We start from the raw sequence: 144,179 nt of genomic DNA, 5'->3' as shown, positions 1-144,179 counted from the left end.
GTCTCTACTTTGGTTTCTATTAATATTCTACAACGCTGAATTATTATAGAAATCATGTTGAATTGGTGACGGTGTTCCATTGATATTTATGAATCCTCAAAACGTGTATCTGTGTTTGACTTGTTATAGTATTCCACAATGTCGAATTATCAGAGAAATGAATTTATGTTGAATTAGTGATGGTGTTTTACTATAATTATTAATATACAGAGAAGTGTCTCTTCTTCGGTGTCTATTAGTATTTCACAATTGTGAATTATTATAGAAATGAATTTATGTTGAATTGGTGATGGTGTTCCACTGAAATTATAAATGGGCAGAGAAGTGTCTCAACTTTAGTTTTTATTGGTATTCCACTGTTGTGAATCATCAGAGAAATGAATTTATAATAAATTGGTGATGGTGTTCCACTGGTAATTTTGAATAAGCAGAGAAGTGTCTCTATTTCGAATGGCGAGAGTATTTTACAATTGTGAAGTGTTGTAGAGATGAATTTATGTTGAATTGGTGATGGTGTTCCTCTATAATTATGAATCCTCAAAAAAACTGTCTCTGTTGGACTAGTGATGATAGTCCATAATGGCGAATTAGTATAGAAATGAATTTATGTTGAATTGGTGATGGTGTTCTACTATAAATATACATGGGCAGAGAAGTGTCTCTACTTTGGTTTCTATTAGTATTACACAATTGTGAATTATTATAGAAATGAGTTTATGTTGAATTGGTGATGGTGTTCCACTGGTAATTTTGAATAAGCAGAGAAGTGTCTCTGTTTCGAATGGCGAGAGTATTTTGCAATTGTGAATTATTATAGAAATGAATTTATGTTGAATTGGTGATGATTCCACTATAATTTTGAATGGACAGAGAGGTGTCTGTACTATGGTTTCTATTATTAGTCAACAATTGTGAATTATTAATAAAAAATGAATTTATGTTGAGTTGGTGATGGTGTTCCATTGATAATTATGAATCCTTAAAAAGTGTCTCTGTGTTGAACTTGTGACCACACAGTGAGTTACTGCTATAGACAGAGAAGTGTCACCACTTTGGTTTGTATTCGTATTCCCCAATTGTGAATTATTATAGAAATGAATTTATGTTGAATTGGTGATGGTTTTCCACTGGTAATTTTGAATGAACAGAGAGGTGTCTCTATATTGAAATGGTGAGAGTAATCTACAATTGTGAATTGGTGACGGCGTACCACTGATAGTTATGAATGGTCATGAATTGGTTGATGGTTTTTCACTATAATTATGAATGGACAGAGAAGTGTCTCTATTTTGAATGGTGGTAGTATTCTACAATTTTGACTTGTGTGTTATAGAAATTTATTTTATTTTGATTGTCGATGGTGTCCCACTAGAATTAAAAATTGTGTGTTTATTTGTTAATAGTGAGTAAAACACTTTTTCTTACTTGTTAATGCTCATGAAAAAATATTATTTAAATGGGAGGGCGTTCACATTGTAGCCTCAATCTCTGTACACAATTAAATGTGTTGTTGGTGAAACAGGACTGCCTTCATATTAGAAAACACAAACAACTCAATTAAAAAATGTGCGAATAATGCATTTCTGCAATTAGTTTTGTGCTCGAATTGTTCAGAATGTTTTTATTTATATACGTATATATTTTATTTCTGCCTTGTCTTTTAAGTCAAACATTTCAAAACAAATAACTAGCCGATGACACAAGTGTCCCATCAAATAGATTCGTGTGTGAACTCCGGATAAACAAAACTACTATTTTCTTATGAATATCAACCTGTTATTCAACACAGTCTGCCTGTTCTTGATTTTGTTTCGTATTTAATATAAGTGTGAACCTAGTCCAATGCTCCAGCTAACTCGAATTTGATTCTTTGGGAATTGACTTTTATATTATTGACTTTTATGTCGAATATAGGACAGCACAGACCTTCTCACATACCTTGTCTATGAGTAGGACAGTAAAAGAAGACAGTCGTTCTAGAGTATATGTGATATTGAAAAACCGGAACTGAGGAAGGTGGAAGCTCTCAACCAATTAGAGCGTACTGCTAATTGTAAATGTCATAGTTCATGACACGATGATCACGTGGTCGGAAAACGCAGCTGGGGACAAGTTGATTTACGAGGGCCATTTGCTGGAGGGGGGAGTCGCCATTTAGATGTTATCAAAAACGTCGACTTTCTGATTGGAATCTATTCAAACTGTAAGAGAAAGTAAAAATACGACAAGGTTGTCTGACTAGGGATGTATTGTAAGTGATTGTTGTCACTAGACTTGACAGGTTTACGTATATCAAGAACGCTGTCAGACACAACAAACACATGGAACCACAAAGAAAGGAGTTACACGGAGGTTTCCCTTATTGAACCCTTTGAATCCTGGAGTAAACTTCTATCATGTTCCACAAAACAAACCTACATATTCTTTTTTCACTTCTCTGTCAAAAATTTAGAAAAAAATTAGGTAATTGGATATTAGTCTCGTTTTATCAACATCTGTTGTTGTTTTTTTTATAGAAAAAACACGTACAAAAAACATGTTGTGTAAAAACTTTGGCTTGGACAATATCTGACGTTCAAATAGTGAGCTACAGGGCAACGAAAACAGTCAAACTTGGTGTGCTCAGAGTAGTAGTGTTATAAAAAAAAACATTGCTTCAACAATAAATTGAATGCATATTGAGGAAGGGCGCACAATAACTGCCACATTTCATGTTCAAACAGATATATACGCACATGGAAATCGGTTCTTTGGGGATCGTTGATAACACTACATTGATATTGAGGCTGTAGTATTTTCGAATAGCAAACAATGCCCGCATATATATTGACATAGCAAGACGGTCAACCCTGTGTACAGTCAAACATGTATGCCGCCCTCTTTCGACAACTATTATCAGTATAATGTGCTATCGTTCCGAATTAAGCACTGGGCTACAGCGCCGCATCCAAACGTGCATACGATAATCCCGTTTTGAAAGTAGGTCGTGTTTTCAAAGATTGTATGTAATTCATTTCCAACGTCTTGATTAAGATTATTAAGAAAAAAAAAATGAAAATACTAAGTGGGTGTATTTTATGAAACGTCCAAATAAGTAACAGAATTACACGTTTGCGCTGTTTATTTTCGTTTTGTTCACCACTTCATCTGAGCATGTGCGTGACGTCATAGTAAATTACCCAACTCCGTCATATCATTTTCAACAACAGTTATTTATATTACAATTACAAAATTGAAAACAAACTCGAACGAATCATACTTAATAATCATTACACACTGGATATCGTAAAATCTACAAGTCGTAGTTTTTTTTTTGTGTGAAATGCTGCCTTCCTCTCGAAGATAAACAATTTTATCATCATTATCAAGCGCATTAATTACAATGCTGTGTTAAAAAGTAAAGACAGGCAGATAGTGTACTATCGCCATGGTAACCAAGAAAAGAGATGCAAGATTCGACGCTTCATCTGGGTTGGTATCTTCTCCGTGTGATTGATTGCCGAGGCGTCGTTGAGATAGAGCGACAAGATGGTCAAATTAGACTCCGTAATCTGACCGATTATATGGGAAACCAAAAACATTCTAAAATGGCAGAGGAAAGAGTTTACCATAACTACCGAGCTTTGACATTTCTATGACGTCACTAATTCAAGTCATTCTTGTTCATGGGTTTCCATGGATACGGGTCCAGTGCATTACCGCACAGTGAAAGTGTCACAATTATGACACGGTTTTTATGATGAAGATTTACATACACAACACCAGCATTGAAGGCCGGTTTAAAAGATATCCCTATGCGACGATGACTTGTCACGTAATGGGATCGGGATTTATTCTTATTACATTCTAAATACTATACGCATTTCTGATGAGGGGGGGGGGCATATGCAGGTCAATAGCCAATCGCAGTTATTGTAACAAAGCCTGCCAATTATCATCCAATCAGAGATGTCCTGCTAGATAAATACGGGGAGTCGGATATGCATTTCGTATTTTTCGTGTTTTCCTTTGTCCATCCGAAAAAAAAAACAGGCGCAAAATCATGCAAGTGGATTGTGGGCAAGTTATCGGTGCGTGTATTCGAAGCAAATAGGTTAAAACGTTGAAAGCAAAATCATGGGTAGACCTGTCATTGTTTGCAATAGATTCGTTTCAGTGATGGAGACTGCAGAGTGTAGTCTCTGTGCAATGTTTATCCGATGAAATTGTTAACTTTCTCAAATAAAAAAGTTATGTTGCGTGTCTAAACTACACCAACATGTCATAATTTCTCATCAAATTTTAGTAATGATCATGCCAGCCTATACTTCGGTAATTTTCAGTTGATTCTGTCGGGGTAGGGCACAAACAAATAGAGAGTATTTTGAGTTCAGGCGACCGTCATATGTTGCCCAAAGTATTGTTAATAATTAATATGCATCATAAGTTATGAATTTTATTGTAACGTTAGTGAAATAACGTTCTCAGGGCGCGCATTGATATCTCCTCTTTCGCGGCAAACAATGTTGACCTCGTTAATGAGCAGGGTGTGACCAGGTCAATCACGTGAATGGTAAGCTGCAATATAAATTACGTCTTGAAAACATTACGCAATTCGTAGCCGTAACGGCACCAAAATTCGTACGACTAAAAGTAGCTTTCTTGGTGAAAAGTATTTTTCTGGAATGATCGGTAATCACTTGAATTTTTTTTTTAAAAAGGTGACGTCAGAGGATCGGCAGAGTACTGAGAGTTCTTGAGGTAGTTAGAAATGTTTATTTCATGACTTTCGTCAATAATTTACCCTGTGGTTTAAGCCTACGTTTAAAAGAAAACAAAACCCAGACTATCAGTGAGTACGCAGACTTTGTGGCCATTCAAAGCTGAGTTATGTGGAACGCTGCTGGTTCATGGGGAACTGACTCTCGGCAGCTCATGTCCTCGTTCGCGCCGCCAAAACAGCCAGACTTGTTGTCATGGTAATGGAACACTAAGTCACTATTTTCTTCACTGGGCTGTGTTGGTGGGAGAGCAACGTTGTATTCGCTGTCTTCATTCCCTTTCGTCTCGGTGGTGACGCAGGTCATGCCCGCCTGATATGGGTCCACTAGACCTTTGTCTTTCATCTCCTTCTTGAATTTCATTCTCCGGTTTTGAAACCAGACTTTGATCTGGCGCTCAGTCAGATTTAACACGCTGGACAACTCTGTTCTCCGCTGTTTTTGCAAATATCGGTTGAATCTAAACTCTTTCTCCAATTCCACCAGCTGGGCTGTACAGAAGTTCGTTCTCATTCTTTTGATTGGAGATCTTCCATTCTGTGTATCACCATGCTTTTGTTGAGACGATGCTGTCAACGAATAACATGACATTAGAGCTTAATCAACTTTTTAATTTGTAATTAAAATAAATCAACCAACTAATGTGCAGAAGAGATAATGTAAGATGGAATGATATAGGTAATATGAAATAAGATGAGAAGAGGAGATACGAGATGCTCTGAGACAAGTTGAGTTGAGTTGAGTTGAGTTGAGTTGAGTTGAGTTGAGTTGAGTTGAGTTGAGTTGAGATGAGACAAGATTGAATGAGATAAGATGAGATGAGATGAAATGAGATGAGATGAGATGAGATGAAATGAGATGAGATGAGATGAGATGAGATGAGATGAGATGAGATGAGATGAGGTGAGGTGAGGTGAAGTGAGATGAGATTGAATTAGATGGGATATGATGAGATAATACAGTAATAGATGAGGTAATGTACAATAAGATATTACGAGTGAAGAAAAGATACATGTATGCTAATTATGTAAAGTAACAAGAAACATCAAATCACATGTAACAAACCTACATAACGGACAGGGAGTTGTTGACCCACAGAGTGTGTACCCGGATGATAAATAAGTAATCATGTCACGTGATATTATAATGGGTATCTATGACGACACATAATACAACTATGGGATGTTTTGGCTCGGATAAATGGTAACTTACGTTGTTGATATTTCAAGTGAGACTGTGCTTGTTTGCAAGGTGAAATCGAGCAATAGTAGGAAGGAATTTTCAATCTGATTGGCTATATTTACATATATCTCTAAGTAAGAGCCCCCCCTTCCCATTCTCCTCAGGTAGCATCGTGTTAGTTGTTACTAAATTATTGTAGTAATAACAATTATTATGTAACTAGTCTCAAATATCAGTTAAATATCACATCTAATCCAATTGAAAGCGTCTGAAATGGGACACGTTTAAATCATGTTAATTGCATACACATACTGTGGGAAGAACGCTCAAAAATGTAAAATAACTTTAGTAAATATATTGTTTTATTTTAGAACGTAGAAAATATATAACATTACACTAACAATATGAAATCTGTTCCGATATCTGCATGTGACATTCACGATAACTTGAAATATTTGTTTAACGAGGCCACGTTTATTGTGGCGTCTCCGTCTTGGCTAATGCGTTTACTTATCTTGATCGCATCAAATGTCAAATCCAAGGCGAAATACAAGATATAAGACAGGCCCATACTACGGATGCCACATTGGATCGATCAGAGCACGTGAGTGGCATGATAGTTGCATATACGCCGTCGAAAGTGGTGATAGTGAGTGGGTTACGAGTATTCAACTGAAGAATGTGAATTTTAGCGAGCTTTTACAAAATGGACACTTTCTGAGTTTGTTTTGCTTCGTTTGTCTTTGAAAATCAGCTACATTAAGAATAAATAATATTTAAAATAACACCCTCCAGCACTTTCAAAATGAAATAGGGTGAGAACAGTTTTAATATCGCATATTTTTTTTAGTTAAAACAGCATACTAATTCCAACATGTTTTTTTGTATTTCGCTTGTTATGAGAGTAATATTTATTGAGAAATTTAGAATCATTTATTAATTATGACAATTTCCTCAAATTTTGTGTGTTATTTCCAAAAACTTGCACACTGGGTAATCGGAGAGTACGGTATCCGACGCGATACTGTGTCTACGTATTAAGGATGCAGTGCTATCGACCAAAACACAAGTCACTGTGCACTAGATATTTAATTACGTTTGTTTAGTGATAACGAACGCTAGTTTGCGATGTGACTCCGTTCCTTTCACTCATAACACGAGTTATGCTGGGCTGATTGATGGGAGTTCGGTTATTGCTTATAATTTGAACTCTGACCCCGAGAATAAAAGAATATCAACATCAACGTTGCGTGAAAAACACGTTATATTTTTTTTTATTTTTGTGCGTGAGACTCTGTATGTTCCCGTGTGTTTGGCTCATATTTGAAATATGCCGAAGCAAGACCTGTATGAGGTGAGCCTGACGTGTAACGGTTCGCTTTACGGTAGACAAACGAAAAGATCTTGGCATATTCTCCAAAATAACGCTGAACAAAACGAGTATACAAGCTCAACCTATTTTTTGTATGTTTGTGTATGTTTCCCGCCCATAAAGGCTGGACCGATGTATTCCGAGAGATCGTGGCACTGAAGTAGTAAACAATGAGATCGAACACGTAATGATGGCTTTCTTCGCAAAAACAATACAAACAATTGGCATTGTTTCCCTTAAATTATTATTAGATCGATTGTCGGGTTAAAGTTTATCAAATTCATTTCAAAATGGCCGATTTCATCACATTGCTAATGGGGGTGGTTTGAACGTACGACTCACAAAGTAACACAAGCAGAGCTCCGTGGGTGGGTTTATAATAAACATTGAAACGAGGGTACACGTAATTTATCGTGGCATTAACGACGTATATTACTGTAGCATCACGTGTTTAGATCATAGCAGTTTTAATTCTAACGGTAGACTGTGTTTACGTTTTGTTCTGTGGTTCTCTGCGCATATTGGAAGCATATCACCGCATTTTTCACGGAGACCAAGTGCAAATGGCGTGATATGCAGCGGAACTATCTCTGTTAAGTTTTCACAATCTCTGTTATCTTCAATAATTTTTTGTTTTGTTTTTTACGTTTTACATGTACTTAAAAGTTGAAAATTCTCTCTTTCTCTGTTTTTTTAAACATATTTCATACAACACGGCTGGAAAGAACACAATACACGTACATTATGGTAGCCAACTGTGTGATGTTGAGTTTGTTTAGGAGAACAGTTAGAACAACGTAAAACGGATTATTGCTATTTTTATTTTTTAGATTTTAGAACATTCATGTTTTCAATCATATTTAAGATTTTGAGCAACGATGACTCGGTTCCATGTATAATACAACACAGACGTGAAACTCTCGTTTTGAGTGAGTGAGTGAGTGAGTGAATATGCGCGTGTGTGTGGTTGAAACTATAATAAAAAATATGAAATCATCGTAAATTGTACCAACCTGTTCCTGTATTGTGGTTGAAATGGCGATGATCGGTCATCCATGCGTACATAGCCCTTTGTGGTGACCCCTCGCCTGCGGACAGTTCTGACTCTTGACCGACAGTGCTCATCATATTGACAGTGTTAGCCGCGTACGCCGGGGCCATGCTATAGTCCTGTCTCGTATTGTTGGCATCATTCACGTTGGTCTCCGCGCTGGTGCACGTCAAGTTCGCGGGCCTGTATTTATACGTTGTATTCACACCATTGTTGAAGTAGGCAGTTTTCTGTTCTATGGCGGGGTCCTCAGCGCTGTTTCGGTAACCCAGACCACCGTACTCATGATGAGAGTTGTCATACATTGCGCTTTGCATTCTGTCCACTTTACTCACACGCAAATCAATCTCATTTGGCTTCCTTCGCAGGTCTTGACATTGTCAGAAAAAAAAGCAGCGATCGCTGTCTCACGTGACTATCCAGGAGCCAATCACATACCAGTAGTATGAGTGATAGACAGGCCGCATAGGAAGAACCATTACGAACCGTGTCCAGTTTATAATCTTGTATATCGATGTATGGAGGACCTGGGTAGGTTGGCGGTAGTGTGGGATTTGATTAAAAAAAATATGTTCACTTCGACAAAACACATGGTCTTCTGCCCAGAAAGTCGGAGGAAAAAATCAGCTTCCGGGAGAGCTACATCGGAGTATCGACTGAATGCATTATTGACTCGTTGAAAACGGTTTACTATTTTGAGTGGGGTGATTTTTTATTACAAAGGCAGCACATATTGCTTTTGGTTATTGTACGGTTGTTGCTGGTGGTAGCGAATTACGCCACCGAACTGTATCTTTAACGTATCTATTACAATTGTTATCAATAACATGGCTGTCATGGTGATTAGTGAGTTTAAACTTGAGTATCATTCTGTTATTTTACGTACCCAGTCAATGTGACGTCACGTGCCACTTTAATTTATGACTGGTTGTTAGTATCATTTGGTAAAATTAGGCTATGCTCAATCGTTTTAATTAAAATTTGGATTAACTAGCTTAGAGATGTTTTCATTTAACGCCATTTTAACATGATGACTTTCATATGCACGCTGTATTGGGTTGTGGGCACGACCCTGTCTCTTCAGCCTAAAAACAGTACTCCTTCTGTCCGCCACCATGATGTTGTAACCACCGAACAACTAAACCAAATCAGCGAGGGAATTTATAAGATGAAAGATATACTTAAGTAAATATAAATTAAATGTAAAAAAAAATTATATATATATATATATATATATATATCAGGGAATCCCATACTCGTACGGAGCGGCAGTGTTGGATGGGAGGAGATTATGACATCACGATGATGGATTACGTAAGACACGAAAGACAGATGAGATCGAACACTATCTACGATGCGCTCTAATTAACCAATCACCGGCGACTAATGAGTCACCCGCCACCTTGTTTAGGGGGGAATCAGGCATTTAAATAATTTTCTAATTATTCACACTCGCATTTTCGATCACAGAAAAGTGGCCTTTTTTAATAATATTTGTTTTGTTATTTATCTTTCGATATTTTAATTACAGGCAATTAAGACAATCCTCTAAATAAACACATAGGTCCTGTGTTTATTGCCTGCAATCTGAATTAGTTACTTCCGGTCTTTGTGAAACAAAATGTTAAATGTTCAGTATTCTCGAGAAAGTGAATAACACAAAGAAAAATGTTCTAGTCCAAATATTGTTTATATTTGTGGGATATCGACTAGTGGGCGCAACTGGGATAAAACATCGTAACTTGTGAAAAACTTTTTCAATTGAAAAACGAAATCGAGGAGGTGATTAAAACTGATGACAACGGGACTGCCGGTGTCAACATGGGAATTGTAATTGTGGATTGGAGAAGAACGTATTGGAAACAGGTTATCATTATGAGACACAGATAAGAACACGTGGACTGGTTATCTTGTCAGCATGTTGCGAAAGGTGCTGTAGTACTGATTCAAGCAAACCACACAGAAGCAGCAAGCGACGTCACGGTGTCTTCACGGTTTGGCAGTTCGGTTCCAAGAGACGCAGGTCGTCAAGCAGAAAGCAGATCACTGATTGCTGAGCAAGTCCGCGGAGGCTCGTTATTGGTACGAAGCTTGCCATATTCTCACGTCTTCGTTAACTAAGTAATGGCAGAGAAAATCAGATTTGAGCATCGTTTGTGCCCGGCGTCGGCGGTAACGTTGATGAACGAGTACGAAGGGGTGACCGGATCTCACTGAATCAGTTACAAATATAACACGTCACGGTAGATACTACAACATCAAGGAATCGGTGGAAAAAAAATCCACAATTAACATCAAAATGAAATATTGAATACTTGTTTTAGGAAATATTCATCTTCAAAACACTTGTATTTAGATACTACAACATCAAGGAATCGGTGAAAAAAATCCATAATTAACATCAAAATTAAACATTGAATACTTTGCTTTAGGAAATATTCATCTTCAACATAATTGTATTTAGAGGAAGTTAAATTATGTGTAAAGCTTATTTCGTTATCAAATGATCTAATTGCGACTAGCCGAAAACAAAACAAAAATGTAATTTTGTGAAGCGATTTCTTCTTAACTTTACACATGGATGTTACTATAGCAACCGGTTGCCATCTACATATATGGATGTCGGCGATCACGATATGTATATTTCGTATGTGAATCGAAAGGCGCTAGTCAGTCAACCAAAAACTCACGCTTTCAAATACATTTGATATTTTGCACAATTTTTACCAAGTCGGTGAGACCAGACTAACCGCGGTGAAGGCGTCATTCTATACGCTTTTGGGAGAGACACCGAAATACGAGGGAAATGCGTGTCTGTTATCAGCGGTGTTTTGAAATAAAAGTTCCGCTACCCCCGAAATCGAACCCGCCATTGCGGGGGTTGTACTCGCAATAACACTGGTGTAAATATCGCGGTGCGGGTCACAATCGGACAACTATAACAACAATACCGTTTCGACAGCGTGGATATAAATCACGTGACCTTGAAAGGAACTTGCACTGATCAGGTCGTAAATTTACCTAACTGAAATAAATTATTAATGAGTATTCCAGGCAAGACACGGGAGGGTGATTTATTTCTTTACCACAAACCAAGATGACCAAATGCAGCTTCTTTTCGATGTCGCTTTCTAAAAATTGAATTTTACTAGTTTTCTCAGCTGAAAATATGATTTTACCGTCACTAATTTTAGAAATACCACGAACTTATCAGCTTCGTCTGTCGTACATTTGATTTAACACTGGTTTCAACACTGACAAAATAAAGCCATGAATGTGTTGTATGTGTATAGCAACGGGCATAGTAATTAGAATATCCACGACAGAAATGAACATACGGCCTCGCTCATCGACAAACAAGATGGCGTGTTTTTTCTCTGTTAACATTGTCAGGTGCCGGCGTATTTCCATGTCATTGTCTCTTTTCTTCAACAGTAAAAGGAAGTTAACTTGAGTCTAAAAGCTTCGAGTTTTGTGTAGTGATTAATGCTCTATTTTATAGGACGTCGCTGACAGACAGGGGCACTGGCTGGTGGGTGAAGTCAAGATGGCGGGTTTACCAGTTTAAAAAAAAAACGTCATAATTTGCCCCGCAATATTTGTGATAGCACTGAGGTAAACTGTACTGAGTTTTGCAGCGGATTAACGGATTTGTGGAAAAATATGAATTACGGAAAACCACTAATAGATAGTAAAAGAGTAGTATAACAGCAACTCCTGTTTACGACGAGATTTGAAGCAGTGTTAAGGAACCAAAGTTAGTAAAGATAAATAAGGGGGGGATAAAAGAGGCTCTACCATATACGCATACAGGAATGTTTTGATATCAGGCTATAATTTGGCTCTACAGTATTTTGAAATATTTTCATACAAAAAGGATGAAAATACGGAATAAAAATGTTAATATCGGATGTTGGAACAAATTCTCTATGTAAGTATGCGGACCACTTACAGTCACTGTGGTTCGATATGGTGGGCTCTCTGCAATTGGGAGTTCGGGCAAATTTGTCGCGTGGTATGTCTAATTTGCTCACAGTATTATTTCAACAAAGCCCGGGCATACACCCTGATACTAATTATAGCGAACACCTGCCATTTCTGTGAACGTAATCAAAAGTAAAACGATTAGTAGGAATACTCGGTATGTCGACCACCATCAGTGAGTTACGCAAATGATTTGAATTGTCTTGCTAGGAAGCCATCTCTATGAGATCCCGTATTCTTTGTAAAAAAAACAAAAACGGCAACCTTTCAACCAGCCAAACTTGCCTAACATGACACAGACGCTCCTGATATCTAACAGTATTTAAGACACGGTTCTCTGTGTAGGGCTTTAATGAAATAGTCGGTCGTAAAAACTCACACACAAAGGTAGCGTTTTAACAAGCTACCATCATAAAAAATGTCCTTTTTTTTGGTTTTTAATCAGTTCCTTTCCAAACTGCATTAGATTACAATGGATAAAACGGCATTGCAAACTGAACTAGGTGTTTTAAGTGATGTACATGCGGCAAAGATTTATTCTAGTGTATTTTCTAGTGGTATGTATAGTTTTGTTTCATGTCTGTTACTCTTTCTTGACCACACCATACATACAGGTCGAATTTGTGGCTGATCTCAGCGCCCTGTCTCAAGCTGCAGATGAACTTGAAGTCTTGACGCCATTCAGATATATATTTATAAATAGGGACAACATAAGACTACGATATAAAAAAATGAATTTGAGGTGATTTGCCAGAACCGAAGACTGATGCAATAGCAGCAGTTTACAGTTTTCGAGACATCAGTCCGTCAATCCCTGTGTTATTGGGATTATTCAATGTGTCGTTAGTGGATGAAGGTTGTTTCAGCTGTTTTGTTCGTGCGGATTGTTCTATCGATTGCTGTCGGACGTTTTTTTTTTTGTTTTTTTTTTTGTGTGTTTTTGGACTTGTAATTTTTCCTATATTACTTTTGTTCTAAGATCTATGGCTGGGCAAGTTGTTAGTACTGCATCGTGAAAAGAAACCCAGGCAGTCTGTATATGTAACAACTGTGCACAACGCTGCCTGCAAAGCCATCGTTACGCTATATATGCGTTTGTTTGTTTGTGTGTGTGTTTGTTCTTGTTTATTTATACATTTCCACCCACAATAAATCCACATATATGTCACTAATTAGTTGTAAATCACAGGGAGGATAAAAATATTACACACAGACAAACACCTTACTTGAAATCGATTATGCCATGTGTACTAAAGTGACAGTAGTAAAATATTTAGTTTGTGTCAGACGTTTTTTTTTTTTTTTTTTTTTTTAAATTTACGACTATTGTACGGAATCAACGAGAACATAATCGTAAGTACGAGAAAATAACGTTAGGTTTATGACTTCGGTTTAGGGTTGGTCGTATATCATCATTCAGCGCGTGTTGGGGATGTGCAGTCTGCGTACAGCTATCTCCATCTATACCTCCAGTGCAGCCGGCAGCGAGGTTCACAGAGACCGATTGAAATATATACACATTTGAGTTTTGTCCGTCCCAACCGTGTCCATATCTTCACAATGATGAGTTTTCATCAGCGGGGATGGGCTTATACTTAACAAGCCGATGATGCTGGATGCAAAAGCACGCTTATCATCGCGGACACGGTTTCTAATGTTTTAAATGATTCCACGAACGGCTACGTGAATGATGGCGGTAACAACGGCGAAATGAGGGCGGCGAGGCCTTCCTCGTTCATATATAATTCTCCCCAAACTCGAAACGTGAATAAAATATTGAGGAGTAACGCGGCGATGGATTATATGGCACTGTGTGTGTTAGCTTCAGCAAATCCACCCCAGACGCGATTGTAAGTTTACACGGAATGATATATGTGTTATGAGAATGTCTCGAAAGCTTAGGCAGTTGCAAGTGGACGGGATGGAATGCGGGGAACAGCGCTGTGGCGTCGCTTGCTGAAGGTTTCTCGAACATCATTGACGAGTTTGAAAAAGAGATGTAAATAATAAATATGAATTAAATTATCAAAATAACTTTGAGTTTCGTCTTTTTTTTTAGATAGATTCGCTTGAATAGATTAAGAGGGAAAATCATGTGACGAAATCTATTGAATCTTCGTTCTGTTTGAGCTTCAGAAACACGCGGAGTAATGCTGCTTTCATGCGGTGTACGAGGGCGTTAGAAATCAACCGCGTCACTGTAAACTCGTAAATAAGGTAACATTGACGAGAGAATTCGACAACGTGGGGAGTGCCGCGATACCAGCAGGACTGATTCCAGCCCGTCTGTAATTTATCACCTAATGCGTCGACCTATGCAACACACGGAACGACTACTCGGTACTGTGTTGTAGTAGTTTCTGTGTGTGTTAAAACGCCGTAACTCATCCGATGTACTTTACATACATCGAGTATCTGCGATTTCTAATGTCCGAACCAGCCTATCGTTTCCAGCAACCAGCGTGCTCGGCTGACTAAAACGTTAGATTGTCAGGAAATGCCCTCACATGATAAAAGACGCGATATGTATTTAATATAATATAAAAAAAAGTACAGTAGCCCCTTAACTACCATCCCATAGCCCAAATATTTACACAAGACCACTAAATTTGAACCAGGTAAACGGAACATATTTATTGGCTGATATCACAAGTATATAGTGAGTGATCTTGTGTCTAAATATGCACATCGTCGGTGTCTGCGATGAACTATGAATACATCGCCGTCAATTTCAGACAGAGGTGGGTGGGCGTAGATTTTTAATTGACTCCCTACGATAAAAGTAGACCTTAACGTACGTAACTACTTGACGGGTAGTATTCCCCACCCTTGTGTTTAAGGACATCATAAAACAAACCAATGTCGCGACAACACCGGAAGATACGAATTGTATGCAAACTGGAGTGATTTGAAAGCAAACAAACAAACGCAGCTTCGATATCGGTGTCGATTCAGCGGCGTGTTTGCCTACGACGACGACGCCTTACGTAAGACCGGGGATTAATGAATGGATATATAGTGCGTGAACCGACCCAGTTTGTTTGTGATACTACAGCGGCGCAGTAACTGTCAGTGTCGGTGCCACGCCGGGACTGGTACGTATGGAGTATTGAATGACAGGGTTTTTGAGGTGCATGGCGAGGCTAGTGTTGACGCTTGCTGTGTGAACACTACGTGCCGAACTGTACACACAGGTCGTCTATACAATTCCCGACAATGGGCACTTCTGGTTCTTTTGTTGAATTTTAAGTATTTCCACTGAACCTTGTTGACAATACTCCCCGTACTATTCGAGCAACCTCATTGGTGTCGCTGTTAACGGTACCACAGCGTTCCATTACGTGCACAGCGATAGGGCGAGCAGGACTAACATGTTTGGATTTATTGATTTTTATCTTGTTTTTCATTGGCGAGGGGAATGTATGCATGAGTGATACTGACACTAATATATTGCGCAATAGACGATGTAAACAACACAGCCCCCGCGACGAGATATCCCCTACAATCACCGGCAACCTCCATACTCTACTTCGTTTTCACGATCGGGCATTTCAATATCTGTTGTTATTTGTTTTAAGTTTCAAAAAAAAAATACATAAATGCATACACATCTAACCACGCGTGTACCCCAACCCACAATGTGAAAACGATCGCGTTAATCGAAAAAGGTTCAATGAAGGACTTGATTCGATGACTAGTCACAAGAACGTTTGTAATTTTGTTTTCTTGTTCGTTTTTCAACGTCCACATCCACAAATACAGGCAGTTGATACGTGATTCAAAGCTCTCTATTTCCGGAATACGCTAACAAATCAATACGACGAAGTAAGTCGCGCGCCGTGAAGGCGATTTGAGGTTGTCGAAGGTGTTGTTTTGAATCGAATAAAATAATTGCAGTATGACATCGCATATCGGTTGAATTCAACGAAATATTGGATATCAACGACGTTTTCGACTCCAGAAATTCTGAGAGAATTTTCAGAATTGGAGAAAAATTTGGCAAAATAAGAATTATTTGTCAACTGTTTATATTTAGAGAAACGTTAGCCCAATATACTGCAAACGCTGGGAAATAGCTACATGCAGTTTCATCGAATTATTATCGATTCAATGCATTCTTGTGGGAATATATTTTATTTTAAATTAACTAAATCTTGAATTAACTAAAAAAGAATACAAGCTAAAAAGACATGTTTTACCAAAAAGTGAAATGTGTGTGTTTTATTTGTGTGCACTGTGGACTCCGCGCTCTGTTAACTATATTTTCGGTTTTCTGTTAAATTGTTCAAATTTTAATTAATAGTGGACCTTTCTTGACAAGAAAAGGTATAGTGTTATGTTGTGAATGTACACAGCGCAGAACTGGATATAAATAGTAGTTGATGTCGGATCACTGGGGGTACCTTTCTACCTCCATGCTTACACCATACCGCGTTATCGCATTTGAGTTCCACCGGACGTGGTGCAACATTGCAATGTTAACGAATTTTTTAAAATTCGATTTGAACTCTGTCATATGAGTATTTTGAAACGTCCACGGGCTGTAATAGTCTATGAATATATAGAATGTCTAAGCAATTGCAGAGGATTTAATGTTTTAATATTAGTCAAACTGATAGATAACTTACCGGTCACAATGGCGGAGTTCTGTCGGAGTCCGTACGTATATGAGTAAGCATGACGCGTTCTCCCAAATCTCCTACAGTGATGTGTACCTCCTTCATCTCTATGACCAAGTCAGGTTACTAAAAAATATCACGATAGAGGAAGAAATATTACCAATACAGTCAATTTAGCCGTATTTAAGCCGAGTTGTGCTGTTCGGCGTTTAACCCCCGGATACACCGCCTCCGTACGTTCCCGCCTTTGTCTTGTCAGCTCGAGACAGGCGGATGTACAGCGTGCCCAGTGACTTGATGGAAAAAAACACAAGGGCTATTAACGCTATATATTTCATTCCGCACTGTGTTGTTTTTGACGCCAAGAGAGAGGAGATTCCGCCCGTGTTTGTTTGCAGAATCGACTGACATTCGCTTGAATTACGGGGTGGCTGTCAGTTCTACCTAGTATGGAAATCCAACATCACGTTCGCCTGTCTATATGTTTGATTTCTTACCCGCCATGTTTTTCCCATCAAGCAATCTTCCCAAACTTGTATATTTAATGGTTTCTACCATGTGTATGTGTGTATGATAAAATTCGAGTTGCGATAACAATTTAAATCAACCTCTCCGAGTTTCGAAAATTGAGTATTCGAGGGAAAACGAATAGTAGCAGAATAATGCAACATTATAAATCAAATTTTACTATTAAAGTTTGCGCACTCTCGTAAAAAATAGTGATTTCAGGGCAACCTTCAGTCGTTATATATTCGCACACATCCTAGCAGAAACTTTGAAACCATATTTACTGAAATTCGCCGATTAAAGTAAGTTTTAAGGCGTTAGAACTAAGAACTCTCGCTGCTGAAGTGTGCTTGTTTCATTTCATAATTTCCCAAACGATTTACCCATCCTGAAAGTTATAAAATGGATAATGCTGTAAGTTGCTGCGAAGGATTCATACATTCCAATGTGTTTGCGTTTATAATTTCACCTTGGACATATACACTTTTCCCCCCGGTTGTGCGAGCACCACTCACTGACACGCTGTCGACATGTGATGGAATCGAGTCGATCAACGCGCTGCTAACAGTACCATCATGATTAGATTTCTTAAACTGGCCTCATCGATAACCGTCACCGTTGACATTGGAATGTGCCTTGCAGTTGACTGACAAACTAATCACCCGTCAGAGATGTTCCGCAGTGCTGTTTTCGACGCACCAGACGTCAAATACTCATCAAAACAGAAACATCCCGTGTCTAAACGTGACAGTCCTCATCGGACGTCAAAATGCGTAGGATTTTCTCGCACAATTTACTAATACTGCTCGGTACGGATTCAACTGAATCCTACTCGACATGATGTACCCAGACATTTCAGCTGCGGCATATTTCAGCTAAAACAGTTGGGTGATTTTGAATAAAAAGTCTAGAATTTCAACTTAAAAAAAAGAGAAAAAAATAATCTTATTCAGTTTCCATGGTTTTGTTTTATTTCGATGAGTGTTTTTCACCAACCAGCATGAAATAATCTGTGTTTATTTAATCGATTATCCAGCGTTACAATATTAATATTTTAATACACCCACGTTTAAATAATCCTGCATATTTCTACGGCAATTGTGTTTGTCTTTTTCCGGTCTAGACGATTCCTGCAATAAAAGCAACGCATCAGAATCCTTATACAATTTCCGTATCTTAGTTAGCTCCTGTGTTTTTATTTTTTATTCCACCACGATGGGCGTGCACTCAGGTTTGTCACAACTGAGGAGTCGACTTAAAAATAAAATACGCAATTCAGATCGTGATTTTCAAGTCCCAATCGTTTCAATTCTATGCTGGCTTGTTTTATACGGTACTTTTCCCCGGGTAATGTATGTTTCCATTTCGTAAGTTTCACGAAAAACGTGTTGCCATTGTGAAGATTCGACACCGAGAATGGTAATATGTGTGCTTCCAGTGCTCGTCCGTTAATAAGTAGCGGGCGTAGAAAGTCTCGGTGTTTTCATGCACCTTCTAACTGGGCAATATCCACTGATTCCTTTTAAACCATAAACACATAGTATTCCTGTAACATGGTTAGCTATCTCAAGACATAGTACATTGCGTTAATCATCATTGTTTTTAATACTACAACTTAGTGCATTCGCTCTGTTGAATTCAAGATATATTTGATTGGAAGTATGATTTTGGAAATTTTGAAAATACTACTCGGGGTTGCTAGGGGATTGTGGTATAAACGTGCGTAACTGAACTGGAAGCAGTACCCAACAGCTTAACATAGTATTTTTTTTTTCTGTTGAGTCCGAGTAAAGAAATCTTTGTAAATTTTCAGTCGGAGAAAAAGTTTGTAGCGTTCTGGATATGACAGTGAAAATGACCACGCAGAGGGGGAAGCGGTGAAAGGTCTCCATATCATCGTGACCAATACAACAATAATTCCATTTCAAGACTTGAGGAAAAAATGCCGTCTTTTTGCAGAAATTGTATACTTTAGTAAATTTTTGCAGCATTTTATATTCAGTTAGTGGGTTAAGTGACGACATGAACGGACCACGGTACTGTCACGTGATTTTGTGGACGGAAATAAAACATTTTATATTATGTCTTACTAATCTGAGAATCATTTTTCTTCATTCGATTTAGTTAATATGTTGACCTTGTCGCACTCAAAGCTTGGATTTTTCCTCCTATGTTAGTATTAAGAGTGTCTGCAAACCTATTGTCGATGGTATGCAAGGAGCAAGAGTTTCGACCTAATAATACATTTCCAACTCAACAACATACATCTCAGTTCTTGAAACAGTTCTTTATGCGTCGTCGCAGTCAGAACCCGAAATTTGGTTGGCGATCGTATTAAAGAAAGTAAACGATATATTTAATCCTGCTTACGTAATGGAATCCCTAGTCTCTCATTTGCGAGAAATGTTTTTTTGTTTTTGTTTTATTTCCAGTTGCGCTCGCCGGAAATTGGTGTTCAGCTGTATTCTTGAGAGACGATAGGGTATTGTTTCATAATTCCTAATCAATGGATGGGAAGACTGATTCAGACAGATCTACTGCTTTATCTGACTGTCTACAATCTTTAGGGAACCTAGTTTATTTCGATGCACGATTGAAAACTGTCTCCACAGTTTTTGTTTTCTCTCTCTAACTGCAATAGCGCTTCAACTGGGAATAGAAGTCTCTCCAACAATTATAACACTTCGACTGGAAATAGAAATAACTTTCCCGTTTTCTCTTTCTGTGTCTAACTATTATAACACATTGGCAGAGAATAGAAATTACTTTCCCGTTCACTCTCTCTAACTATAATAACACTTCGACTGGAAATAGAAACGGCTTCGATTTTTTTCTCTGTCTGTCTCTCTATACTAAAACAAAACTGTGGGTGATAATACTAGGATTGAGGCCATAGCCGCTGAAATTACACACTTTTTGTCAAATTAAAACGGATAATAACAATACAGACTTCGTTTCTGGAGACACAATTATAGCAGAGAAACCTATGCCGAGCTTAAAAACATCCATCATCACTTAACTTTCCTTTGTTTCTGTAAGCGGATTAGAGTTTTAATCAATAGTGATCCGCTCATACTCTCTTTTTTTGAGTATGAAAATCGATAGTTATAAATCGCCCAGGCACTGGCGAAGGTATCTCTTCTGTTGGATAGTTCATAGCAAAATACCAGGCAGTGATCTGCTCAGATCCTACAACGGACGAATTCAAAATATGCCTGTCAAATTTAAATTCGAGTCGTTTTTTATTTATTTATTTATTTACGCAATGGACGGCGATGTGCTGGACTACAAGTCGGATTCTACCGGATGGAGATTTTTGTCAACAAGCATGGCTGATTCTCTTTGATTTATGGGCAAGGGAACGGAGCTTAATAAAAATTAGAACATTAAATCGTAATATTCTCTTGCCTCCGTGTGTACTTGTAATACGGGACCAGAGTGGAGAAGTTAATCAAATAGAACAGTCAATCTTCGCAATATTGGTCGTAAATATGACTAGGTCACGTGATTTAAGTCTGTCAAAGTGACTCCTTGCCTTCTAAAACACCCTCTTCCAACAATCTGTGCTGATGGGTGAGATCCGATGAGGGCCAATAATAAAACAATAGCGCGTCCCGTATGTCAGTTACGTCATTGGGATTGTTACGTCATCAGTCGGGTCTGACTATGCGACATTTCATCGATGCAGTGTCTGAGCTGGCCTCCGTCATCAAATTTTTCGAAAAATGTTGTTGTTTTTTTCATTTCGATTAACTTCTAATTTCACACTTTCGTTTCCTGTCTGTGTAACCGCAATGCATGACGGGGTACGATGGTGTTACTTCGTACGTTGCCCGAGTTTGGGAGGGTGGGTGTCAACAAAACGGGCACGTCCTAAACATAGCAATAACACAGAGGTGAAATTTATTTTATAGATATTCTATGAGATCATTTTTTCCCTTCAATGTTTATGAAAATCTGCTTCGGTATTGATTACACGTTACTGTTAAGCTTTGTATGGGGCTGGGCCATTAATGTATTTTGAAAAAAAGAACTCTTTGCATGCTTATATTTCCAACTCTTTTATATATTTAAAGTTTTGATATGATGCCAAGACAAACAAGGTTTAAATTTGTAAGAAGTATTTTAGCGAAAAACAAGCTGGTTTTGAAAAGGCGGACTGATACAATAAGAGTGTTACTCAACACTGAGGGTCACGTATGGGAGTAGATGGAATATTGGGGGGGTGGGTCAATTCTTGTGATTACGCTGTTCACTTGTTTTACTTTAAAGAGCGGACAAATTTATCATTTAATTTAAGAGGTGGGAGGGGGCTCTATGTGTAAATATGAAATAACCCTGTTTTTTCAAGTTTTTACATTCTTGTCAATGGAGGGGGAAATTTAAGTATGTTCCTTATACGTAATCTAGCAAGTTATAACCAAATTTCTATCACACTATATATTATGACGGTATGCCTGAGACTCGAAATACAATTCTTTGGGCTCTACTCAACTGCAACGGTAGTATTACTCTGGTTGTTTTGTGTACGCGGTTGAGTTATTGCATCTTTCTTGCGAATTTCCTTAGCAAACAACCATTATTTTCAGTCTATTGAGCAGACTTCCCTCAATGCAATGTTTTTTTTTCTCCGAAATGTACCACCACAAGCGCTTACAATGCCCGTACCTATCTCTAAACAGAAATAAAACACACTGAAATATTTTAAAACTACGTGAAACATGCTACGGGTAAATGCCTGACTACAAGAAAGCGCAGTAGTATTTATGATAGGGGCACAGATTTGTACAACCTCTAAAACAAAATATGATACATTATGTAGCATAAAAGTAAAAAAAAAATATCTCCAGTCGAACTCGGCGTATTTGAGGGTCGGCAAGGGGTATTTCCGTAAGGTGTAATCAATTGTTTTTATTTTCGTAATAATGTAATTTAAATAAATAAACACAAATTCGTAGATATGGGCAAGGTGTAAAATGTAATCAGCTATTTTATTCGTCCGTAATTTATAAAAAGATTTTATTTTTTGTAAGCGTATAAAACATTTTCCACATTAAATGTCGTAATTCGTGCGCAATTTCAAATTTTGACTCTTAAACACAAATTATCAAGTATATTATAAATATGTAAAATGTAATTAGGAATTTACTTTATTTGTAAAGTGTAAAAAGCTATTTTAACTGTAAATGGACCTTTCCATTTTATTTCTTGCAAAAACGTAAACGTACCAGCTACCCCCTTGTTCCCCCTCTAGTATTTGTCACTCGTATGTCATTCTTGGCGAACTTTCAACAACAACAAAATGTCGCTGTCATTGTTTACAATTTCGCTGATCCATCATTTCGTCGACAACTCTAAATAAAACAAGACAGTTGCCATATTTCATCCGGGCTGCACCCATCGATAAAAAAGGCTCTGCCAAACCTATACACTTTGCGTCCGTTGGGTGAACTATCGGGTGATTATACACGTGACAACAAATTCACACTAATTGTAAGCCAGCGAGATGATGAGGAATGTGTCTGTGAGACGGCGACGTACCCCCCGTATACATCATAGTCATCGAAGGACATCCACTTTTGCCGGTGACACGCATGGATGTTCCATATGTATTCTAGAAGAACAAAGCTTTAACAACAATTTGTATGCGCGTGAAAAGGATCAAGATGTGTGCGCAGGGTGAAATAAACAAAAACACCGAACCACGTTGGTAGATTCTATCTGTGGACAGTCGTTTCTTCTAAATGATAATTTTACGCATTTCATTGCGTTGCGTTGCGTTGCGCGTTACTGAATTTGCGTAAATTAGAAATTTACTATGTTTCACGTTTACGTCATTTGCGCTATTTTGTTTATTTCACGTTATACAGATAAATAATGAAAGGTTCTGCACAATGAAAACAGCCCGGTGAAAACAACCACTGTTGTTACTGTTGTTCTAACACTAAGACATATCTACCGAACATTTCCACGATTTTACTAACTTTTAACGGCAAAAAATTCCCTGTGGCCTACTCTGATGAAAGTACTATGTTTGGTGGTTTTTCACTGTTTCGCTAAACAACAAGATTTACTATGGAAAAAATGCTGTTGACAAATTCCGAAATTATTATTTGTGAATAAATTTCAAATAAACGCTAAAATTCAACATATATCTATCACACCCGGACAACTCATATTGTCATAAACAAGTTTGTCAAATGAGCCATATTGATTACAAAACCACCAATGGCTAGCTAGAACGCATAGTACCGGTAGGTCAGTGCATAGTGAGAGCCCTTGTAAGCATATGCCCTTTGCATGTGACGTCACGAGTGCTCCACCACGAGATATTCCACATATTATTAGTACAGGGAACGTTCTACTTCTCACCACTATGGCCGCCATTGTCGAGAAAAACGAAGTTCGGAATATCGAACGCCATTATATAAGTTGCGTCGTTCGACGCTATTTCCGTGAACTTGAAGTTGACATGTTTTATGATATTATTGGTTGTGTAATAAAATTGTCAGCTTGGAATATCGTGGACAAATATGAAATCGACAAAGCTCGGATAACAGAATCAAATCTCGGCGATTTTTGTACCAACAATATCCGACTGGCTATTCTACGGAAGGCAAACAGCGCCATTCATCGGTGGAGACCCACCTTGCAGCTTTATTGTAACCATGGCAACACTGACTACAACAACGGCAGTCGTCTGTATTGGAGGACAATAACACCGTGTCCGCTAGGAGATGAATCGATTACTGTTCGATTATTAGTCAATTGTTTGAACAGTCAAAATGGATACAGCTGTTCGACTACATTGATGGTTCTCTTATATTTGTTGCCATGACAACGCGATAATACCATTTTATATGTCACTTTCGGGGTATAGTGTATACTCTATAGAATTCACATTGCGAAATTTGGAAAACAAATATTGTTGAAGTGTTTATTAAATCTATTATAAAATTTTGCCGAGTGGGCACGTGGTGAAAGTGTTTTAGACTGCTCAAATTCGGCCATCAACTTGAAACAAAGTTGACATCCGTCAAGGCAAAGTGTGAAGGGAAGTGTTTACTCGAGACTCAAGTGCAAGATTAACATTTTCTTGACAGCTCGATTCAAAACATTTGCGTTTTTTTTTGTGAGATGGCGGGAATGCGATATCCATCAACAGGTCGCCGGTTAGATATCACGCCCCAAGCAGCGTGCAGTATTCCGATGATCGACGGATGCACAAGTTCAAACTGTTTACGGAGTGTTTCATTACCCTTACCGGTCTAGACCGTCGGCAAATACGTAAATACACTTGAACATGATCGGCCGGGCTATATTTAGATAAAAGAATATAAGTAGGTCGAGTTCAAGTACTGTTAATTCAGTGTTGCAATGTAGTATCACCTTGACCGTAGAAGCATACCGTCTCGGTCTTGTCCGAACATTTCTGTTTTAAATTGACGCAAGCGAACGACAGCGATAATTTCTCATCTCAGCTACATTGGCAAGCCGGCAAATAAGTGAAAATACTATGTTATAGAAAGTTCTTTTTTGTTCCCCTCCAACTCTAAGAAGATCTACATGCCTAAAATGCCCGCGGACAAGGGAGGGAGGTATTTTGGAACGCACGGTATACCCCTAGTTTGAAGGAGTGAGGGGCTGGGGATTCTACCCTTCTCCAAAAAGTCCAATACGGACGGAACACGTGGAGTGTTTGTATGATAACGATTTCAAGAGTTGTATATGCTGAGGTGTGTTCACGCAAAGATAACGCCCCGGGCTGCATGTCACTGCTAGTTTTTTTAGATTTCCAGTGTACGTATACATACATAGTATGTCTGAGAATACGCAACAGAACAATGCGGCCATCTCTCACAACCGACACTTTAATGCGCTGCCCCGGTGGCAACCATGCCCGATCGTACACGTGCACAAGCCGTGCATTCGGCCGGTGTTTTTGGTCTCCCATCAAGGTGTGTTTAACTAACTAACAGCAGGCACAGATCGGCGCATTTATATTCGTGGTTCAAGTTCTTTGATTACTGAACAATCCTAACTATGAGATGGATCGTGTCAGTATTAGTCATATACGAAAACTTACAAATATTAGTTAGATACCACTTTTTAATATTTTCTTTTTTTTTTGGCTAACCGTTATAGTCCAGCATAATAATATGACCTAACATAATTTTAAAAATTGTAAAATTTCTTTCTCTAGTCGACATTGATGCATTACACAGATCTGTTTTCACACATATCTCGAATACAATCTATGCAAAGAAGTCACACATATGCCGTGTATTTGATCTATTGTTATAATCTGCACTTTTCCTATGATTTTATGCTGACCTGCTGGTCTTGGATTGTGATAAAATAGCTTATATATAATAAATATATGCCCATTTGTGATTCACGACATCAAAGCGAATCGTAACAAATTCAAAGTGCCAGGTGGTCGATGTACACATTTGGGCCGACGTCTTCGAGCGAATGTTTAATATTGAAGACGAAATTTCAGCTCAATAGCAATATGAATACAGTGAATATCGTGCAAGAATTATTTTGTCACGATACGGGCCCAATACGGTCTTTTGTCTGAAACGCGCAGAGGTTCAACTATGCAATCCCCTCAAGCCAAATCACAGCCTCAGGTAAGTTGGTATTTACTATAAACATTTTGAAATCTAACACATACAACCATTTATATCGTATATTTCCATGGTTTAAGAACTTTTTATTTCATATACAACTCCGCCAAAATGTCTTTCATGTCAGCAACTTAAGAAAATGGAAAATATGTCAGATCACATGGCATTTCGTTATGTTAATATCACGCAAATATCAAAAGATTAATCAATGTTACGAATTACCCCGACTGTCTGTATATGTGATGTTTTCTTGTATATGACCTGCACTATTACATGCATTACAGAATTGCAAAAATCGATAATAATAAATAATAATAATAAATAAATTTAAATAATAAAATAAACTTTAGGATTTGAATTTCTATAAAAAAAAACTTCAGATATATATATAAATTACAGGCCCAGTACGAACATATAGACACGACACATGGCAAATCACATCGCCGACGCTGTAAGCGGATGGATACGCATTTTACTACACCACACTAACCATCCCATCAGAAGACGGAGGACTCGAAATAGCGTGCAATTAACACGCACCTACAGCGAATTGACGGACAAACCTTAGAGTACACATAATAGACACAAACAGTATTCTACGTGGAGATCCTCTACACGAAACACGACATTTTAAAGGAATCTAGACAATGAAACTGAACTACTTGTACGTTTCAATATTTGCGATTGCAAAAAAATTCATTTTACAAAAAACAAATCTACGATTTCGTTACCATTAATTAAAAAGTATATGATATGCAACTATAATCGATACTGGTATTTAGTCAGCATTTGTCATATAGATCATACAATAGTCGACGACATATTTGCATATGCAGATTAGATTTATTAAAACAAATAGGAAACAATCTTAATTTACATAAAAATATCACGTGATCTGAGGAACACGTAAATACTACAAAGTTCCGAATGTGCAGCAATGGCATTGGCGTTTTAGTAAACTCGTAAGCTAAAAATGCATTACATTTTCATGCGTGTGAATTGGTATATTCCTAAGGCAAATGAAAGCTAGCGAACACATTTTTTTATGAGAGCAACTCTGAGTGATCAGTGATATTGTGGCAACTTTTCTGTATCCATCACCATTCTAGAGTTATTGTAAAGTTTTTTTTTTGTATTTTTTTTTTTGAAAAGGGGTAGTTGTTTGCTTTAGGTTTCAAATTGAAAAACCTTCCCGAATTCTGCAATGAAAGCAACTCAAATTGTAGTTATAACTTTTCTCTTCAAACCTCCTTCACTATTTGAGTTCGTATATTGTAAACAACGCAACATCAATCACTATTTTCAGTTATTGTGCATTTTTTTGTATTTTCTTTTGAAGAAAAAGGGTAGTTGTTTGCTTAAGGAATTGAATGAGAAATTCCACCATACCATTTACGTATTCATACAATGAAAGCAATTTGTACAACAAATAAGTGAGATGGACTCATTAGAGAGCCACTGACAGAAGCTAACTTGTATTCGTTTTAAGATTGGGGAACGTCTTCGTATAATCGGCGATTGAAATAAGATATATTTTCACAATTCATATTGTTACACAGTAAGTTAGTTAACTAAGTTATAATCATTTAACAAATAACTCGATTCCTTTGATTTGCTTGTTTCGATTGGTCGTACATTTGTAATTAGTTACCCAAATATATACAAATATCATTAATCTTTTGTAGCTATGATTCAATTGAAATGTATTTATTTATTTAGTTATTTATTTATTTATACATGTTTACAAGAAGTAAGTAATTCACAAATAAACTTTTTTGAAATCACGATCCTCACTAAGCCTGACACTAAAAAAAACGGCGAGCCTATGATGATTGGGGAGTCAGCTTATTAATGTCTGATGTTTGTTTCCACAAAGTATGAATCTCAAACGATTCTTATCACCTACTTGTAAAATGACGAATTTCAATATTTGCCAGGTTTCTGTCGTTCAATATTGTTATAGCTGCATTAAGTTGTTGTTGTATTTGAATCCATTTAAATCTGAGGGAACGATGTGCGATTTGTCAATTTTTGAACTAGTAATCACAACTTTGCAACGGAAAAAGAAAGACATACTCGGCCGAAAACATTTGTAGACAATGAACACAGAATGAAATAGATAAGCTGCACTTTTCTTTTTATGCTCTCAATATAAATTAAAACGCCAACATTTTTTCAACGGTATTAAATTTCCACAAAAATACAAGATGACTTCTAAAGATGTATGTTCCTTTCAATCAAGAAATTAAAATGCCGTCTGTTATGTAACAATTGTCATTACCCAAGGTCTACTTTTTTCGTTTTCAGTAGGAATAATCACAACTGATCTTTATTGCTATTAACTGATAGAAACATAGCATTTTAAAAATGCAATAAAGTCTGCTTCAAATTATTTTATTTGCAACCTTATTAATTTGTCTACGATTATTGCCAACATTTTTGTTTTGTATTTTAAATTTTATTTCAAAGGGAGCCGGAATAGCTATAGTAGGAATCTTGGTGAAAACAAACCTATTTTGAAATGATTGACCAGCACATCTGCGACAAGTATCCGTTTACTTTCCTTATATTGTCTCATCATTTGTTTTATTCAAGTTTGTTTGTTATTTGATTTATAGTTAAAGGAATCGTTTTTTTTTGTTTTTTGTTTTTTTGCAAATGGGTGTCTATGCGTGTAAGATACCCCCTATTTTCAGGTGTTTACTTGCAGTGTGCAAGTTTGATGAATATGCAATCGATGAATGCTCAAGACTCAGACTTAGGTGGGCGTTTGAGTCTGTGGACGGGGTGGGTACGAGATATCGCGGGATGTACAATTACCGATGTGATGAGTGTTGACGTCGTCGAACGCCAAACGCCAAAGTTACAGACGGGACATGGGTCATTGCTTAACACGTCTGAACAAGACGTTCTGAAAGTGATTTCTTGTCCTCGGACAAACATTAGTATCGCTTGGCGAGTCGGCGTACAAAGAGTGAACCGTCACCAACATCAACTCCCCTGTGTTCGTGTCGTGAAATAAGAATACTGAGGGTTACGGGGGATCGTTCTAAAGTTTCGCTCCGATGAGAGGGATGTTGGCCAAGAAACCCAATCGTTATATTGATGCCGAGTATACAAAGAGAATAAATACTTTATATAGTGTATTTTTTCCTCCCTATTCTAGATCAACTCGAACAACAGTCCCCCTTTGAGATTTCACTTCTGTGCGCAGATCGTAAATATTATGACTTGGTTATCAGTCTCCATGCCCCGTAAGTTCCCAAGACACCGAGATAGCGTTTCCATCAATACCGACTTCCTATATAGTTCTATAGTATATCGGCTAGGATATCATTACACCATTTTTTATTAATGTAGCTTGTTCAACCTTCTGATGTTTTAAATTATCATAATTAAATTGGTTTAATAGTTCTACTTTTTTTATCAAATATTGCAATTCTATCGATGTTTGGGTAACACAGTTTTCTTATTTCGTACATACAGTGAAAAATCAAACATCATAAAAAGTTACGATCGTCGCTATTCTGAATATAATTAATTAAACGGCGTTTAAACTTATGTGGACTAGACGAAAATGTATTAGTCTTGAGCTCCAGCCAATTAACTCTCTACATACCTAATGATCTCTGGGACTGTTTACAGGATAAGACTGGAAAACAAAAAGACCGAGTTCAGAGACTGCACTGGTTTAGAGTTGTAACTTTTGGTAATACGAATGTGTACCTTGTGCGTGACGAACTCGGACATCATCCATTTTCTTGCGTGATAATTTTAACATTTGTATGTAGGCAATTCGTTTTCTTTCCATCAATTTTATGGCGCGTGAACCATTTTCAAGGATTATTCAGCGTGTAATCTGGGTACGAAATAAAATACAGTGCGCTTTCTTGGAAGTGTTTCAATCGTTTTGTATCTTAGTGGAAAACTCTCTCTAGTTTCACTAGTTAACAACACGATGTAGTTTATTTCACCGTATAACAATGATATGAACACCAATTCATTCAAACGAGGTATATTTCAGGGCCGGCTGGAGTTACAGCTTCTACCTGCTAAAGATGGCGAAGCCTTCTCCTTTAGATAGAATTAATTTGGTTTAAAACAATATGGTACATACTTTATCGACAACTGTTATTTTTCAAAAGGTTATACGACGACTTTTAACATTACTTTTGGTATTAATCATTGCAGCTGTCTTTTAAAAACATTGCCAACAGAGTTGTCATGTAATTGCGCTAAAAGGGAAACGTTTTTAATACAAGAACATCACGACGGATTACACATTTAATACCATATATTTTAACATGATCTTAACGACAGTGTCGCTAATAAAATGTTATGTACAGTTCGTATAATAGAAACATACATTTAAAATGTACAAAAAGTTGGTGTCAAAAATGTGGTGGGTAAATGGCGTTAACTCCAATATGATGGATACCACAAATACAAATTCCTACAGCTTCTATATCGGGTCTTCTCGCTCGTAGATTCTATCCTGGAAGCTATCACTGAAATCATTTTGTATGCGAAGGGACAATGTGCTAAGCCACTGGGAGAAGAAAGGTTCTGATGATGGCGAGTCGGGAACAAAGCCATTTAACAATACCCCTATAGTGCTTTTGAGGCTCTGCTCGGCAATACGCGGAAAGCGGATACATAAAAACCAAACAAAACAGTCCAATTACAAGTGAGACAAAAGGCCGTTTGGCATGTGTGACCAGAGAGGCCGAATTACGCAATAGAACTCGCGAGATCAGTGACTCGCCGGTCAATGACATATTGGTGTCACTCGATTGATTTGACCATGGACATGGTGGTGTTAATACCGAGTAATTACAGCGGTATCGCTTTAATAACAAGATCGGCGTGAACACTTCAAAGGTAGCCGATACTGTAACATGTTTTCATTCACAAATAGGCGTCGTGTACATTGCCTTTGTTAGAGAGCCGTTACATGCCCGGTACATGGGCGCAGTCACTATTAGACAATAGAAAGACAGCTACACGCCGAGTCGCATCTTTTGATGCGTGGGCTGGTCTCCCTTGGCGTCCGTGTCCTTCTCGTGCTTAGATGGAGTCTATTTAAAGTTCTAAATACGCGTCCGGACTCGATTCCATCTAGAGGGAACATCTGACATCTCACTTAGTACGAACGTCGTAAATCATAAGAAAAATCCAAGGCTAAGTTCTGAGCTACGTATGTTTCTGCGGGTAGATATGCAGAACGCGCGCTTAATGTTAATGACTTTCCCGATTTATCCATGGAGAACGAAAGTCTAACTAAGTTGTTCTTGGTATTGTTATTTTCTCTTCGAAAACGCAATTTTTTAAGTATTCAAATATAAATATGTGTATATAGATCGTTGATGTTTTCTTGTATCCAATTTTGCTGAAAATTCCAAATTACGTCATTTCGTTGAGCTTCTCTTGGGGACTTTAATAAAAGGGGTTTCGATAAATGAATGAAATTCAGGAAAGGACATTTTGATCATAGGACCGCTTTCTGGAAAGAATTGGATGCTTCAAATCGGTTTGTAAAATCTCAGGACACTGAAGTATTTTTTTAGTAGTCCGATGTAAAATAAATCGAATTATACGATCTCAAACTGGCCACCTTTCATTTGCATATCGGTGGTTGTTCGAATTCGGAAATTGAAACTTCCCACAGAACAATAACGCACGCTCCCGTAACGTGTAAATTACAGGGCAATATTTAATTAATTGGTTTCTCACCGCGCTATTACTGTACTCGTGATTACCTTATTTAAATACCACACTAGTCGCCACATAGATGGAAATCAGGGATTGTATGGCTGCAGATTGAACAAGAATGAAAAAGGGCGACTTGATCTACATTCACGTCCTTTCATCCACGCGAACTTAAACTACTCAATGCATCGAATTACGCATATTTCCCACCACTGCATCCGTCGTATGTATAAATAAATAAATAAATAAATACATTCTGCAAGAATCGATAACGGTATAAAATAATTGATAATTGTTAATCTCAATAACTAGCTATATTAATATTCACATATAGTTATGTGGTAATAAGTTCTTATTTGTAAATGACTAATTATAATATTTCAGTTTGTGGGGTATTACCGCTACACGTAACAGCAACGAATTTCGGATTTGATTCAAAAATTGCTTAATTTGACATATGGCGACTTGTAACAATTCAGATCACGGCGGGGCTATCCACAGGTTTTAAGGGAATTCAAATTAGGGGTGACCGTCAAGTTCACCCTCCGATTAAAATTAACAATATACACCGAAGTTATTAAAAAACATCACTATACATCGAGGGTTGAAACAAGATAGAAAATGACAATACGCGCTGTGAGTGTTCACATGAGAGCTCAAACAAAGATTTTAAAAAATATAGAAAGATTTGTCTCACCCTAAAAAACCGGTGGGAGTTATTAAGGGTCCTGGGTTCATTCAGTACATGTTTTCGGACGGTCACAGTGCATGGGACGTACTATCCGCGAAAGTATCTGAGAATCCGAGAGAAGAGCAGTGGCTGCAAAAACACTGTGCTGCGTCTGACTTAAACATGGGCACTATGATTGGAGACGCGCTGTACAGTATCGTTAGGGGAAACGTTAATGGCAGCCATATATCATAGCAGGCAGAGAGAAAAACAATAAAGCTCACTCGGAGACATTCTTGTTCGCCATTTTGAATACCACAAAGGCGTTGATGACAGACTACGTCACGCCGTAAAAGACGATGTCGTTGAAAAAAGAGTGACTTAGTTGCAAGCAATAGATAAATACCACTAATTATAGTCCGCTGCAAGCAGTTTACGACTGTTATTGTCAATCATATCACCGGGTCTCCTGACTGACCCTTTTTAATCTATCGTCAAACGGGGCAGTGTGAACAACAAAAGTGACAAGTTTTCCTCCGTTTCTATTCAATGGCTGTTCAATCTACATCTACTGGGTGTCAGAGATGGATGGGTGGCCGTCTCTTGACCATCATTGAACAGAATACGAGCATATTCTTCATCTAGTCTACCGTATAGACGTTGTCAGTGGCTGATGAGAGCGGGTGAAAGTTGACCGTCTCAGACGCTGATCAGGCCACCACTTGGTTGAACTTTAACAATACTATACACCCCGCCCGATCAATCAGTATAGAGGATTATTACATTTAGTTTGTAGTAAAGGTCATTTCGAAATTTAACAAATGTAGGTCGTATTTTTTTTCAAAAAAAATCTGATATCAAAATAAGCAAATTCGCCCATGATCGCACATAATGCACCCCTCACCAAATTGATGACGTAGCAGTCGATGTACCGGTCCCCGGCCGCCTTCTAACATAGTGACTTTCTGTAACCTAAGTTTATTTTGACAAAGCACATGCGTACACTTCGGTTGATGCTGTCGTCTTATTGACAAGCAATCCAAAGTTCATATCTACTAGCTTACGAGCAAAACAGATTTCCCTAAGCTTCTTCATGATGTATCTTGCACTGTCGCTCTCTGCAGTGAAATCTGGAATCTCGCCCAGCCGATGCGTTGCCAGGATACCAAGTTGTCTCCCACATCCTTTGCGTAGTCGATCGACAGCAGGGAAAGGTAAGCTCATTACATAAAAATGAATCCTCTAAGCAGCTAGACTAGACTGTATTTAAAATACACGATATATAATAGCGTGGATCCATTGATGTTGCAACTGCATGTGAAAATAACAAAAAATAATAGAACACTTCTACGTACAGAAATAAAAATTGCGCATCCATCATCTGTAAATGTGAAAGCCGAAAAAGCGTGGACAAGAACTCCAAGGCGTCGCCATACGCGCTAATATTAAAACGTACTCGCAATAACTCATAGTTCTGTCCTTATTTGGAAAGAAGCTTCTCAATTTCCTCATCGATCAAGCTGAACACTGCAATCCGCTCTGTAAGAAAAAAATCTCCTCCAACAACTAGACATATGCTCTTGAAAGCGCATTTTTTTTTTTAGTCAAGACTTGAGCACAATTTGACGATACGACGTGGCGCATGGCAATTATTATTGATGGCGTAGTACGGGTCAGGGCTGTCGAGATTGTTTTGATAAAGAATGTTGCCGATTTAGGGTGAGATTTTCCTGACCTCAGAAAAAGTATTTTCTAAAAAGACGCTGGCACAAATTGACACATTGACAATGATGCACAGACCATGTGCGCGCAAGCTAAGAATAGTTCAAAGTACGACATACCAGTCAGACATGTCCATCAATAGACCTCCCAAATGCTTTACACTTCAAGGCTACCAAACAATCTAACTTGGAGAAAAAAGGAAACGTTGACGGAACATCTTCGATGCTGCTTCGAGTTTTTTTTTTTTTTTTTTTTTTTTTTTTAAATACTGTTGCTAAGTGTTTCCGTTCTAAATGCACGGTCACGATTTCGGGGAGACGTCGTCTGTTTAATAACAGGGTTTTGACAAGATGCCAAGCCTTAATCGCTAAGCCGATGACAAGTAGGGAAGACAGTGTTGAGTGATATCATAAATTTCTCAAAAATACGAAAAAAAACGAAATCCTATGTTCTTTTTTTTGCTAAATAACTGCTATGAACGCTGACCGATAAAATGTGACATGTTTTCTTTTATTTCGTTTAAAAGTTCTTTTTTATTCTTCCAAATAATGCTCAATGTTTTACGTTAAAAACAGCTAAATATTCCAGTGCCTATCAATTTCTGTTCAAATACGAGCGCCTTGGCACCACCACTTTTGATATAACATGTCACGTGATCGCCATTGTCCAATTATAAGCCGTTGTGGTGTGACGTCACGATGTCTTGATTGAATCATGCTAATTATGCAAGCTCGTAAATTTACTGATGTAACTTTTTCTCTTCATTTATTAAAAAAAAAAAAAAAAACTGTTTCCTGTTGTTGTTTTTTTTCAAATCGTTCATAGTGCTATGAAACCCTACCATGGCCTTATTTATCATGTCGGTCCCGTACTGGAATAACCCCAGTTATTGTATCCCGTGTTAATGTAAGTGCATATATAAATTATTCACTAACTCTAACCTTTTTTATAAAACTTTCCTGCACTGATTTTTCTGTTAATTCACTTTTTACTGACTTTTTAGGAGAAATCCAATTACAGAATCAAACATGCTCGCATTCACAGTTTTGACTTAAAGTGAAAGGAATTTTCTTTTGTGTGTAATTATTTACTTATTTTCTATAAATGTTACAACTTCTATATACCGATGACCCCCCCCCTCTCCCCTCACAGATTCGACTGTTTGTATATCGATTGATGTTCACAATCTGATTGGTCAAATGATCGCATCGTTTCTGTTGTCATTTCTCCTTCATCTGCGTGGTTAAAATTTAACATCATTCGCGGCCATATGCCACTTGATGCAATGACGGGGCTTCTCGTACCAGTTACCGTGTACTCGCCCCTAACCCAGTCATCTGATGTGGTGCTGGTACGCGCTAACACCAGCTTGTTTCAGCAGTCAGGTTATGTTACAAGCTAATTAACATACTCAAAACAATTATTGACCTCGTAATTGTACTTTATTTTCCCTGTCGGACATAGCATTGCATTAAGCCATGTGGTCGTAGAATGGAAGCGATTAAACGAATTTCCGGTAGTCCATTGATTGTGCAGCTATTGTTGCAACACCAGGTGCACTTCTGGCTTCCCCCTAAACTTGACTGAACGGACACATGGGACTGGTCGTAATAAATAAGACTCGCCATGCTGTTATTGCCGGGTGATACAACACGCATATTAAGAAAGTTTGTATTGTCAGTTTTAATTTAAAATAATTCATGTAAACCAATTTGTTTCAAATTACTTGAATGACATAAACTTGATTGTTCATAACATTTGGGGGGGGATTAAATGAGAACATTGGAAATCCAGTGAGTGTGCGGACATTGAGTGGTTTTCTTCACACCGCCAGACTGAAAAATCTGTAGACTCTACGAACAGTTTAATTGTACGTATATTCCTCAGTTTTAAACACCTTTTGCGAAATTGTCCGTAAATTCACCTTCAAACGTGATTTGCATCGAATGCAAATACATTGTTTTTAATATTGGCTTTGAACGGAGCCGAGAATCCTGTCATAAAAGCATTAGTATTGTTTTATGGAAAGTGCTGTCTTCGGTACACCAGTTTTACGACTGGAAAGAAAGAGTATTTCGAGTGATCAAACAAGTATACCGAACAACTTGAACATGCCCTCAAACTCCGCTAGAGTGACTTTTCTCCTAGCGTGCCACGCAGTCTTAACGATAGGAAATACTGAATGCAGAATATCGTATCATCTAATTTCCAAACATGATGCAGAATCCAGTTTTTTTTTTCGATTGAATAGAATCACCCTGTTGCTAAATATATAAGTCTTACGTTCAAATTGAGATTGAAGATTCAATTCTGATTTCTTTGCCGGGGTAATTTCTACGATATCGTATCGAAACCCTGTGCACGTCCATTCAGGTATGATTTGTTCCGACCATTAACTAACGACCTTAGTTTCATTTTTTATTTGATGGTCAGTGATGTAGTTTTGTGTTGTTGGATGGTACTTAACCTTGACTGGGTATATTTCTTTGACTGGATGTATATCCGTGTCGACATCACCACAGACAATACTCAAGAGAAAGCTCTGCCGTCATAACTACGCCCAAGTATTGCCGTCAACTCACTCTATCGCCTCCTTAATTCGCGTTCGTAGTGTTCCATCTGCGTCTGGTTATCTACGATTGGCATTTCGCGTCATCGTGTTTACGTTATTTACATAGTTCTTTAACTTAACAACTTGAACTACTCAAAACGGCGGTGGTCTGTCTTTAACTGCACCAATGACACTGGCCAGTTACATAGCTTAAACGCAAGTTAAACTATGTCGGGCAAGTACGCCTAGGTCTGAAAGATGCAATCACTTCATTCGTAGTTCACTGGTATATCATATCTCAATATTTTTAATCGCGCGGCATGCGATACAACAATCAGCTAAGCGCCAGGTGCAGAATTAAATGAAGGAAAACGAAGAAAAAATAATATATGAAATGTTACAATTAAATTTGCTGTCGAGTGTTCGACTCCGCTTCAGTTAACGACCCGCTTATGATTAAGAGAATCTTTTTCAACGGGAAATTTAGAATAATTTTGCAGTAGGTAGATATAACTGTATTGGTAAACATCTGGCAACTGATTCGTTATGTGGTACCTATTCGAGTTCCGACGACGGAGAAAAACTTAAACTTGCTGCTGCGAAATATGGCATGGTACCAGATGGATTTAGGGCATTGAATGTCATTGTTGAAAGGGTGAGACTTTATTCTCCCATTTAACATTATAGTGGCGATCTACTGACGAATAAACGGTAAAGTTTTCATAAATTCTCCCTCCACTATATATGCGTCAATCGATATATGCGTTTCCGAGAAGCATTTGTGTGTGTGTGATTTTCATTGCAAAACACTAATTAAAAAGGACACGGTGAAATAGTGTTGTCATACTCCCCACGGCTTGGTTCAATATTCTGCCATATTTTGTTAAACGAGGCTGCTTGAACAATTCGATAATTCGATTCCAGATCGGACAGAACTAAACGCCAAGGCAAGACTATACTGTCGATCAATTTGAGATATTTCATCAGTTATTTGAATGGAAATATAATTATCATTTGCATTATCATACATGACTGTTTGTGATTGATAATACACTATTTGGTGGCACATTATAAGCGTGGGTACAGGGTTTGGCAGACGCTCAACAAATTACTCGTCGGGGACATGGGCCAGTCATGCCTTCTGACGGTCAACGTGCACTACCGCGCACAAGGGAAGAACATTCTCAGGTGAATCGTATCTTATCGGAGCTATATTTGCCAATCGGTCGCGAAGTTGACCAACTCTGTTATCAAGATGGATGCGGTCAAGTTGTCATGTTGATTGGCAATGAGTCCCAAGACGATTGGGTGCGTTCTTGTTTCCGTGTCCGCGTTGACGACAGTTAATATCACTAAAATCATCAGTGATGTCAGTCGCCATTTTGAGTATGATACAACAAACAACACAGTGGGTTTATGTGATTACAAACACATTACGTTTTTCCATACTTCCACGACTTACCCAAAACGGTATCTTAGCTCCTTTCCGTTGCTTACAATTGTTTGCAGTAATTGCACAAGAATCTGAATCACCTGTACACAATTTTGACCATACTTCCATATTTCAAAACACAAATTCTGTAGAAGAGAAGCTTACTTTGTATGAATTTGAAAACACGGGATTCATCATATGGCTATAGTACCCCCTGCATGTGCTGCACTCACTAAATCACACACACGGCGATTCCTTCAAGATCAGCTGACTTCGCTAGTTAGTACATTTTATTCGACACATTGAACTGAAAGCGACATCCGATGTTTTACCTGTTAACGCGATGCATTAAGAAGGTAACAAGAATAAGCTCACATATTTCTCGTATTAACCGGGCTATATTCGCAGAAGCCTGCTAGCACTGTGTCCGCCTATTAACGGATACAGGATCAGGGACTCGATGTGAACAACTCACAACAGGATCGGATTGTAAACCTACTATTATTCTCATTAAGTTCCTTTTGCGACAGAAACTTTCTTTTAACAACTTTTATCGGTTTTTGATTTTCCGTGGATATTTAAATTGTCATACAAGAGAGGATCGCGGGTTTTGAATATAAATAAATATTCAGCGAAACATATTTCAATAAACTATTCTCACTAGAAACTTAACGCCAATTATATCACCGGGCACCAGTATTTAAACAAAAATTGAATGAGACCATAAATTCGGGAATGGGTCTGACAACCCCTATACGTACTGTGCCTAACCTAAGCATTATTTCCTACCCTCCACTGACTCATACCTTGGTTTGGTTTTATCTTGCGCTATAATGACTGTTTCCCGAGGGTATAACCTTGAAAGATTAGCATATTATCATGTGTACGGACTATTTGTAGGTCGGGTACCCCCACCCTAGTGCCCTCATCTTTATTTATGATATAACACTCGCAGTAAAACAGCTAAGGGACGACGTCAAAAGATCGATGTCGGATAAAAAACTTAATTCCTTTAGTTCTTTTCCAAACCCCCCTACCCCCCACTGAAACTTAATTGATAAATATTGGTCATGGCGTCAGACTACATTCACCATTAAATACAAATCGATAATCGGACAGTAGTATTGCATAGCAGTTGGTTGTCGGGTGGGTGTAAACAGATTTTACAAATGCATCTCATTTGACGCACAGATTTACACTCGAACCAAACCATTTTTCTGTGTTTTTTTCCCCTTTTCGGTTATTTCTGTCCATGATTGGATAGAAAAAAAACGAACTACAAATACTCCAAGATTTTGTTTACTTCATTAAAAAATAAAATCGTTTTTGTAGGATGGAAACTTTTTGAGGTCAAACCCCCCCCCCCCACCCCCAAACTAAAGGAAATAAGTTTTTTATCCAACATCGATCTTTTGACGTCGTCCCTAACTCACTATCAGACTAGGTGAAATCGCCCTGTCTATGTCTGTCATATGCGAAATGCAATCACCACTGTGCACACGCTTTCGATATTATTGTTCAATTTCATAGTCACTGCTACATTGTTGGCGAAATATAATCACATGTTCGTTACACGAAGAATCTTCTTCACTTGGAGTGATCCTGTCTTACCCCCTCACCAGACGACCGTAGTGACCGCCCCCCTTACATCGCATCCGAACAAATTGGGGCAATTAACGTAACTTTCAGTAACAGAAATACTGAAGGCTTGACAGCGTTCGTCGTGACTTGTGTGTTCGTATTTGTGTGTGTGTGTGTGTGTGTGTGTGTGTGCTTGCCGTCGCGTTGAAATTGAGTTAGCACATTTTGCAACAACGTGCTTACAATGTTTAATCTTGGCCTAGTTAAACATGATAGCAATAGTAACAACACAGCATAGGGTAACGTAACGATGGCTTGATATCTTATAATCAGATAAGGAATCCTAGACCGGCAATGTCCGTGCTGAGGAGGCAATACTAACAATGCCATAAATAGTTCGTACGAGGATTGAGGCATATAAAAAACACACCTATTAATCGCGGTGTAATTTTTAAAGATTGATTAAAAAAGTTCTGGCGACGTATTCATTGCAATATTGCTACTGAAAACTGGGGTTATGACTTTAGGATAAGTTGTGTGATAAAAGGCGTGGTGGTGTGAACTCATCTTTCGATTTAGATATTCCGTGTTATAGTCACACGTGTCTATTAATGAAAACAAACTGTACTGATTGGATCTGACCCCCAGAACGTCTAGATACTAATTATATGTAAATGTCTGATGCGATTGTACGGTGGGAATATAGCTGTAGTTTAATCACACTCGAGGGAATATTGGAAAACGAATTAGAAAAATACCACTGTCGTACCTATAATTATTCCATCATTTATATAGCATGTTTATTCATTCCTATTGTCATTACACGCCTCCCCTGGCGTTACTTGAACTTGGACGCTGTATGTCTTTATAATGTATCGAAACTGTGCGCATTGGAACTCTATAGAGATACAATTTCTGTAAGAATCACAAACATACGATGGAAACAAACACTAATGTGATTTGCTGCTGTGTTTCTCATTTTTGTTACAAAGTATCGATCAGTCAAATTAAAAAACAAAAAAACAAAAAACTTGTGACATGTGTTCTAAACATTTTCTAAAAAAACAAACGTGGTCAGTTTGGTAGTTAGATGCCGGAAATCACTGCTCTTATTTTGAAAGCGATGCAGTGAAATGCTACAACACACCAATGTGATCAATAGCTGGCAATAAAATATTTACTAGAAGTTTACAAGAGACGTTATGAATAAGATTGATTGTACCCGGCGCACTGCTCAACTGATCAGTTTGTACAAGTAGAACCAGAAGCCGAAAAAGACAGTCGACATATGGCAACGGACGTTAATAACATCCTACACAAACACCGATAGATATACATCAATAGTTCAAAACTATTATTACGTTTTCGTAAGGCTGGACTTGAGCTAAAATTTTAATTTCTGAAGTTTATTATAAGTTTCTTGGTGAGTAGATAATTGTCTTGACATTGTTATATAGTGCTAGAACAAACACGTGCTAGTCTAAAAAAACCATAACTACAGTGTATGGATCACTGTAAATTAAAATGTTATATCAATTAAGCGCGCGGACGAATAATTATATTTATCACAGTGATTCGGTGTTGGCCGCACCACCACCCTTGTGTGTATACCTACGTTGTCCATCTCATATACCATCTTTAGCAACTGTACTTGATTAATTATCTACACCAGCATTTTTTTAGAATATGCTTTCAATAAACCATATTGTGTGATTTTAACAATAATAACCACTTTCCCCGGTGATATTGATTGCTGTAGCAACCGGCCGTAGTCGCGCTAATGATAAATTTCGCACCAAGTCACTGCAATAACCGCCATGCGTTGGGAAATATCACATGTCTACTATTCGATAATCGTAAGAAGCATTGTCGGTCGGTATACTCTACAACTAGTGTATTTAGCTATAGGTAGGGATGAAAACTATCGATCATTTTGATCAAATGAAAACTTGTGATGCAAAAATTAAGACATAGAAAGTACGACGTGTGATGCCTCTGTGTTTTCTCGTCACGTTGTTTTCTTCAATTCGTTGTAGTTGGTCGACACCAAGTCAATGCGTGCGTAGGTATAAGGCAATGAACACTTCCCACGTTCTTTTGAAATGTGACGAGAAATGACGAGGGCGGTAAATCCTCATCAACAAGCCATTGCAGGTGTGTCGCAACTAAGAACCAACCAGTAAAGTCAAAGCGTCCTACACGTGACATTGGCATACCATTACAGTAATCAACATTTACATCAATCCAACTGACATTTGGAAGTCACTGACTTGTTTAAAAAAAGGAAACTTTTACGGGTTATGCAAAGTATTCTAGTCACCCCCCCCCAAAGTATTCACATGGAATCCACATGAAATCAACATGATACATACTTTGGCATTATTATTCGACTCCGTAAAATTTCTCGAATTTGTTTCCCCCCGTATTTCTATAGTTACGTCATCGTCATCCCACTCGTGCCTTGCGAATGTTTCATTCGATTTCGACATATTTCGAATTGTACACGATGTCGGGGTGGTCCACGTTCATACCCGCAATCGTTTCCCCATGCCCCCTACCAATAGCAACATATACGAGCCAGACTTTTAATAGAAAATTATTTTCTCTTGCTTTCAAGATTGAGTTTAAAAAATCACTTTCCCGAACAATGGTTGCCTGGTTCGTATTGGTACCTACACATACGCGAGTTCAGCTCCCAGTCCCCCGCACACGACGGACTGTTATTTCTCTGGGGCCTCTCCAAAAGTCAGAATTTCTTAAACATAACACATCATCTTCAAAACTAACACATTAGAAATTAATGTCCTTCACCAAATACCCCTCAATTGTCTCAACATAGCCCCCCCCCCCAGCTACGCAATCGCTTGAAGTAATAATTTTACATTGATATACATTGTAAGAGGTAGATGAAAAGTTGATAATAATATTCTCTGTTTTGTTTGTTTTGTTTGTTTTGTTTTGTACTGCAATGTCATGTGTCTTAATAATTGTTGTGATGGTTCGACCAGTCAGGGATATGCCTAAAAGCACGTTTTAAGCAACAAAACTAATCGTTCATTACTAACCCAAACTTGTTTCCAAATACAACTCGACCGGGTCCACAATCTCGATATTTTTACTAGTTGTGGCATGGAAAATTAATCTATGTCTGGGTGCGTCTATTTCACCTGGACATATGCACCAGTAGCGATGACGAGTTGGGGTCACGTAATCGGAGTTGAAATTTCCAACAAAAAAATATGAGTTTATTGTTTCAGTCTACGTCTAAAGCAAGGACAGAATAAATTACAACTTTCATATGTCAACAAAATGATTTTTTTTTTGAAATTTAAAAACAAGAAAAAACATATTCTATTATATTTCGATATTTTCTGCGGGTTTCTGCACGGATTCTAAATGTTTTCGCTAATGACGAGCTGCACGATACAGAAATATGTGATGTACTCTCTGTTGGAAGCGTAGCGTCCGAAAACGCGTGTTTCCGTTGTAAAACTTATAAATAATCTCAGAACATATTGAAAAAAAAATAATATTTGACAACTGGCTAATCATCGAGGAAAAATCCATATATACAAAATCGGAGGATATCCAAGCTAGCCTCGTTCATTTGCGAACTGACGTGCAAGTGCAAAATCCAAATTCATTAAAAAATATCGGTGGATACCAATTCAGATTTAACGTGCTAACGATTAACAGCCTATGAAAGTGGAAAAAGAAGAAGGGTGCCGGTTACGGGGATACCGGGATGTCTGTAGTGGCGATATGAAAACAACTGATGGACAGACTGTGTTGTGGAGATTATGAAAGAACGCAATAGCAGACATAAATCAGTTGAGGTCTGACGGTGTGAGTTTAGTTTCAGTGCCACGAGTTTCCATTTAATACCACGCAAAATTACGACCGGGTGGAGTGGATTTATGAGCTCACAGTACGATCGGTGATTCACGGCATCCAAGACAGCGCCGGTGCGCGGTTAGTTAGTCTCACCGTTTAGTGTAATATCACCTTCGCTGTAATTGTCAGTAAGGTTTGACGGAGATACATCACACTTGCCCGCTACTTCCCGGTTCAGAACTTGGACTAAAAGCACCCTGAGTGGTGTGCGGTGTTGAGCTTTTCGTCTTTGTGTTCGGTAAATTGTGGTCCTTTTTCCATTTCATTCTCCGATTCTGAAACCAAATTTTGATTTGACGTTCGGTGAGTCCCAGAGCGTGCGCGATCTCAATTCGTCGCCTTCTAGTCAAGTACCTATTAAAATGGAATTCTTTTTCCAGTTCTAGCACTTGGTAGCGCGTGTAGGCCGTCCGAGTCCGCTTGTGTTCGGCTCCGTTCGGGGCTGCCGCACCAATCCCTGTGAAAACGTGCAACGAGTATATTAATCATGGGCATTGTAAACAGAGGTAAAATTAATGATCCAACGGACTGTACGTCCCACAACCAAAACACATATTTTAACGCAACATTTTGCAACTTTCGCACAAGTCCCCCAACGTGACAGTTGCAGCATTCCAGCAAAATTTTACCACCACACAAAATAGTTTGACAATTCAGTAGAATTATTCACAGTTTATGGTATTTTTTCCCACGATGTTTGTCGACCTGGACGGGGTGACAAGACTAAACCCCATATAAATGACAAAGTAATTAAATTTATGGTATACTGTCTCATTTATCGTGTGGGGACGGCAGCACATGTAAAGTCGATTTATGACCGGTTTACCAAACCAAAACATTGGCACATGGCCCCGGTGAAACTGCAGTACATGGGGATTTAGGCGAGTCTGATATCGCAGTGAAATCGACATCGTATCGCAGCAGCGACAGTGAAATTGACAACCCCTCGGTAGCAGCGACGGCCGCGATTACGGGGTGTTGCGTCAGGTCGTTAAACCTACACAACGTTTCATTTCAGTGGAAAGTGTTATCGCCAGCAACCAGGACGTCATCGTATACTAGGAGGTTTTACTTACCTGGATTTACGTGCATCCGTTTCATCCATGGATACATTACATTCGAATGTCTGGTTGTCGCCGTGTGCGAGGAATTCGGTAACCCACTCGGCGACGGCGACGCATAACTTATGTGATGATCTTGGTCTTGCTGCTGCTGCTGCTGTTGTTGTTGTTGTTGCTGTTGATGGTCGGCTGCAATCGCGACTTGCGGTGAAAGAGGTTGCTGCGTTCCTACACCATTCTGTGAGTGTACCCCGTGTCCCGGCGACTCTATAACAGGGCTGTTATGTGCGGCGTTGCCGTTCTGTTCCCTGTTTCTGTTACTATATATGTTGCTGTATGTGCCCTGTGCGTTTGTATACGCTGCCTGTGCGCTGTACGGCTGAGAGTAGGCGGTGTAGCCGTATCCCTGGTTGCCACTGTGGTTATAAAATTGCCCTTGTCCCGAAATATAGCTAGACTGGGAGTATTCTTCCACGGGCGGAAACTTAGGATCCACGCCGTAGCTAGAATTCACCAGGAACGAGCTCATGGTCATAAAATTTTGGCGAGGTACAATAATGGATATCCTTTGTCGATTTCTTTACGTTATCCCTCCCATAGAACGTCATCTTAACCAAGTCGTCCCTAATCACGTGACTACACCAGCCAATCAGCGTGTCTCATTCTGACCTGTCTTTTCCCGTACTGGATGATGGATTGGTTGGTTGGTTGTTTGAGAATAAAGCTTGCTGTTATACTGCCCCACATCCCCGTCAAGATATTCGCAAATGTTTTCAATGCCGTTTTTTTTTTCAGCGACGAGCGATGAATTGTGGCATATATTCACAATACGGAGTCTTTTTGACAGATCCCGTATCGCTCATTTTATTCATAACAAAGTTGACAGTATCAACGCTACATACTCTGCCTATTGTCTACAAACACTACTACGATGCCTGTATTTTATGTTATTTTATTCAATTTTATTTGAATTTCAAATTGACTACAGGTATATCAAAAGTTATAAACTACTACTTACTTCTGTTCGTCGGTTCCCACGGCAGGGAGACAGAAAAAAATGAAACGGCGACATTCTATTCGCTATAGCAATGCAATCGCCGCTATTTTTTGTCAAGCCGCACTAATGGAGACGACACAAATGAATTACGCCACCGTCTCTGTACGCACGGTTCTGAATTGCGAATTCGAATTGATGAGATTAAAAAACAGGAAAAAGGCATGAAGTACTATGTTTGCGGTGGCGCCGACGACCGACGCTCCCGTCCAATGATCCCCGCCCGATCTTATTGTCTTCCTTCATGTTCTAGCTCAATGCATTCTTTCCCGTGCTAATGTGAATGCCATAAAACACCCTTCAAAGAAGAATTTCAACTCTTTCTATTATTCCACTTTCCTGATTGGTCATAAAACTAACAATAATCATACTATTCGGAAAGAGCGTGAGTCTGAAAACGTAAATCTCCAATCTACAGATCTCTGGTCTGACCATAAAATGTCGCGATTATGACCCACGCTTTCTGAGTGAAACTTGCATACACGAGGTTGGTGGTATTGGGGGAAGGGGGCAGCTGACCATTTACGGTTACTTTTAAAATTACGACGTTGACAGAACGGGAAGCTTGAAATGCTGACATACAATACCAACATAAATTTGAGACGTGCTTTGTTTAGTTTTCAAAGAAGAAAAAAGTACATATTCAAAAATTGATAGAAAACGACAAAAAAAAATGCGAAGAGAAACTGAGTTTAACTAACACCAGTGATACAACTAATGGCTTTACCACGAAATGGTTTACTATGCCTACTATCAGTCGACCGGAACGCCCATCTACACAGTACTAAGCCAGTCAAACCTATACCCAGGGCCAGGGTACCGCCATCCACTTAAATAAAGGCGATGTTCAGTGGTAGACTCGTTTGCGGATATTTCTCACACCTGTAAAGAAATTATGCAACAAATTAAAACAATCCCGGTCACAATTCACACCATGTATGTTTGTTTGTATTTACTATCTCCACTGATAATCTCGATTCATGTTTTTTCCATCTACTTGACTCTTTTCATTTTATGCCTATAACAGTTTAAATTCTTCTTCTATATCTGTATTTTTTTTTACTTTCAACGATTGAAGACGATATCTCCTAGCGAGACGGCATGTGTGATTGCTCGTTTCTTCGTATCTCCAATGCACATAAAAATTGATCCTTCCCCTAATCCATAGATGCCGTAGTAGTCAGGACTAAATCCCAGAATCGAGTAAAAACAATTATTTGGAATTATTGCGCCATTTGGATAAATCTAACGATTTGGCAAAGATGGCATGTTCTACAAATTGAACCTAATCGCGCGCCGACATCGTGTACGACGCCGCCATCATCGTCGTACCTCCCCACCCACCACACACATTTATTCACGTACGTGTCACGTGATGTATAGACGACACGAAATCTTCTGTATTTTTATTGCTAGTTGAAACGCAGGACTCAGCCTTGTATAGAAGAGTTTACAGTCTTTTTTAGTGGGGGGGGGGGGGGTAGGTCACGCCGCAATGTTGTTGTTAATGGCTTCCTTGGTATCCAAGCGATTGCGGGTGTTCTTATCGTATATATTCATTCTAATCTTTTAAATGTTGTGTGTCTTCTAACTGCACTTAAGTTGCCATTGTTATTGATTTAAGTCACGTGACATCAAGACTTGTATCTGCCTTACATTCCGGGTCCCAGGCGTTACAATATATATTTATATGCTGTAAAATAAAACCCGTTTATACGAAGGTGTGTATTTCCACCTCCATCTTTTAAAAAACAAATCGACAAGTCGGCGGAATGCTACTTTTCTTTATTCCCATTGAATTTAAAATAATACGAATCGGGTTCTCAAATTACATCACTCATGTAGCCCATCCCACCCGGACTGCTGCCGCTGCTGCCGCTGATGATGATGTATCACCCCTGTGCTTCTTATATGTGTATTTTTTAGTTCACAAATTTTTATCTAACACATTATTATTTTATTTATCTATTTATACATTATTCGTACATTATTTTATTTTGAGTACGTTTCAAATTGGATAATGTCTGAAAACGGAAATTGATGTGGGTTACAGTAGCCCTTTCAATAGAAGGAGAATATGTTTTATTGACTTCTAATTGATTTCGTAGAAATACCAACAAAATGACAAATGTTCAAACATTAGACAATTGACGAGCCTCGCAGGAATGTAGTGAAAATCACAGCCAAGCATCCGTCCGACCCACGGGGACAACGAGTCTCAGTGACTGTCGCCATTGCATTGATGTAAAATGTATATCTTTCTATCGTGGTAAACTAATCATAAACGAAGTAGGTTATATAATATCACATTTATTGAATTTATTATTTATTGTCTCAGAATTCATTAACATTATCAAACGACTATGATCAGAATATTTCAGTCTGGTTATTCATTCCAAACAACTACAAGACCAGTCAGTCGGGGAAACATCTATATGCTTGCTTTACACCTGACAAGCCAATCAGAAATTCTTAAATTACCGTGTGAGCTCGTAGTGACATGCTAGGTGGCCACGGATTCCCAACCCTGCCATATGTAACTGCTAGGCCAACTAGGAAACAACTTTCTTGTTTAATTGTGAGCCAGAAGAACCATGTGATTTGCTTTTTAACCACACCTAGCTGATTAGCCAATTAGAAAACGCAACGACTGTTTACATATAATTGACTAACCAATCAGAGACCACCTTGCCTGTTTACTGTCTGACTTAGAAGTGAATTTCAAGAAGACGACAGCAAACAAATAAAAGACAATCGAAACACCTCTCTTGTATACGGTTTGAATTAGATGTTATTTGCAGGTTGACCTCTGACTTGCTCCTTTACCAAATATAAATGAACTGTCTTGCAAAATGGCTAAACCAATCTGGGACTACCTTGACAACTATGGATAATCTCACTTGTAAATTAAATGACTTACAAGGTGGCATCTAATTTGCTTGCCTATTTTTTCAATCGTTAAAGCAACTAGCATGTTTACTGTGTGAACTAGATATGTCTAGTTGACAAGCCAACCAAGGCACACATTTCATGTTTAAAATGTGGGAGAAAAGTGACTAATAAGAATAATAAGATTGCATGTGTGCCCTAGAAGTGACTTGCAAGATGGTCTTTGATTGGCTTCAGTTGCACATACAACAAGCCGGCCAATCAGAAAACATATTGCTTGTATGGTATGCGACTTAAAAGTTACATGGTCTCTGATTGGCTTCAGTTGCACATAACACTGGCAGGCCAATCAGAAAACTCATTGCTTGTTCGGTATGAGAGTTAAAAGTGACTACCAACATCGTCTCTGATTGGCTTCAGTAACACATATAACTGACAGGCCAATCAGAGAACTCATTGCTTGTTTGGTGTGAGAGTTAAAAGTGACTAGCAACATGGTCTCTGATTGGCTTCAATGGCACATAAAACTGACTGGCCAATCAGAGAACTAATTGCTTGTTTGGTGTGAGAGTTAAAAGTGACTAGCAACATGGTCTCTGATTGGCTTCAATGGCACATAAAACTGACTGGCCAATCAGAGAACTAATTGTTTGTTTGGTATGCGACTTAAAAGTTACATGGTCTCTGATTGGCTTCAGTTGCACATAACACTGGCAGGCCAATCAGAAAACTCATTGCTTGTTCGGTATGAGAGTTAAAAGTGACTAGCAACATGGTCTCTGATTGGCTTCAGTAACACATATAACTGACAGGCCAATCAGAGAACTCATTGCTTGTTTGGTGTGAGAGTTAAAAGTGACTAGCAACATGGTCTCTGATTGGCTTCAATGGCACATAAAACTGACTGGCCAATCAGAGAACTAATTGTTTGTTTGGTCGTCTGAGAGTTAAAAGTGACTAGCAACATTGTCTCTGATTGGCTTCAGTGGCACATAAAACTGACAGGCCAATCAGAGAACTCATTGCTTGTTTGGTGTGAGATTTAAAAGTGACTAGCAACATGGTCTCTGATTGGCTTCAGTAACACATATAACTGACAGGCCAATCAGAGAACTCATTGCTTGTTTGGTGTGAGAGTTAAAAGTGACTAGCAACATGGTCTCTGATTGGCTTCATTAACACATATAACTGACAGGCCAATCAGAGAACTCATTGCTTGTTTGGTGTGAGATTTAAAAGTGACTAGCAACATGGTCTCTGATTGGCTTCAGTAACACATATAACTGACAGGCCAATCAGAGAACTCATTGCTTGTTTGGTATGAGAGTTAAAAGTGACTAGCAACATGGTCTCTGATTGGCTTCAGTAACACATATAACTGACAGGCCAATCAGAGAACTCATTGCTTGTTTGGTATGAGAGTTAAAAGTGACTAGCAACATGGTCTCTGATTGGCTTCAGTAACACATATAACTGACAGGCCAATCAGAGAACTTATTGCTTGTTTGGTGTGAGAGTTAAAAGTGACTAGCAACATGGTCTCTGATTGGCTTCAGTAACACATATAACTGACAGGCCAATCAGAGAACTCATTGCTTGTTTGGTGTGAGAGTTAAAAGTGACTAGCAACATGGTCTCTGATTGGCTTCAATGGCACATAAAACTGACTGGCCAATCAGAGAACTAATTGTTTGTTTGGTCGTCTGAGAGTTAAAAGTGACTAGCAACATGGTCTCTGATTGGCTTCAGTGGCACATAAAACTGACAGGCCAATCAGAGAACTCATTGCTTATTTGGTGTGAGATTTAAAAGTGACTAGCAACATGGTCTCTGATTGGCTTCAGTAACACATATAACTGACAGGCCAATCAGAGAACTCATTGCTTGTTTGGTATGAGAGTTAAAAGTGACTAGCAACATGGTCTCTGATTGGCTTCAGTAACACATATAACTGACAGGCCAATCAGAGAACTCATTGCTTGTTTGGTGTGAGAGTTAAAAGTGACTAGCAACATGGTCTCTGGAGTGACTTGTAAGATGGTCTCTGATTTGCTACCTTAACACATATAACTGACATGCCAATCAGGGGACACCTTGCATGTTTACTGTGTGCCACAGATGTGACTTGCAAGATGGTCTCTGATTTGCTACCATAAGACTTAATAAAACAGACAGGCCAATCGCGGAACCCATTGCTTGTTTAAACTGTCTATGCTTTGCTTCCCGGTCAGATATAACTTACAAGCCAATCAAGTAACTGAATGAGCACGAAATGGATTGTAAGGTGACCTCTGATTTGCAGTTTAACCAAATTTGCTTCACAATCCAAATGGGAAACACATTGTATGTTAACTGTGTGAGCTAGAAGTTGCAGCTTGCAAGATCACATTGTACTGAAATTAATTTATTAATGTTACCGTTTTATAACAGATGAATTCCGGTTACTACCCATCCTGCACCGCGTTGTCACACGTTTCTATCCATCCTGCAGTGCATTGACCTCAGACACAATAACTTTGACCAGTTTCTGATGAATAGTCTGAAAAGCCACAAAACAAACAATGTTAACTTTTATCCTTACGAATATTTTTTTTAAATAGATAATATTGTGTGAATCCTATACATGTCCTATATAGGGAGTTTAATTGTAGTGTGTAAGACCTGAACATTTTTGTCTATGGGGAGCTCTATATTGTCGTCTATGGAGACCTGTACAATGTCGTCTATGGGAAGTTTAATTGCAGTGTGTGAGACCTGTAAACTGTCGTCTATGGGAGCTGTACATTGTCGTGTATGGGGAGCTGTACATTATTGTCTATCTGGAGTTTAATTGTAGTTTGTGAGACCTGTAAATTGTCGACGATAGGGTGCTTTATATTGTCGTCTATGGAGACCTGTACATTGTTGTCTATGGGGAGTTCAATTGTAATGTGTGAGACCTGAACATTGTCGTCTATGGAGACCTGTACATTGCCGTCTATGGGAAGTTTAATTGCAGTGTGTGAGACCTGTAAATTGTCGTCTATGGGGAGCTGTACATTGTCGTGTATGGGGAGCTGTACATTTTTGTCTATCTGGAGTTTAATTGTAGTTTGTGAGACCTGTAAATTGTCGTCGATGGGGAGCTCTATTTTGTCGTCTATGGAGACCTGTACATTGTCGTCTACGGGAAGTTTAATTGTAATGTGTGAGACCTGAACATTGTCATCTATAAAGAGCTCTATATTAGCGTCTATGGAGAGCTGTACATTGTCGTCTATGGGAAGTGTAATTGCAGTGTGTGAGACCTGAACATTGTCGTCTATGGGGAGCTCTATATTGTCGTCTATGGAGACCTGTACATTGTCGTCTATGGAGACCTGTACATTGTCGTCTATGGGAAGTTTAATTGCAGTGCGTGAGACCTGAACATTGTCGCCTTTGGGGAGCTTTATATTGTTGTTTATGGAGACCTGAACATTGTCGTCTACGGGGAGCTCTATATTGTCGTCTATGGAGACCTGAACATTGTCGTCTATTGGGAGTTCTATATTGTCGTCTATGGGGAGCTGTACATTGTCGTCTATGGGAAGTTTAATTGTAGTGCGTGAGACCTGAACATTGTCGTCTATGGGGAGCTCTATATTGTAGTCTATGGAGACTTGTACATTGTCGTCTATGGAGAGCTGTACATTGTCGTCTATGGGAAGTGTAATTGTAGTGTGTGAGACCTGAACATTGTCATCTATGGGGAGCTCTATATTGTAGTCTATGGAGACTTGTACATTGTCGTCTATGGGGAGCTGTACATTTTCGGCTATGGGAAGTTTAATTGTAGTGTGTGAGACCTGAACATTGTCGTCTATGGAGCTCTAAATTGTCATCTATGGAGACCTGTACTTTGTCGTCTATGGGGAGCTCTATATTGTCGTCTATGGAGACTTGTACATTGTCGTCTATGGGGAGCTCTATATTGTCGGCTATGGGAAGTTCAATTGTAGTGTGTGAGACTTGAACATTGTCGTCTATGGAGCTCTATAATGTCATCTATGGAGACCTGTACATTGTCGTCTATGGGGAGCTCTATATTGTCGTCTATGGAGACTTGTACATTGTCGTCTACGGGGAGCTGTACATTGTCGTCTACGGGGAGCTGTACATTGTCGTCTATGGGTAACTGTACATTGTCGTCTATGGGGAGCTGTACATTGTCATCTATGGGGAGCTGTACATTGTCGTCTACGGGGAGCTGTACATTGTCATCTATGGGGAACTGTACACTGTCGTCTATGGGGAGCTGTACATTGTCATCTATGGAGACCTGTACATTGTCATCTATGGAGACCTGTACATTGTCGTCTATGGAGACCTGTACATTGTCATCTATGGAGACCTGTACATTGTCATCTATGGGGAGCTGTACATTGTCGTCTATGGAGACCTGTACATTGTCGTCTATGGGTAATTGTACATTGTCATCTATGGGGAACTGTACACTGTCGTCTATGGGGAGCTGTACATTGTCGTCTATGGAGACCTGTACATTGTCGTCTATGGGGAGCTGTACATTGTCGTCTATGGGGAGCTGTACATTGTCGTCTATGGAGAGCTGTACATTGTAATCTAATGGGAGTTTAAATTATGATTCACTCTGGCATGTATATATCTGTCGAAGCTCTTATCAGTACAGTAGTGTCGGATGCAATAATTTTATCCCGTTGACTAAATTTCAGGCGCTAGCGAAAAAAGGAAACTAAAACTAAGAGTTTGACCATCAGGGGAGAGACAACTGTGCAAAATGTTTTTTCCCTTCAATTTGTTTAGACTTTCAATTTTTCCGGATTTATGTAGGTGTAATTTCATAATTGTTTTTATAACTTTTCTGTTTTCATAAATGTATTCTGCATACTGGTTTCAAACTCTAGGTTTTATTTACTTCTTCTAACACTCCCATCCTTCCTAATTTCTAATGAAAAATGTGTTTTTTGTTGTTGTAAGCGTTATATCATAAAATATATCAAAATTTAACAGTAATAACATTTCTCCTGCTGTCATTTTATTTGTGTGTTCACTTGTCAGTTGCTTTGGTCCGTTGTTAAAGTATATAAGAGACTTGCAGGACGTCAGTTCAATTGGTTTTGCGCTTGCACCGAGGGGGACGCACAGACATAGTATTAAAGTTTGTGTTTTTGCAACGACAAATGTAATTGACGATAGGCTCTGTGTCGCTTAGATAACAAACTCACTTCTGTCATATCTGTTCTATCGCTGTAAGATATTACAATTTCTGTATTTTATTTTTTTCCCGAAATTTCACATCGTTCTGGCCACTGTTCCGGTCTCTGGGTGTCACTCCCCTGGCCTATTATTTTCCCAAATGCGAGTGCATATTGCCACAGAAAACGAGAATGACTCTCAGTCTCGCCTAGCGATTTTCGTCTGCTGTGGTCGAGTCTGTACCACACCCGGCCAAGGTACGGATCTAAACCAGATTTGAGTTGAAACTACGACACCCGGTGCCACGGTTGTACTTGAGAGTAACATCATTTGGCACAGACGATGTTTATTGTTTCGTTGTCGTTGGACAATATTGTTTAGTTTACGCTATGACGAACGTAACAATTACGTCATCGTGTTAATAGGGTGTCATGGACATAATATCTAGTGTAAACACACTGATACAGTCAAAGGATTCATTGACTATTGCCATGGCAATTGGATAACATATGCCAAACTAAATATTATAATTATTAACATTTTTACGAGATGTTTTGGTTACACACGATTGTAGACTTTGCTTCCATTGCTTCAATCCCCATTTACTAGACAATTGCTATAAAGTATTAACCTCACTTCACTTCGTACAATAAAAATATAACCAATTTGACATCCAAATCCCATCTTAGCCTGGACAACAAAAGGGGTCCACCCCTACTCCGCAAAGGTGAGTGTGCCACAGACTCAATGGGGAGACCAATTCCGCTGGTAGAGATTCGTTCACTAACGAATGCGACTTTGGGTGAATTTTGAGTAAGGTCTACAGGCGCAGGTTGGCACCATGATAGCGCATTAAATTGCCATTTTCATAGAGAGATGGTCGCACAGCCCTGTTATGTAGTCCCAAACATGAATATGGCTGGCCATGGAAAACGGCATTGTGTGCCACTCGCACTTCAGGAGAGAGGAACAGTGACATTATATGCCGCCTGGTACAAAAAACATTTAACAAATCTTTCAAGCAAAATGGTGTATAATAATTTAATTGAAACCGATGAAAGAGATTTTAAAAATCAGTCAAGAAATGGGTGTATCGAATCACATATATGACAACAGAAAAGAGAATGTCTTGATGGTACATTTCTAAATCATTCACTAAGTTAACTTAATCCTTGCCAAGGTAGTAAGTACTTATATTGCTGGTAAAAAAAGACCACAATGCAATGTGACACTTTCTTAACGCATTTTCAAAAATCAACAGTTGTATAGAACGTGTTCAGCGATATTAGCACTAAAAAATTAAAAAAGATAGAGCGCGCTTAAATAAAAATAAAGTTTTCTATTATACATGACGTGAGATGACTAGTCCCCATACTGCTGTGAGTTTTATAACTGTTATTAAATCTAGTTCAATAGAATGGACGATCCACAAATACAGGCACAGAGCCGGGACACTCACACTATTCAGAAATAAGTTTGTTTTTCTCTAGATGTCGCTAGAATGTGTATACAGTAGTGAGTACATATCCTATGGTTGTGATTAGTCTATATTATAAATGAAGATGTTTCGCAATGTTTAATTTTCTTTGAAATACAATATAGCTGCAAAATAAGCAGACAATTTTTTAATCAACATATAATAAAAAATGGGTACATTTTGAGAATTTTTATATCGGAGTATCAACTTCTACCGTAACACGTTTTGTGACTTTTTTTTTTTTTTGTGCTTGGGGATTGGGGCTTATCTTTGACACGCATTTCCTATACTGTGCTCAGGCGTAGGTAAAGTGTTCATCATTTCAAGTGAACGCCTAACAAAACGGCGACTGATTTACTATTCCGGGATTCCGCTGTCACGTGGTATTTTATGTACGTGATCAAAGACTTTTAACCAACTCGTTGGTATCTGGTTGTATAATAATCTCTATAATCGTTCACAAATCATCTTTTTAGTACACCGCTGCAGTGCAGGAAATCCTGAAAAATATCTTCTCCCTTGGGGCGGTGACCGCGTGTGCCGTAAACCAACTTCGAACGAGGCTAAAAGTTGACGACTTAATCGGACAGAATATCACGTGATTTATATTTTGCAAGTTGAATTGAAAGTTGCAATTAGAATTTGCGAACACGAATTCAACTTTACATAGTTTAATTTTACCAGTTACAATTGCTTGAACCATATGTTTTTCTCGCTATAAGTAGACGCAACAATTTGTAAGTGTTTCTTGTAATATTTTTTGAGACTTTGAGCCAATTTGACATCAAATCTCCTTGGTTGCATGTCAACATTTCTTGAATGCAGAATGTGGGTTTATTCTGTGGGAAGGTTAAAATATACTCCGCGTACAAAGAATAATGAGCGTATATACAACTGATTTCGGTTTAGTATGATGTCAGTTTTTCTATCCAACACATGTTTTCGAAATTGTCTACTTTAATGGATTGTTTCCGTCACAAATCTATAAAAGATGTTGACAATCTAAAATAAATTGTTGATGAAAATCTTACAAATGTGCTCTGAACTTGATTACACAGGAATGTTGATTGGCTAGCTGACTGAAGCAGAGCTTGATCAAGAAATTAGATCGAGATAAGAACAACGATCGATTTTATTAGCATCGATACATATTTAATGCTGTCGACGGCCGCCAATGTAGAAGTGTTAGAAAAGACAGTGAAATGGGAAGTATATCGAGTATCTGCTGTTAAAGTTGCATTCCTATTTTGCGAATCTGTGAGAGAAAACTCCTTGGACAATATGAACACTGTGAGAAGTTGATATTATGGGTGTACAAAAAAAGAAATGAGTACAGAATATCAAATTAGGCAGCCGTCTTAAATTAAAGGGCGGTGGTCGTCGAGCCGCGCATGTGCGAGATATGGGTTTCATAAGATGGCGACTTTGACTGTTGCACAGACCAGCGAATACAAACTGACACGTTTCTACGCTTCAACTATATAATCGTTGGTGATTGGAAGGTATCGAAGGAGTCACCAGCGGTAATTAGTGTACGTCGCGCCCAAATCAAAACTCGTACTCGTGATTTCCATTAGAAGAGCGCATTGGATTGTGGGAATATCAACGTTTATAAACACACATGTCACACATGCGCGGCGCGACGACCACCACCCTTTAAGATTAGTTAGAACAATAAACACCTATGTTATTAAAGGCCAGTTACATTATAGGTTTGTGTATTAGAGGGAAAATACCCCCTAGTACTCACAAAATGAAATATGTGAAAACTTCTTTCGGAATATATCTTCATTTAATATATTGTTTTATTTAAAAAACAAACATTTTACAGATTTTTCATATATTGCTTAAGCGTGTATGCAACTTTAGGTTATATAAAACGTCTCACATCCCTAATAATAAAGCTATGCTCACATATGTAGCGGGTTTCATTGTCACCGGGTATTATTGCACGAGTACGTACCAAGTCGGCAATTTTGTATCATCCTCGTTCGAGTCTAGTCTAGTTTGAATCACTAAAATACTTGTCTTAATACCCAACCACCATATTACATCTTAGTGATAAACTAAACATTTGAAATACCGTAAACATTTCTCATTATTTGTTGTAAAATGTGTTGGACATGAACCGGTGAGCCGGTCCGTTATAAGCCAGCTGCGAACGAGCAAACAAGTTCCTGGCATATTCGAACAAACGTCACCTGTTCCAGAACACCGAAATTATTTGATTCTTTCGCTTGTTTCACAGTCTGCATTTGTGAATAATATATTACGTATTTTATGTGGTTTGTTCTGCTCTGATCCCAAGGTTTCAAATATTTAAACCGAGTCGTCGCAGAGACGACAGGCACGGATACGTGGCGATTAGTTGGTCTAGTGATTTTTCCTAATGACTCTGAATGGAAAGAGTACAGTTTAGCTAGGCGTACAGCCTAGGTCGAAACTATGATTGCAAATTCTTTTCGTTATTTGAGGTGTCCTTGTGTGTAGGCTATTAAGAATTCCAGAACGTGTCCAAATTGCCGGACTCTGAACTAATATGGAATATTGGCTCAATTAAGTACAATTGATGGTCATTATTCTTTTGGACGCGATGGCGGTAAAAAATGGAACATTGAGAAGGGGCGAACAAAAGTCGCGTGACTCTGCCCTACTCCGCGAGATCTCGAAAGTAGTTTGGTCGATTATTTTTAAAAAAATGTTTTAAATCACACATCAAAACGCTTTTCGCTGTTGACAAATATTAAACATTGACAAGTCATCATTTAGAAATTTGCCCATAAAATAAAACAAATGTGTTTTATTACATAGGAATAAATATTGATAGTATAAAAATTATCTCGGACCCTAATTACCCTAAGTATATGACCTAACCAAGTGAATTAAAAAAAAAAAACGACCACCAGAAATACGCGTTATACAAGCAGTGTAATGTCCACGCGTTATGTGTCGTTGCCTAGAAACCGCATCCAACATGACGCAATGCAACACAACTACCATTTACTGAATGATGATTTTGTTCCCGAGTGAGATATTGTTTTAGTATCTCGGGCATCGGAAATTAACTATATTCCGCGCCATTATAATTATCATCATTGATTACACGATGTAGTCGATGATTTGGGGCGAGGACGCCACTGCAGAGAATGAGATCGAAGTAACGATATCAGGGTAGCACCGACAGTGATTGATTCACTGTGGAACTTTAAAAAAAAAACGCCAGACTAATATGACATAAGACAATTTGCCGGACTCGAGCAATTACTAAAAACATCATGCTGCTGATCGATTCTACGTTAAAAAATTATCCTTTCTCCGCCAAACTGATAAAGAAAATATAACAAATATGGCTGTTCTTGTACTGTGATGGGATGGGGTGAGGTTTGACTGCCTGGCATATCGCTGACTCGACGCAGCTTAGATAGAGCTGCAAAAGCCATTACTCAAAACATTACTCCACAACTCGACAAATTACGTTTTGTTTTATCTTGTACTTGATAAATCCATCGAATTATCTGTTTGTAGTTGTGTGAACATATCACGCTGAAATCTCCCATTTCATGTTGTTTCTTATCGTTGTCTTAAAAAATAGCATTTATTTTAAGCGAATCTGTGATAGGCCCGGTAACATGTATAATTATTAATATAATTCTGAATAATCATATTACAATAAAAGCCTCCGTAGAAAACAATACACAGGAAATACAATGTACAGGATTCATACTACAACTAAACTCCCCATAGACGACACTGTCCAGGTCTCCTACTACAATTAAATTCCCCCATAGACGACAATGTACGTCTCGCGATACAATTAAAATCTCCATGGAATAAAATATACTACATATATGTGTCATACTACAATGACAATGCCATTATGCGTTAAATGATTGATAGTAATATATCACCACAGTACGCAAGTTTCTTTAAAAAGAAATGAAGCCTTACTGTCACTGACACAATACGCATAGCTGTTAATTGTAGAAATGTCAGTTGCTCACCAAAAAAAAAACACAAACAAATTGAATTTGTATTTTTGTATTACACATAATATTAAAGTTTGACTTCAAATATGACTTGAGTGAAAATAAAATTACTGTATCAGTACATTTCGCCTCAATGGCGGATCCAGCAAAATGTATTGGGGGGGGGGGTCCAAGCTTCGCTTAAGATATACGGAGCGTAAACTGCAGAGAAGCTATGCGTAATCCAGATGGTATGAATCGTCATGCGTTTGGGACGGGCCATGCCCCCCCCCCTCTGGGTCCGCCACTGTTTCGCCTGGATAAAACTCAAATGGTAGTGTGAAACCTACAAATTCATATTGTTAGCGCGCTCGTATTTCTCTATGTACGACTAAACATAATTTAATTCTGGCCATAGCAACGGATGTTACTATGATACAAGCGTGGACGTGTTGTTTATAATTGGTGTCATCACCATGGTGTCACGCTCTCTTTATAACACATTATTTGTAGGTATCACACCACCATTAGCCGATATATCAACGTCAGGCAGCGCTGAGATACCATTGTCTATCATTTCACAGAGTGTAAATTATTTTTACAAGAAGCGAAATTGCGCTGTTCTGAAAATGTATTTGGGAAAGGCTCCTGTACTAATACATATATCTGGTATAATGTGGTGTTCTGTGAGGTTCGTCCTCTCACAAGTATGATTGTTATTGGGACGTGTCTGTACTGTATGGGTTAGGGGCCCATGTCTGTATATCTCAAAACAATGTGAGTGTTGTTGGTCACAAAGTACTAGAAATAAATTAAAGGTAGTTACATTCAGATGGACTGTTGTTCTTCAGTAATACAGACTTGAAAGCAGTGACGTCATCTGCTCAGTTACAATGTATATACAAATTTAATTGAATGATTTATTTGGTTGTTGTAGAAAAACTGCTTCTGGAATTTTCACTATAATTGTTTATAACTATTAACTGTTTTTTTTTTGTTTTTTTATAATAATTTAGTTTAAAGCGCGGTGGTCGTCGTGCAGCGCGTGTTCGAATTCCATGTAAATAAACAATGTATTTTACACGCGTTGTATACGTCGCTATGAGTCCCATATCGAACAGGACGAGGCGTGACGACTGCCGCCTTTTAATTTAGTTTGTCTCTGTTATTTTTTTATGCAAATAATTAATGACATGTCAGTTATGTTTTTTTATACGTCTACTTCAATAATCTCATTGCTGTTTACAAAAGTTCACTGGAAAGACATCACTGAAGCACGCAGGTTATTCAAAAATATTTGCACGTGGTGGAATCCACGTCGTTTTTAGTTTCAAAAAAAGCATAATGGTAAATATCAAATTGATCAATTCATAAATTATTTTATTACGCTTACGTTGTGGAGTAATTTTATAGAAACTTAATTTGTAATGTAAGACACAGACTTGTGCTACGATACCTTAATGTAGATATTATTAAACTCTAAATTTCAATTTAATTTACAAACTATTAAGATAACAACTGTCTATATCACAGTGCCAGACCGGCGGCTTCCATCTACTCCATCCGATCGTTAAACTAGCATATGATATTGGTTGCCATAAAAACAATTTTAAGTTTTACATTTTTTAAGTGGGTGATATAATATAAAACGCATAATACGAATTAAGATGAAAGGGAGTGAATCTAGTCAAAGTTTTTTTAAAAAAATATTCTTTTATTCGCAATACCGTCAGGGTGCATCCTGGTTCATATAACGGAAGTGACGTATAGCGTGATACTCAGTCAGTAGTATTACCCATGTTTTCAAAACTAGGCACGATTTATGTATCGTTTTCTGACGAGGAATCTTAATAGCCAGGGGCAGTACGTGTTGTTTTTTGCCCAGCCACTGCAAAGGTCAGAGGTCGGACACCAGGATGTGACATGTATCATTGGTTGCCAGGGAGATATGCTGATGTTAGGATTCCGGTCCCGTTACAAATGGCCCGTCAAATTCAATCGCTAGATTTATGGGTAGCCAAGAATTCCCATTCAATGTTGTATTTTGGCGGGAACGCCACCATTACACGAGCGATACGTGGCTTCATTGCCCGGGAGGTGCTGAAGGTCAACTGTATCTTTTCCCGGGTGATTATTTTTACTTTAATTACACGTTTTGTGAGCGCGCCTAAAATTGACTGTTTACACCTTTTGTCGACAATACCACACACTGGCATGACAACGCTTCTAAATCGACACATTTTGGTTGTTTACTTTCAACTCTTTTCAAATCTGCAAACAATTTACGGCTCCGGGTGAAATGAACATATTTCGGTGACGTTAATAGTTAGCATTATAATGACCCTCATTAGCATAACAAAGCGGACTAATAAATAGAGACACCTTGGTGCAGTGATTAGTCGTTGCCATGGGAGCACAAAGAACCAACATGAGACTAGAAAGATGCTAATTCTTCACTATGAAATTGTTATGAAATTGTCTACGCAAAGATTTAACTATTATACAATATTGCAGAACACTTTATTCTTAGTTATTGACTTTTAAAGGCATAATTAATATCGGACTTGAGGCGGAAGACTACTCATATAACTTATACCATTCGAAGTTTGTCATAAATTGCATGACAAGCTCCCTTGGTTTATTATGTACAATCTCCATGGTAATCCGGGACAACACTCTCGTGTATGTAACACTCTCGTATTTTGAGGAATTTCCCCCAAATATTATGCTATTTTTCAAAACAATTCCCCTGAACACCGAGCTGAAGAAAAAAAAATTGCAACTTTATTAATATGCTTATTTTGGGCACGATTTGAATCAATAATAATGTATTTCACGAGCCTTCAATTGGAGATATGAAACAAGATATCTCCACCATATTTTTTTAGACTCAACGATAAAAGTGTTTATTTATTTATTTATTTATTTATTTATTTATTTATTTCAATTCTCTTCGGGAAAAGGAATATCATCCCTCCAAAAAATGTGATATAATGACGTTTGTCAAATTTCATTCAAAAACACGTGTATAACCTTTTTCGATAACTTCAACAGTTTTTGGGTTAATTAATTCATAAAAAAAAAACTTTAAAATTTTAAATATTACTTTTTTAATGAGAAAAATAATTGTGCTCGAAGAGTTAAGTAGCCATGAAAACAATAGGTGCCAGCACAAAAAACACAGCTATATTTTTGGAAATTCCATGACTTTGAGACAATTAATACTTTATCATTTCGAAGGTTAATATCTGTATCGGAAATTGATTGTAAAACAAGAAATAAAACCTGGATCATAACCAATTTGCATAATTAACACCTATAATAACATCCAACAGAAATTCAATGTCATTCAAATATCATTAAAACACAACTCTGGGATTTGGCTGACAAGCGCTACAGTGACAAGCACTTGCTGCTGGGACACTATGCAACACACTGATCACGTGTTAAAACTGAAAGAGATTTGTTGTGAAATATTTCTATCTCTATTTAAGTAGCTCCATACTGCAATCTTTGACATTTGTGAATCCATTTTAAATTTAATAGAAACTATTCCGGAGTGCTAAAAATAATATCTCCCGCCATCATAATATTGATAGTATAATATATTTAGACTTGTCCATACTGTATTTTTAATTAGCTGTGCTTTTGGTAATTTCAATCGCATCGATATTTTTATGATCCAAAATGAGAGAAAACAAGGAGTAATATTTGAGAACACATATGCAACTAAGCATTCCGTAGATTTAAAGCGCGGTGATCGTCGCGCTGCGCGTGTTCGAATTTCATGTAAATAAACAATGTATTTTACAAGCGTTGTATACGTCGCTATGAGTCCCATATCGAACAGGACGCGGTGCGACGACTGCCGCCCTTTACAAAAAATCGGTAAAACGACCGTTATATCTTGGGGCGTATTTGACAACGTATATTTCGTGGCTTCGAGGTCGACATTCATTGTTGAGACTGCCTCTGAATTTGAAGTTTACATTTCACACTTGAAAGTGCCAGACAGTCATGAGTGGTAGAAATCAACACCGTAATAGTAATTGTTGTCAGTCACCAAGCCGCTCTTCAGCGCGTGCACAAGAATGTACACACCGAACATCTCAAGCAAGTTTGCTTGTTGAAGCGTCACATGATTGGATCACGTGACACCTGCCCAATGCTGTCAAATTTGTCACGCTGCGCTAGCATTCCTGCCCTCTCTGTCAGTCAGTGTGAGCAGCTGCGCCTGTCACCTCGTATTCTCTACACACAATCCACACTCGACTGACTGCCAAACTTAGCTTAACCCTGATTTCGACACCGTTGATGAGCAGGCAGTCGTTTCTTCTCAGACGGTCGATCGATCGCTACGCTGAGAGGTGACAGCACATCAACTACACCAGCGGAGATTTCGTACGTTTGTCTTATATCCGCCATTTTTTTTTCTACGTAGTCAGGGTAGATTTCATATGATTGCGTGCATTTCACGCAGTTTTCCACACAATCACAGAAAGCCGGTAATATGTAATTAGAAAAAGGTAGTATGGTACGGAACGTTGAAGAACAACCATAAATCGATACATTATCAATAAGCGACTTGGTCCTTGGCGACGTACAGCGGTAATGTAGTGGAGAATGGACGAGTTGATTCAAAGATCCCGGACACCTTGGAAAAAAGTCAGACCTAGTATCGATGTTTTTCAGACTCCCCGGTGTGTTGAACACCGTGACGCGACAGGTCGATTCAATTTTTCGTCAGTTCCTGTTACATTAAAAAAAAAAAACATTCTCCACAGGCGTAAATGTATTTGAGTCAAAGAGAGTAGTACAATTTGAGTAAACAAAAAAACGTAGTGCATTTGAGTCAAAACGTAGTGTATTTGAATCAAAAACGTAGTGTATTTGAGACATAACGTAGTGTATTTGAGTCAAAGCGTAGTGTATTTGAGTTAAAGACGTAGTGTATTTGAGACAAAACGTAGTGTATTTGAGTTAAAGACGTAGTGTATTTGAGTCAAAACGTAGTGTATTTGAGACAAAACGTAATGTATTTGAATTAAAGACGTAGTGTATTTGAGTCAAAACGTAGTGTATTTGAAGAATAATTATAATGAAGAATGTAACAAGAAAGTGTATTATGTCCGTTTCGTCAAATGATTGGTGCACTGCAATGTCGGTTACTCTTAACGATAAATCACAACTTATTATGTAATAGCGAACAGTAGATTATTGAAGGAAATCTTAAACGAAATAGTTAATCATTTAAAATGTGACAAATGTGGTTCGTATTATCAAAACTCGATGGATATTTTGTTGCATAATTGTACAAATTGCAAACACAGCTCGACGCAGTCATTGTTGATGTAATTCCTGTACGTTTGCAATTTCATGCTCGTCTAGTCAATTCACGCCGCATTGATACAGTTCGACCAGCGATTATTTTACATGTCGCGGAAACCTTAGCCGCCAAATCGTGGTGATAGATGGATATATAGACTGTTTTAGTGATTATAACATTACTAGCTACGGACGACGATGAACAAAAGAAAACTGACGAAGCACTTTGACAAACAAATTTCCAAGTAGAGATGCGATACATATGTGGGAGTCTGCTGTTGAGACTATAGTATGACTTGCTACGAACGAGAATGAAAAAAAAAAATGTCGAATTCGATGAGGTACCTAGACAACCAATTTCTCAAGTACGGTTGTGATACACATGTGGGGGACTGCTGTTGAGACTATAGCATGACTAGCTACAAACGAGGTTAATAAAAAAATGTCGGATTTGATGAGGTACCCTGACAAACAATTTTCCAAGTAGAGATGTGATACACATGTGGGAGACTACTGTTGAAACTATAGCATGATTAGCTACGAACGAGGATAAATAAACAAAATGTCGGATTTGATGAGATACCCTGACAAAAATTTGTCAAGTAGAAATATGATACATATTGGGAGACTCTTGTAGAGACTGTAACAAGACTACCTACGAACGAGGATGAATATAAACAAAATATTTGCAGCGCCTTTTAATTTTATGCTGTGAGTATACTATTTTTTTTTGACGAAATTCATAATTTTGCATAATTAAATTCATAATTTTCGTGAAATGGTTGTTATAATGTAGCCGAACACAATTATTATTATTATTATTATTATTATTATTATTATTATTATTATTATTATTATTATTATTATTATTATTATTATTATTATTATTATTAATCTCTTGACGTCGAAATGTTTAGTCTTCCAGTTACTGTACATACTGTTCATCCCAAGTAACCGCGCGGAATATGTGAGAAATGAGACAATATCATTACCATGACAACTAACATGATTGATCGGTTTCAAAACTGTCAAAATTAATGGCCCTCATTATTGTATTTATAACTAACATTTTTAAAAATATCATAGTATCATAGACCCCAACTTGTTTAGGGTTGCTGACAATTTATTATTTTAATCATATTTTAGCCATTTTTATGTTTAAGATAAATTCTGGGCTTGCCATTGACAATGCATTGTGAGAGTGGAATTTCCTTTGAATATGCTATAATATTGGTGTTATGCGCGATTGTTTTGACAACTTGAATTCTAAAAAATATTACCTTTCAGTAACCATATACAGGCAAAGTTTCAAAATATGATGACGTAATTTCACTATGGAAACCAATGTAAAAAATGCCGACGGTTTTTTTTTCACGAATTTATAGTATGTACCAAAAATTCGAAGCCCATGCGCATTAGCGCTGATCTTTTTTAGTCTCAGGCATAGCGTTGCCAAGTTATCCAGCATAGACAAACAAATAAAAATAATTATTTACATTACTCTTTTACTTTCGCAAATAACTAAGTATGAACCACAAGAATGGCACCTGTCTGTGACGTCATTTGATCTCAAAATGTGATTGGCTAATGGCTGGAGGCTTTGTCAATCAGATAAAATGTTGACTGCACTGAAGCCCAGCTATTTGAACAAACCACGAATATAGAGCAGCTGGGTTGAAACAGGTGTCACGTGTCTGTTAACTAGAAGACAACCATTTCCTCTAAATTACATCGGGATTGAATGTGCTAGAAATGTTAACCATCCGCGTGTGTTTCTGATAACCATTCCGAACGTCCACTCTATTTTGAGCTCGTCAATTACAGAATGCTGTAAGCGTTTTTTTATAAATTGGTTGTGCACTATTTTGCACATATTTTTTTCATAATTTATTTGTTTAACAGACAACGTGATCAATACATAGGCGTTCACGTGTTAACTGACAAAAAGGGCGGGGTCATTTCAATCGCAAATTTTCAGTTTCGTGCAAGGGAAATGTGAGTCATAATAACATTAGCATGTCCGCCATTTATGTGTATCAACGTTTTTTTTAATTTTTTGTGAACAATAATAATAATATCTCACATTGTAGACGCGGTATGTGGTTTCACGGTTGATAGCACACTGAATGACATCGGGACTGGTACGGAACATTCTGTTGATCAGTTTAGTCCATAAAGGTCACACATCCGGGTACTTTATTGGGGGGGGGGTGTTTTTGCCTCCATATACCAGCAATAATTTTTCTTTTTAACTTCATTTTTGTTTAGTATTTTTTTTAAATGTTTCAACTTAGTTGACATCCTACTTGAAATGTTACGGGGGGAGGGGGGTTAGTAAATAACTGAGAAAAATGTCATTGTTAGTGAATCATGACCTCTAGGCTCATGCTTGATGTCTGTTGAATCATCTACAAACAATACAACTTTCGATTTCAACTATGTATTTGACCTATGACCTGTGAACTCGGATGAGGTAAAAAAAAATGGGACATTCTTTCTTGGCTTGTCAACCCAAAATCATATTTGTTAGCTATTTGCATATTATAATCATGAATACAAGCCATGGTATACGACACACCACGATGTTTCTTTTCATTTGGCGTGTCAAAGGTCAAATATGGGTAACAGATTACTAAATATTATATTAAAAATATGAAAAAATGGCGGCAAACGCAGTTAATGCGCCTTCAGTCATACAGTATCTAGAGTAACTAATAATATCCTGGATTTGTTTAAAGCGCAGTTATCGTCGCGCAGCGCGTGTTCGAATTTCATGTAAACAAACAATGTATTTTACACGCGTTGTATGCGTCGCCATGAGTCCCATATCGAACATGACGCGGCACGACGACTGCCGCCCTTTAAATGTTACTATTCTTATTTCCTTATGTGTAGTTTTGAGTAGAGTTGAAAAATAATTGATTCAAATATAATTTGGGGAATGTACATCATGTGGACTGTAAGCAACGTTATACATATCGATGTAGTTAGATAACAAGTGTGTGTGGAAACAGACTTTTGTTCTGTTATCAACATACAAATTACATTCTAGCAGAAAGTGGAATACGTTATCCAGCACATAAACAAAAACACTCGACGTTTTAGATTATATTTACAAAATTTTCTTCGATCCGTTTTCGATTTTTGTATTAGATGACGTCATATTTTACTGAGAGTCATTATATTTATGCCCCCCCCCCCACAAATCGACGGAGACAGTATTAGTGATAATTAGAGCACTGGTCGTCATTTTATCGGTTCTTTGAAGCATTTCCATTATTTCCATCACATGTTCCATGTGGTGCGTGGAGAAACACAACATGACATCGTGTATATCGTGACATTACAGAATTGTATGCAACATTACAGAAACATTAATGTATGTAATAATACAGACACATTCATGTTTTTTTTTTTTTTTTTTTTTTTTTTTTTTTTTTTTTTTTTTTTTATTTGCACCGACATTCATGTTTGCAACATTACATACCTTGATGTATGTAACATTATATATGAAAAATGCATGTAAAATTACAGAAACATTAATGTGTGAAACATCAAAGAAATGTATGAAATATTGCAGAAATATTAAAGTATGTAACATTACAGAACATTAATGTATGTAACATTACAGAAACATTAATGTATGTAACATTACAGAAACATTAATGTATGTAACATTACAGAACATTAATGTATACAACATTGCTGAAATATCAATGCATGTAACATTGCAGAAACATAAATGCATGTAACATTGCAGAAACTTTCTTTGAATAAAAAAAATAGTAGTCTTTTTGACCGTGAAATGTACTTTTGTAGTTTTTGTATTTTAATAGCGATGTCTGTATGGCGACTGAGCGGAACTGGTTACTGTAAATTAAACATTTCCCGTCCGCCTCGGGGCAGCCCGTAATATGTCACCACCATTGGGCGAGTGTATGTATGTAGTGCCAGGTTGTCCATATTTATAATAGCGCCCTCGTGCGGCGTGTTGTCAAAATGATATCATCTTAAATTATTCGGGCCTAAATATTCGTTTTTCAAAGAACAAATGTTTGATTTCTCAACAATTGTTTTCCTCGAATATCAAGAAATTTGTAAATATACTATTGACAGCGAAACAGATTAATTTAAAATATTATTTGGATCTGGTGTTTCGGGAAGGCAATGAGGGAATGAGGTACAATACATTGTTAGTCATAATTTAAAAATATCTGAAACCGCAAATTAGTCAAACAAAGTTCGAGTTTAAATCGAACGGAGAAACGCCGACGATAACAACCTATATTCAAGAAAGATTGGATCTATTCAACGAGAATCTCGATAATGATTGAAGATATATATACTGTATATAATTACCACAAACACTTCAACAAAAAAAAAGAAACCACCCAACCAACAAAAACAGGCTCGCACCATAATCATCTACCGTCCGAACATCGTCGTCTTAATGAGGATGATCAACATTTTGTAATGTAATGTCCAGCTTACAATCACCATAGAGACGAATTATTCCTGACAGCACAAAATAAAGTTCCAAATTTTGATAAAGAAAATAGTCAGAATAAATTCATTTTGATTCGGGGAAACCATACTCTAGCACCAGCCTTAGCTGTCTTCCTAAAAAAAACAGCTATGGAACAAAACAGCAACAACTATCAGTGTATTAGGCTACATTGTGTGTTCATTCTATATTCTATATTCATCATTGACTGCAAATTGTCTTTATTGTTTTTGATTTGTTTTATATTTTTAGAAAAGTTTTTATTTTTTGTTTTTATTTTTAGATTGTAGTTTTTTAATTTCTTTCTGTAAGACCCTTTTTATCCTTTCCTAAGGATTTTATGCGTCTAATAAAAAAAAAAAATAAATAAATATAATACCAAAAGATCAAAGTGGTCACGCATTTTGCTGTGAATGACATGTACTGTCGTGTTTCCATAACAACAAGAACGTGCACATATTCATAATGAGAACCGATGAAAAAAGAACTTTCACTTAATAAAAATTTACGTTTTTGTTACATAAAAGGGTGTTACGCCGGGTAATACTCTGTAACAGGAAAAACATGACGACTGCCCTCTCCAGCCACACGTGTCTTACAATGATACGTCATAGCCCCCCCCCCCTCCCCGAGAAAAATCCCCCGTCAATACTATGCCGGCACACCTGTCGCGAAGGGGAGCACGACAACTAAATCCCTGAGACTTTTTGTGAACTGCGCCACCTCGGTAACTGTCGAGGATAGTTGTTACTATGACGACAAACACAGGTGTAAATGTTATAAATCATCCGATGTGTTTGCACGATGTTGGTTTCGGTGACCCCGTGACCCCGTCACGTGAAGAAAATTTAGTGAGAAGTAGCTCACATGTGTCAAGGCCAGACATCGAACAAACACTCGATGTCACACTCACACATCTTTCATTTCAGTATAAAAATATAGAGTCATTCATTTCTCCTTGCGATGTTTTTGAAATACGCAACTGCAAATATGATGTCAACGCACAAGTGCAGCCCGTCGCCATGGACGTGCAAAACTTGCTCCAGTGCGCGTGCGCAGACTGAGCCAACTATCTATAAATAAAACCAACAAAACTCAACATTGTTCTGATTATATTGCACACAATTATTTACAAATAATTGAAAGTGGGGGAGATTCGACGTGGTGCGGCATCTCTGGATTCAAATTGGTAGCTTCTATCGCAAATTGTAATCTAGTAGGATAAGTTTATGGATATATATAGAAAACATATCAGTAGGAATGGGTTGTCTCCATCCATGAATTGTTAATTGTGAATACATTATAGAAACCATATTCAAGATTTTCGACTTTTTCGACAACTTTCTCAAAACCAAATGCCGTTATTTCTCGGACGAGGACGATACACGGGATATACACACACCCGTGCTCTCTTTTTTTTTTTGGTTTACCTGAGGAATGTGTTAACAAACAAACATACATACGATCATTGTGAAAACATTGAGGAGATGGTCGTAAAGTTTTACGACTTACAGCGGATTTCAACTGGAGTTGACCCCGAGACAGACATAAGTGAGGCTAAATCCGTAATTATACTTCGATGAGGTGGATGAAATGAAAAAGACGGACTAATTAGTATGCAAGAAGCAAGAACACGTCACTATCGGAAAATCGGGGAACATTTATGTGGCTCTAGTTTTTGAGTGTCGTCTGCCGCCCGATAATTGAACGCGACATAAACAAAGCTGAATTTATGAGTTTGTAAGTGACATGACCGGCTTAGTATGATCCAGACTCACGAAGTGAAACAAATTCCACCAAAAAAAAAAACAAAAAAAAACTCTTTGACGTTTTTATTTATATCAGTTATATTTTTACTTAAAAATTTGTCATTTTTGAATATTCTATTTGCAATCTAAAAGTATATATATACATCTTCATCTTTTTTATGCTAAGGCCGTCAGAAATATACATGTTATTTTAGCAGACGACAATCGTGAAGGAAAAAATGACCTTTGGTGAATTTGTGTACGCAGTTTACTTGTCTGGTCACGGGGTCAATGCATCCTTTATCTGAGAAAATGTCGACCAAATCTACATACAACTAACTCTGAATATGTAGAATACCACCTTCACGTCAGTCGACGTCATACATAATTCAAGTTCTTCCCGTCAATAAAACCTTAAACAAACGAACGAAACCTAATAAAAAATGTACAATTTGCGAGAACAACTTTAACAAATACGTGTGAAAATGCGAGTCGGTTTGGGCTGAATGAAAAGGCGCATTTCTGAGGTTTCCAAGGTTGGTGAAGATTTATCGGACGGACTCTGGTCCGCCGGTCGGGGACTGACCCGGCGTCTTGTGACGTCTTCGACCCTTTGTAAAATTTATTGTTTTTAACTGGCTTCTGATATTTGTCCGAGTTAGTCCAGCATTTATCAGTCGGGGTTACCCTACAAACAGTCTAGAACTGATTCAAATTCGGGTGCGCTGTACACCACAATTGTGCTCTCCACCTGTCGACTCTGTACCCGAAATCGGACCGTCTCCCGTCGCTCTGTGACTTAAATACGCACTTTAATTGTGAAACGAGGGATATGTCCTAACAACATCTATCACTCGAGATACAGGTAACGCAGTTTCAAAACATTGCACGGCATAGTGAGCATTGCAAGGCCGGGTCTACGTCAACATCAAAGTATGCCTTGCACCCCCCCCCCCCTGACTAAACTAACGAAATTGTGTTGTTATCGAACTGTGATGTCGTAATTCACTCTATAAAAAATACCTCGATCAGCCAAATTTTAAAATCGCATTTAAGTGGTGAAATATGACAGCGATTCTGGGTATGATATTAGACAGCCATTTGTGAGAGGGTTGATCTCAGCCACAGAAAGCAGACAATATGGTGGGCCATGAAGCGAGGCAGTAAGCATGTGTAGAGAAAAAACCATGTTAAACAGAAAAACTGCATCTTGAAAAAAACAAAAAAAAAACAGAAAAAAAAAAACATTTGTGTTTCATCTTCGAAGCCGACACAACATTTGCAAAAGCTGTTTTCCACGTTCTGTTCTACATGGATAGATAGCTGAGGCGATCGACACCATGATTCTTACGTGTGGGTTTTCCTGCGTCCTTCGAATCTCCCCGTCTCCATGGCAAGGAATTTATCAAATTTGAACAAGGCGACACTGCAAATTCTGCATTTTGTAATTCACATTTTAACCCCACAAAATAATTCGTAGTATAATTTCGTATACAACTATTGACTCTGTCGAACCGTCGGTATTTTACTAGGTACATTGGATGTTGCATCCGTTTTGAACGAAAATGGGTTCGTTGGCGGCATATTTGCCGACACAGGTGTAACTGACTGGAGTGTGATGTGATAGGACTGCTGAAACTGTCGCAATAGTGTGGTAACTGTTGTCACTGACAATGTATATAATGTTATTTGACACTGTGATATACCGTAGCAGCCCATCATTATGTCGTGTCGAGTACGAATCATTCTCTCTCTCTCTCTCTCTCTCTCTCTCTCTCTCTCTCTCTCTCTCTCTCTCTCTCTCTCTCTCTCTCTCTCTCTCTCTCTCTCTCTCCCCCTCTCCCCCTCTCTCGTTCTATCTTTTTTAAAATAAATAAATAAATGACAATTTATGTATATACACGATTTTATTCGAATCAGAGGAATATCGTCAATGTTAAATGTCTATATAAATCGAGAATAGCTAGAGTATCTCTCTATGCAAAGCGCCTTTATTGGCGGGAAAGTTCCGACTTAAGCAAGCCAAGCAGGGATATAACATGTTCGACTCATTTGAAACTAACAGCAACAATTTTAAATTGCCATCCATGCATGACAATGATAGCGGCAGTTAGTTAATATTACGTATTCGTTAACGACAAAATACAGAGATTATTTTACTTGCTTAAAATTGCTTTCGCGATCGAAATCGGGCAAAATGTGCGTGTTTTATTTGAAAAGTCGCTGCCCGAATGAGGCGTACAAAGCTAATATCTCGTTGCCGAATTTGTTTTCCATTTAAATTGATTTTTCCGTAAAAAAACACACACAAAGATCGATTTTCAAGGTGAGCTGAAGACACAGTTAGTTGACGACGCAGCTGTTAAATAAATGCGACTTTCCTTGGCGTGTGCGTTTCAAATAAAAAGTAACTAGGGTAGTGGTAATGACACTCCGTTCACTTTGATGTTTAGCGCTCCGATTGTAATGATAATTGTCACTGTTTTATTGCCCCTTTTAGTCGATCTATTGTTTTAAAGAAATAGTACACAACGCGGTCGCATGTTGCGCCCACCTTGGGCATCGTGTTAGTCTGACACCCGTCCGTTTTACCAATCATCGACGCGTTCAGAAACGCTGGCTACACGTACACACAAACGACAACTTACACCACTGTGTTATATAGATTCATATTATTATTCGCTTGAAAAAAAGTGAATAACGCTAGTAAATACAGAAGATAAAAGATGTGTCACATCGTATCACAATGGCGGGACTATGATGACGAATTAGGCCGCGGCCTCGGTGTTGTTGTGTCCTCGCAGCTACCTGTCACCGGTAGAAACGAATTCGTGAAAATGTACGTACCACAAATTCGGATCTACAGGGTAGAGGTTGGTGGAGATATATCACCTGGCGTCTTCGTTGCACAAAAGACGTATTTTTTTCCCGCCATCGTTTTGGTGCAAAACATACATTTATTTAAAAATTTTGTTCAATGTCTATGTCAAATAACTCCCGCTTCAACAGCATGTAACTGTTTAACTGTTTCACCGAATTGCGCACTATGATAAGTTTGCAATTCGTACTTAGAATGCAAAAAGAAAAAAAAAATGTCCAATAAGTGCAACATACATTCAGAAACACGAATATTTTGCAAACAGATTGTAAAGTACAAAAAACATTACGCATGAATTTACAGTTGGTAGGTTATAACTATAGTGTTCATTTTTGCCCGACCCCATTTTGTTGGGATAGCTATGCACAGCGGTTATTTTATTGCTCAAAGAACGGTTTATGGTTAAGCATCATCCGAGCAGGGAGTGGGTAGTATGTAGTTCGAAATTTGAAATGTTTATCTATACAAAGGGTGGACACCATGTCTCACGAAACTGCGTCAAAAAATGATAATATTAAATTCATTGTATCGCCCCTGTCGACTTATCAAGAGATTTTTTTTCCGAAATGTTATATAAGTTTGTGTAGAAACTGAGAAATATCCACACGAGAACAGGGCATCCGAACAGCAACGGCGACCGCGTACGTAAACTGGTACTTTTCATAATTAAAAACAATTTATTTAATGAATGAATCGCTAGCCGATTGCATCTGGTTTGCCACGGGACTTGCTATGCATGCATCGCTAGTTGGGAAGGTAGTCAAAGATTGGTAACACACATAATTAATTCGGCATTGTTCTCATTACAGGTCAAAATCGAGGCAGTTTGGGAATCCTTGTCAAGACAGAAGTCGCCTTCATCAGTTTTCCGAGTCGATCAAGATACGCAAAGCCCGAGGCATTGGTCGGCGTATCAGTCCGCGGGACAAAAACGCGAACGCGAAATATGGAAACTCGTATTCAGAAATACATACATATATTTTTTTTTTTTTTACAAATTTGAGGGTTCCTGATCATAATAAATTATTTTATACTGATATATTCGCGTAATGTCGCTTTGTTACCCCTTCTCCTGCATATAGTACGTCTACTAATTTATTATCAAATTCAGGAATATATTTACACATGCGATTGAATATACACGGATTGGCACCTTTTTTTGTTCCCCTTTTTGTATATTTTTTTTTGATAAAATGCGACTGCCGCTTCAATGTCAAAATACAATGTAGGGCAGCTATGCTAAGGGGTCATAAAGGTGACACGTTCCACACGTCCGCACTATATTAGTATATGCACACATCGTTCGTAGATAGAAAGTCCTAACCCTACTCCAGTTAACAAATCGGGGTGTGTCAATCCCGCGTTTCAATCTCGGCGCGTTTTAGAAATTGCAGCTTTGCGAAATGTAATTATTCGACACAACGGACTTATCATTGTTAAAATGGGCTTTAGGATAATATAAGGCACCATATAAGACTACATTTTGAAACGCTAGAAATGAAAAAGAAAATGATCAGCTTCGGCGGAGATTCCCGCTTTTACCAAAGTCAGGTTTTTTCAACGAAATTTCAAATTTGAAAGCAAAATGATGTACAATTACCAAATCAAAATCTCACAGCGGTGTCAATACGACACAAACTACGTCAATGCGCTGTCAGTATGCCTGATTGAGTTTACCGGGCATCAAGAAGAATATGCTAGGCGTGGCAGAGCTGTTCAAACGACTATGTATCTTCGTCACCTCTCACATCGTATCAACAGCAGCCCGAACTTGTCAAGTTGGCGGCACAAGCAAAACATCAACAGTTGTGGAGTGGTCGTCTGCCTTAGTGGACCATCGCAGGAAGCAATCAGACATCTTCGCCTGAGAAAGATAAAAAAACGTAGCTGCATCGCGGTGACTTGATCGGGAGGCCAGCACACCTGCGTTCGGGCTGATGATCGGGGCTTCGACTGCGGGTCCGGACTGCTAACAACGCTATAAATAAAATAAATCGGCTACGAGCGCGACCTTTGGGCCGACCAAATGTCCTATTTCATTTATAAATCGCTTCAAGGCTGTATCTAAAGCTTTGCAATGAGTGTGCATTGGTTATAAATTGTAGTCTTGTTTGCTCAGTAACCCCACCGATATTGGGGACAAGGGGACACCCTCTAGGCCCCAGTCACATCAAACGTCGGTAAGCGATGAAATACGACATATAATTCGGTTGTAAAAATATTTGTAGACAAAAGACGTATTCGGTTATACACAGTCACATCTCTTATCTTCGATTTTAAGACGTGATAACATGTGTAACCGATAACGAAAATAGTTTAAAATTGTTGTATTTAGGTCTCATAGTTGTGTAGTTAATCCGCCATTTTGTCGTGTTGCGATTATTACGAGTGTGATTCACTTATTGAAATAAAACAATTCATAAATATTTATAAATTGTTATTGTCGCCTTTTTAATACTTCTGCATACTAGCTGTTTACATTGAATATTAAGTGGTTCCGGTATTTAGAAACGTTCAAGTTGAATACAATTATTTAAGAATGTGAATAAAAACGGCGATGGGACATAGGGTGGTACAGGCAGTACCTTGGGGTGAAGCACACATTGACATTTATCCGTGGCCTAGCAACGGAAAAGTTTAATACCCCCTTATCGCAGGCGGTACTGGTTTTACAAGCTCCATATCGTTAACTGTAAATTCCGGATTCGACAGGAGAGCATAAAATTGCCAAAAAACTGAATTATTGACGATAAAACAGACAAAACTTAACGAGAATTTAAGACGCGTCGAGACGAGAATGCGACGCTGCCATTAAAGGAGATCCGTTGTCGTTGGAAACATTTCCTTGAGAAAACGAAAGAATGACCTCTTAGTCTGTGTGATTGTTGGTACGTTTTGTACTGTCTGCGATGTGTGGCAAGTTCGGACCGATCATTGACACGGGTCACCTAATTTGCATAATGTAACCGCATCTGCCACTATCGGTGGCCTGAGTAAACACAGACATTACATTGGCGAAAAAATAACAAAATCGCAAACGCGCCAAAAAGTTTGACGAATATTAATCTGTGCTTGAAACAGAAATGTAAAAAATATTTTGTGGAAATTTAAGAAATAAATTAATTCGTATCAAGTCGATCGCAGACGGTAGATAAACATATGACCAAGTCCAAGTTAAACTTTTGCCAAACTGTTTGCACAACACACGTCAAATGATAATTTATATTTTATTACCGATCTTGTGTAGGATAAAAAAATTATTTATTCTAGCTCATTTTAGTTCGGATTCTTGAACGGGGTCGATTTGAGAAGAGGACGTCAACGCGAACACACACGCGCAGACGGTAAGTAACAAGAGCTGCTAGCTGAACTGTAGGTTGGGTTAGTTGTATCTGTCTCGCGGGAAACTGGTGGCCGCCATTTTGTTTGGCGTAGTCTGTGAATACTATGCACGTAGGTCACGGTAGCCTGATCTGTATTCCATATACTCTCTTGGCAGCGTCAACTCGACACGGGAGGGCGGTCATGTGTGTGCCGTTTTTTTTTTTTTAACAAAAGAACGGCGCTTGCCAATCGGTGTGTGTTTTCCCGCCTTTCCCGGATAGCTAGCTACATCCAAAGTACTGAGGTAATAATATTAATAGTAGATAGATTATTAGAGATAAATGGTCATTGCGTGAGGATTAATATTTGATAGCGACCTGTTTCTACTCGAACTTGAAAAAAACCGCCGGCAAAATTAAAGAATGGATCGTTTTCTCAAAAGGCAGAAATGGCTGACTGGTGGCAGTATACCAGGGTGTCCGAGCAATCTTCGGTGAACGAAACGAGGTCACAGTTCTCAACTCTGTCGAAGGGTTGAGATATGGCGAACACGATAATGAACTAAAAGTTGCGTTGTAATGGAATTAACATGGCGACTCGTGCCGTATGGTTTGACCTGTGAATATCGCAGGGTCAATGGCATCGTGTAATGACGAACGACAAACCGTTTTTTTTAAATTTATGGTACAGCAACCCGCCGTCTAATTACTCTGACGAGTCTGTCATCACCAGAATTGACAAATGAGTCCAAGTTCATTCCCGTCATTCGCAGGGGTGGACTATCATAACGGGTCAGGTCGCGTATTTCTCGCTCCACGCTTGTCAACTTTTTGATTAATTTTTCCCATGTGGCATTGCAGTTGAGATGTTAGCGCCAACAACAAATTTCATTGCGTGCCAAGGACGTTAAAGAAGTTGACAAAAAAATGAGAAATACCGTTGAAGTTTATAATTACACGAGTTCAAATCTTCGTATTTTGTTTATCGTACTCGGATCGGAAGAAACACGTGACTGTAATAGTTAATGTTGAACACCTCATTCACCGTGACAATCAGGAGTTTTTTTCATTTGGCGGGAAAAATCGTGAGATAGGTTACCAATTATTCATAAGTATACACAGCCTGGTTCATATACACACAGCTTTGTTGAAACTGTACTATGCAGAAATTTAATTAATCATTTTTTTTATCTTCAACTCGCTGAACGACAAACCATTTTCAAGACAAAAATTGTTTTTCATGCATATTATTCAATAATTGTTTGTTAATTCTGGACGAAATTATTATTTTCTTTATTATTATTGTTTTAAAATAAAATATCGAAAAATTATACGGAAAAAAAAGTTGAAGTTAACGATTAAAGAAGATATTTAGAAAAATAACACATTCTTCAAGTTCAATACAATAATAACCAGTAATATCAATTTCTCCATAGATATATACTAGTAGTAATTACAATAAGTACTTGGTTTTCAAATTAATTTATACATTAGCTATTAACCCACTCTGCCCCATCACCGGTCAGAAATTGTTATTTTAATGAACTTCAAATTCCCTTCGAGACTACTTATTTCAGCTTGTGGGTGAATCGCACTGCATTATGGTATAGCCAAGTTATCTACTTTGCATAGTATTGCTTCTACGTCTATTCACATCGGGAAAATAAGTGGCAACATTTTACTTTCGCAGCAACAAATGTTTCTTATTTTCCCTAATATGATGCAACGACTGATAATATATTAGTTGTTGATAACAGACGATTTTCAGTCTATGGTTCAAGGGTGGCCGTCGCGGTGAATTACAGAACACATTCGCAAAGCAGTCTGGGAAATCCTTGTATCATAACGCGGTTTTATCCATACTTTCAGAGAAAATCTAAACAATACGGTGGCTGGCCGTGTGGACTCGCACGAATTTGTTAAGCTATCGTTTTTGCTATTGTATTGTGTAAGATTTTGAGACAGTTTCTCCTCTACCTTGTTAAAGCGCGGTGTTAGTCGCGCAGCGCGTGTTCGAATTTCATGTAAATAAACAATGTATTTTACACTCGTTGTATGCGTCGCTATGAGTCCCATATCGAACAGGACGCGGCACGACAACTGCCGCCCTTTAAGTATAGGTTTTATAAAACGAATGAGACATTGTGGACGTGTCGTCACTTCAGGGACATCGGAAATTCCAGGCCTTGGGTGAGCTCACATATCAGAAAGCGCTGATCGTCCTGAGCAATATAACCTGCGAATAATTTCCGCTGTCAACGTGAGAATGTTGGGGGGATTATTAATGGTTGTTGAACGAGGCGGTGACATGATGATGATGGATGATAGATGGAGAATACACTGGTGCAAGACGCGTGTCCACTTTCAGTAGGTTGGCACAGTGTAACAAGTAATGACAACTAAGCAACAACTGACAACTTGTGATACGATGGGGGCGAGATGTCACGGCAGGAATTCAATCAAGACCCTTCATGCATTGTCCGCACTCCTTAGCTTTTCTGACATGTGCCAGTCTCCGGCGAAATGCTTACAGCAGATGGCCGCTTTCCCCGCGGTATCTATTCCGTCCCAAATTCCTCTCTCACACGAATAGCATGTATATGAAAATATTATACGACGAAAATTGGCATAATTGTTTCAGATGCCAAGCAAGAGAACGATAGTACTGATACTGTAATGACAAATAGGCGCGAGGCTGAATGGGGTCAAGAGGTCAGACACATATTCAATCACGCGTCATCGTTCTTTGTTGTCGTCTGCCACAGACTTTTAATAAGTGAGTACTTCCCATGTCAAACGAATTTTACTTAGCTTAGTGGTGCTAGGTCAGGCGATCCGTCATCTTGATTGATGGGCTTTCGCTTCTTACGCAATTTTTGACAGCGGCGTTACGACCTTACTCGAGAAAAAAGACGTGGTCAGTACAATATAAAACTACCGGGTTGGGAATATTAAATCGAAATCACGAGGAACGATTTGCTCGTACACTGGCACCAAGTGGTAGTCACTATTTCTTCTGGCTGTTCTGCATAAAGGCGAGTCCGTTTCAACTCGAGTAGTTTTTTTTTCTTTTCTTTTATGATGATGATGATGCCTGAATTTACTGGAATGTGTTATGTTTATAATCTTGGCAATTTACACAACTTCCTTCCATTCCAAATTCAAGTTGATGGCCAGATTGGTAAATAGGGACGTCAACATTGATGAACTGACCATTGTCCGCTACCAAATAGTGGTGGCCAGAATCGCCCCCTATGCAGGAGAAGTTAGAATACGAAGAACGAAGGGAGGGTAACATCTGCGAAGATGCCACAGTGTTTCACGTTGGCGCTGAGTGATACTATTTACCTGGTGCACCGACTCAACTCCGATGTTGATACGAGTATAAATTAATCAAATAAATCAGTGAATGCCGGCATTGAATTCTCAATGACAGTATTGAATTCTCAATGGACTTCGTAACGCAATATCGTCAAACAACTACCACAAACTTAATCTCAATTGAGCCGGGACGTTACCATTACATCCCGTAACTAGCCAATATGTAAATTATATGTTAGGAATAAAAGTAAAAATCACGACACCATTAAAATGTAGAAATTCTTAAATATAAGAAGAAAATTTGAAAAAAAAAATAACGAACAAATGTAAAAAGAGTTTTGCGTTATAGAAACACGTCAGAAAGCTTACTCCTTTCAATTTATTTTAAATTATGAAAACCGTTTTTAATTCTGTAGTATTTTTTTTTCGAAGCCAGTGTAGTGTCAATAAATGAAATAACTGATTGTACATGGATATTGAATGTTAGTACAATTGAACTGATAGGAGCTAAGTTTTTTTTTAATTATTTTATTTTTTTCATTTACTACTCTCCGTTGTGAGTACTAGTAGACTAAATATATAATGTAGTAATGTTCAGTATATATAAATATATATATATATAAAGGCCATGGGCTATTCATTTACACCGCTATAAATGAATATACAAATACAACATGGACGTACGGAGTGCAATAAATTATATACTTTCCAGGAATTGCTGCCATTCCTCACTTCATTAAGTAGAAAATAATTTGTCTATATTTTCGCGTGTACGAAAATTTGTTATTTTGATTAAACGAAATAAATTAGCACATGTTGGAGTGAGATACAATTTTGAAATAAATGTGTCTATCAGTTTAACACAAAAAAAAATGCGTAGTTGAGGTTACATTCTTTTTCAATCAGATTGCTACCAAATGAAATTCTCATTGATCACTTCGTTGTTTTCACTATATACAGTTTAGGCGATGACGAGGTAATTCTCTTCTATGATAAACATTTTCTTGGATACAGCGCAAACAGGTCATGTTTAGTTTATATTAGTGATATATAAGTTGTTTGGTGGATTTGGAGTCCGATAATGCCTCAGTTGTAGAGAAATAGTAGAGCCCCCTTGCTTAAATAGATAAGGATTAGGAACAATATCATCCGAGCTGAACACGCGGCGATAACTCCTATAATGTGGCATATATGATAGTCAAATGAAAATAAAATGGACTGAATTGTTGACCACTCCCAAGAAAGATACATAGATGTTTATTCCAAACAAACAGGATATATAGATGTTTATTCCAAAAAAAAAAGTTAGTCTTTACAACACACAAAATATATATAAACAAAAATATACAAATGGAAAAGGGGTCGAAAATAGTTACGATTAGCAATTAATCCAGCCCCCCCCCCAATCACACTCTGACTTGGTGCTGTTTGCATATGTGTAATATTAACATCCTAACATTATACCCTATGATGTGTGTGAGTTTATTTGGAATCACAGACGTAATTTTGGCCTCAATATTACACGGATCAAGAAATTCTAAGGTATCTAGACAAAAATTAGTTTGAAACGTTACCCCGCACAGCATATCATGATGATCGTTTTCAAATCTTTGGCTCAGTGTCCTCTAATTTCAATTCCGACGTGTTGTCTTTTACAACTCACAGTCCCTTGTATAGAAAACATCGAGTTGTCTATCATGTACGTAATTTCAAAATAAAATATTAAACAACTGCTTAATACTTAATCAGTTTACTGTAAAGTTACTTGTAATTCAAGTATTTAAGTAATATATTCTATCGTCACTTCAATTTTGTAGAACGAGCTTCCTTCGAAATTGTGTCTTTGTTTAACTTCTAATATTTTCAAACAAAGTTATTGATGTTTCAGTGTAAGCCCCGACTGTGTATTTACGTTATTTTGTTCAACTAGCTTTTAAGTTTCAGAATAGCAAGAAATAACATAAATATAATTAATAGTATGTATTAACCGTGACCTGAATTCGGAAGTGTCGCTTTAAAATTGGGAATATTTATCCCTTGGGACTGGTCCATCGGACACCAGTGTCTACGTTTTTATTAGTTTTATTCCAATTATTATTTTAATCTGTGAGATTGGCCGTATATCATCTATATAGTGTAAAGGGACATCAACTGCATTTTTTTCCACTTTTTTAATCTACTTTTTAATCCAAAATAGTACTGATTCTGAACAAAATTGCCTTTGTGTGATACCAACTTGGACTTAGTAAATACATAGTGATATGCCATGTAATAAAACATATTTTTTTGCAAATAGCAAAAATAAATGTGTACGACTATTCTATCAATGTGATGTTTGCTAATGCTTAGCATGGTCTTGTGTTTGTTCATTCGGTATTTTAAATGCCATGTTGACTTAATGTTGCATGGCAAAAAAAAATATAAAAATAAAAACGACAGGTTATATTTCCTTTACCATATAATATACACGCGTGAATGTGCATCATCGTCCGTACATTGTATTTCGTTCAAATATTTTTTTAATGACAAACCCATTATTTGGTTTATTCGGTATTTGAAATCAGTCAGTGGACGTCCGAATCGTGGAAGCAGTAACACTGACCATGATGATTCGGCATTGACATGTCGCGTTGTGCCACAGTTGTAAAATCTGGATACTTTAAATATCGACAATCGTATGATAATCACATTTATACAGTTCTGTAGTGTACAAGATAGTGAAATATACATCATATTATTCGCCCAAATGCGCGTCATGGTGTATTCCTCAAAGTTGTGTGTTTACACTGAAAACAATATTTGAATCGATGCAAATTACTATGTAATAATTAGCATAATTTCACCACACACGTGATCATATCATTTAATTACACAGATGTTGCGTTAATATATTCGTAAATTCGTCTTAATTCTTGTAAATAGTTTCGTTGATGTTTATCAGAATCAGTATCCCTCAACATGCACATCGGTGAATGCAGCCGCTTGCTATGGGTCCACTCACTCACTCACTGTACGGATTCCGTTGATGCAGGCGACGCGCTTTTTGTTCATTTTCTCCATCGAAGTGTCAATACCTGCCTATTCGGGAATATTCCTAGGATGTTTCCCAATAAATGAAAACAATGAAATGTAACAAAAAATGATGATTTTTCGTAAATTCGTTAAACTCTTCTACAGCGACAATCCAAATATACGTAAATATTTAGTACACGTCAGCGGAGTGGTCCAGTCTAATGGTGATCGCCGACTACATACCTTTTCAATGTTAATGTGCATAATCGTAATCACAAAAGTCCAGTCATAGGGATGCAGGTTTGTGCATGTAAATACAACAAATAATTCAATCGCTAGCCCTGTTACACATTAGTCTGTTGATAGCAATCCGAAATGCCTACGCGTTAGGTGCAAACAGTATATGCGTTACAATCAATGGGGCAGCTGAGTGCTCTAACCGTTCTCCGCTGTTACATCAAATGAACACGTACATATAATGGAAACAGAAACACACCGTAATGCAACACAGACACGATATCGTCTTTTTTTTAGATTCAGCTCTGCAAAAAAAAAAAAAAAAAAAAAAACACACACACACACGCTTTTATGAATATGGAAATGCACCATTTACGCTTAAAGATAGGTCTAGACTGGGGCGACAGATTCTTATCTAAAAATAGATCCGACCTTTATACAGCATTGAGTGTACCCCCCCCCCCCCCCTTGATGGCCGATGTAGAACAGGGACTTGGAGACGATGTAAATTTACATAATGTAATAACACTGCGATTTGTAATATTACATTTTTTCTCGAAGTTACAATAATTTTTTGGAAAATTACGAACTCTCCCGCTTCTACAAACAAATTTCAATATGTTTTTATAATAATCAGCGTTATTTTCCTTCAATACATAATTTCACGTTAAAAAAATTACGTTTTTATTACGTGACGCGCTTGTGAATTTGGACTTCCGATTACACAAGCCACCGAGACCACTAGCGGCTAGACTAACGAATGCCCCTATCGTATCGCTCAGTGTCATTTTCCCACGTTCAGTCAGTTGACTGCTAATTCGAGTAAGTAGCACCTCCCCCTTTCAGTGCGATTGGATTATTCAAGTAATGTTATATAACGTAAATGGGCCCCTATCGCCCGACCCTATCGAAGCCGTCTGTTTTGTCCAGGGTGTAAAACATACCATTATGTTGTCTTTGTTTACAGGCCGATAACAGACTCGGTCATTCACAAGTACAAATTTGAAGGCCGTGAAAAACAACAAGTCTAATGACGGCCAATCAATACAAGATTGTAGTTAAACTGCCCGTAGGGAGGACATTTGACACCGCCAGGGCAGTTGGCCATATCGCTCTAATTTCAGCGAATGACTTGAACAGACATTGGTATGAGATGAACATTCGGTAGTGTTGTGTCAAGTTTGAATATAGAGTAAGGTCACGGTTCACCAGGATGTGTTTATGATGAAAACGTGACAACGTCCACGCATTCAAGGTTAACTTTACAGACGCTATGCGCTCTCAATTCATGCAATGGAATTATATGTTTATTTGTAGTCAATTTTCGTGCGAAATAAATATTCAGTTCGATATTAATCATCTTAAGCAAAATCGCGTGGGAAAATACAGTTCGAAAAAAATTAGTCCAACATTTCTACAATTTCGGGGCCTGTATTCCATAAAAGTGGAATCCAACTTCAAACGAGATAAAGCCTTAATAGGATTGTCAATTTACATGCAAATGTTTAATTCAGGATAGAAAACAACAACAACAAATCGGTAAAAATGTGGAATTTGGCGCTATATCTGCTGTAGCGAAGATTAAATCGGTGTTAGTCATACAGGCATCAAAGACAGGGCGGAAAAGTACAACGTACCGACTGCTCATTTGTGAAAGTTGCAACAATTCGAGAGGCAGTTCTATGTAACAAAAGCTATCATTTAGATATTGATAAGGTAGGTTAGGGTACACGTACCATTCAGTAGGAAAAAAAAAACACGAAGCTTTAGAATATTGATCTAACAGAACGGATGGTTGGAGACCGATAAATCGACCCGGAATGTGCTACCATGAAGCATCTAGTGACCTAAATTATAAATACTGTCGGATGAGAAAAAAAAGATGTTTTCGTCCCTAGATCCACGATAACCTGCCCCATTGTTTACGTCTCCGTGTAGATATAGTAAACACACACGCTGATAATCAGTCGGGTGAAAAAAAAAAAAAAAAAAATTGCGGGAGAAAAAATAAGAGAAAACTGTCTCACCATTGTAGCTATTCGCAGCATTCGGTACGGGTCACGATGCGAGGTGTTTTCTCGTGGAAATTTCCAAACGTACTCCGCGACTGTTTCCGTCCGCCATGTTTTACACAGAAGCCTCGTCGTCTTGGTAGGTTGGCGCGCGCTCCCGACCCCCTAAATCAGGTGATTTGCCGCCGGAATACACGCAACGACTACGGCGAAAACACGCGGAATTTTTCAGTCAAATTTTTCTGTCCCGAGAAAGTCCAGACGAGTTTTATTATCTCATAAATTGTCTGATTTAGTGTCCCATAGAGGCAAAAAGTGTACATTTATTGCGATCACGTGACGTAACGCGGCCAATCACAAGCCGTGGTTTCTGTGTAAAAGTACAAATCATTCAACAGAGTTTTACCAAAAATCCATAAATTTTATTACTGCTTTTCTGAATAGATTGGCCTTGTGAAACTCATAAAATTCTCTTCTAATCGAGATATACGTACCGTTTGTTTGTCGCGTTTTCCCATTCCAGCCTCCCTGTCTTCCTAATTAGAGCCCATTCGGTGGAAGTCTTCTTCTTCGTTGGGTTACTATACCCTTCATTCGGATTACTATAGCCCCAAAACCCACGGTCTCTGCTGCCTCCAGCTGGAGTTACCTCACAGTCAGCTAGGTAGGGTTTATATATTATTATCCACAACATGACATTATAGTTAACATGGACAGAGTGACGTGAAAGGTTATGACTGCGGGCGCGGTTAGAATCCTCCAAATCTCGCGTCAAGTTCACACCACTCAACTAATAGGAGTGCGTAATTTTAAGCGACCTAACAACGGACTCTTCAATCAATCGACCTGTCCGTCATTTCCTTTCACGATTCGTATAAAAACAACAGAAACATATTTCTTTTTTTTCTTTTTTTTATCAAACTATGTCGTGTGAAGTTTACTTCTATGTGGTCAATATCGACTTAGAAGGGCAGAAAGTCCACGAAAGACGAAACCGCGGCATATTAATAATTTCGCATGTAACGATCATTAATTTACAGACGATTAATTCATACATTTGGTCTCCCTGTATCGGTAGCCTGATTAAAAAAAACTTTCCGGCCCAAATGTGGATTTGCGTTACCAACCACTTGTCTTAAGTAGCCAGGTCTCATCCATATTTAGGGGGGGGGGGGGGGTATTTCCTCTAAAAGTCAAATTTGAAAAACGAATAAAAACAACAACAAAAACAAAAAAAAAACAGCAAAAACAAAACAAACTCTTAACTAGTAGCTGACTTGATGGATAGATACATATTTTACCATAATTTAGTTTATATTTAAATTGCATTTCAATTTATGCTAATTTTAAGACAAGTTGTCTGGACGTTCTTTGAGAATTGCTTCCATTTATAACTATTTACATATAAAACCACCGTGTATAGTTCATATATTCCAATGCTGGAACGCTTGGTTTTATTTACCATATCTTCTCATAAAAGACACTCCATACCCGTGAGCTTCTAATGAACAAATTTAAATATTCATGATTTGCGCGACCATCGTGAACTTGGATAAAGTATCAGTGTGACCCAGTTAAGCTTTTTACTGCCAAACACTTCAAATAGATATGTTCAGGGGGAGGTGAAAACACATGCGACTACTTCACAGATTATCTACACGCCAGTCAACAGTGGTTTATATGTCAGACTACTGTTAAGATGCTTATATTTTAAAATATTGAACTAGTATAAAGTGTAAACTTCGCCAGCACAGCGTAAAATACGGGTCTATTTTTATTGATTTATTATATTGTGTTAATGTCTGTTTTGTTTTGGGAGTGACTCCTCTGTTGTTCACATTGCCTCCGATTCGTGGGGCTCGCCGGCTAATTCGCTTCATCGTATCGTCACCGGTGTTTATCGTGCTGTGTTCACTTTCGAACATTCACGTCGTGTTCTATTATTCCCCCGCCCTACGTATTTTCTGGAGTCGGCTAGTTACAGGTCAGTGGGACAGAGGGCAATTGGGGACTGCCGTATAACATACACGACGCGGCATGCATTTTAAGTATGTTTACTTGCGTGGATTCGTTATATATCTATATTATAATCATTTTAACTCCATGTAGTGTATCGAAACACATTTACATCATTTTTGATAGCGCATCTTATACTCCCATACCTGTAGATTTTTCGCGGGTTGAGAAATAGGAAAGACAAGTAAATTTTATTTTTAAATTTGTAAATTCTATTCAATGCCTTGGATTTTCAACCATTTTTCTTTTGTTTCCCTACAAATCAGATAATCGTCTGCCCGTTTACTGAATGAACATCTCGCTTACACTCATCTAACGCAACGTTCCCTGCCAGTGTTTCGCCGCCATACTAGCCTCGCAGAAATTTTAATAAAAACATATTCATAAATTATAATATGAAATATAAAAATATTAATTTTAGAAACAGATAGATGCTGACATTGCGTACAGGTTTCGATAAAAAGTTTCTAATATAATTAATGTATATTATTTATTTTTAAATTTCAATATATCGCCAATACAAGATCAAAAGTTGAAAATAGTTTGTTGCTTTTTATTTTGAACAACACTGGCATAGTTTGAAATTGGTGGCAGATACTGATCAAAGCTTTTGAAGGTTCATGGAGATAAATGTATAACGTAGCTACTACCTGAAAGGTGCGAATACTTGACGACAGTAAACATCACTAAACATGAGGTGCCACCTGTTAAGAACCGGTGTCAAAATAAATGTATTTAATGATCAACACACGAGCAATATCGCAACGACTTGAAGAGCCCCCGACAACGAACTACACTACAGATGGAAACAAGAATAAGTGAATAAAAACGTCGCGCGAAAAAAACATCGTTCAACACAGGTATCGCTATCTGGTGTTGAACGCATTCTCGATTCAGACGGTAAAGTTGGACTTTTACCGCCACTCGCCCTACATCAAAAGCCTCCAAATGTTGTATCTTAATTTCACATTTTTTCAACAAAAAAATGCGCAATACATTTAATTATAGTTAATTCAATATCCCCCGATCCGTGCTGCGACATTATCACTGTCTTTGCACGGTTATCGGCGATTCACGGCGCCCGGCGCCATTTTGTGACCTGCCGGTGTCTAGCTGTGTCTGATTGAACGACCACACAGACAACAACCAAAGATTCTTACGCCTTCTGATAAAATATTTAACCAAAAATACTGATATAAGAGATTATGAGTTCACTTTCCTCTAAAATAAACTTAAAATATGTAGAACATTTCAGAAAAATTGAAAAATTCGATTCGTTACGTTCTCCATAGTAAATCCAGCAGGTCGCGTTATCAATAACGCACAGAAACACATTCTGTGTTGCTTGTTGAAATTTTATGTTCTGGTGAGATAGTATGCCATTCCTATAATATTGGGGGTCCCCTTCAACTCATAGCTGATATTTTACGAGGTCGAAATCAATAATAATATCAACAAATTAAAAATAATTCTCCTATAAAGGTCAGCTGGCTTATTCGTGTCAGAACCAGGGCCACATTTCAATTTTCCGACGCAGCACAGTGTACTATATACTGGCGTTTACATCTTAGCGCATAGTTAAGGGAATTAGGGTGAAAACTAGCGAAAATAGGGACAAAATAAATACAGTTAATGTTAATTTTCATTCTAAATAATATTGCTTGCTGTAAAATATTCTCGGTTTTATCACAAAAGAACAGTCCGGGTGTTAATGTAATGCGAAGTTAACCGACGCCAACACCTAAGTGAGACGTTCTACATATAGTTGTTAGTTTTTAAGCCAATTGAAATTTGTAGTTTCGTTATTTTACGGAAGAAACAACTCACAATGCTTTTCAACGACAATCTACTGGTCATTTATATTCGTCTGGTCCAACTGAAGTATTGTTTTTGTTTCAATTCGCGATATTTCCAAAACCGAGTCCCATGTTAGTTAACAGTCAACGTCGTTACTAAGATACCTTTAAAGACAGACGCAAATTTTCAATTCTTTTTTTTTTTTTATATAAAATTGACAAAATCGAAAAACACTCTTTCAATAAAACAGCACTGTTTCACTATTCGTTTTCAACTAATACTCGTTAGAAAGCAGCGCGTGTGAACTGTACTATTGTATGTATACCTAAAATAAATTTCGTTTCTAAATAGTTTTTAAAATAAGTAATATGATATATATATTCGCAACCGGTTTAAATTATATCTCAATGACTATGAGGTATACACGTTAAAACAGGATGCGATGGCTGGCCTGATACACGGCAGCTGCACGCGATTTAGACATCTGACCGCGTTGCTTGTTCCGTCACTGATGTTCCCTCGGATTACTTTTACGCGAATCACATGAACTGTCCAGTGTGATTCCAGCTTCACCGAATCAATATGTTTCAACTTAGAAAGTGTCTCGTGAAGATGGCATAACCTACCGATATCGAAATAAGCGTTCATTAATTTTTCAGTGGTATAAAACGGTATTTAAAAAAAAAAAAAAAACACGTTTCTATGAACTTGATTCCGAGCGACTTGTTGATTTGCGCGCAGGAAGACTTATCTAGGTAGTTACTGTTTTTCAGTTTAAGACATTTATTTTAGAGATTTCCTACTTACGTACGTTTTATATTGTTAAACCAAATCTTATGTTTCTCTTATAGTGTAGTAAGAGTCGCTCAGAATATATTGAAAAAATATTCCCGACAAAGTCAGATCACATAACACTACTCGATTTGTTTATTTTTTGCAAACTGACCCGGTGTGATGGTGGTGATAACGATTGCAGCTTTGAATGTATCTCGTGCTGGTGTTCTATAATTTCTGTATTTTGTCAAACTGAAAATAATTGACTACTAGCTAATGTGATGAGTGGTCAGTTATCGACTAATCCACATGTGAAAACTTATGAGTATCTAAATATCATTGTATAAATAAATGCATTTTGTTAATCCAGAGAACATAGCGAAAATGTGGGATTTGTTTTTTGTGATTCCGTCTCATACGCCGCTCCATCCTGCAGAAACAAACCTTTAAAAAAAACACGTTAAACAACGTATTAAAGCAATAATTATAACAAAACTTATTCACATAGTTTTTGATTTGTATAAACTTTCTATTATTTGATTCTACAATACATGTATACGTCCAAAATTTGTCAGTGGGAACATGAAAAATAAACATAAATACAAGATATCTAAATAGTGATTTGCCGGCTTGACTCACCGCGGCGAGCGCCGCCATATTGAATACATCTGAGGGCAGGGCGCCACCATGAAGACAAAAATACATGAAATACACACATATGTACGAAATGTTCTCAATTTCAACTCAAAATATGCTTGTGTTTGAGAACAAAATACGCAAAGTAGACATTTTCTTCCGTTTATGATATACGATCTTCCCACATGCATGACGGAGTGGGCTTATCCTAGGCTGGATTATCGAGGGATTATCATTTTTGATCTAATTTAGAAGAAAATTGTTAGAAATCGAAAGTATGGATCATCGGCAATAACCATGGATGTAACACGTGACATTTAAACATATGCACAGTTATTTATTGAGAGGATGATTCTGTTATCTCGTTGGATCGATAACAATTTCTAGGTTGATTAAAAGAATGTGTTTTATGTAGTATCTGGCCTTGACGGTTGCTCACTCAGTAGACAGACTAGAAACGTCGTTTTGTCTCCAGTTGGCTGGGTTTTGAACGAAATTCGGAAAAGTGTCGGCCCGTACTTTGCTCCAGTCTACATGCATGCCGGGTAACCATGTTTTGTCTGCGATGTAATTGAATTTCCTACACGCCTTCTTGAGCACGCGATAAAACGAATAAATCGAATTCCATTCTCGTGTTCGGCCCGAATAATGTCTCCGGAGGCTTTCCATTGAATGGATGTCCATTTCACGGTGGTTGTGAAGGTCCGAAATCTCTGTCATCAGCAGGACCGGAAATCAAAAATTGAAGAACCTGGTTACTGTATGAGGTTCAGTGATGCGACATGATGCATCATGGGTATTTTCTTTCTTGTCTTTCTTGTACTTGTCTGGTGATATCGTGTCGACAATGTATGTATCCGATTTATCCATGAACCCGACATTCACATCAAATTCCCTGTTTTCCACTGAATCAGTGAAAATTCCTAACATCTTCGAATGTTAAACCACGCTTATAACCCCGTCACTCATAACAAAGAAATACATGCCCGTAAACTCCGAGTCCATCATCTCCAAACAAAATATCTCTATATTTTTGAAAATATACAGAGTAAATTCCGTATTTCGAAGGAGTGGTTAGTCTTAGCTTCATTTGCTAAGAGTTTGCAAATTTACTAACCATCAGAGTGTCTGGAATATAGAAAGTTCCCCGAAATCTATAAAAAAAAGTGAGTCCTGGCGATTGCGGACAATTGGCGCCAAAAAAAAATTGTCGGTAACTGTGCGCAGTATTTTAGTTAGTAGTAAGCCTGACCTGAGGTCTGACGTTCTTCAATTTACGCACAGTTCAAAACTTTGTGAGGTGACTTATCGATAATTCATGCAATACATGATATTGTCGGAGCAAACAGACACCGCTGTCATTTTGGGAACAACTGTTAAACCAAGCAGTACGAGTTGGTCTGCGTTTTTTGTTCTTCTCTTTCGTGCTTTTGAATTTTATGTTGTTGTTTTTTTTAATTTTTTTCAATACAGATTGACATTCCTTGTTATTGACGCAGTATTAAATCAAAATACCGGAATTATGCGTGAATTTCTACACAAATATCATAATGAGGTAATATTTAAGCAATCTTCATAAGAAGATGAACTTCCCGCCTTTTGACGACGTGGCTGACGGTTGAAATTACCGACTGAATAAACATGAAGTTTTGACCGTGTCTATCAAAACTGAAATATACTTCTACATCCCACGTACTTGTACCAGTACTTTTAGAGACCGTTAATAATTAATTATCCCCGACGTATGGCTGGGGAAAAAGACAGACTTGCTTATTTTGGATATCTGCGTTGAACAGAGGATTCAATAACTGCAACGATCATCAAAGAAGCGGAAAAGCTGTTCTCATTTTTAATAACTGGTTGTTTTATCAGTGATTCGTTTTTAAAAGCAGAAATACTGTCTCTTCAACATTACCATGTGTGGATAGATAGGATGTTTGAATCTCAACGTTTCACAGATTACAAGAAGCAGGCATGGCAACCCGTCGGGTTAACTTGTCGGAATCAGTGTCTCAAATAACGACAAATCCGGAGCTCCTGTTACATACACCGTTGACACGTCAACTATGATTTGTATTAAACGGAAAAATATTATGAAATATTCATTGCCGGGAACACCAACCTCTGCAGAATCCTTCCGTCTCCTGCATCCGAGTTCCCGCTTCCTCCGTGAATCGAAAATTCGAAATTTTGGAAAACTTTCCTTTCCCTGTCAATCTGTTTACGTGTGTTTTCACATGTTAGCGGTGTCAGCAGCAAAAAACTGCAAATTAAACGCTTAATATCGCGACGGCTACTCGATATTCTGTGTGTGTGCGTACTATGAACTCGTCAGCCAGCCAGTCAGCTAAGCAACATGGCTACCAGCTCCGTTGCCCACAGCTGGGGTAGTAATACATCAACTTTATAATACTCAAACCAAAAATGTGTTCAATCAAACTACACTTCGCCTGTTACGATTAATACAAAGGTTCACGTGATATTTTTGAATGAGTTTCTGTTCATTTTGGAATGAATTTCTCCTTCTATAATTGTACTCTGTTGTTTGACAATCTTAACTGTTCTCATTAATTTTGATTTTTGATATGATTGAAAATATTCTGCAATTTAGAAATGACTGGAATATTCTGTACTATAGATTACAATACAATGCGCACACATACACAGTATAAAATAATGTTATTATGATTATTTCTTTAATTTAAAAATGTAAGAAAACGACGATTTCATATTACCACGTGACCCATAAATCTTAAATCCCGCATTCTTCAATTTTAAACTTTACGGATGGTTTTTATCACAACACTGTGGACCTCAGCTTGTATGGGGCACTAACAAAGGGACGTAGCATTTTTCCATCCAGGATTCGACTCGACATCTGTGACACCCCGCCGGCAACTTTGATGTCGAGCGGGGCCGATCGGTAATGTACATTTTACGACCTGTTCACATTTGTTGCTTTCCCATCGCCGTGACCTTGCTCATCCAACTGCATGTTGTTCCATAAATTATTCAACAAACTAATAAGGCTGCTGTCAAACCAAAGTCGTATTTTAGTAGCAGAATTTGTTTTGACAAGTTCGTCCTTTTTTCCATCGTTAATTGCCGTTGAAAACAAAGTCCGATCCTAATTCAATAACAAACCTGATATGTAAATTACCCTGCCACTGCCAGCTGACCCCGGTGGCATACTAGCCGAGTTGACTATGTCTGGTCCAGGAAATTTACCCCAAATCGGGATATTTTATTTATTTTAACAATTACATCGTTCATGCTTCAATAAACCGAGCTTGTCAGAATCTACGTATCCGTTTTGGAGATAAATTTTGTTGGGAATATGCGACAATTCAATTTCTGCTCTGACTAATTTCAGAAATTCAACCAAAAACCAGGGTCATCTTCAAGACATGAAGTGAGTACATGAAGTCGGTGAACAATAAATTCTAACCACAAAAAATGCGATATTCAGACAGTACAGTGCAATTCCTTAGGTAGGCAGGTCATACAATATGCTAATGTCGTTTATGCAAATGAGGCGTCTTTCTGCTCGAGCAACATAGAAATTGAACCATACTGTCGAATTACGACACGTTTGTGTCATTGTTTACTCGTATTTGCAGGGGTGAATTTTACTGTGTGTTCGCGCTTAGAATCTCAATGTCATTGTCAGTTTGTTACAATGTATCACCTATATAAAGATTCCACGCGAAGATAAGCAGGGTTCGTCAACTTGAACAAAACAAACACGCGCGACGCAGAGAACAATAATATCGCAGTTTATTGAGATTATTATTTTTCAATTCATAACATTTGTTAGCCCCTCTAGTCTGTCGGGAAATCACGTCACTGTCCTGCCACTCGGTGTGTGTTCTACGCTATCATACAGGGTCAAAGCAACAAAAATGCAAATAAATTACACTCATTCATATTTCCTGTAGCGCCGATGTGTTCGGGCAGGCATTCTGGGGTCACGTTCCATTTGTTTTCATAACGACGAGACGGAAATCTCTCCGAGGTGTCGCCAGAAATCATCTCCACTCCCCCCACGATTACTCATCATTTTTGTTGTCGATTTCAACAACTTGAAAATAAGATTCGTTAGAAAATATAGTTAGGGACCCGAGAAATAGCGATATTTGATATTGTTTGTAGCCGTACGTGTATGTACTTTATATGTAACAGACGGAGTAATTATCAAATTCCGGTATGTGTTACAGCTCGAGTTTCATAATTGCCTTAAATTATACCGATCACGATCCCCAATTTTTGTAGACCTAGTTGGTCGTTGGAATGGCCTGCGTCTTTGTTCCATCCACATAACATACTAGTAACATAAGCGCTTATACATTGACGGGAGACTATGGTAGACTCAAACGTAGACAAATTTGTGTACAGTACAAAGAAGAGGCTTGGGGGGGCTGGCGGCCTAAATCTTCGGGAAACTACGCTTACTAAACGCCCACTATACAGTGGTATCATTACAACATCGCCGCTTTGCTTCGCATGCTTTCTCAGATCACACCAAAACCTAAAATGGGGCTCCTCCATAGCAGTCTGTTCCTTCGACGTCGCCTTACAATATTTTTGTTTAGAATCATTACACACCCCGACTCCTCCAAGTTATCGGTATTTTATGTTTAGAATTTTCCAAATGGATTAAAAAAGGGCATTATTTACATTTTGTTATTCATGAAACCATTACCTACCAAATAATTAAATACAAACACATTAGCATATTATTCTGTCTTCATTTGATACCGTAAAGCTCATTTTGGCTATATATGGCGATTTGAATCTGGGATATTGGCAACAAAACGCAACTCATGTAGGTCATACAACTGTCCTAGAATAAAATGAATGTGTTTGAACAATACAGAGTTTAATACTTTCCAACGTAAAAAAATGTACATAGACAAAATAAGACTAAAAACACAAAAAATGATGATAATAATCACCAACATATTATGTATACACAAAACATGGATGAAATGTGACATCACAGTTATTTCTTTTTTCTATGATTATAATTTTTTCAAGTCTGCGTTTTAAAAAAAGAAGAATTATAATGTGAAAATACTATAAAGTGAACCATAGACGGATTTAAATATTTCAAATGTACCCCAAAAAATTAATTTGTGATATCTGACAGAGGAATATCAGATTCAGACAGACATACTCACAAAATTATATCTTGTTAAATATAAATATGGGTAGTCTGTACTTCTATTCATATCGCTAGGCGCCCTAAATTTGACTCAAGTTGAGGGCGTCTGTTACAACATTTAACGGCAAAATAGCACACACCAATAAATAGGCTCTATATAAACTTTATAGCCCCTCTTTGAGGATTACGACCAACAATTACATAAATGACATACTACCCAGTTTTCCCAAGGTATAGCGAGACGTGGAAGATGTAGCTGTCGGAGGCATGCGTGTATGTAAAACAGTGAACGAGCGTCCGTGTGTTCGCCAACGCCCGGGGCAGCGCGGCGGCTGATGGTAAGGTGTTACCATTAATTTGTTGGAACGCTTTGTGGAGCTTATTGTTTGACTCGCGGGATATATGTCAACCAAGCCTGGTAAACGTTGGCTGTACGATACATATATGTAAGTAGTCTCAAATAAGTGAGATTTGATATGCTTCCAAAACACGTCCAAATCACGTGTTTCTGGCTATATTATAAGCATTGAATTTCACCGAGTAATTGATAGAATTAGACTTTAAAACCAGCAGCAGTACTCTAGCTTGAAACACATGTTTGAATATGTAGTTACGGTGCAACTCAAGCTCGGGATGTTTTTTTTTTTTTTTTTTTGTATTTTACGTGTGTGTGTTTTTTTTGTAGAAACACGCACAATAACACATATAGCGCTGCTCTTTGAGTCAACCAAACTACAAACAAACACGTATTCAAAAATAAATAAAAAAATTCAAAGTTAAGAATATATAAAGAAAAACTAACAACTTCGGGGATAATATATGTACAGAACTAGTCAGCCTCTTGTATTTTTTAAGATGGTTACCACTGGCTTCAAAAGCTCGGGCCAAGCTGCGGCAGAACACGTGACCCCGGATGAACAACAAACTTGGGACTTGAAGCCATGAATGACGTCATATCCACTACAGTCTCTATGTTGATGTTGTTTTCGTTGGTGTTGCTTTTGGTCAGTTGGTTGGACTTACTGACCCTGTCGCTGACAGTCCACCGGTCTCGCACGAATTGTCCTTTGTATCGGGGTTCATGATTTGTGATATGCTTTTTACATTGTGCTCCTTTTTCCACTTCATTCGTCGGTTCTGGAACCAAATTTTGATCTGTCGTTCGCTCAACCCTAGCGCGTGTGCGATCTCGATTCGTCGACGTCGAGTTAAGTAGCGATTGAAATGGAATTCCTTCTCCAGCTCCAGCGTCTGGTACCGTGTATATGCCGTTCTACTGCGCTTCGCCTCCATACCATTCGTACCTGTGTGTGAAAAAAGACAGAACCAAAACACAAGTCAATAAAAACGCCATATTCTTTTGTGCATGGGCGCGTTGTGGCTCCATGTTGGAACACGTCAGTGTAATTATTTGAAACATACTGAAAACGACTCTTATTTTTAGAATTAATATGAATGATGGACTGTTTTATTAACGGCAAACATGTTATTTTTTTCTGCAAACAAAACATTACTCGTCGTGAACGCAAATGATTTACGAAAGAGACAGGCGTTTTCTTTCTTAGTTTTCACAACTGGTCGGATATATAATTAAACAGTTCAGTGACAACAATAAATATTCTGTTAAAAACAGAACTCCATCATGATATCATGACACTACAATATCCAGATACAATTATCTTCGTAGACAATGTCGTTATTCTCTGTACATTGAAGCCTTCCTATTTTAAAATGGTATATGCATAACGGACGACCAACTGTGTGTTGTTTTTAATAGCGAATAATATCAAATTGTACATGTCCTGTTCAAAAATGAAACAAAGTAGCAGACATACGGCATCGTTAATACGTGTATGTTAGCATACGTCTACATCGCCCATCTATCACCCCGTTATCATTTGTGTGTACAATTGCCAGGCAAGAGATGTTACCGGATTGTCGTGCATTAACAACATCCAACTTAGAATCAGCGTCCTACGGCAGACGATATAAAGCAAGACAATTAACCGTCTGCCGTGAATTAGGTTGATTAAAAAGGAGTTGAAAATAATAAGTGGCGGAATGATTTACAAACAAACAAAAACAAACACTTTATTTATAATATATTTTAAACATTTATGGTACTTTTGTTATCGTCTGCGTTTCGGATAAACTAAAAAAAATACTAACAAAGCTGACCAAATTTTAAAGTTGAAAATGACCGCTGGCGGGTGTCTTCCATTGAAGGATGATACAAACTGGCGAAGGAAATTTTCCGTTCGTTCTAACCATGAAAATATGTATTATTTTGACAAGAACGACACTGGCAAGAGTTCCACGTGTTGTGTTGCAACATTGCCGGCTGAAATAAATCTTCCAAAATAATAAATCTATGGAAGGGAGTCGGAATGACCATATGATTAACTTAATGTGCTAACAAAACTCCCACGGTAGTAATAACGTAACTTTCGCCTCTCGTCATCCAGTTTGCGCGGGAAAATTTTCAGCCTAGTTTATACGGAATTATTTTGGACAATAATTATTAAGAATAGTATTTGCAGTTATTCTGCTCCAAAAACGGATTGTATGTCTGGCGTAAGTTTGACAGGCGGGATAATTTGTCTTTTCGCCCATCCGTGGTGACGTTTTGAAGAGCAGTGCACATAGCCATGTGAATGACAGAGTGGTAATCTTTAACTCGGAATCTACATACCCTGTTTGCACAGCACTTCAACTATCCGTCGTAACGTAACGGTGTTATGAAACGATCATATTGTACAATAAAGATCTCAATGCCAAAGCAAGTTTTAGTAACTGTAAAAAAAGATTTTTTTTTTACCTGAGCTCATATGCATGCGACGCATCCATGGGTAAACCCCATCCTGAGTGCTGCCAGTGCCGATTTTTTCCTTCCCGTGTACTCCACTGCAAAGACTGCTGTCGGAGTTTGGAGAGGGTGACGACGTGCTATTCGCCGACATTGTGACGTTTTCCAAGTTCCCAGTCAGGGAGTATGAAGGGTGCGAGCTCGGGGTATGACTGAGCCGATTTGTTGTTGTCGGCTGCTGGGGCTGCAGGAGCGCCGTAGTAGCATCGCTGGGATAGTAGCTAGCGTCATGATGATTTGAGTATTGGTAGCCGGTGTTGTAGTTCACCGCTGCCGCTGCCGGTGCCGGATTGTATCTTCCTGTCGTATTGTAGTGCTGTACTTGGAAATCTTGGCCATTTTGATATCGGCTTGTTAACGAGGAATTTACGAAATACGAGCTCATTTGTCTTCTTTATTAGCTTGATTTGTGGCTGCTGAATTACTGCAATGTCGATGATGATGGTCGTACCGTTGATGTATTACACTGAAGTCTTGAGCACACCCACTAGAAGCTATAAAAGCCAAATAAGGATAGGTGGTCAGTCACGTGAACAAAATATACCAATCAGCGAACGTGTACATGACCCATAGGTCAATAACACACACACGCTGTTCCGTTTAATTGCTGATACGAGAAACAAAGAAATACTGTAGTAAAATAGTTGATTTCTTTGTAATTCGAGTAAAAAATGTATTAAAACGATCGATGGGGCGAATTTCATGGAGCAAATCGACACCGTTCCAGTACCGCTTTCGTGCGCACTGACCCTAGATTCCTTCGCTCGCTTACCACGTATTGAAAAAGGCGGGATGTCAACTAGTTTTTGCTCAACACGAACCAACCAATTTAAATCATTCTACAATGAACTAAATCATAAATCCACAGTACACGATTTTTTTTTTCAAATTACTCAGTTCTTTAATATTGAGCTACTACAGTTGCATGTAGTCGTTGCGTAAAAAATCTCTCTAGACTCGTAAATGGGTAATTTTATAGAGGTAGAAAACGAGACTTTAAACACGTCTAAGTAGCCGAGATTACCTCCGTGCAAATAAAAACCATAAAATCCAAGATGCCATGCACAATAAAGTTGATTACGTTTTATTTTTGTCTGATTTTTCAGACTTCATCAATATTCAATGGAGCTGTCTTTGAAATTGTCGGCGGTCCTACCTTACGAGTAGCACTAGATAGTCACAAGGTTGAATTTTGGTGCCGATATTCAATTTTTTTAGGATTTTTACATCAAAATTATTATCATTGTTTCTTTGCGCTCAGATAAAGTTGTTGTGCCATGTGTATTTTCAACGGCATACCGACCCGTGAGTGTGTGACCCTGAACAAATAAATTCAAATTGCGATTGCAAAAAAATCGCTGACTTTTCGCCAACGTTCTATAAAAACGCTTATATCTAACGTACGGATGTTGTTGTTTTTGAACTCACAGCTCTGGTTAATTTCTATTAATTTTACTGAGAATATAGCTTATCGGACAATGAAAGGATAACCAATTTAACAGAGAGAGGGAGAGTCAGACAGTTCCGTTTAATTTACGATGACCACGTGACTACCCGACATTGTCTCCATTCTTCCAGATTAGAGATAAGCACAACACACACACGCCTGTATTTCGTTCGTTTTATTATTGCCCGGTTTTACAAACACCGTTCTGTTTGTGTGTGCGTGTGCATCGATGTACACTACTACGAGAGACTCTGGACTGACTGACCGACCTTCATCCCAATGCGTAACGAAGTAGTAAACAATAACAGGTCATTTTATTGACAACACTTTACAAATTTAACTGTTCTTGCTTCATGATGGACGACTGTATCTCCCCCCGCCCATCCTAGGAGACTCAGAGAACAATATCAAGTACGTGTAGGAACCGATTAATTAAATCGGCACAGTAACCGCGCCACGTCGCCTTCGATGTGAGTCCCATGTGACACATACAACGCGGGTGAAATATACAACATGTTTATCCCGGCTGGAACGCGCGCTGCGTGCCTACTAGGTCGGGGCGCTTTAAAAATATCGCTGTGTAAAGACGGCGATGCAGATTGAAAACAATCACAGCACAAACTACAATGGGAATTCTGCGATAATTATCTAAAGGGCTGAACACAAATTTGTCTTCCGACCGTCAACTTAGTTTTAGCACCGTGATGTCAAGAATCCGTCAGTTGTCACCCACGTGGGAAGCCAGCAACAACAAAAACAACACAGAAATTTACATTTAATAATATAATTACAATTTAACGACAACTAGAATGATCATAAAAATAACACGATCTTATTTTTTTAATTGATAAAATTGCAGATCGTAATAGAACACAACTGCTAAATCTGCATTACTAGTGTGTGTGTAAACCCCGTATCTACTGGTAACGGACTGGAATACGCCCAATGATATTGTTAGCGTTATTGTAACCGATGGCACAGAACTCCGTCAACGCAAACAGAATAATATTAAAACGACACAATGTAACAAACACACGGCAAAGGTACCCGGTTCACATGGCTACGTACATACTATATTTGTATCACATTCGATGTTATCTGCTTATTGTCGTGATCCGCTTGTGTGTTCGTCTATTGTGAATGATCAGTAGAATTAGGAAGAGTTATTTTTACATAGTAGTAAACAAATATATTCTACAATTAAACAGTAGTACAAATATAACATGTGACATATGCTCGCGTGGCGCTGTAAAGGCTCCGCACTTCGCCCTGGTTTACAACTGGCTGAACTGAACAGAAACATAACAAGCACATTTACATTTAAACATTGTGAAATACGGCAGCGGTCTCGGTAAAACAACTGGTAAATTTTAAACGTACTAGTATTTGAAATTTAGATATCCTTGGCGTGCAACCATGTTTTCCTTTCTGACCCCGGAAATTACAATAATACCTTTAAATTCATTTATTATCTGACGACTTCCGATTGTCTGGCAACGAGACTTCATTGTGTCACGTGACAATTTATCGATGTAACTGCAGGTGCAAGAGACGCTATATCTTCATAACTGTCTTTTATATTTACATCTGACGCACTACGCACGAACACGTGACTGCGTCGGCAAGTCACGTGACGGTCACGTGAATTTGACTTCCCTGTTTGAGCGCACCATCATTGAATGAACCCTCAAGTAATATGATTGATATACACATATCCACGATCAAGACAGGGCCTTCTCTTCACAGATCCACTGCCAATATGCCGATTCCGGATCAGTGCGCCCTTGTTTTTTTCTATAGATCGAATCTTAAAGCGGGGGAGTCGTCACCTGCGCATGCGTCAGATGGCCAGAGCGTGACATTGTTTACAAACAAGCGTCCACCCATGAGCCTTTGTGATTTTAATGTGTGTTGTTATCATCGCTTGAGACTCAATTCCCGCGGGTGTGCAGGTGACGACCCCCCCCCCGCTTTAATCCACTCGCAGGTAAACATCCAAATATCCAAACACCCAAATGTGTAAGTTTTGGGTTTTCTAGATGCTAGGCAATAGACCATTTTCCGTTCACTGCGAGAATCACGCGTTATGCGTGAAATCGAACGTAAAAACAGGACAAACAAAGGTCATAGCGTCGTAGTGGCGTCAATAATCGCGTGGGATTCGACAAACGCGAAGTATTTTGGGGGACATTTCCATGCTTAATAATGTGCTGTCCACATTTGATGATAGGCAATTTTGATTAAGTAAGGGTATTCGGAAGCAACATTCCTCTGTCGAAGATCGGCCGGTCGATGTGAGTTACGAAATAAAGAAATTCTAGTTCAAAATCAAATCGTTCGATTTTTTGCGGCAGACGTTCGACGCGCGTTTTTCATACATTTCGCGAGATCTCGCAATTGTACGGAAAATCCCCTATTTGCGAGTTGGTTATACGAGTGTGCGGGCTGGGATGTTATAAGGATATATATACTGCTACATGCACAAACTGTACTATTGTAGAATACTTTATTTTCGCTTGGAGTTCATTTTCGCTGAAGGAATGATTCTGTGAAAATAAAATCCAGCAAATATACCCGTTTTTCTATATTTTACATTCAACTCGTCAAAAATCAGTGAAAATAAATTCCATACAACACACCCAAAAAGTATTTTCAGCGAAAATTAATTCCAGCTAAAATAAAGTTTTTTACAGTATTTCGTCTCTAACAATATATATTTACCGAAATGATAGATTGTGGGGAACGACGTCAATTTAGAATTCGTACGCACTAAGAATATAATGCGTTCCAGGACAGGACATTTGATAAAACTGAGTGACATAGGGGGACCTAGGATGACACAAAGTGACACAGGGTGACCTGGGATAACACAAGGTGAGATAGGACGACACAGGGTGACATAGTGACGTGGGATGACGTAGGGTGACATAGAATGACACAAAGTGACATAGTTGACTCAGGATGTCATAAGGTGAGATCGTGTGGCACAGGGTGACGTAGGATGACATGGGATAACACAACGTGAGATGGGGACACAGGGTGACTTGGTGTGACGTGGGATGACGTAGGGTGACATAGTGAAGTGGGATGACGAAGGGTGACATAGAATGACACAAAGTGACATAGTTGACTCAGGATGTCATAAGGTGAGATCGTGTGGCACAGGGTGACGTAGGATGACATGGGATAACACAACGTGAGATGGGGGACACAGGGTGACTTGGTGTGACGTGGGATGACGTAGGGTGACATAGTGAAGTGGGATGACGTAGGGTGACATTGGATACACAAAGTGACATAGTTGACCCAGGATGTCATAGGGTAACACAAGGTGAGATCGGGTGGCACAGGGTGACGTAGGATGACATGGGATAACACAACGTGAGATGGGGGCACATGGTGACGTGGGATGACGTAGGGTGGCATAGTGACGTGGGATGACGTGGATGACCCGATGTGAGATATGATAGGATAACAGTGGGTGACATAATGTGACGTAGAGTGAAATAGGAAAAGACACAGTGTCACAGGGTGACATAGGATAATACTGAGTGATATAGAATGGAGCAGGATGACCATAGGATAACACAACGTGAGGTAGAACGACACAGAGTGACGTAGGGTGACACAGGGTGACGTAGGGTGATATAAGTGACCTGGGATGTCATAGGGTAACACAAGGTGAGATCGGGTGATACAGGGTGACGGAGTGACGTAGGGTGATATAGTGACCTAGGATGTCATAGGATAACACAAGGTGGGATCGGGTGACACAGGGTGACAGAGTGACGTAGGGTGACATAGGATGACATGGGATAATACTGAGTGACACAGGGTGACCTATGATAACACAAGATGAGATCGGGACACATGGTGACTTGATGTGACGTGGGATGACGTAGGGAGATATAGTGATGTAGGGTGACACGGGATGACACAAAGTGACACAGGTGACACAGGATGTCACATAGTAACACAAGGTGAGATCGGGTGACACAGGGTGACAGAGTGACATAGGATGACATGGGATAATACCGAGTGACACAGGGTGACAAGGTGAGATGGGGGACACAGGGTGACTGGGTGTGACGTGGGATGACATAGAATGCCCCGATGTGAGATAGGATGACAAAGGGTGGCGTAGCGTGACACCGGGTGACACAGAGAAAAATAACATTAATTTTTTGAAACATTGTGTTCATTCACAAGAACAATTCTCTCCGAACAAGCGATATTTCACTATTTTTTGCCAGAGAACAAACACTCAACAAAAATTGTTCGTGGTCAGTGATTTTGTGGTTACAGTTACGAGTATGCACCAACTTGTGATAAAAATCGCAATTCCAGAGAATTTCCAAAAAGGACCTCTTAACCATTGAATATGTCAAAATGGTACACCTTGCCCATTTTAAAACATAATTTACAGGCCCCCTGGGGGCACCCGTTAGTTTCTACTCGTGACCCCAACCCCTACCCCGGGGAATGGGTGGAGTTAGAAGTCATTCGCGGCTAATAGCGGAGATAACATGTCGTGGTATTGTTTCCCGCTCTAATATTCAATATCGCATTTTGTCAGACGATATAATTAAAACTGCAAAACATGCGCTTTGAAATATTGGTACGTACTAATAATTACAAAACTGTACGTTTGTATTTTATTAAATAAGTACAGCTTCACAAAGTGCTTCAAATCTGATCTGATCACATTAAAGTGAGAGGGTCGTCACCTGCGCACGCGCGGGAATTGAGTCCCAAGCGACGATAACAACACACGCTAAAAACGCAAAGGCGCTTCTTTGTAAACAATGACACGCTATGGCCATTTGACGCATGCGCAGGTGACGACTCTCCCGCTTTAACATGCATTATCGAACGACAGTATTTATATTATTCAAGTGTCATGACATAATAAAATCATGTTATAAGCACTCCATGAACACTTTTTTCAATAACGGACTATAACCTATAACCTATAAGTTCTGCAATTCCGATATTCCTACTAATTATTAATATTGACAATATATATGTATATATATATATGTATATATATATCGTAATGTGACCTTAGCTATGGTTTCCATGGGAATGCGTCATCGCGTTATTTGGAATTTTGTGAAAATTACCGCAACTTCAAATCATTGGTGATGTTAGCAGATTTCGGAGGTTCGGTCTGTTCAGACCTTGTTACCGCACAATAAAATTTCAAAATGAGATGAAGTAACTTTACTATATGCTTCACACAATAATTCAAATTTGTATCAATGCGCAGAGCAATGTAGTCCGCGCCATCAAAAAAAGACTGATATATTCATAGTAAGTAGTCAGCTGGGCTGATCTTTCTAGTACATGTGCATTTGCAAACTGAATACCAGTACAGTTGGATCGGCTTTCAAAACTGGACGAAATTACAAATTTTGATTTGTTAAAATTGTGGATAGTTTCGATTCTTTGTATGAAATAGCTTTCCAAGTTTTTACATGACCATCGGCGCAATAGCGAATACGATGTATGGCGGACATCCGGGTATCTTCACCGCCTGGCAACCATCACGGTGAAATCAAAGGGCGAAACTCACAGAAAACAGTATTTTGGGATAGTTGATGAGACTCTACTGAATAGTATAACAATATTACCCCTGTATGTGAAACATATATACATTCGGTTGCTCAGGATTACTTCAAAGTTGAGTTTGTGCTGTTTCCTCGACTTTATCTGTTTTCATCGGCTCCTACGATCAGTGTTCCCCAGTAGCTCGCGCAGAGCCCTTAGAAATACGTTGTACAGTCGTGCGCGTCTTAGCAACGTGGAACGTTCTGTGACGTAACTCCGCCCACGAAGATAACAAACAATATTATAAAGTACCCTAATGCCTTATCACATTGAACTTATAACGACGTCACGTCATACGTCATACATATCTATCCCCTGGACTATACATACGAGTTAGTCGAATGAAATGGCAAGTCAAGAGAGGTAAAATGCTCGAATCTGTAAATTTGTAAATTTTTTCTTAAAGTTCTTGCTTAGCCGCAATAGCATAATTGGATGTGACGTTAAGGCCCGAGCCCAAGAAAGGAACGGTTGACTTCAAAATCGACGCATAATTTGGTAAAAAGATCCAATCGGGCAATGCGATTTGCATAGAGAATGAATAATATTGAAAAAGTCGAACCAAATGTAAGATATGCAAATGATTATACCGTGCTCGTGCTGTGAAAACTAAGTAGCGTCGAACACCCGCCCACACTCCCTCTCTCTTTCTCTACAGATATCTCACACAGCATAACATTTTGGCGTGATAAAGTTTTGTACCGCATGTTTATAGATCTAATAAATTTATCATTTTTTTTTGTATTTAACAGTATTAAATAATCAATAATTTGGACATTTAATCGACTTTTTGTTTTTTTTACTCGGTACAGTATTTTGTTTTGAAATATGCTGTCTAAAAAATAAATAAGAAAAACAAATAATTAAATAAGAAAAATAGACTTTTTATCGAGTCCATATATTATTTTTCATAAAATAAATATTAACCATAAGAATTTTTAAATAATTCATGACACCCATAAATACATATCTCATAACTACATATTATTTTTTCAATATTCTCTAAACAATCATGGGGATATAAGAAAACATCTTGTTTTTGAATTTGCTTGGAAGGGCCTTCAACTTAGTCGTACCCCATATGTTAACACTTGGACATGTCACTGATGATATCTGACGTGAACGTGCTGAGTAAACAAATTAAAACGCGTGGCAGAAAAATAAGTATAATTTTATGACGTCCATTCAATTTGTTGTGTTATTTTATTTTTGAATAATTAAATATGTCATTAATTTCTCGTCTGCAATGATATTACACACAATGTCATTTTTTTTAAAGTGCGCATGCGTTATTTTATTAAAATGTCACCTCGGTCTAACTCTTAGCGCCGATGATACGTGGAACACACTTTCTGCGCTTGTCACTATATGAATGCTTGCATGTGACCTGAATAGACCAATTGTGAGTTTGTCAGATTACGTCATACTGTTTGCTTGTTCGAAGTTGTTTCACGGCATGCACGGACAACAGTTCGATCATACATACAAATCGCAACAAACGACTACAACTTTTTCAAAATTGTGCGGTGTTCCATATAAAACATTTACCTACTTTTTAGTGGCGTGAATGATAGATATTTGGAAGACGCGTTTAATGATTACCACGGAACTTGCTACGAACGAGCCTAAATACAATGGCGTATTCTATGACGTACTAGGACAAAAACATCATTACCACCACCACCACCACGAGATTGCACGTGATGTAATGTTCAATAATAACATAATAACAAATTTAGCAACAATGGACACCAAAACAAGTGTCATGTGATATTCACAAGACGTGATAATCCAGAGACACCACATATCGTCTGCTCTATTCCTGGCGTTCCGCACTTCTACAGTTAAAGAGCACGAAATTCAAGAACACCAGTCACCATCCACAAAATAGCTCTATTCATAGTCTGTTCTTTTACACGTAAAATGTTGCGAAACTGTCAACTTGAAATTAAACTAAAACATTAAAATTGAATTAAGTGAAAATCGTAGAAAATGTGAACAATTTTACCAAACTTTGAGCGGGAAAAAAGTGTGCAATCCAAGTGGCAATACTACAAGTATAAACGTTGGAGTCCTCGATAAAAAAAATGATCACGGCGCAAAAATCTGTCCTGAGAATAAGTGCTTTCTAATAATCGGATGTATACATCCCCAACCTCTGCCGGCCTACCCCGCCCGCTGGCGACTACGCCGTCTACACGTGATTTACCTGGATTACCAAGAACACGAAACAAGCCAAACTAAGCATAAATGCACAAATTTAGAAAGAGAGTTGGCAATGCGTCTTTTTATTCCAGTATTAACGAAAAAATAAGTAATGCAAATTTGTGTAGGAAGCTCACTGTGACTAGTTTTCCAGCCAGTGAGCGAATGACTGGTAACAAAACAGTAGCTTCCGGTCTGCTGTGGCAACGCCGCCCATAAATTAGTAACATACGCACACACCAGTAGTGAACAACGCCATTGTTTTATCTTCTAAAGCGATCGATTTATTTATTTATTTATTTATTTATTTATTTATTTATTTATTTATTTATTTATTTATTTATTTATTTATTTATTTTGCACGTGCAAGAGTATATAAAGCATAAAGAGTTCATTATTTTTTTCAATATACCACACTGTGATATAACATTGCGTGACTATGCAATGTGATATCATTTCATTGCACCCCGAGCCGTACTGTGGTCACCCTGGGTTACTATGCCTATTCGACACAATCTTATTGCGAAGCAAAGGCAGCCAATTTGGGATTGTTTATTATTGGTTTCTGTGGGGGGGGGGGAAGTGATGGTGGCCATTTTGAAACTTTTCCCCCAGGCACTTGCGTAGCGGCGGGTGATATTGTAGAGCCCAGGGTCCGTAGTCCGTACGTTTGTCCGTACGGTGTTATACCTCTGGCATTTCTATGCAGATCTTTAAACCTGGTAGGATCAGTGTTCTAATGGGTGTGGTGCTGAAAACACACAATGTGTCAGTGCGCTAATTTGCATATGTTTGTATATAGCGGTAGTAATACTTATAGATGAAGTCATTTTATTTTATGCTTCTATCCATCAAACTTTGTATTGTTAGTGTAATTATTGAACATATAGTGTATGTTTTAATTTGCATATATGAATACATTTACATACATTAATTCTCATGGACGAAGTAATATCTCTGGCATAAATCTTCATCTTCTCCAAACTCGGTATACGAGTATTTAATGCTGACAACAAATACTAGTAGTATGTGTCCTAATTTGCATATTTGCATATATTAGTGGATGAGTTCGTTTCTATGGCACTTCTTTTCTAATACTTTACTTTGCATATATTAGTGATTAATTTACAATGAATCTAGAATAATTCTCTTGCATTTTTAGTTTAATTTGTACGAACATGCTTCATTGTCATATTTTCACCCCAGGGAAAGATTGTAGTAGGATATTCATAATTAATACTTAATCGTAATTAGTAATTAATAATTAATCCTGCGTAGACTCATCTCCTATTATATGTAATATGTGTGTTTTATTGTTTATTTTTGATTTTTTTTTCGCAACACCGCATACATACGAAGTTGTTGGAAGTCACCCATGGCGATACGCGACATACGGTTTTTTCCTCGGTTTCGCTTTGCAAACGTTTTTTTGTCCATCCGTTGTTCAGCGACAATATAGTCATCACTAGAACGTCAAAACAAAATGCGTTTTTTGATAGATTCGAGTTAAAACCATAGGTTACCCCCAATCCCATATACATGGTTTTGTTGTAAATAGTCTTTTGTTGACATGAATAAAAACGAACGGCAGGCCTCGCGCACCGTTACTGATGGACGAGGCCAGGTTCAGCGAGGTTAAAATCGCCTATCCAGCCGCCGTTATACTATAATGGCACATGTCGTTCCGTTGCCTAAAAATAATCGCGATACTGAAATATTGATGGTGCCACATCTTTGCGATACCACCGATGCATCAGATGGGATCATTCAATTTACGAACACGCAATAGAAAAACTAAAAACGCGCACGCTGCCACGAACGCTTGGTTCACTTCAAATATTAATGCGTGATTGACCTCGTGTCACGTGGACACATCGTCCCATTCGTACACCGATAATGGCGTGAACGTATTATTTGTAGGTATATCCAAATAAAAAAAAATCATAATATTTACGGGAAAATGCGATTTTCCTATTATAATGTTTTGATAAAATCACGCATCCGCCATGCACCCGCGTTCGTGTTACGTATGGACCAATAACAAATTTCCCACACGCACGGGCCCTATATCGAACACCACACGTCGCTTTGGGTAAAGAAACACTGAAAGTATCTCTGTTTTTTTTCATCAAAAGCGATTCGAAGCCACGATCCCACTATGAAATCGAATATACCGTGCAGTTATTTCTATGTCAAGCAGTACTCGGTAAACCCCAACTTTTGGTAGAAATATAAGGGATCGCACTTGTCTGCGTTTTGTGTGAGTGTGGCGTACACAGTGGCTGTTCGGCGAGATCCGGTCGTTCGCATCGGAAAATAAAATAATGGTTCTGTTTGTTACTGTTTATGTGTACTTGCTTCTGGGTGACGTCATCACAAGTGACGATATTTGTTATTAGATCCCCGCAGGTTGGCTGTAAACAATGTAAAGAAGTCTTATTATAGCACGGACATGGCTGAGCCCTGGGAGTGTCGCTGTCTTACACTACGCCCCCCTCCTCTCCCATCTAAGTCCAGTATACATAGTAATCTTCGTAAGCTTTAAGTAAGCTGCGCGACGACCACCGCGCTTTAAATAATAATACAAATATAATGAATATAATAATGATAAAAATATGTATGGAATCTATAAAAAAATGCATGAATATTAAATTATTTCGATAATTTTAGCAGTTTATATTTATCATATTCGGTTGCCTATGCTGTAATAGATATATAAAGTTGTATTTCGTATGTTAGTCGCGGTGGGTGCGTGGGGTATCACAGTCGTGTAGTTTATCATGACTGCGTCGTAACAGAATGGAACATATCTTTATTATCGTTGTAATACATGGATTTAACTTGAGATTATCTCAATTATTAATGGTCAACTCAACAGCAATACAAATAACAAACGTGCCTTTTCTCAAATACCAGAGCCTTGTAAACTATTGAGATCGGCAAGATTAATAAAGAAGCGACATCGCATGTGTTTGACGGCTCTTTGCTATTTATCTCTTGTCGTTCTTTGAACTGCAATGTAAACTAAATATGATGGAGTATTCGATTATTTTAATTATCACGATCTGCAAGCAAACTATTGTCTGGAGTGACAATGTGAATTTGTGCAAGCCTGCCACTACAGTCCCTTCACAGTGTGACTGTGACAAAAATGGTAGCGAGTTTTTGTAAAAAAAAAAAAAATACAAAATGTAACATGTGGCAGTTGTCGGTTTCAGCGGACACAGTAACATCCGTTGCAATGTAACGCGGGGATGTTAGACAATAGCGCACACCTCTTGTTTGGGCTCTCTTTTCATCGCGATTTAGATAGAAACGAAACTAATAGCCCCGATTACAACACTCCCATTAACTCACATGTAATCTTGATATAAATGTGGTGAAATGAACACGCGTTGGGGGACAATAGACAAGAAAGTTATCACATGGTACTATTTCGCTTCTCGGCTGAAACCGAACGACGGAACAACTTACCCCGGATGGGGGTGATTCCACGCATTGCCAACAAAAAGTGCGGCTCTCGCTCGAATTCACATTCTCGAATCTGTTTCTGGTAATATTTTTGCTTTAAATTTGCCTGTAAGTTGATGTAAATCATCCCGGACTGACGGAATTGCTTTTGAGGCTAACGCGAACCATGTTGTTGTATATATATAGATATATATATCGCTTTTGGAATGTTATTGTATTATTAGGGTGCATTTTAAAAATCGCTTAGCCACATATGGTCCGACAATCGCCAAACTGTTCAATTATTCTCCCATACCAATTGGATTGTCTGATGTTAATTTTGAAGTTTGTTTTGTTTAAACCACACAACTACTTCCTCCATCAAGTTTCAGTGTTTATGAATACATATACCAGACGATTATACAAATAATGATTTCTCTTATATGGAAGGGACTCGTTCTCACTTCAAGTCTGCTGCTGGTTTGAATTATGAGGGCGTCCAATGCAATCACACGTGTTACATCATAAAACATTAACGTAGATCTCAAACTCAAATATATACCAGGAGCAAGTGACAAAATTGTTAAAAGTTTGGTTGAAATAGCACTAATCCAAAACATGAACCAAACAGCTGTCTGTTACATACGCATCAGTTATTCTCTATTAATCCGTCAAAATTTCGTGTGCCCACAAGGGACGCGCATCACCAAAGAATGGTGCATATGACTTTTTGAGTCAAACCGAAGCTGCTTACAAGACTGTGCCTGATTGGCTACCTAGCCGTAACGCCTAACAGTTAGACCAATCAGAGAGCACCTTATTTGTTGACAAGGTTTTTCGACGTATCAAATCACGCCTTGTATAAACGCTTAGGCCCAACTGCACTATATTGGGAAGAATCAAAGATGGTCACGACCGAATTAAACAGTCTGGTCACATTTCTTGTGATAAATATTAGGAAATCATAAGACCTATTTTACCCGATAAAACACAGTCCGAATAAACGATTTAGTGTTATCTAGATTTCATTCATCTCAGAAAAAAAAATAACAAAATTAATGAATATCTTGTTCACTTAACCGGATCTGAGCTGTGATACGGTAGTATTTGAAGCGATGTTTTGAAATTCATGTCGTAAACCACACACTGATTTGACTAAGAATATAAGTTCACGGCATTATACTGACGTTTCATCATACTTTGTCAGTGGCCACTCAGCCCTACTTAAGTTTGGCGTTTGGTATATTTTCATAGCTGCCCCATTAGAAATATAAAGTTTTCGTGAACAGTTCAGCGATCATAATCACCGGCCTTCGTTGAACTCTACGAGTGTATACTTTATAATGATGATCTGGAATGTGCGCGACTGCAATAACGTCATGAGAGAAAAAAATTCAACTTACCCGTGAAGCAACGTACGCAATATTTTTTTGGAACAGCACATTTTAAGGGACAACGCTGGATTGTGATTCATCAAAACTATGTCTAGCACAGAGTTAATTATTCGTTGAATGGAGATGCTGAGTTCGAGTTACGACACCGAGTTACGAAAATATAGAGTTACAAAATGACCACGCCCGTAATTTAGAAACCACACCGACTTTTGCGAAATCACGCCCAAATTGTAACTCGATATTCAATTAATAGTAAAAGAACGTCGAGTTAGATATTTAATTAACGCTGAATCATGATGTTGCCCGTAACTCGAAGTTCGGGTTAGCTGTTTATAAACACAACAAAAAAGATATACTAGTAATGCCCATAAGTTGAAGCTCGGTTAAGTGTTAATTAAAGTTCGAATTACTAGACGATGTGGACTTTCAACAACAATGTATATTGCCCGTAACTCGGAGTTTTGTCACTGAACATCGCGTTACAATTTCAGAGCGGTTTCACAAAAGTGGGCGTGGTCATGTTTGTACTCCATGTTTTCGTAACTCGATGTCCGTCGCCGTAACTCGAACAATTCAGCATCTCCGTTTAATGAAACAATGAAACAATGAAACAATGAAATTCTATAATTCGCATGAACAACAATTGTTTTGTCACGTACAACAACAATCACTGCATTTTCATTGAACGAATAACACAAAGTCTTCTGCACAGACAACATTTTTATTGTTTGATAAATACGACTCTAGTTCGGCCCACAATATGCCATATCAAACCAAAAAATACAACTACGGGGTTTCGCCCATATTGTATTCGCTGATGAAACGCCGTGGATTTGGTAAAAAAAAAGACTATGATTGAGCACATTACGGTGCCATAGTCGTCATGGCAGTACGCAATACGTCGTGGCACTGGGTTTCTGTGGTTTCCTTTCTACCTAATGTCACGTGTTCTTTAACGAAATATACTACACTAATACATTTCCAAAGCATACTACGTGGCAACATGTGACCGAATACCACGTGTAACATGTGACGACAACATATCCGACCCTGTTTTCGGGATTGTTTTTCTATTGAATTATATCACAAGTGTTCTTGACCTATTTTTTTTGTATATGTTCTTTAAAAAAAATCGGGCCGAGCGCGGGTTCCGAAACAAAAGATGAGTGGGCCATTACCGTCGCGGTACAACATCTTTTGCTTTGTTACTTTTGAAAGTACCCCCTTTCACAGTAAAATCACCGAAATATACGCCAACTTGATTGCAACACATTTTCATGACGGCGCCAAGTGTGTTTCACGTGTACGGTCAGCGCTTATACAATTGCAATTGCCAGCAGCCCGTCGAGCGTTCGTTCGCTCACTTACCGCCGTCACTTTGAAAAAAAACGCGTGCGTGTTTGTTTTTCGAACGAAAAAAAAACCCACATAAACCGCACTGAAAAAAGGTAATTCACGTACAAAAATGATCTGTCTGGTTTCTAAAGTCGAGTAGTGAACAGTACCATCGAAGGAAATTAAAGTCCTAAAAATGAGGTCGATACAACCAAAAAACAAATTTCCACAAATTCCACTCACTTAACCAATCTTTGGTTATGCTTGTAACATGTTGCACAGCGGATGTATTAAGTTGAAAACTTGTCACGTGTTTTCTTAAAGGGTGATTGTCGTCGCGCAGCGCGTGTTCGAATTTCATGTAAATAAACAATGTGTTTTACACGCGTTGTGTACCTCGTTATGAGTCCCATATCGAGCAGGACGCGACGCGACGACCACCGCCCTTAAAAGCAGCAAAGATTATATCCTCTATATGGATATGTGTTAGGCATACTCATTAATTAATGCAATTACATGTAAATATGTGACTGACGGTAGATAGCGTCAAAGAAACTATGTTCCTTGTTTGGGACTACATGGCGGGGCTGTGTGACCACCTTCCTATCACAGTGGTATTTTAATGCATACATACAGTGCATTTTACCACATAAACCATATTGCTTGTTTGGGACTACGTGGCAGGGCTGTGTGACCACCTTCCTATCACAGTGGTATTTTAATGCATACATACAGTGCATTTTACCACATAAACCATATTGCTTGTTTGGGACTACATGGCAGGGCTGCGTGGCCCTCTTCTTATCATAATGGTATTATGACATTTTAATGCATACATACAGTGCATTTTACCACAGAAACCATATTGCGTGCTTGGGACTACATGACAGGGCTGTGTGACCATCTTCCTGTCATAATGGTATTGTGACAGCTTAATATTCAATATATAGAATTACTTGACAATATTGTTTGACTTTATCAAAATTCAATGCGATATCACGAAATCACCCTGTCCCGGTCGAGTACAGCCTGTCTGCTGTTGAACGCAAAAGACGGATCTCTTACTCAGGCATAGGTCACAGGGCATAGGTCAAATTTCATTGTCAATTTCCCATACATAACATTAGAAATGAACACATGATTATGATAACCAAGAATAACCACGCCTTATTTTCAATTATCATCTGTTGCTGTATTAATATGTTTAATGTCTTTTTTACAGACTCGTACATTGGCGCAGCACAGCCGTCGGAGGCCCCGAGTTAACAACAAATCAACTTCTACAAGAGACTTGAAGACAACCAAGCAACTCGCTACCACGTAATCAGTATGTATCCTAAAATTGTTACCTTCACCTTCATAACCGCACATGGAATTTAGTTTCATAAGTTTACGAATAAAATTTCCTTGTTTTTCTTTTAGAAAAAAAAAAAATAATTTGCCTTTTTTTTATTCTTTTCGGATTTCGTGGGATTGAAATCTGGGAGGAGGAGGGTATATTAGGGAAACAACCTGTTATGACGTCAGACACCTCTCCATCTTAGTATCGTAGTTTCATTTTACTAGTCAAAATATAGAATCCCAAAGCTCAGTGGGAATAAGCCAGTGTTCGATGGAATGTCAACATAATTGACGAAACCTACGCACAGCGAAACACGCACTATGGTTATCTTTGAAGGCGGAGCTGTGATTGGATGATAATGATATAGTTTGCAGGATGTATATTTTGTTTTACGCTGCCAGTTTTAAAAAGTTTCCTCGGTAGGGAATAATTACACTTTTAGAAATGATCCCAACTAGCCATGTCGAAACTTAACCAGAATACTATCCAGATTACAAGACTACTTCTAATCAATCAATAATCACAATTTGTCCAAAAACATGTTGTATGGTAAAATATAACCTTCGTGTCTGTGGAATAAAAAAAATGCGGGTAACAATATGCGGGCGCCTGACACGTTGTGCACCACTTGTCAAAGTCACGTGATGTCAATCGTTCTATTGCATTAACATAAATTAACATAAATCAATCGTCGTGCGATAAAAGAAAGTAGCCCCTTCATCCGAAATATATAATGATTCCTGTGAATATATTGCATAATCGCATTATATGCGCAAAAATAATAACAAAATTAAAAAAATTTCATTTTCATCGAATTTGTAAATGTAAGAATTGATAGCATCTTAAAACCCTACAGCCTAAACGCAGTGTAAAAGGTCGCGTTGGTCCCACGACCAACTTGACACTCAGCGATGACAATGACACTTTAATTCAGCACGATAAATCTCCTTATTAAAATATACCACTTATTTAATTAACTACATCTTCAATTAGCAAAATTAACAAGTGGCTAAGTTAGCTAAAATAATAAGCTTTAAATAAAGATGCAAAAATAGACGAGGACGTGTCATTTTGTAATATTGTTGTTTGACGCTGTACGTTCCTAAATGCACTGAATAATGGTTTCTCATGGCCTACCCAAAACGCTGTTCCCACAGAAAACATCTGAGTATTCGTTCGATGAATCTGTGGAACTCTGTACGTATATATACTGGTTATTCTAAAATAAGAATTGGAAGGATGATTGAGTGAAAATAAAATCCAGCAAATATACTTTTTCTCCTAAATTTTGCATTCAACTCATCAAAAGTCACGGAAAACAAACTCCACACAAAACAACCAAAAAACCATTTCAGCAAAAATGGGCTGATTAGTACAGCAGCAGTCAACATGGATATTCGTGTTTTTTCCCGTACTCCATCCAACGAATAATCTTGTGTGTACTACAAAAGAAATAGTTATTGTCTACAATCAATCATCTAATTAAACAGTTGCGTAGAAGGTGTGTTCACATGTTACCATGGACACAATAGCGCTATCCGGTGTATATGGTACAGGGGACACTAGTTTAGTTCTGTATACCTACATCGATTGAGTAAAAATCAAATCACATACCAGGAAGCTCGAAAAAAAAAATGGAAAGAATAATTTATACAAATATGTATCAAGCAGTGAACACTATCATCACAGTCTGTATAGAAGAAATGTGAGCACGTCTAAATATTATTATTACATATTTACATGGTTTTCTTGATATCAACATTAGAGTATGATTTATTGAAAAATAGAATTGTTTTGCGTATGCAAATATAGCAGTAGTCTTTCGATAAAATACAGAAAACATAGTTTTTTTCTTACCAATACGTTGAGGTAAATCAGATTTCGAAAACTGCTGTGTCTGCTGTCGATGTAGGTGTTGTATTCTAGGAAGATTCTTACTTTTATCAAGACGCAAATATTCAAACACACTAAAAATATGTAAAATACGTTACCCACATTGCACTTTGAATCACCAAAAAATGAAGCCATCCATTAAATCCCACAGTGACAATGCCACCCATTATAACCCACTGTGACTATGCCTACCAATACCTCCCACTGTTACTATGCCACCCATAATACCCCCACAGTGATTATGCCACCCCTTGACCCACTGCAACTGTGTCTACAAATACCTCCCACTGTGATTATGCCACCCATTATATCCCACAGTGATTATGCCACCCATTATAACCCACTGTGACTGTGTCTACCAAGACCTCCCACTGTGACTATGTCACCCATTATAACCCACTGTGACTAAGCCTACCAATACCTCCCACTATGGCTATGTCACCCATTATAACCCACTGTTACTAAGCCTACCAATACCTCCCACTATGGCTATGTCACCCATTATAACCCACTGTGATTATGTGACTAGGCGTGCAAATATATCCCGCTGTGACTATGCCTACCAATACCTCCCACTGTGACTATGTCACCCATTATAACCCAGAGTGATTATGCCTACCAATACCTCCCACTATGGCTATGTCACCCATCATAACCCACTGTGACTATGCCTACCAATACCTCCCACTATGGCAATGTCACCCATCATAACCCACTGTGACTATGCCTACCAATACCTCCCACTATGGCTATGTCACCCATTATAACCAACAGTGATTATGTGACTAGGCGTGCAAATATATCCCACTGTGACTATGCCTACCAATACCTCCCACTATGGCTATATCACCCATTATAACTCACAGTGACTATGCCTACCAATACCTCCCACTATGGCTATGTCACCTATTATAACCCACAGTGATTATGTGACTAGGCGTGCAAATATATCCCACTGTGACTATGCCTACCAATACCTCCCACTGTGACTATGTCACCCACTATTACCCACAGTGTCTATGCCTACCAATACCTCCCACTATGGCTATATCACCCATTATAACCCACAGTGATTATGTGACTAGGCGTGCCAATATATCCCACTGTGACTATGCCTACCAATACCTCCCATTGTGACTATGCCTACCAATACCTCCCACAGTAACTATGCCACCTATTATAACCCACTGTGACTATGCCTACCAATACCTCCCACTGTGACTATGTCAACCACTATAACCCACAGTGATTATGTGACTAGGCATGCAAATGTATCCCACTGTGACTATGCCTACCAATACCTTCCACTGTGACTATGTCACCCATCATAACCCACTGTGACTATGCCTACCAATACCTCCCACTATGGCTATGTCACCCATCATAACCCACTGTGACTATGCCTACCAATACCTCCCACTATGGCTATGTCACCCATTATAACCCACTGTGACTATGTGACTAGGCGTGCAAATATATCCCACTGTGACTATGCCTACCAATACCTCCCACTATGGCTATGTCACCCATCATAACCCACTGTGACTATGCCTACCAATACCTCCCACTATGGCTATGTCACCCATTATAACCCACAGTGATTATGTGACTAGGCGTGCAAATATATCCCACTGTGACTATGCCTACCAATACCTCCCACTATGGCTATGTCACCCATCATAACCCACTGTGACTATACCAACCAATACATCCAACTATGACTAAACCATTCATTATATCCCACAGTGACTATGTCACCAATTACATCGAACTTTCACTGTATCACCCATTGTATCCCACTGTCACTGTATCACCCATTGTATCCCACTGCCACTGTATCACCCATTATGTCCCACTGCCACTGTGTCACCCATTATGTCCCACTGTTACTATGTCCCACTGTCACTGTATCACCCATTGTATCCCACTGCCACTGTATCACCCATTATGTCCCACTGCCACTGTGTCACCCATTATGTCCCACTGCCACTGTGTCACCCATTGTATCCCACTGTTACTGTGTCACCCATTGTATCCCACTGCCACTGTGTCACCCATTGTAACCCACTGCCACTGTATCACCCATTGTATCCCAATGTCACTGTGTCACCCATTATATCCCAATGTCACTGTATCACCCATTATATCCCACTGTCACTGTGTCACCCATTATATCCCACTGTTGATATGTCCTACTGCCACTGTATCACCCATTGTATTCCACTGCGGCCATACTACCCGTTCTTGTCATGTTACTACGTAACAATGGACGGCGCGTCGTCCTTTATTCCTAAACAATATCCTCAAAATATTTTAAGACCATGTTTGTTGGCCATATTTATGCAAATTACCCAAATGAAGCGAAGAGTGACGGTATATTTCATTTTTTTTTCAAAACTTTTGAATCATACAGGTAATTGAATAGACCGTCACGTTTCTGTACAGGCCGTGAATCATCAATAATCGCTGCTCACGTTATTTCTAATAGACAATAGAACACGATTTATTAACATCAAAATCATATTTGGTTACGTCAATTGACGACAAAAAGGGAATAATTTAACTAAAACTGGGCACTGAATATGCGACCTCGGTTGTATGTTAATGACCCCAATCAGTGGAAACACAACTGACGTTAACACTGGGGTCAAATGTCAAATAAATCTTAAAGGGATCCGTTGCTATGGCAAGAGAGCAGGTAAAAAATTAAAATGTTAAATTAGCGGATTTTTTTTGAAATGCATGTGTGGATAATAAAATGTGTCGTTCGGAGAAAGTATACGTTTTATACGAAATACGGTTACGTGGTTTTCTGCTGTGAAAACCTTATTTGGAAAAGTAAGCCGAAAATCGTCCACGTTCAAACTAGCACTTCTGTTTGTACTAAATTCGACATATTTAGTCAACAACAAGGTCAATGTTATATTATATAAAGAGGAGACCTTAGAAACAAATGTCCGCCGAGATCTCGTTGAGGAAGTGAGCCCCGAGAGTTGCTTTTGTCCCTTAAATAGTGCTTTATTTCACCCTGCAGTCGTTACCACTATTCTAATCACACGATTACATGGACCAGGGGAACACTGGACGCGATCTACGGGAGAGAATCGAACACTTCGTGGAACAAAAACAAGTAGCGGATTTTTTTTCTCTCTGTCAGAACTCGATGGCCGCTTTCGTCTAATGTTTGTTAATTCATGGAGCACAAGATCGCTGGCATGCAAATACCAACACAAAACGACTGCAATTTGTTCATGATTTCACCGTGATTCAAAACAAAGAGTTACTTGCTAAACAGTTTGTGATAGGTAGTTAATTTGTTGGAGGAATACTCAGTATAGTAGTTTGGAACGAGGATTAACAAGATGGCGGGTTTAATGACGTACTCGAATAAATATAACACGTGATTCGGAAACACGCAAATATTCTGTGCATGAGAGTCTTGAATATATGTTATGCAAGTGTTAGAGTGTTAGTCACAGTTGCAAACTTAACATGTGGGTGCGAAAATGTATCTATCTATTATTCAAGTTCAAGTTAAAGCGGAGAGTCGTCACCTGCGCATGCGTCAGATGGCCATAGCGTGTCATTGTTTATAAACAAGCACATGCCAGAGCCTATGCATTTTTAGCGTGTGTTGTTATCGTCGCTTGGGACTCAACTCCCGCGCGTGCGCAGGTGACGACCCTCCCGCTTTAACATTTTGACCAGCTGATGTTTATTATATAAGTAAAACTATTAGCGTGACTAATCCAATTCCCGCCATTTGAATAAGACGTGTTTCAGATAAAAAGTCAGTTCAGATTCAGCCCATTAGAAACATAGCTTCCATCAAAATACTGAGTTCACAAAAATAGAAATATAATATTTAGATAATTTTTAAAACAGAAACCCGTTTCAAATTCATGTAAGTTACAAGAATCTGAATCCTCTCTGTTACAAATTCCGAATTATCGTCTGCGGATTTAACCGCCATTCTCCTCGTCACGTTAGCCAACGCTGTGGGGGCACTCAACAAATGTATATTTGAACGTGACAAATGACACTTGGCTTTAATTTGAATGTCAGAGTAATGTTAGATGATCCCAACTACAACTGTGGTACTGTAATCGCCATCAAATTCTGATTACATTAGTCACAAATTGAGAAAATCACTGATGTGAAACTGACAAGGCGTATGACGTACTGGCAAAAAGCTTAGAGATTTTAATGGCGATATTAGAATGTGTTCAGATAAGACAAAAGGTCACACGATTTTTTTTGAAAAAAACAACAACAATACGGTCAAGTTGCTTTTTTGTTGCTTTAATGGTTATTTGTTGTGAGTCGTCAGGAAATCAAAGTAAGAATTTCCTCATTTATGCCTGCCACTACTTTAGTTGTTATTTACTCATTTGTTTGTTCCAGTGAAACGTCACAAATCGTAAAGGTCATCGCTTGCGCGCGCATACACCGGAATTGAGTTGTAAGCGACGATGACACCGCGCGCTACTAAAAAAAACCGCAAATACCCATCATGATGGTTAGACGCATATTTGTAAGCAATGACACGCTATGTCCGTCTGCCGCATGTACAATAGACGGACCCCCTCCCGCTTTAATCACACAACGTGACGCTTAGTGACGTCATTTTAAACAAATTATGTTTTATGTCTCCACGCTGAGATGATACGCGACATCCCCCTTCACGCGAGTCATTAGTAAAAAAAAACGATTCTGAAACTGACTAGTACTAAAAATATAATAATTCTTTAAAAAAATAGAACGAAGTTTAAAAAAAAGATCCTTAATGAACATAAGGAATTAAAAGTTTAATTTATGAGTTTATTAAATAATAACGAATAACCTAATAGATTATTCATTATAACTTTACATTATAAATGGAACCCAAAACAATACTTCTTTCAATAAACAAATGGAAGCAATCCAAAATAACATTAATTATTAATATACTGATAGAAAAGAATCGGTTCGTTAGTCAAAGTATCACTCCGTTTGATGTTAATTAGAAGTTATTCCGATTAAAGTGCATGCACTGTGATTTGAAGTTTTGGCGAACGTGGATGTATTTGAAACGGACACGCAGAACACTCTCTTTCCTCCACATTTCAGAAAAATCAACAAATCTCGTTTCGAAAATACTTTGGAACTTTTTTCCCTTAATTTAACAGGGGGTGTTTAATTTTCTCATGGAGTCTCGTGTTTTTAACCCCGTAGTCTGGGTGTAACAATAACATGTTTGATCTCAAAGAGTTGGTCAGTGACCCCAATTTTTCTTTTCGCATATGAATTTCTATACTGATAGTGGCAATAAGTGAAACATTAGCAAGTGTTTAATACCTTCACGAACTGTATCAATGAATTATAAGAGTGAGTTGGATATTGTATGTGAATGACACCACTTTTTGAAATTCCTGATCGCAATAATACATTCCGATAAAAATTGATTTTTCACTGTTAGCTCCTTAGGTGGCCTAGCCACAATCGTTAAAGTTTCTGAACTCGGGTTTCTTTTCGTGAAAATGCCGTATTCTGACTTAAAGCTCAGAGACGATATAAGTTCGTATAATATCATGGGGTGAGAAATAAAGTTTGATCAGAAGTTAACGATCTGACTTCGTAGCTTTGTAATTAGATTTCCGGCAAAGTTATCCACCAAAACGAACCCTTGAGAATATGATCTCAAAAAGTGTCAATGTGCGAATGGTATGATTGCTTTCGAGGATTTCGTCTTACCACGCACGTTCACTTCGTTTGTTGGCGAAGGCTCACTTTCCTATTGACATTTCCACTGCGATTGGAATCGCATCTATCACAGCTTATCACGCAAGTGGTTAGATATCATTCGACTTTCTCATCTAGCGTCAAGCCCTTGTTGTCGCAGCTTACTCTACCGTCTTACTTTATATGCATTCGCCTTCATCTATCTTCGATTCGCATCACTATAAACAACCTCGCGTTTTGTTCTGACAGCTGTCAAGCGCCTCAACGCTGGTTTAACCTCTTAGACATGTGTAATCGTAGATTTTCGTTACGCGAGGCCTATATCACATACTTTGATTTCAAATGAAGCGGCATACGTCCATGTGAATGATCTTTCTTTTGTATTTATCAAATAGTTTACTTGGGCGGGGAGACACTCTGAGGCGGAACACGTGATCATTTCAAATGAAAACCACATTGTGCTGGACGAAATTGTGCGACTGTACACAGCGCGCGATAGAAATAAACAAACAAACAAAAAATCGCTCCTTGTGATTATCGATCCCGTAAAATTTAAGATAAATGAATACTTACGATATGTTGAATCTGTTATTAAGGATGTTTTGGAAATGCTGCAAATATCGGAGTGATTGCATACGGGTATCGCTATTTGATGCTCTCGGCTCAGAATCAGATGTTTCATTGTTTTCTGTCATTTTCACGAGGCCCTCTAAGCTCGCGGGGAAAAAGACAGTGATTGGTTGGTGGTTTATTTGCATATTTATGCTTAATTTGTACAGCCCCGTGGCTACTGTGAAATTGATACATGGTACTGTGAGAGAGCTACAATCTGTCAACAGTGATTGGCAGTGACAGACCGTTACTGAACTAGGGGTTATCCCCACATTACTACCGTACTTAACTTAGTTTTGCTAACCCGGGACATACTGTTAATTTTTGTAGGTTTCTAGCTGCAGGGGCTCGTATCGTCATGTTTTACAAACGATCGCACAATATTCTTTATTTGTTTGTAATTGCTCTTCTCATCAAAATACGGGTTTTATTGTATTTCCCGGACACTGGGCTATATATCGTCGAGAGCTTTACGCGCCACTGCGTCGTTTCATTTCCACGACAGCCAGAACGGTACTTTTCCCGATTTGATGTCGAAAATATGTATCTTCTGCAGAAATGTGGCATTATTAGTGCATGATAATCACAATTTTTCAACTTGGCTTCAAAGTGTTTGTCGTATTTTTATTTTAATAATGCGAAAATGGAGATATTCGAAATTCGCTCGTTAAATAATGTTGTAAGAGATTTACGCCTGGCCGGATGACTGCCATAGAGGCGTTGATATAACTCGGCACCTGTGTCTCGTTAGCATCACGCTAATTACCATAAAATTAGCCCGAGTGACAATGTTTTACTGAGATGGGATCCAAATTGCGTTTAAGGAGCATTCCTCTCCACTCAAAATGTAACACGCACAACTTTACAAAAATCTACACTCGTAACTTATCGTCTGCGCCCTGAACCGAGATAGTATTCAGCGATAAACATCAGCGCCACGCAAGTCGTAAATTTACAAAGAAGGGAAATCACCTTCGCATGCTTCTTCGACTACGATTTTAAGGCAATATATCGCGATGCTGCGGCACAAGAAAGCCCCAACTGCCGAGACTTGTGGCGGGATTTCCACTTCACGGCGATGGATTCGCACGTTCATTTTCAAACATTTAATTAGAGAAAATAACCGTGAAAAAGAACAACTGTGGAAACGTGCGGGAAATTAGTTTCCAGCCAACGGCAGTGGCTGCTTTGATTAGTGTTTATCTTTCATTGAAAACAAGAAGGCAATTTCATTCGTAGAATCTCAATGGAGTTCGACTAATTTGCATGACTCCATCTTTAATTCACCTGTGTGTGTTTGACCTTTGACCGAGAGGTGACTCAACACGCACGGCAGTATATAACAGAGCATCATAACAGTTTGGCGATTTGCAAAATATCGACCGAATGACGGGAATGTAAACAGAACAGCGATGGCCCGTTTACCATTCTTAACTAAATTAGTGTCATGATTTAAAACTACCAACCTACAACCTGTGTGTTACATTAACACGCGAAAATACGGCGGAATACGAGACCAAATTCAAATTCTTACTCAAGAAACCAGTCCAACCATAATAAACCTTGTGTATGACCCCTAAAGGTCACACATCCTGGTACTTTGTTTGGGGGGGGATATTGTTTGATAACAATATTACCAATACCATACCTACATATACGCCATGTTAACTTGTTTATTATCTACTAAGGCAACTGCTTGCATTGGGGACGGGGGTAATCAAGAATCTTCACTTATGGGAACCCTCCAATAAGTGTAACTAAGCGGGGTTAGACATACGGCTATTTTATGTCTAAAAAGAACGAACTGTGTAAATATTCACATTCTGGATTTTATTTTGAAAAAAATTAAAAAAAAAAGATTGTTATACAGAGCAGACGAAAACGGTGCATCCGATTTCAATGTTTTTATTTAAACACGAATTTCTCAGGGTCACAAGGCAGAAGACAGCGATGTAAAGAATACATTCGCAAACTATGAATTGTGGTGGTCGTGGAAGGAAGGCAATTACACACTGTTGGTTTTCATCTCGTATCTCGTTAATGTTTTTCCTACAGACTATTAAGTGATTTGAATTTAATTCGCCCGAACGAGGCTCCGAAGACCTGTAAATATCTCAGGGTTTTAAATCCTGGCATCACTACTGGAGGGAAATCCAATATGGCCGTAAGCTATTATGCAAAATAGTGACCTCGTACCAGGCCAAATAAATTATTCCAGCGACTCTCTCCTGCAGGCAACACAGATTGTGACATATTTTACTGAACGCGCGCGACTTTATTCTTGTTCGGCAAAATCCAATATGGCCCCCAGCTACGGTCACAAGTATGCAAATTAGCGAGCTCGTATTTGACCAAATACAGTATTTCACCGACTTTCCCCTGCTGGCAAGATACATTTTAACTAGAATATTCCGGCAATGTGGGTGACATTTTGACAAAACAAAACTTCTTAAGCCTGTTTAATTACAAACTCGACACTAGTCGTTGTTCAGTCGTAAACACAGCTTTGAGGTTTGCCTAAATCCTAAATGACACGTCACAAAAATTAATGTAGTTCCTTGTTTAAGTTTGTACCGAAATCATTGTCTAAGGTATTTTTTATGACTGTGAGGATACTACTCGATTATTTTTTAGAAAGCCGTAACATAGCATTACATTTCATTACATTGCATTACATTACATTACATTACATTACATTACATTACATTACATCAAATCAAGTAAAAGTGCGTCACATCGGATCACATTACGTTGCATTACGTTGCATTACACTGCGCCATATTATAATACATCAAAGCGAATAAAATCACATCACATTACATCACATCACATTACATTACATCTGATTGCACCACATCACATCACATCAAATCACATTACATTACATTACATTACAATACATTACATTACATTACATCAGATTACACCACATCACATCACATCAAATCACATTACATTACATTACATTACATCACATTACACAAATTACATGCCATCAAATAGCGCCACATTGCATTTCATTATATCATTTTGCATTATTTAACATCAAATTACGATACATCACATTATTACATTAATCAAATTTCGTTACATTACATTGTACTACATTGTATTACATTATATTACATTACATCTACATAAGCTACTCTCAATGAGTAGTCTAACTGTATATCACTTGTCTGTGGAATTACTTAATCTTAGAAACGATGGAAATTCTGTTTTACAAAATATTGCAATGCTCTGAACAGTTATACCATTCGGCATGAACAATGATCTAGTCACGTTCTCGTCTCGCGTTGCCGAAAATGTTGTCGAAACTTTGAAAAAATACTGTCTTACTAAGGAAATATATTTTGGCGCGAAAATAAAATGTCAAAAGTTTACGTTTTGGAAAAATTAACGGAGAAAATTAAATGGCTGGGGATTAGTTTGAAAGTTTGGACAGCATTATGAAAAGTTGCAGTGACACTTCGCAGAAAAAAAAGTAGTTGGTAATTTGTCATCTCTCGGTAAGACAGAAACTTTTGAAACGAAACAAAATAAAATCAGTAATTTGTGTCGTCTGTTACATTACACTGATGACTATGGATAAATACCACAGTGCACTACATTGAGTATTCACTATAGTCCCGTCACTACAATATATCAGTTTGTACAACTTACCTGACAAGCACTCGACGATTCATACCATCACAGGAAGTCTCCACAATCTTGGACTTCCATAGAGTATATCTTCCATTGGAGGGGTCGTCACGTGACTTTGGCGAACCAATCAGCACATTGGTGATTTAAATATCCAGTCACGCCAGCCGGAGATGAATTGGGAAGACCTGCCGGTCACCGACATCATCCATCTCCTTAAAAACTGTTCAATGAAAATTCAACAAAGACACATAAATATGAGCAATTTTCGTAGTATGCAAACTTTTTTTTATCATATTCATTTTAGGTTGGAACAAAAGTTTTACAATGCTACAACACCCTTTCACAATTTCACTCAGAAAGTTACCACGAAGTAGTACATTTTAGCTTTGGTGACATATTCATCATCTGTCAGGTTTTGACTTAAAGGGCGGCAGTCGTCGCACCGCGTCCTGTTCGATATGGGACTCATAGCGACGTATACAACGCGTGTAAAATACATTGTTTATTTACATGAAATTCGAACACGCGCTGCGCCACGACCACCGCGCTTTAAGAATGTACCCCAGCTGCAAACTACAAATACGATAAACTTTGAAAGTAATGAAATAGTGTGGTTACTACACAAATTGAAAGAAGTTGAAAGTAAGTCTAAAGTTCTTGAATAATGTGTGTCAATCTCATGGCAGAATTATTTTGGGGTGACGTAGCTATCGGACAAATGAAATGACGTGTATTGTGGAGAGGGGGGGGGGCAATGACAGTGAAATACAACGGAATAACCCGTCCGTGGTCTTCCATTTAAAAAAAAGATACGAGAAGCCTTCTAAAAGTCAAAGTTGCGTTCCTACTTACTCACACTCTCTACAAATGACAGAGCTGTCAGTAAAAACCGTTAATTGTATTATAAAGTTTTATAGTACATATCATCGTTTTATTATCCATAACTCTCTGAAAACATCTTAGTTTGGTTCTGCTGGTATACGGACAGTAAAACAGCGCTATTTAACGGAGTTCTCGCGTGATTTCGCGCTAATTAAGTTTTTATATACGTCTTTCATTTGAGAGTCGTAAAGCAGTCAGTTTTATGATCTACGGGTACAAAATAACGACGATCTCTCCGGAAACTGGTATGCCACTGACACACGCCAAGAGACCGTAAAATGTGCAATCCAAAATGTTATTTAAAATCAGAAAATCAGAATTAAACTTACCCGGGAATCTTCTTATCCTATCATTCATCTTTTCCTTATTCATCACGTCCCCCTTCTTTACTGTGTAATTATATTTCAAATTTAACTTTTCTGTGCAAAATATATGTTTAAATTGCGACGGTATACTAGTATATGCAGTTTCTTTTGCTGCAGATACTTTAGCATAGTGCGGGCATTTCAACTTGAATGCACTGCCTCGCCGTCAAGCAGGCCGTATTCAAGACTCCCAAATATCGCATGTATTGATGAATGAATGTCTGTGCCTCCCCTATTCACCCAGGCCAAAATGGGCTTACTTATGTTGAGTGCGCGCGTGACAAACACCTCACCCAATCGGCGCTGTTCAATCACGTACAATTTCATTTTACCAAAATAGGACTGGACAAGCACTACCTGTGTGTTCGCAGTCATATAAAATATAAGTCTGTATCTGAAATAAAGAAAAAAAAATTAACAAAATGAAACTTTGAAAATAAAATACAAATCCATGTAAAAATATGCCCGTATCCTTAAAACAATATTTTAACATGATTGTGCAATTGTATGTGGATTATATTCACTTAATTCACTAATAGTTGTTGCGTACAAATATCCTCGGGCGCGGACATCCGGGCATTTTCACCGCCTGGCAACCCTCGCGGTGAAAACAAAGGGCCAAAACTCGCAGAAAACGGTACTTTGGGATGACTGTTGAGACTCCCCTGAACAGTGTAACAAGATTAGCCCTACGTGTGTAACATATATAAATTTGGTTGTTCAGGATTACTTCAAAGTTGAGTTTGTGCTGTTTTCTCGAATTTTCACCGGCTCGACCGGCGTTCCACAGCAGTGCGCACAGAGCCCATAGAAATGCATGTACAGTGGTGCGCGTCTTAGCAACGTGGAACGTCCGTGACGTAGCTCCGCCCCGAGGATAGGCGGGATGCGGTATAGTGTTCGGTCGCAGTTATAAGACTGAAAGTTGTCATCTTCAAATAAAAGTAGGATGTCTAGTAATTTCCACAAACTATAATCATTTCGTGAATCTGACCAAGCTGAGCGAAAATTAAAGGGCGGCAGTCGTCGCGCCGCGTCCTGTTCGATATGGGACTCCTAGCGACGTATACAACGCGTGTAAAATACATTGTTTATTTACATGAAATTCGAACACGCGCTACGCGACGACCACCACGCTTTAACAATGGTTAAATACATCGACGTTAATGTTCCTTATGGTGCAATCCCAGATTTACAGTTTGCACTTTAAGTTTGTGTGTTATATACACTAAATAAAACTATGGCCGTTATATTCCTCAAATGTACAACAAGGGAGGAGGTCTGATGACTTACTCGGTCCGATCACGTGACAATGAAACCCGAAATAATATTTATCGATGGCGTCACGTCGCGAGTATGTAAAATCGTGTTACTCGTACAATGCGCAGCGATCGGTACGAGTGAGTCTGTGTTGAATTTTCAGATCAAATAATCTCTTGTTTAGGAAACACTGACATGTTGCACATTCCTAAAACACTTTTGCGCGCCTTGTTTCCATGTAAACATTTGCAGCGCGACAGCCCTACACGACGAGCGTTGTAATCGTGGAGATTAATCAATTGATAAATGTTCCTAATTATTCTTAATATTACTTTTCGCGCCAACGGGTTCCCACGTGCCACACACGATACGTGTCGCGTTGTTTCATTTCATCTGTTTGTTCACGGGCCGAGTACAGACGAGACGACGGCTGCGAGTGGTTAGGCGAACCAAAACCTCCTTCACAATTCAAAAAAATCAAGCAATTGTAAACCAACTCAATGACGATCTCACATAACTCACTCAGTACCGTTGTTCTTTCACAAATTTCCAATTTCTGAATTTATCTCCCTGGTTCAATTCAGTTGTACCTCTTTCTAAAGATAGCGTTATTGCATATGTGCCAGACAAGGTCACGGCCGGCAGTGAAAGTGAGATATCATCATTATGTTTCACAAATTTCTGAAGCGATCAGCCTATAAGCGAACTATTTGGGGACAAATCCTATGGATAATATTCTTAATAATATTTACGATTCTTAATAATATTTACGTGTGCTAGACAAAGTCATTGATGAAAGTGAGACTGAGATACGTTCAGTATCCTTCAGAATTTTCGAAACACCATTCCGTTTGCGAATCGAATCTTGATCAATGTAATGATTTCTGAGTGACAGACATGGTCATGGACGACAAATTCGATTTCTTTCCATTAATTTCGAATTGCTGGAATAACAGCCAGTTTGCGAATCATTTTAGACAAAACTTAATGTCTGTATTACCGCAAACACTCACGCTAGACAATACCGAGACCGGCATTGATTGTTTCAAGTTAAGTGATTAGAATACGTCAGACGACAGAATTGTCTCAGAGTGTCCGTGATTACAAGTAACGAACGTGTGATGACCCGTGTTATTCGTACCCGCCAGTTCATGATGACTGAAAAGTGGCAAATTGAGGGGGAAATCACAGTGAAAAACAGGGGATCGAAGATTGTCAATGTCTGATTGCTGGTTAACGAGGTATGCTCGTAAACCCGCGAAGAAATCGATACCCCGCATACCATGCGAAAGAACGTGCGTGATCAAACACAGTTTGGGCATACCGACTTCGCTCATACGTTTTCTTTTCACCAAGTTTAAGGACTCCGCGATGACAGAGACAGTCGATCAGTAACCTCGTACACGGCATGGTCTGTGGTTCTGCAGCCATGACCGCGCTAGAAAATGTTTTGTTTTTGCCTCATTCCCGTGCCCCGTGCCCTCTCTGGTAAATTCGGGTATGTTTTATACTATACAACTTATTAAAAACAATGTTAAAACAAATTTAACCCAGCGCTTAAAATTAACCTAATACTGCCTGAAATGTCATTTAAAAAAATTTCGCTGAATTAGTGAAAACATGAATGAACTGTGCCATATTTAGCTAAATTAACACGTTAGCTAACGACTACTAGGTTTACAGTAGGTGTTGACATTCGTACAGAATACATCAATTCGAAATCACCGCCACTGTCATTCCGCCGTGCTCTCCCGCACTGCGTTCTCCGACTTTATCTATACATTTCGTAATTTTCAATCATGCGTTTTTCTCTTGAAAATAACTCGAAATATGATATCGAAGTACAAACTACAGGTCCACAGGCATTTACTGCTTGTCTCCAAACATCGCCCTCTTTGGTACCATGGTGACACGCACAGCGATTGTGCGAACTGTGCCGCGGTACCCTAATTTTCTGCGTGTTCTCTTCGCGTAAAGCAACTGTTCACTAGTACACATCGGATATCCTGATACAAAAGTGAAAATCTAAACAGGTCGCAGATGGTATGGTAGATATGTTCGGCCTTGATACTAGTTTTTTTTTTCTGAAGTGCCTTTCCAGTGGGTAAGCATTGCATGGTAAAATCCACCTCGCATACTGGCTCGCAACATATGCCCATTTTTCAGCTTACACCTCTAGTGATTTATGAACAAAACATCACACTGTTAATCCCATCTATACAGAATTATAAAAGCAGTTTGAATTTCGTAATCTTTTCATTCTTGTAGAAAAATTCGTTATTCTTGTGAAAGTTGTCGTGAGTGTGTCTGAATGCTCTGAACGATACGGTGTAACATCACCCAGAGGCGCCGATTGTCGGCGTGCGATCGCTATCTGCCGAGCAAAACGAAATAGTACAGGCGTATGGAATGATTTATTATCGAATAAAATTGACTTTAATCAAACTTTGCTTGGTTGTAGGCAATAAAACTCACTAATTTACAAATCATACGCTTTGTACGTCAGAAACAGAGATTGGATTTTTCTCTCAAATAATTTGCGCGATTTAGCGCATCGCCGAGTACTCGTGAATTCGATAGTTCCACTTCGTGGTTGGTATTTACATTTTTAGTACTACGCCGATTCTAGTGGCAGTTTAATTGGTCCACGGAAGTTAGCCTCGATCACCCCGTGTTCCGATGCCAACGCATTAAAGAGAAGTATTGGACGTCAAGCGTTTTTTTTACGATTGGGGATTGACAAAAATACAAATGATACATCGTGGAAATTCTCTCAGATAACCAACTTGCAAAGAAACGCAGAAATGATGTTCTCATCTTACTACTCTCTCATTTATGCGGCTGATATCGGTAGCCGCAACGAGACCCGGTACACTGCAATCACCGTACTCATGATAGAAATCTCAAAAAAAAAAAAAAGAAAAAAAAAAAACTTCCAGCTCGTCTGCACTACGTAATATGTTCACAGCAATACCATCAATATGTTTTGCACAACGAAAAATGATATTTTAAAACACATGGACATCGCTGTGTTCTTTTTAAGAAATATTTTTTGCAATTTTGTCGCCATAAAACACAGTTTATCATCCGTTTCCATGGTAATTGAAACCTGTTCGCTGTGGTCTAGGAAGAAAAATGTCAATGAATGACAGGGTACATTTGTTGCTATAAATCATCGAAGCCGAAGTAAGAAAAACAGAGTTAAAATGAAATGTATCATTCGAATATCCATCATTTAGCTAGTCGAAAGGTAGTGTAAATTCAAGGGGTGTCGTCAAAATAGTATACATCATGTTCTGATATCACGCAATCGCTCATTTTTCCCATTTATATTGTAACTGGAAATTGTTTTTGTTTTGTTGTTGTAGTTAACCTGCGTGTAACGCTCTATATCGGTCTTCGGACTGCATGAGAAATACAACGAACAAATATACAGTGAAATCAAACATGGTTTTTATAAATTTCATATCTTAGTTTATTAAGGAATGGTACAGTTAAGCTGCCATGGGTGATAGTTCGTGGCTGTAATTTTTCTAAATTCGCAAAAAAACGGACAAATTACTAAAAAAAAAACAATTACAGAAAGAGAACCGACCACTAACAAGTTAGTAACGGAAAAAAATATTTATTTTAAAGCGTTCGATGAAGGAAAGATGGGATAATCTACGGTGTATGTTGTGTATTTCACTAAAATAACGATTACAGTTCTACATGACCCCAGCATTTTATGGTCTGACCTCAGAGGTCACGTGTTATCTTAGGCGTATACGTCACGCTTGATATTAACCAATTAGGAAATGATAAATCAATTCATTCAATTGTCCATATTCAGTGCTGTGTTCGTTATTCTCTCGTTCTATCCAGAGAAACATACTTAATTTTAACTTTTTTACAAAATTGCTCCGTATTGACTGACCTCCTCATATCCCAGACCGCTGCCGTTACTAACTTAAATCAAGATGTCGGTTGTGCGCAAAATTCGCATTTCCAGTTGCCAGATTGGGTTGGAGACAAAAATGATAAAATGATAAAAATAAAACCTTTGTCACCACAGAATCAACGGGAAATCGCGTATATTGACCCAAAATCATCAATAAAATGTACTGGGCTCGGGCCCAGTTTGCGTAACCAGCTGCTCGATAAAGTTGCGGAAAATGGGTAAACTTCCGAATGGTAAAGTTAACCACCCACAAAATCAACCTGCCTGTTTTTTGTTTTTGTTTTTTGTTCTTTTTCGTCCTTTTTTTAAATATTTTTAAATGATTTTGACCAAGTCATGTGTAAAATGGAAAACAAAAAGTTAGTTTTTCACAGAGTAGAGCTGCACGTTGTATCAAATGTTGACAATCATTGTGTTTCCACAATTTGATTTAATTATTACTGAATTTTATAAAATTCTGGCAGTGTTAATTCTTAAATTGTTGGTGAATCGTGACACAATATTAATCAATGTTCACATGTGGCTATATTTAGAGTATTATGCAGGGTGACATCAATGAACTATATTTGATATATTATTACTACCTTATTCTAAAATATGTTTTGATATTTATAGTACTAAAAAATTCCCACTTCCGGTCTGGTTACACTTAAAATCATAGACCTTCAAGTTAGAAAACAGGTCTATGTTAAAATACACCACGAATATTCGCTTTTGAGATATAATTTTTGGTATGTGTTGGTTCTTGGATATTTATTATTATTATTCACGTGTTGGTAGGACACCATGCAATGCACAGTAAGCACTAATGGTACCAAGCCCCCCCCCCCCCTTCACGACTATTGCAGTGACTGGACTACATAATTTTTAGCGATTTTCTTTTGTACGTGAATTGGTGAAAGCGCCTAGCACGAACTGATCAAATATACTTCGGTAAACTCGCCGAATCACGTGCGTAACCTCATTAAGTCAGCAAAATGTGCAAACTTGAGCAGCCCAGAATCGCCGCAACACATACCAGCGTTCCCCATCCTCTAGCTGCGTATTACAAACCAAGCCAAGCACAAACAAGACTGTAGTTATCTTGCTTGCGTTGAGGTGACAAGAACGGGTGGTTTATATCCTAAATTTAAATTTAGTTTAGACTCCAGCTCCAACACACTGCCAAGACAATTTCCGGTTTTCCGCATGGCTTTCACCTGTCAGTACTATGTTAATCATCTATCCCACACTCAACTTGGCAAATACAGCTGTATTTCAGAGTACAGCGCACATGTCCGTCACAGAGATCTCATTATGCGGCGAGTATCTTGTCCGCTACCCGGAACGAGGATGATTCACTGACAGTATGTACTGCGCAAGTGCAATGAACTTGCAAGTCCAAGATTTCTCTACAAAAGGTCATCGTTTGAGGCGCTGTACACTTGCGAACGTGGCGAACAGTCGCGTACCTTGCCACCATTTTTTGTTCAATATTTCTCATTAAGAGTGCATAACGTCAGTGAACGTCCTACATTTATACATAACCACACCACCTCACATGTCTGTGACCTTTGCCCTCCTTCGCCGATAAGGTGATCTTCTCAACATCACGCAGACGACACTCATTCACAGGCAATGCAATATTTTATTTTCAATCATTCACGTCGTTCTTTTTGAAATTGTAATGATTTGAACAAATATTGTAAGAGTCGGGTTAAATATTTATGTTATAAGCCATCTAATATCAACGTATTGTCAGGGGGATTTTCATTCAACGCTTTCTCACCTATTATAATACTAAACCAGAAAAAAAATGACGTCATATCGCAAGACTAATGGTTCAGTCGGGTGACAAGAATACAAACATGAGCGAGTGTTGAATTTAATTAAACGAAGAAAGACGTGCATTTGTCGCAACGTCCTCGAACCAGCTCGTGAAACCCGGCAAGGCGTTACGAAACATATACATATATTTTAGGGGTCACTAAAGCACAGAGATTATCTATATCAATAGCAGTTGTAATCACGTAGATACAACAGCATATCCATATTTTAATTCATATTGTGAACGGAAATTCACCGACCGAAGTGCAGAAAACAAACGGTTGACAATCGTCAATAAATACTGAGTCACAATGAAAATTATTAATTAAGTTTAAAAAGTTTATTTTTATTGATACTGGCTAGTTCGTGTTTTAATTCACTTTAGTAGTCTTTGTAACGTGTTTTTCAAGTGCGCTCGTTATGTCATATTTCTCATTGCTAAAAACAAATGCCCAATCAGAAATTGTATTGCTTTTCTGTAACATCCATTCCGATTGGTGCACGTTCAACAAGTTGTTTTGTGTGAGCCTATCAGAACTTTTCTTGCACCATGTAAACATTACATGATCACAGTTGGCGAGATGGAATATATAAAAAAAAATGCTATGATATTACTATTAGCAATCTCGGTTGTAAACTATTAGATACAAGAGATTCTTTTCAGCGGATTCACCACAATTTGGTTCGGATCAGTAGCAACACATCTACTATCTGTTATGTGACCCCGTGACAGGTTGTTATCTCGATCTGTCTCGACAGTGGCGATGTGAAACGCTAAGGTGAACAAATAGTAAACACAGCCTGAAAGACAAGATGTCAAACGGGGTGTATTTACACTACCCACTCTGACCACATACGTCGTGTTTATCAGTAGTTTTTTCTCTTCGTAATGATGGAATGTTCTGTTCTGTTCAGTCATGTACGAAAAAAACGTTCTTGGTGGTTGGCAACTTGAAGCGTTTTGCCAGTGTCCAATGAAGCTACTGGTGTAATCAGAAATGCTCGCGCACCAGAAATCCACACAATTACAATTTAGAAAGCATTTTTTTTTCTGAAGGTATATATAGCTACAGGGTCGTGTACACTCGCATCTCTAACAAATATTTTTTGCATTTTTTTGCAATCATACTGCTAAAATTTCAGAGCTTTACCACAAGCACATAGTCACTACGCACTATTTTCGAACGCTCAGCCAATAAAAAAAAAGACCTATGCCGGATTCTTCATATAATTTACTCTAAATAACTTAAATAAGAAAAAAATAGTAATCAGTTTGCTTATGTGAGAGTTCAGGCCATTGTATCATAAGTTTCAGTGAAATTTACACTGGGTGAATAGTTATGCAAATGCTTCTCCATAAAAACCGCCAACCAATCACGTTTTGCTTCACAAAATTATTTTGTGCTTTTGATTTGTGTATCAGTTTTAAAACAATTGTAACATGACTCACGATCAGCCAACCCAGGTCAAAGGTCGACAATACCAACAAGGTGACGTAATACATAAGGGTGAACCGTTACGTCATTGGCAATACGACATCTAAGTTAATTTAAGTATGGCATCAATCACGTAATATGTATGCTGGTTCAATCGAAATTAAATGAAAACGAATGCAGAAACGAAAGCTAAAAAAATGAACAATCTAGAGAATGATATCCCATGATTCCATGCGCCAACCCGGGGATTGATAACTAGTAATCGTCATTCATTCATTCATTCATTCATTCATTCATTCATTCATTCATTCATTCATTCATTCATTCATTCATTCATTCATTCAATTAGTGTGTGTGAATTGTATTTATTTATTTTAAGAAACAACACCTTTACTGATACACATCATTAGTATACCAAGCCGAAAGTATTGAAGTCTACTCACGTACCACGTACAAAAACTTTCCATTTTTTGGTTCTATTTTAAATTATGTTGTACCTGTAACGACTTCATCTTCGTCCTGGGTTATTCACACAGCGAACAGTCTTATCGTGTGGAATACCGTGACGATGACGTGCCTTCCAGCGCCGCTTTCATCTACGCGGTACCAAAGTGAGAAACCCAACACGGTGAAAGCGGACGCGACGAAAGTGGCAAATAACACACGTCGTAAAACTCGGTGAGAATGCGTGTTCACATACTAGAGATGTTGGTGTCGCACCGGCAGACCCTAATTCGCGTCACCGTTCTAATTTACGAGACGATTTCCTCATTTTTAATATTGACTCATAGAAGTAGTCCCACTGCAATGTTACTTTATTTTTTTATAGTTAAATCGGTTGCCCTCGATAAAAAGATAATGAAAACGCCGAATATACAACACAGCGCTGTTCAGGAGTTCAGTACAATGTCAATTGATTGTCCCACCTCGGGAAACTTAAATAAAATAAAAACAAGAGAGGATAATTAAGAAAGGAACCGACGGAGAACGAGATAATTTTTCTTATTTAGTGTCAAATAATGCTAGAAGTGTACAGGGAGTAAGTCGAGGGCAACATGCCCTCATTTTCGTAATTTGAATTCCTGTCCATCTTTTCAATGTGTTTTTTTTCCAAATCACGTAGAACATATTATCACTTCCGAAGACTGAATCACAAATCAAATAACCTTTTCTTCCCAGTGCGCCGCCGATAATATCCCCAGTACAGCGGGTTCAACGCAACGTAAATTCAAGCTATACAAATATGGTAAACATCACTCCAGAACAAAAAACATATAAAAAAATAATGATTTTTGTTATAAAATGTATATATATATATATATATATATATATATACATCTACGACCGCTCCATACATTTCATTATAAGAGTGATGGAGGTTCTTAATCCTAAACATCCATACAATGTGACTGACTTTAAAGCGCATCTCAGTTCACTCAATGAAGTTTTTTCTTTACTAATCTAATTTAATTTAAAGCGCGGTAGTCGTCGCGCTGCGCATGTGCGAGATATATGGGTCTCATATAAACAAAGATGGCGACTTTGACTGTTGCGCAGATCAACGAGTACGAACTGAGACGTTTCCAAGCTTCAATTAAGTAATTTTCATGTTATTGGAAGGTATCGAAGGAGTCACTGACGGTAATCAGTGCAAGTCGCACCAAGGTCAAACCTCATACTTGTGATTTCCATTTGAAGAGCGCATTGGATTGTGGGAAAATCAATGTTTATCAACACAAATGTGGCACATGCGCAGCGCGACGACTACCGCGCTTTAATATAACCAGTTTCAATTCACATTCTACTGATAATTTCTCATTACTCATCCCCAATTTGATGGTATATATATTAGTCATGGGAAGGTACGTCTCGAGTATTCAAATCGCAGAGTAATTTTATGGTTTATCGATTGATATCCACGTTTAAATATTTCTCCAATATATCAAAAAAAAATCTACTTCGATAACTACTCGAATGATTCAACTATTCAACCATGGTCTTAAAACCTTTTTATAAAAAAAAAATTATAAAATTATAAAAACAAATGAAGATTTTTTCAGGAAATCCGATGCATTTTATAATTTATAAAAAAAATACATTTAGCGAAGAAATAGTAAAAACGACTGATAATTTGTTTCAATTAGATTAAAAAAACGTACATCTTCGATGGTTTGCCAACGTATGCGAGTTTGGTACAGAATTATGTTTTTTATCATTTACAAATTTAAACATATTTGTCGACCAAAAGTCAAGAACTATATGCGACGTGAAATTATTTCTGTTTAGTTCAAAATAAAAAAAAATATTTCTAAAAAAAATACATAAAAATTTGTGTTAGAAATAAAAATGACTTGATAGATTTGGTGATGCACTTATCTCCAAACGGGGGAACTTACGTCACGAATACGATCGATTTGAGTTATTCTGAAATACTCATTAAAATAATTAGTCATCAAATTAAACAACATATTTCATCAGCGCAGGTGGCATACAACTCAGTCTTAGTCTGTCTGCCATAGTCATGTTGAAATCTCACGGGAAATCACGACAATCATTGGAGGCATAGAAACTGACCTGGTGTGATTTCATTTATTTATTTATTTATTTTATTTTTATTTTTATTTACTTTCTTATTTATATTCTCATATTTAATTCATTTGGGGTTCAACACAACTGCGAAAGAAAAATACTTTATGTTGATTTGAATTTCCTAATAAATCGTGACACCCATGAATACCCATCTTCCTATAAATAAATAAATAAATAAATAAATAAATAAATAAATAAATAAATAAATAAATAAATAAATAAATAAATAAATAAATAAATAAATAAATAAATAAATAAATAAATAAATAAATAAATAAATAAATAAATAAATAAATAAATAAATAAATAAATAAATAAATAAATAAATAAATAAATAAATAAATGCAGATTTGTTTTGATGGTTGTCAACTGTATTAATTGCGGTAAGCTGGTATTACTCAATAGAACAAATCATATTTACAATTAAAATCATCGGAGACACTATCAAGATTTGAGGTCGCGTAGAAAACAAAAATTCTGTCTATTCTCGAATCACGTTTTGCATAAGAACCAACTATTACATAAATTTTCAAAAACATTTTGGCTTTATTTGTAAAACTTCACTTATTAGAGTGTTTACTGCGTTTCGTTTCGTTAGTTTCGTCTGCGGGCAGTTTAATAGTAGATTGATGCCGTCAATTGTAGAAGTATTGTAAACCGGCGATGGTTACATACTTCTTACAAATTAGCATCTTCCGTCTTAGGCTTCATCCGTGCATTTTTTTTTTAAAAAAAACAAGCTGTATGTCGCCCTCTTGAGTTGTGCCCATTAAAGTGTTTGCCGGAACTTTGAATCTCGCGAAAGATAGATCCGTATATTCGTCTACAAGAAATAAAGGCGATATATATATAAATTTTTTGTTTACGTAAAACTCGAAAGCGCGTTGCACGACGACGATGACGACGCAATCAACTAAAAATATAATAGCGCCTTGAATACAAGAAACTCTTCTTGACAAAACCCTGCTGCAACACTTTGCAAATTGCTAGGTTTTTTTTTTAATTTGGAACCAAACATGCTTGTTCGTTGCACGAAGGTCTTCAACAACATTGATGGAAAAAAATGGTATGGTATATTTAGTGAAACGATATTGTGACGTCACGTTAGTATTCGTTATCTGTGAAACGATATTTTATTCTACGTGGACAATGTTGAGAGTAAAACCTTAGATTACTTAATTTTTTTAAGAATGGCGATTTTTTGCGACATTTTGATTTACATGCAAAACTGATTTAGGAATTTACATGAGAGAAGGTAACGCTCTTATGGTTGGACACGTGTGTGTGTTTGTTTCATATTCTCATTTAGAATTATTTCTGAGACATACACTGTGGTCAAATTTATCTCCATTAAAAAGATAACCCACAATACCATTTAATCAGCTTCAAGTGTATATATATTGTAAGATATAGTTGTCATGGGAACCCTTCATTTATGGGGTTCTTCACAGTATTGTAGTTGTGAAGGAGTCGGAAGCCTTTCGAAGTGTTTAATTCTATTTTGATCTAAGTCGATGTGTGAGTTTTAGTGTGTGTGTGTGGGGGGGGGGGGGGGTAAGTGCTACTTTTGTTTGTGGGCTGTGTTAGGGGCGGTTTGCGTTTTGCCTCACAAGAAAGAAGAGATGTAGAACGTTTAGTTTGGAGAGGGCGTAAAAACAATGACTTATTCAGGTTTCGGCGTTAGGTTTGTGTTTTTTTTGTATGTTCTCCGGTGATAGTTTGAACTGTTAAATGCACGGGCTACGGCGATGTAACGTTCGAGAAAACAATAACACGATACTAGACGATGTCTGTTTTTTTATAAAAAAAAAAAAAGAAGAAAATGAAGAAAGTTGACAGAGCTAAATGGTCTATATACAATAGTCATTATTGTAGTCCAATTCCGCGCGACAGACAGTAAATCCGCGTAAATTTCGTTCAAGGCAAAAACAAAAATCATGAATATCGATGTGTCGTCTGCGTGTATGACGACTAAAAGGGATATATACTATGAATATAGTTGTAACAAAACGCATTTTTTTTCTTAATATTTTGAATTCGCGTACATACCGGCATACTGAAGCAGAATTCCCGCCATAGCTTTGGCGGCATGCCAGACCACCAGAAACAACACATCTTTTGCTGGGCCTCGGTACGCGTTGATTGAACACCACAACTTCGTCCGATAACAGAGATACCATTCTAGCTTGCCGAAAAAAAAGCAAGTCCACTGCCTGAGCGGAGAATGAGTCGCTACAACTTGATAATACAGTTCAGAGAGTGTTCGGTGAGCTTCGCCGTGATTGGGACCAACAAATTAGAAGACGCACTAATACAGGTTACATCCGGGGGTGCGTCGTCATTTCAAACAGCTGTCCCGGATTTCATTGCAGACGATTGTTGAGTGCGTTAACAAATTACGTCATATTCGGAGAGTTATGTGACTTCGATTGGTTCAAAAGACGGTCTGACATTAGACACAATTGCCGCGATTGTAATAGACATGATTGCTACGTCATCATGACGAAATTGAATTAAAATTTGGTGGATTTCAAGAACTTATTGAAAACAGTTCTAATGGTGGTGACAACAGTCGATGTTTTTACACAGGTGGGGGAAACGACAACGTGTTGGTTTACCAGTTCAACTTCGATAAAACAATCATTTCGTTAATTCTCTCTTGTGTCCGTCGTTCACCTGAAAGAATCCGAGAAGTGTGGGTGAAAGCACTGCGATGTCTTAGTTTATTGGTTGTCTTTTTGCAATGTTGGTTTACAGAAACTTTTAAAATTGTTGTTTTAAAAAAAAATCATTTAAAAAGTTAATTAAACAGAAATAGCTGGATGTACAACCGTACTAACCCAACTTTGTCGCAAATCAATGTTTCAGTGGACTGGGACTGTTGGTGAAATGTCGTAACTTGAAGTTATTGTGAGCAGACAACACGGTTTATGATATTTCTGTGTCAGTACATGTTGCTAGGTTGTGAGCTCATTTACATAGTTCATCTAGATTATTCCCAGTTGATTAGACGATTAAAGACCAATTAAATGAGATCGATTGAGGGGTATCGGCAAAACACGGTACTTAACTCTCCCAGCAAATGCCTCGTTTGAATTCCGCCGGCGTGAGTGGAATACCGGCCTCGGAACACGTATCTTAAAGTTTGTGAGCGAACAACAAACAACAGTTGAACCGTTTGCAAGGAATCGCCAGTTTAGTCACTACGAAATCCAGTATTGTTTTAAAATACATGCTTAGAGAAATCTGTTTGATGCGAGAAGTAGTGTTTGCGACGTAGCTGCGTGGCGTACAGGCTGATTAGTGTCCATTTCGTTCGCTGGCCCTCCTCATAAGGGGGTTGAGGTTATCACCTCAGCTGACCTGCGCAGTACAGGTGGGCGCTGGGGATATTAATTATTGCAGAACAATAACAAACTCATCTTTACTTGAAGTGCTCGTAATTCTCGGAGTATATGTGTTTTAGTATACCGTGTTATTCCGAAGTGTCATAACAGCACAACATGTGAAGCGATTTGGGAAAACTGGAAATCGCCGAGTTGAAATATGCATCGATCATCTCTTGTCCGATTACACAGAGTTATGGGAGATCTTTACTAACGAACTTCTGCGACTCAGATCAAAATATACATATTTTGCGCAGTCAACATTTGAATAATTTATAGAAGTTTCATCTTCAATTTTTGTTCAGTATTGGTAGATGGAAATTAGCACAAAAGATTTGGCGGTGCTAGAAATTAGCTGAATCGAAGGATAGACGCGACCGAATGCGAGATCGTCACTCTACTTCTTCAAGTTCCGTCGCGCAGCCCGTTCGCGATATCAGCCGAAAGGAATTACAGATGTGTTGGGTACGTCTAGAGCCGCTGAGCGGGGTCCCCATATCGAACCCGATGGTTGACTTGGTGATTTAAAATTAATAACGTGAATTATGAGAGAATTTCACATTTTAATGAGTTATATTTCCACTGTATGAAAGCTCTTATCGGTGTTCATTACGTTATTCATACTATTTGTGATTTTGATAGCGTTTTTGAACCACTCTTCAGAAAACATATCTGGCTATAGACAGAACGGTGAATTTCGACCGCCCAAGTGTTCGTATTTAAATCATCTATATTACAACCACACACATTATCATTTAAACCACCTATTTTGTAACACTAAAACGATATGCCTTTTTGTCTCAGTAAAAGAATGAACACCAGTCTGAGAGCAAAATTTCCATTTGCACACGAGAACGTGAGATTTGGACGGTCCCCTTCTATTTATTGTGAGGAATCGCAATGAATGCATATTAGAGTAATTTAGCCGTATTAAGGTGT

At 38.2% G+C, this 144,179-nt stretch overlaps 3 protein-coding genes, 3 long non-coding RNA genes and 1 other non-coding gene across 7 annotated transcripts; 2 read left to right on the top strand and 5 right to left on the bottom strand.

Annotated features, from left to right (window-relative positions):
- Positions 1 to 3,305: 3,305 nt before the first annotated feature.
- On the bottom strand, positions 3,306 to 8,701 carry hox3 (homeobox 3). The gene is given in 2 exon segments (NM_001164907.1): positions 3,306 to 5,329; positions 8,328 to 8,701. Coding segments are annotated over 2 exon segments (828 nt in total). The 5' UTR covers positions 8,683 to 8,701; the 3' UTR covers positions 3,306 to 4,856.
- A 26,358-nt stretch (positions 8,702 to 35,059) lies between these two features.
- Positions 35,060 to 74,801, top strand: LOC144350121 (uncharacterized). Its single transcript, XR_014927913.1, has 2 exons — positions 35,060 to 35,115; positions 74,574 to 74,801. It is a non-coding gene; the product is annotated as an uncharacterized LOC144350121 (long non-coding RNA).
- Positions 42,997 to 45,293, bottom strand: hox4 (homeobox 4). The gene is given in 2 exon segments (NM_001164913.1): positions 42,997 to 44,124; positions 44,744 to 45,293. Coding segments are annotated over 2 exon segments (828 nt in total). The 5' UTR covers positions 45,264 to 45,293; the 3' UTR covers positions 42,997 to 43,816.
- LOC102808397 (uncharacterized) lies at positions 46,375 to 86,447 on the bottom strand. The gene is made up of 3 exons (XR_438064.2): positions 86,164 to 86,447; positions 51,089 to 51,210; positions 46,375 to 46,664 (listed from the first exon to the last, which is right to left on the bottom strand). It is a non-coding gene; the product is annotated as an uncharacterized LOC102808397 (long non-coding RNA).
- On the bottom strand, positions 73,675 to 73,775 carry Mir10 (microRNA mir-10). The gene has a single exon (NR_037527.1). It is a non-coding gene; the product is annotated as a microRNA mir-10 (primary transcript).
- Positions 86,251 to 115,800, top strand: LOC144350118 (uncharacterized). The gene is made up of 2 exons (XR_013420167.2): positions 86,251 to 86,333; positions 115,586 to 115,800. It is a non-coding gene; the product is annotated as an uncharacterized LOC144350118 (long non-coding RNA).
- On the bottom strand, positions 96,693 to 99,359 carry hox5 (homeobox 5; the record flags this gene model as incomplete). Its single annotated transcript, NM_001164938.1, is given in 2 exon segments — positions 96,693 to 97,360; positions 98,875 to 99,359. Coding segments are annotated over 2 exon segments (732 nt in total). The 3' UTR covers positions 96,693 to 97,061.
- Positions 115,801 to 144,179: the final 28,379 nt, after the last annotated feature.

Source organism: Saccoglossus kowalevskii, chromosome 20 (assembly GCF_978046115.1).
Source record: "Saccoglossus kowalevskii chromosome 20, keSacKowa6.1, whole genome shotgun sequence".
Classification (NCBI taxonomy): domain Eukaryota; kingdom Metazoa; phylum Hemichordata; class Enteropneusta; family Harrimaniidae; genus Saccoglossus; species Saccoglossus kowalevskii.
Note: the sequence above shows the minus strand (reverse complement) of the source record. Positions and strands in the feature narration are given on the sequence as shown.